The following is a 144,179-nucleotide window of genomic DNA, read 5'->3' as shown; positions in this document are numbered from 1 at the left end:
AATGGGAAGATAATGATATCAGAAGTCATGTAGGTAAATAAGGTGGTTTTGACAAAAAGCTCAGGAATGAATAAATGAGTGTCTAAGAGGGTGACTAATATGGCAGCCTGTATAAACCTTAAGGAAATTATGCAGTATTTGATGCTAAGTATGAAATCTGTCTTGATTCCTGAACTAAATCTTCCCAGAGATGGGCAGAAAGATATTTGGAACATTTTACATGAAAACTGGGGTGCCCAGGATGGTACCTTCAGCCCATCCTCCTAAAAATATACCAGATATAAGAGTAATCTACGGAGTCCCAGATCTCCCATATACTATTATCTTAATATAGGTCATTGACTATTTCCACCCATTGCTTTAAGGATGCTATAAATGACCAAACCAAGGTAAGCAGTTAACGTATTATGTTCAGTTGTGTCCTCCAGAAAGCAAATGCCAGCATGGAGTTAGACATACAAGGAATATCTGAAATAATGCCTGTTAAGCATAAAGGAGAGTGGGAAAAGAAGTAGGTAGGTAAACCTTCAGATTGCAATGCTAGTCCGATATATGTGAATGGAGAGGGGGATGGAAGGAAGATTGAGTTAGAAGTGCCTCACTATTTTTTGCAGCTGAGAAAATCCCCTTCAGCCCAACAGGGAGCTCATTTGCACAAATTATCTATAGAGGAGCTTTGCATTGGGCAGAAATGGGCAGACCCTAGCACTTTACCAAGTTCAGTCATTAGCTAAGGCTGATGAAGAACCTGGACTCAGCTCAAATTCTGCAGTGGGTCTCAAAGTTGCTGCAGCTGGAGCTGCCAATTAAATTACTTCTCACATCTGATTGGCAGGTTCCTTTCTTTAAAGGAGCCACGTGACAAACTTCCATGGTGTCCAAACATGCCTACAATGTTCTATAGTGCTGGATTAAGTTCTGAGCACTACATTTTATAAAAGGTGTATACAAATGAAAGTGGCTACAGAGAGCTGGAATCAGAGTAGACAAAAGAATAAAGAAATAAAGGATTTTTTTTTTTTTTTTTTTTTTTTTTGCGGTACGCGGGCCTCTCACTGTTGTGACCTCTCCCGTTGCGGAGCACAGGCTCCGGATGCGGAGGCTCATCGGCCATGGCTCACGGGCCTAGCCGCTCCGCGGCATGTGGGATCTTCCCGGACCGGGGCACAAACCCGTGTCCCTTGCATCGGCAGGCGGACTCTCAACCACTGAGCCACCAGGGAAGCCCGAAATAAAGCATCTTTAATCAGGAGAATATTAAAATGTCTGATAGTTCCAAATATATAAGAAAAATGATAGGTAGGGGGGAAAAAAGAGCATATTTATCAAAGATTGTAAGTAAGATCCAGTTCCATCAAAGAATGAACTTTGTAACCATGAGTGTTTCCCAACAGTGACAGTTTTAGAAAGTAGTGAGGTTCTCATCCCTAGAAATACTCAAGCAGAGGTTAATTTACTACTTGCCAAAGATATGTATGGGATGGCTGTACCATGAGAGGCTGACCTAGATGCTTTCCACTTCCAACATTCAATGTTGTTCTATGAGTTTTATAGGCTTAACTATTGCCAAGTTTGGAGAAAGCCTCTTTATTTTCCCCACATTATTATTCTCTTTATGAGTACTGAACAATTACAAAGCAGAGAAAGCTTTTTGTAAGTTGTCACTGAACTCCCGAAACTGCAGTGTAATGCCACATTATACAGTTGTGAATTACATCTCATGAGATTTATAGAAAGAAAAAAATGATGTAATTCTTTGTGCACCAAGTGTTTTATGCATGTGATCTCATTAGTCCTCAGGGCATTCCTATAAGGTAAGTTGGAGGGCAGGTATGCTTCCTTTTCCTCATTACGAAGACAGCAAAATGAGCAGGAATGAGACTGGCTCAGAGTTCTCTGTAATTCTGGAGTACAGGTAGACATAGAAATCAGGATTTCTGTTCCAAAATATTATAAGTAGACAGTTCTAAAATTGTTCCTCAAAATCTGTAACTTAAAATACAGTCAAATACAATCTAAGAATAATGTGGGAAAGAAGCAGTATTCACCCTGTGGCCCCTATCCCACACTCAGGATGAACTTCCATTAGCCTCTACATGAAGTGTAACTGATGTAGGCTGATGTTGTGATGTGACTCCAGGGTTTTAATAAAAATACTCGCTAGATCCCAGAACGTAAAGCTATAAAATCATAATCTCTCCTCTGAGTCAGGATGGTAGGATAAATTAAATGGTGAACCAGAGAAATAGTTTGCCATATAACTCGACCTGGCAAAACACAGATGCCATTGTTATCACTAATTAATGTGATCACCCACAATGTATTAGGTACTGCTTTTTGCAACCAAACAAAAACAAATAACCAAAACAAACAAACAAAATACCAAAACCAAGCAGACAGAAGACCTGGGTAGCAGGCCTGGGTAGTGGTTAAAAGAAGAAGGAGAGAAAAATAACACATGAGAGGGGAAAACCCTACTTAACCGGAAGTGGGAAGACCTAAGTTTTTATTGTGGCTTTGCCACTAACATTCTATGTGACTTTGAGCCGTCTACTTAATATCCCTGTATATAAGTTTCCTATTTTATAAAGTGTGAATTAATAAATGATTCTGAGGTCCATCTAGTTCTAAGATTCTATTAATGATAACTCATATCCTTATACTTTTATATTTTAAAGACATATCCTGAATTACACCACCTTGACTGATAGGCTCCTGGGGATGTCATTTACAATATCAGTCCTTCCAAAGTACAGTAATCCTGCATTTTAGTTAACAAAGAGTATCCTTTAAGCTCAAGGCACAATAAAGATTATTTTCTATGGTATACTCTAATATAAATTGCTCTTATTTAGCAGATGTTATTTAAGGGACACAACCTTATGAAGAGACTAATGAAAAACTTGAAATCAAGCAGAAATGGTGCCAGGTGAAACAATTTGAGACTAGAGGATGCACTCATTTCTCTTTCAGAGGTATGTTTCAGGAACGGAAAGTCAGAATCATAGCCAGATTCTAGTGAAATATCACAGAAATATAAATACCTTTGATATTTGGGATGGTAAGTAATATAAAACTAAACAATTGTTATGTATTAACATGGAAACCACAATAAGTCAGGAGAAATGGGTTTCAGTCCCATTTCTCACTTACTTATGAGGCACTGGGAAGTTTTTTTTTTTTGTTTTTTTTTTTTTTTTTTTTTGCTGTACGCGGGCCTCTCACTGTTGTGGCCTCTCCCGTTGAGGAGCACAGGCTCCGGACGCACAGGCTCAGCGGCCATGGCTCACGCGCCCAGCCGCTCCGCGGCATGTGGGATCTTCCCGGACCGGGGCACGAACCCGTGTCCCCCGCATCTGCAGGCGGACTCTCAACCACTGCGCCACCAGGGAAGCCCTGGGAAGTTTTTTATTCATCCATTCACCTGTGGTACAATATTATTGAGTAGCTACTATGAGCAAGGAACTCTTAGGGAATTGGATAAGAGTGAACAACAGCTATTTTATAAAAGACTTTGCTTAATATTTAGCAGACAAGTGGGTCTTGGTTTCTTTGCCTTTCACAAATAAAGACAACTTGCAATTTCCTCTCTGAAAATGCGAGCTTGGAAGTAGTCACCCCTGTTGTAACAACAAGAATAAAGATGAACAAATTGAAAGACAGTGGCTCTTCTTATATCCATTAGAAAATTAAGGTCACAGGGCAAGTCACAACTCCAGAAACTGGAGAAAGAGGTGGATACAGAGAGTCACAATTTACCTGGAGCCCCAAAGTGGAAACCTGCTGCTGGAGCCAGTACCAACAGGAACAATTAAACTATAATTGACAAAATACTGAAGCCTCAGGGTAGATTAGCTTTAGCATCACTGTAATTATGACTCTCTTGTTGGTAAGAGTGTAGACTAGCTTGAGCATCACTATAATGATGAATATGTTATTGTTAAAAAAGAGTAAATGGGTAGGACTTAAGCATGATGGCAGTATATGACATCACTTGTTTTTTCTCTCCTACCTGAAAAACAGAAATTTGGCACTCATCCACAAACAAAAATGCCTCTGTGGGAACTGTGGGATCCAGCACCACACCCAAGATACCTGGGAGGAATCTAGCCCACCTATGCATCAGATAATAGATAGACAGAGTTGGTACAGTCTGTGGGCCCTGCAGTAGCCTGTGACCAGTTCCAGCCCCTCTTCGCTGTGGTCTAGGAGCACCTTGAGAGCACCGACTTTGGCAGTCACCCGCATATGAGAAAGCTTTTGTGGATGTCTAGCTTTCCAGAGAAGTTCCAGCACTCCATTTGAGCAAAAATATACAAGTTTGAATGCATTGGAGTGATAAGAGGAAGAGTTTGACTTTGTCTGTCTCACTCCTTTCCAGTGGCAGTGCAGCTTAGGGCTAAATGAGACTTTGTGAGCTGATTTCTCCTGCAGGAAAAGGGAGAGCAGATGAATGAATGCCTGGCTTCTGCACCTGTCCTGGATGCTGCCAAAGAGACTCATTTCTCTCTCACAGCATCTAGAGTACTAAATCGGGAGCTACATGGAAGGAGGGAAGATACTGGGAGAGCAGCAGATAAGATACACCAAGGGCATTAAGGGGACAAGATTTCTGCTGACTGTATTGTGGACTCCACCAGGAAACCCACCCACAAGCCTCTGGGAAATCTTCATCTATGGATTCCTCCAACTGGCCCATAGACACCCCTAGAAATATATTTGCTTCACTCACACTTCCACCACTCTGTGGCTTGCTCCCTATGCACATTCACATGGCAGTGATAAAGGGAGCTTTAAAATGTGGCCAAGGAGAGACCACAAACTTGAGCTATAGCACTACCTTCATGAAAACAAAAGAGAGACTATCAGTAGCTGACACAGTGCAATGGAGGATCAAGAGAAGGCGTACAAGCCAGTTTAAGAATTCTGTCACAAGAGGGAGCAAGAAACATGAAGCAGGTGTATCTACACAAGGTCCAAGAAAGCCTCAGAATCACTAGCAGGACTGATGGAAGGTATTTCTCCCCTGAAGGCAGTTAGTAAAAATTGGAAGGAATGACTACTACTTCAAATGTAGAGACAACATTATAAACCTCCAAAGAACATGAAAAATCAAGGAAACATGGTACTGTCAAAGAATCAATATAATCTGTTAGTAACCAAACCCAAAGACATGGAGATCTATGATTTACCTAATAAAGAATTAAAAACAGCTGTTTTAAGATAACACAACAAGATATAAGAAAACACAAAAAGACAATTTGGTGAAATCAGAAAAAGGTATAAAAACAAAATGATAAATTTAACAAAGAGTCATTAAAAAAAAGCATCAAACAGAAATTCTGGAGCTGAAGAATTCAATGAATGAAATGAAAAATGCAAAAGACAGCAGCAACAGCAGAATAGGTCAAACAGGAAAAAGTCTGTAGGTTAGAAAACAGGAACTTTGAAATTACCCAGTTAAAAGAGAACAAAGAAAAATAATTTTAAAAAAGAGTGAGGAAAGTCTAGGTGATATATGAGATACCAAGAAAAGAACCCATATGCAAATTAATAGAGTTCCAGAAGGATAAGAGAGAGAGAAAGGGGCAGAATACTTTTAAATAATGGCTAGGAACTTCCTAAACCTAGGGACAGATTTGAACATCTAAGTTCATCAAGCTAATAGACCATAAATTCCTTCCAAACTATGTTCTCCAAGACACATTATAATAAAACTGTCAAAAATAAAGACAAAACAAAAGAAAAGAAGATTGTAACCTGCAAAGCAGTGCCCATTAAGCTATCAGTGGACTTCTGAGCAGAAATTTTACAGGCCAGAAGAGAATGGAATGATATATTCAAAGTGCCAAAAGAAAAAAAAAAAAAAAGACTTCCAAAAAGAATCCTCTCTCTGGAATTGTTACCTTTAGAAATGAAGGGAAAATAGAGTTTTCCAGGCAAACAAAAGCTGAGAGAATTCATCACAACCAGGTCTTCCTTACAAGGAATGCTGAAAGGAATTCTTCAGGCCGAAATGAAAGGACCCTGATTAGTGACATGAAAACATATGAAAATGTACAACACTCTAGTAAAAGTAAATAAATAGTCAAATTTAGAAAATCTAATGTTGTAATATGGTGGTGTGTTAACTACTTAACAATAGTATAAATGTTAAAGGACAAGACTATTAAAAAATCTATAGCTACTATAATTTGTTAATGAGTACACAATATTAAAAGAGTTAAATTATGGCATTTAAAACATAAAAAGGGGAAGTAAAAGGGTAAAGTTTTGTATGTGATCAAAGTTAAATTGTTATCAGTGTAAAATAGACAGTTATATCTGTAAGATATTTTATGTAAGCCTCATGGTAGTCCCAAAGCAAACACCTCTAATAGATTCATAGAAGGTAAAAGGAAGGGAATCAGGCATACTACTATGGAAAAACATTTATTCACAAACTCAGCGGAGGTAGAAAGGAAAAAGGAACAAAGAACTACGAAACAGCTAGAAAAAAATCTAAAAGATGGGTCTAGTAGGAAGATTGAATTAATAATCTAAAACTTCCCAACAACAACAACAAGCCCTGGACCAGATGGTTTCACTGGGGAATTGTAACAAATATATAAAGAAGAATTAACTCCAATCCTTCTCAAATTTTTCCAAAAAATTGAAGAGGAAGGAACACTCCTAAACTCATTTTACAAGGCCAGCATTAACCTGATACCAAAGCCAGATAACAACACTACAAGAAAAGACTATAGACTAATATCATTGATGAACGTAGGTGCAAAAATTCTCAACAAAGTATTAGCAAACTGAAATCAACAGCACATTAAAAGAAGCGTACAGCAGGATCAAGTGGAATTTATCCCTGGGTTATAAGGATGGTTTGATATATGCAAATCAAGAAATATGATACAACAAATTAATAGAATGAAAGGTAAAAATAATGTAATCATTTAAATAGATGCAGGAAAAGCATCTGACAAAATACAGCATGTTTCATGTAGAAAAATTAAATTGGACCCCTATCTTATACCATTCACAAAAATTTACCTGAAATGGATTAAAGACTTAAACATAGACCTAAAAATGTAAAACTCCTAGAAGAAAACATAGAGGAGAATCTCCTTAACTTTGGTCTTGGCAACAATCCTTTTGGAAATGACACCAAAAGCACAAGCAACAAAAGCAAAAATCAACTGGAAAGCCATCTACTAAAAAGCTTCTGCATTTTATTGACATAGAGTCGCTTGTAGTAATCTCTCACGATCCTTTGTATTTCTGCAGTGTCAGTTGTTACTTCTCCTTTTTCATTTCTAATTCTATTGATTTGAGTCTTCTCCCTTTTTTTCTTGATGAGTCTGGCTAATAGTTTATCAATTTTGATTATCTTCTCAAAGAACCAGTTTTTAGTTTTACTTATCTTTGCTATCGTTTCCTTCCTTTATTTTTCATTTATTTCTGATCTGATCTTTATAATTTATTTCCTTCTGCTAACTTTGGGGTTTTTTTGTTGTTGTTCTTCTTTCTCTAATTGCTTTAGGTGCAAAGTTAGGTTGTTTATTTGAGAGGTTTCCTATTTCTTAAGGTAGGATTGTATTGCTATAGACTTCCCTGCTTTTGCTGCATCCCATAGGTTTTGGGTCGTCGTGTCTCCATTTTCATTTGTTTCTAGGTATTTTTTGAATTCCTTTTTGATTGCTTCAGTGATCACTTCGTTATTAAGTAGTGTATTGTTTAGCCTCCATGTGTTTGCATTTTTTTACAGATCTTTTCCTGTAATTGATATCTAGTCTCATAACATTGTGGTCGGAAAAGATACTTGATACAATTTCAATTTCTTAAATTAACCAAGGCTAGATTTGTGACCCAAGATATGATCTATCTTGGAGAATGTTCCACGAGCACTTGAGAAAAATGTGTATTCTGTTGTTTTTGGATGGAATGTCCTATAAATATCAATTAAGTCCATCTTGTTTAATATATAATTTAAAGCTTGTGTTTCCTTATTTATTTTCATTTTGGATGATCTGTCCATTGGTGAAAGTGGGGTGTTAAAATCCCCTACTATGATTGTATTACTGTCGATTTCTCCTTTTATGGCTGTTAGTATTTGCCTTATGTATTGAGGTGCTCCTATGTTGGGTGTATAAATATTTACAATTGTTATATCTTCTTCTTGGATTGATCCCTTGATCATTATGTAGTGCCCTTCTTTGTCTCTTGTAATAGTCTTTATTTTAAAGTCTATTTTGTCTGATATGAGAATTGCTTCTCCAGCTTTCTTTTGATTTCCATTTGCATGGAATATCGTTTTCCATCCCCTCACTACAACTGGCATTTTTCACAGAACTAGAACAAAAAAGTTCACAATTTGTAGGGAAACACAAAAGACCCCGAATAGCCAAAGCAATATTGAGAATGAAAAATGGAGCTGGAGGAATCAGGCTCCCTGACTTCAGACTATACTACAAAGCTACAGTAATCAAGAGAGTATGGTACTGGCACAAAAACAGAAATATACATCAATGGAACAGGATAGAAAGCCCAGAGATAAACCCACACACATATGGTCACCTTATCTTTGATAAAGTAGGCAAGAATATACAGTGGAGAATAGATAGCCTCTTCAATAACTGGTGCTGGGAAAACTGGACAGGTACATGTAAAAGTATGAAATTAGATCACTCCCTAACACCATACACAAAAATAAGCTCAAAATGGATTAAAGACCTAAATGTAAGGCCAGACACTATCAAATTCTTAGAGGAAAACATAGGCAGAACACTCTATGACATAAATCACAGCAAGATTCTTTTTGACCCACCTCCTAGAGAAATGGAAATAAAAACAAAAATAAAAAAATGGGACCTAATGAAACTAAAAAGCTTTTGCACAGCAAAGAAAACCATAAACAAGACCAAAAGACAACCCTCAGAATGGGAGAAAGTATTTGCAAATGAAGCAACTGACAAAGGATTAATCTCCACAATTTACAAGCAGCTCATGCAGCTCAATAACAAAAAAGCAAAAAACCCAATCCAAAAATAGGCAAAAGACCTAAATAGACATTTCTCCAAAGAAGATATACAGATTACCAACAAACACATGAAAGAATGCTCAACATCATTAATCATTAGCGAAATGCAAATCAAAACTACAATGAGATATCATCTCACACTGGTCAGAATGGCCATCATCAAAAAATCTAGAAACAATAAATGCTGGAGAGGGTGTGGAGAAAAGGGAACCCTCTTGCGCTGTTGGTGGGAATGTAAATTGATACAGCCACTACAGATAACAGTATGGAGGTTCCTTAAAAAACTACAAATAGAACTACCATATGACCCAGCAATCCCACTACTGGGCATATACCCTGAGGAAACCATAATTCAAAAAGAGTCATGTACCAAAATGTTCATTGCAGCTCTATTTACAATAGCCAAGACATGGAAGCTACCTAAGTGTCCATTATCAGATGAATGGATAAAGAAGATGTGGCACATATATACAATGGAATATTACTCAGCCCTAAAAAGAAACGAAATTGAATTACTTGTAGTGAGGTGGATGGACCTAGAGTCTGTCATACAGAGTGAAGTAAGTCAGAAAGCAAAAAACAAATACCGTGTGGTAACACATATATACGGAATGTAAGAAAAAAAATAAAAATACATGAAGAACCTAGGGGTACGATGGGAATAAAGACACAGACCTACTAGAGAATGGACTTGAGGATATGGGGAGGGGGAAGGGTAAGCTGAGACAAAGTGTGAGAGTGGCATGGACATATACACACTACCAAACGTAAAATAGATAGCTAGTGGGAAGCAGCTGCATAGCACAGGGAGATCAGCTCCATGGTTTGTGACCACCTAGAGGGGTGGGATAAGGAGGGTGGGAGGGAAGGAGATGCAAAAGGAAAGAGATATGGGAATATATGTATATGTATAACTGATTCACTTTGTTATAAAGCAGGACTAACACACCATTGTAAAGCAACTATACTCCAATAAAGATGTTAAAAAATAAAAAAGGCTTCTGCACAGCAAAAGAAATAATCAACAAGATGAAAAGGCAAACTTTGGAATGGGAGAAAATAAAGGAATTGAATAGACATTTTTTCATAGAAGACATCCAACTGGCCAACAGGCATATGAAAAGATGCTCAACATCACTAACCATCAAGGAAATACAAATGAAAACCTCAATGAGATATCAGTTTATACCTGTTAGAATGGCTATCATGAAAAAGATAATAAATAACAAGTGTTGGCAAGCATGTGGAGAAAAGGAAGCCCTTGTGCACTGTTGATGAGAATGTAATTTGGTACAGCTATCATGCAAAACAGTATGGATTTTCCTCAAATAATTAAAAATTGAACTACTCTATGGCCCAGTAATCCTACTTCTGGATATATATCCAAAGGAAATGAAAAACAAGACATCAAAGAGATGTCTGTATTCCCATGTTTACTGCAGTGTTATTCACAATAGCAAAGATATGGAAGTAAACTAAGTGTCCATCAATGGATAAATGGATGAAGAAGACGTGAGCTATATATATATGTGTGTGTGTGTATATATGTACACACACATATAATGGAATCTCATTCAGTCATAAGAAGAAAATCCTGCTGTTTGTGACAACATGGATGGACCTTAAATGTATAATGTTAAGTAAAATAGGTCAGACAGAGAAAGGCAAGTACAGTATGATCTCACTTATATGTGTGATGTAAAAAAAACACAAACTCATAGAAACAGAGAGTAGAATGATGCTTACCAGGGGCTGGGCAGGAAAAGTGGGGAATGGGAGATGTTGATCAAGGGTACAAACTTCCAGTTAGAAGATGAGTAAGTGTTGGAAATCTAATGTACAGCATCTTGATATAACTAACAATATTGTATTATATACCTGAAAACTTCTAAGATAGTAGATGTTAAATATTTTCATCACAAAAAGGAAATGGTAATTATGTAACTTGTAGGTGTTGGCTAATGCTATGTTGACAATCATTTTGCAATATATTATTCTAAGTAACACACTGTACTCCTTAAACGTACACAATGTCATATGTCAATTATATCACAACAAAGCTGGGAAAGAATGTGACTAAGTGACTTTTCCAAGGTCATACACTGTCATAGATCTTCCATGCATGATCTTCCATCTCTTTTTCTCCTCTGTCAGTTAAGTGGAAGTACTATAAAGACTTAGAGGATGATTGTATCATACAATGGAAAGATCCTGTGTCCCTTCTAACCTGAAACTCCTGATTATACTTAACTGAATGATAAATAAGCCTTATGTTTGTTAAGCAACTGAGATTTGGGATTTATCTGTTAAAGTAAATAGTACCACTTAACACTAGCTAATATAGTATTCAAGGAAAAATTATATTCCAATGTTCTTGTCATTTGCCTGTTTTCTCTCACATTCATGTTCTGATCTGCTTAGCAGAGGAGCTGACTCTTCTCTAAAAGTTATTTTTGTTTTTATTTGTTTCTTAATTTTTTTCTCCCCAGGCTAATTTGCCAACTGTTTTGATTAATAGAAGCTACTAGCAGAAGACTGAAGGGTGAAAGTAAGGGAGAAGTCAAAATATTTCTCCTCCTCCATCAATCCCCACCTTTGACAAAGTAGCAGTAGCTACTTATTTCTATGGTTGAACTCCTGCCAGTAGGATCTACCATGGTTATAGTTTCTGGTGTGTGGCTTTGGCTCTCAGGCAGTGATAACACAGCCTCCTTCCTTGGTCACTCCAGCCCTAGAACATCTTCCTAAATTTGCTAATCTCAGAGATACTTAATATCTCCTGATTGTTCTTACAGCTCTTCTAATAGTTTCATAATTAATCATCTGTATTAAATTTCTTCTATTTAGTTACCTGGTATGGGTCTTATTCTCCTGGCTGGATACTGAAATGTTATACTGCAGTTGCTAGTAATACTCTATGCAAAATTAAAATATAGATAAACTTCTACATTAGATGATATCCAAGGTCACTATAATTTTATTAAATGTCTCATTATAAAGCTCAAGTAATAACTCCATTTCAAATAGTGAGTAGACAAGCTAAAATGAGTGTGTTATTTAGGATGCTTTCAGTTGTACCAGAAATCTAAACTCAAGATGACTTAAACAATAAAATCCAACAGCTTTTATAACAGAAAATATAGTGGTAGTGGGGATGCCAGATATAATAATATTAGGGGCACTGTTCCATTCCTCTATGTTTCAGTTCCCCTCTCCCCCATACAAAGTTTTCATCCGAAGATGGCATCAGAAGCCTGGCTTTGGTTATAATCACAACCTGTTGGACAGTGGTAGTAGCTAAGCCTAAATGTTTCTTTGTTTATATTCCTTAAACTTTTCATTCACCATCACCCATAATGTTTCAGAAAACTTTATGTTTATACTGTTTGTACTAACACTGAACAAATAACTATACTCAATGGAATACTCTGGCATGCATTGGCCCCAGTTTCTCTGATGGTGGATATTTGCTCACATACATCATGGCCAGCCCTAGAGATGGACACAGAGTATATCCTATCCAACTCACATAGCTATAATACTTCCAGGAAGTAATGACTCCCTAAAGGGAAAACATCATTTTAGAAAGAAGGAAGAGAAAGAATAGATTCCATGTAAATATTCAACAATTGTCCACAACAGTGAGTGTTTAGAATTTCAATTTTTCTTTTTCAATACAACTCTTTTTTTTCTTTATGTCACTCTGACCTTTACACAAATCTGAAATTAGGTTATCCTGAATAGAGTAAATCTGGCCATCATCTGCTATCCCATAGAGTTTGAATAGAATCTTCAGAAAAACAATTTTTACAGAGGTAATGAGTAAAATATAATGGAAAGCTGGATCAGTGTTATGCCCTTAAATTCAGTTTTTCATTCTAACATTACTTCCCATCTCATTGAGAATAAAGCAAACATTAAAAATGTTCATCCCATATCTATCTACCTACCTTTCTTTCTTCCCATAACTATAGGCATGCTGTGTGTATATGAATGCCAATCCTTCTGTTCTGTCCTGGATCACGTTGCCATTTGCTACTCAAGGACTTTGCAACAGTTTAACAGGCTCTTTCTCCTGCTTCATTCAAGCTTACCTAAATCATTACTATCAGCATATATTAGTATGCTGGTACATATATGATGCATATGCATATAATCTATGCATGTTATTTCTCCCATTAAAAATTAACTTTAACTTTGTAATGACTGCTATTATCCCCTTTATCTGTCATATGTTTTTATTTTCACCTTTGGAACAAAATTTCATGATAAAATTGTTCATGTTAGTTGCCTAAAAATCTCTCTATATACACACTCTTTTGAATCCATACCAAAAGAATTTTGCCCCTAAATTTTTACCCAAATTCCTCCATTAAGTCTATGATCCCTTTCCAGTTTCATATTACTTGACCTTCCAGTAGATATTTGACATAGTGAAACACCTCTCCTTTTTAAAGCAGGTACTTCACTTGAATTTCAAGACAATATACTTTTCTGGTATTAATTTTACCTCTCTGCTTAATTTATCATTGTGATAAGCAGAATAATGGTTCTCCCAAAGATATCCATGTCCTAATTCCCAGAGCCTGAATGTTTGCCTTACATGCAAATAAGAGACTTTATAGATATGATTAAGTTAAGGACCTTGGAATGGGTATATAATCCTGGATTATCCAAGTGGGCCCAGTGTAATCACAAGCGTTCTTATAAGAGAAGGAGACAGGAAGGTCAGATCAGAGAAGGAGAAATAATGGCAGAAACAGGTCAGAGTGATGGAATTGTTGGCTTTCAAAATGAAAGACAGGACCATGAGCCAAGGCATGCAATTCTCATGTAGAAACTGGAAAAGGCAAGGTACTAGATTCTCCGCTAGATACTCCAGGAGGAATGCAATCCTGATGACGTTTTGATTTTAACCCAGTGAAGCCTATATTCAGATTCTGGCTTTTAGAACTCTAAGAAAATTAATTTGTTGCTGTAACCACTAAATTTATGGCATCTTGTTATAGTAGCAATAGAAAACTAATGCAGACATATCCCCCCTCCCTTTTCTTTGGTCTCTCTTCTTTTCTTAATATTGTAACATTCTAAAAATCAGTTCTTAATTTCTTTTCCATTCTCTTATTTTTTCTTCTCATTTTCCCCTTCCTCTCGGCTCCCCTTCACTTTCTCTCTTCCCTTTCTTTCTTCCCACTTCCCTTGTCCTCTCTCCTTTATCTTCATTCACTCTCTTGGTGATCTCCATCAGGTTCATGGCTTCAAAAAATATCTAAATATTAATGACTCCTAAACTTTTATTTCCAGGGATAATGTCACCCCTATTCTCCAGACTTCACTAATTAGCATCTCCACTTAGGGTTAGTAAGCATCTTGAAAATCACAAATTCAAAAATTTTCAGAAACAAAACTCATCCACTCCACACACATGAAAAGAAAAAAAAAGTCTTCCCCGTGTCCATTAATGACAATTCCATTCTTTCAGTTCTTAAATCCAAAATTTTGCTGTCATTTTTTTGTCTCTCTCTCAAACCCACATCCAACTTATCAAAAAATTATGTTTGTTCTACCCTTAAAATGTATCTAAAATCACACCACTTTTCACTGCCTACACTGCTATTTTCACCCAATTTACCATCATCTCTTACCTGGATTATTGCACAGACCTCTACATAGATCTTTCAATTAATGCCCTTCCTGATTCACAGTCTAATTTCAACATAGTAGCAGAGTAATCCTATGAAAACAAGCTTCCAAATGGATTTCCCTTGCTCAAATTAAAGCCAGTGTCCTCACAGTTATGTACATATCTATATATCTGACCTTCCAATTGCTTTTCAAATGCCATCTTGTTCTACTAATCCATTTGCTTTAATTGATTACTGGAAAATTAAAACCCTTCATGTTCCATGCTAACTGGAGAAATAGTGCTAAATAGGAATACTCTGCTTATATTTCTCTTCTTACAAATATCTATGTGACTCATTCCCTTACCTCCATTAGGTCTTTGTTAAAATACCTATTTTCTCAGTAAGGCCTTTCCTTATCACCCTAGTTTAAGTCACAATGTTCCCAACCTGTCACTCCCTATCTACTTGTCCTAGTTTATTTTCCCCAATTGTTCTTAATCACAAACTACAGAGTTGATTTGTGTATTTGTTTCTTGTGTATTGTTATCCATTAGGATGGAAGCACCATTAAGTTAGAGATTTGTTTGTTTCATTTATTTCTGTATCCTTAGTATCCTCAGTGACTGGAACATGGTAGAGACTTGGTAAATAATATTACTCATATTTAAATAAATATACTTTCTCCATATATCCCTTAGAGAACAAACAGAATGAGAAAAAGATAAGAGATTAGTCCCCCTCTATACCAATTTCATGTCTTTCAGTAATGAATGTGTTCATTCATTAATTTTTTTCAAGAAGCATCTATTCTTTTTTTACTATGATCAGGTTATTCTGAGAGGCATCATGAGAGATACAGCAAAGAATATGATTCAGTTTGGATTTTGAAAGATTCCTTTCAGTTAGGGAGTTAAAAAATTACAAAATGAGGGCTTCCCTGGTGGCATAGTGGTTAAGAATCCACCTGCCAATGCAGGGGACACGGGTTCGAGTCCTGGGCTGGGAAGATCCCACATGCCACAGAGCAACTAGGCCTGTGTGCCACAACTGCTGAGCCTGTGCTCTAGGGGCCGTGAGCCACAAGTACTGAAGCCCACGTGCCACAGCTACTGAAGCCCACACGCCTAGAGCCTGTGGTCCTCAACAAGAGAAGCCACTGCAATCAGAAGCCTGCACATCTCTATGAAGAGGGGCCCCCACTCACCACAACTAGAGAAAGCCCATGTGCAGCAACAAAGACACAATGCAGCCAAAAGTAAATAAATAAATTTATATTAAAAAGTTAAAAAATGAATATAATACAAGAAAGACTTAGAAGAAAAACAATAAAAGCAAAATTGAGTAAGCTTTATATGTAGAGAATGATTATTAAAATATTTTAATCATGACAAATTATAGAAAAAGTAATGTTGAACATTTCTTCTCTCTGAGCCTCTGTTCAATCAATCTCTAAATGAAGGGTCATATTTACTCTCCACTTCCTCTCAAGGACAGTCTCTTGGATAATATTTTAATTACTATTAGCTCCAGAATAATTAGGGTACTCGTGACCTTAACATATACAAGGCATGCCAATTTATTTATATTTAGCCATGATGCAAGTTAATCTTTTCTTATATTCCTTGCTATAGAAATGGAAGATATGTCAAACAATACAAGATATGTTAAACAATACAATTATATTGCTATGCGGGTCTAAGAGCATTTTTTTCTCCAAGTTTATTAAATCATTTCCACATAATATTTTCTGATGTTCTCCCAAGATGGATAGAGGCTCTAGCATCATAGATTTATCTTTTCTCAGACTCACCAGGGCCAAAAATAATACTGCTAACTTAGGCCATCCCTCTTGTAAATATTCATCATCATGCCACAACTTATATCCAAGGACAGAGAGTAGATGGACCAGGACCAATCCATCACTTTCACTCAAAGCAGCATATATCCTGTGGACTGCAAGTAGCCGTATCTTATTTAGATATGGAGGTTGGCATTAGTATTATTGGAATTCTCAGTATTATTGTGAGAATAATTTAATGTTGTCTATGTAGATTTCCTTTACAGTTTTTATGCCCCAAACTTCCAAATATCACATAAAATATATGGATAATAGGAAAGCATGCATTCATTAAGTTAATAGTGAGAGTCTATAATTGTCAGTAAAAGTGAATCAGTTAGATTAAATGGTTAAAATATAGTCATATAGAAAATTAATTCCAACAGTGATAATCATTATTATCCAAAATCCATTATCAGGAGAAGCATGTTGGAATATGAAAGAAAAATTTTAAAAAACCTTTGCACATGCTCAAACACATAGTTTTCCCTGATTTCACCTCCATTACCCTGGTTCACTCTTAATATGCTTCATCTCCAAGTTTGAGAAAAGTAATTGTCATATTTCCCATCATTGGGTAAGTGCACAAAGTAGGAAAAAAATTATCTTCTATTAGGCTGTATAGTAGAAACTGCATTGGGTTAGAAATCTGCTCAAGTATCTATTCCATTTCTTTCATTTACTAGCTATATGATCTCAGGAAAATCATTAAATTTGATAGAGATTTTATTTCCTTAACTGGAAAATTAGGCTAAATATATATGCCCTTTCCACCTTAAAAGATTATAAAAATTCAATGAAATGGTATATTTGAAATTGTTGTTTTTACAACCATAAAACTATTGAGATGTAAAACACTTTTTATTGCATCATTCGAAGCTTCATTATTGATTGCCATTACTTTTTAGATTAATGCGATATAGTTTAAACCATGCTGTTAAAACCAATTTACCAAAAACCTCTGATTCAGGGTCATATCTGAGCACCCTCAATCAATCAAACGCTTAGATCCTAATAGTTACCACAGTTACTTCTTCCTCATTTTGACTCTTCATTAAGAATGCCACTTGAATTTTGACTTTTAATACTTGATTTTCTGTTCTTCTTTCTGTAATCCTCTTCCTGGTGATTTCATCCATGCTTATGCTTCACTATCAATTCTTGTGGGCTGACTAGCTATTCTGCACAGGGCAACATTCCAATGGTTATAGCTCATATGAAGCCAAATTCATTATTTCCCTCAAACCTTACATTTGTTTTTGTTTTTTTTTTTTTATTTTTTAGGCTGAATGTCATGGAGTCTTTTTTTGGCATCTCTTTGTTCCTCACCTCTCATATCCAATCAATCTCTTATAACCTGTTCAGGTCTTACTTCCATAGTGGTGTATATTGGCAAGCACTCTGGTATTACCTTCATCAGTAAAATATATTACCCAACTCTGTATACAGAGCTTTACTTCCCTGTCTATTGACCTCTTAACTGCAGAAACCTTTATATCACCTGATTCTAGTACGGGGCTTGGTACAAAGTATCTGCTCAGTATGTAGATGCCTGGGAATTAATGCACAAATGATTCAATTATAGTCTTCTAGATTCTTTATTTAACTCTTGCATTCAACCTTCTTTATTACTTCTTTGTTTTGGTTAAGACTTCTTTTTTTGCAGCCAAACTTTAAGTTAGTTTAAATCTAGCACTGGCTGGATAGAGTATGCTTTGCTCATTTTGGGGAAGGGCAGAAGGCATATATGTCAAATGACTTTGTCAAATTCACACAGTGTTCTGTGAATCAAATTCAGATTTTCTGAAACACATCCCAAAGTTTTATTCACATGTCCACACATTAAACCTTTATTTTCAAATAACTTTTGTTAGTATATCATTTACATAAAATAAAATGTACATAACTTAGTTGAAAAGTTTTGGGAGTTTTGACAGCATTATACACCCATGTAACCAACATCATAATGAAGGTATAGAATATTTTTAACACTCCAGAGTTACTTCCTGCCACTCTACAGTCAGTCCCACCACATTCTTAGTACCAGGCAACCAGTGATCTGTAGACCCTTACCTCGATCCAGGCCCAAGTGGAAAATTTTAGGAAGTATGGGCTCCTGAAATATCCCTCCAGCACTTTCTATTGAGAAAGCTTAACATTGTGCTCACTTTAAAAGTAAAATATTTAATGGTATCCCATTGTTTATTGTAGAGCATAAACTAAAGTGTGCATTCAGAGTTGAGAGACAATAAGTTGATAAATGGCATATATGATAAGTGTCTGTTTAATTTATAAGAAGCTGCCAAACCGTTTTAAAAGTGGTTATACCATTTTACTCTCCTTTCAGCAATATATGAGAGGTACAATTGCAGCACATTACCTTCAAACGTTGGTACTGGCAGTCTGGTCATCTCAGCCAACTGTTAATTTAAGAAATGCTGAATAAGCTAGAGGATATTTCAATGACAAATTTTAAGAAAACTCTAATCTTCTGAAGATTGTACAAAAAATCAAACGCAGTATCTTACAGACCTTAAAGGAGATGTAGTACTTATAATTAACAAGTCTCTGATCAAAATCAAGACCTTGAAGGGAAAAAGGTGAGATAATGAGATCTAGAATTAGACATTTTGATTGATAAACATGGGAATCTTAAAATTGTAAATACCCCTAAACTCTACAAATGTACAGAACCAGCCCTGACAATGTTAGAAGAGTCTATAGTACTTGCTGGAGACCACAATGGATACTGAAACAGGTGTCTCACAGAAAGATAACACTTGTTTATTTAAGACCTGCATCTGCCACCCATCATTGTTGTTCAGGCCAATTCTGTCTTCCAACCCCAGAACAGCCTATGCAAAATAGTGCAGGCCTTCTCTGGGAGGAAATAATGCATATAGCTCCTAGATGGAGAACTTAATTAGTATGTACTGGTAGGAATTTAGGAAGAATGTGCCACAGTGGATCCTGATGTGTTAGATGGTGCTGAGGGAGTGGCTGCAGAATATAGGGCTGGAAAGGGAAGATTTTGATAATATGGAGTACTCATCTGTTCCTTTAGGGTTAAATATATGCACAAAAATACCTCATCCAGTCCTAAGAGTCAGCTCGGGTGACTACTAGAAACATGAACACAAAAACTTACCATAAATAAAATAAGCAGAAAACTTTTATGATATAGTACTGCAGAAAGCATTAGATAAGTGGGAATGTTAAGATGGATTTACCACATAAGTATTGAGAATGTATCATCTGAACATATTTTTTTCATTGGGACCCTTAAGGATTAACTGATGAAGAAGACAATGGAATCTTTAAAAATTTCATAGTAGGAGATACTTCTGTTGAACATGACTCCTTAATTTAATTGAGTATGATGGGTTCTCATAATGTCAAAAACTAGGTGACAACACTTAATTTTTATAGGCAAGGTGGATGTGATTAACATGAAAAGTAGCATAACATAAACGGTCTGGAGTGACAAAGATGCCTTGACTCACAGACATCTGTTAGAATAGTTAATAATGTTCCTCAGGTTGAGATAAATGGACAGACGACCAAGATGTCCCTCATCTTGTAAAACAAAAATCAGTTGTTGGCAAGAAAAAACTATCATCAAATGCTATACTGTAATAAAAATTGTTCTCTCTCATTGAGGTTTGAGGTCTAAATCAATTCACTTACTCAGAGCTATTTGAGGAGGGAAGATGTCCTGCTAATGAAACATGTTTTTTAAAAAATTACCTCAGTGTTTTTCCCAAGGATGCCTGAACTAATTTCCAAGGTGCCTGTGCCTCAGAAAAAGAGAAATTCATTGAATTTTAAAGACAGGATATACAGGTTCTGAACCAACAATGATACTATGTAATGCAATATCTTATCATGGCCTTCCAATTAGAATGGGGATAATGAAGGTCAGATGATAAATGACCCAAATTCATCATAATGTGTTTCAAGTGAATCTGCAGAACCACCCTGTGGTGAGTTGCCTGTTGTTCAAATGTAAAATTTACAGATATCATTATTTTTGTTTCATGACTTGTGAATCAGCATGCAATATTGAAGTACACCTTGGCTGATTAGTCAGAAGCTAGAAATGAGCTAGAGGATAATAAACAAAGATATGTGAATAAGAAATATGTACCACTACCAAGGTTTTTATTACTATAGCTGTGTAGTAGAGCTTGAAATCAGGAACTGTGATACCTCTGGCTTTGTTCTTTTTCCTCAGGATTCTTTGGCTATTCAGAGTTTTTTGTGGTTCCATATAACTTATAGAATTTTTTTCCATTTCTGTGAAGAATGTCATTGATATTTGGATGGGGATTGCATTGACTCTATAGATGGCTTTTGGAAGTATGGACATTTTAACAATACTAGTTCTTCTGATCCAGGAACACAAATCTCTATCTATTTGTGTCTTCTTCAATTTCTTTCAGCAAAAATTTGTAGTTTGCCTTGTATAGATCTTTCACTTTCTTGGTTAAATGTATTCCTAAGTATTTTATTGTTTTATTATTTATTGTGAATAAGATTGTCTTCTTTATTTTTATTTCAGGTATTTCATTGTTAGCACGTAGAATTATAACTGATTTCTGTGTGTTGAACTTCAGAAACTTGCAACTTTACTGAATTTATTGATTAGTTACAAAAGTATCTTGCAACTTTACTGAATCTTGCAACTTTACTGAATTTATTGATTAGTTACAAAAGTTTTTGTTGAGTCTTTGGGATTTTTCTATATACAAAATTATATCATCTGGAAATAGTAAGAATATTACTTCTTCCTTTCTGATTTGAATGCCTTTTATTTTTCTGTCTTGACTAATTTCTCAACTAGGACCTCGGCTCTATATGAAGAAAAGTGTTGAGAATAAGAATCTCTGCCTTGTTCCTGATCTTAGAGAAAATGTTTTCAATTTTTTACCATTGGATATAATGTTAGCTGTGGGTTTATTATATATGATCTTTATTATGTTGAGGTATGTTCCTTCTATACCCATTCTGTCAAGGGTTTTTGTCATAAAAGGATGTTGTATTTTGTCAATTTCATTGTGTGATTTATTTCAATGATCATGCTGTTTTTATCTTTCATTCTATTAATGTGATGTTTACATTTATTGATTTTTGGATGCTGAAACATCCTTGCATCCCAGGGAAAATCTCACTTGGTCATGATGTGTAATTCTTTTAATGTGTTTTTGAATTAGGTTGATAATGTTTTGTTGAGAATTTCTGCAACTATATCCATCAGGGATATTGGTCTATAGTTTTCTTTGCTTGTAGTATCTTTATCTAGCTTTGGTATCAGGGTAATGCTGGCAACATAGAATGAGTTTGGAAGTCTTCCCTCATCCTCAAACTTTTGGAATAGTTTGAGAAGTATTTGTATTAATTTTCTTTTAAATGTTTTATAGAATTCACCAATGAAGCTGTCTAGTCTTGGGATTTTCTGTGTTGGGAGGATTTTGATTGCTACTTCAATTTCTGTATTTGTTATTAGTCTTTTCTGATTCTCTGTTTTTTCCTGATTCAGTCTTTGTAGGTTGTGTGTTTCCAGAAATCCCTTCATTTCTTCTAGTTTGTCTAATGTGTTGACATATAACTGTTCATAGTAGTCTCTTATGATCCTATGTATTTCTGTAGTACCTGTTGTAATGTCTCCTCTTTCATTTCTAATTTCATTTATCTTCTCTCTTTTTTCTTAATTAATTTAGCTAAAATTTTGTCAAGTTTGTTTCCTTTTTGGAAGAATGAGCTCTTAGTTTTGTTGATTTTTAAAATTGTTTTTCTAGGACCTGTTTCATTTAGTTCTGCTTTGATCTCTATTATTTCCTTTCTTCTGCAAAATTTGGGTGTTATTTGTTCCTATCTTTTTAGTTCTTGATGTAAAAAGTTAGGTTCTTCATTTGAGATCTCTCTAATATCTTAACACGTTTTTACCACTATAAACTTTCCTCTTAAAACTGCTTTTGCTGCATCCCATAAGTTTACATGTTGTAATAATTAAAACACTGTGGTACTGGCACAAAAATAGACACATAGTCCAATGGAACAGAATAGATAGCCTAGAATTAAACTCCTGCATATACAATCAACTAATAATATTCAACAAGAGAGCAAACAATACCCAAGGAGGAAAGAATAATCTCTTCAACAAATAATGTTGGGAAAACTGGAAAAACACACATAGAATAATGAAATTGGATCCTTATTTTACATCACTCACAAAAATTAACTCAAAATGGAACAAAATCTTAAACATAATACCTGATACTGTAAAACACTTAGAAAGAACTGTAGAGAAGACATTCCTTGATATTGTTCTTGGCAATGATTTTTTTTAATATGACACCAAAAGCACAAAGAATAAAAAATAATGACCAAATGAAAAGGCAAACTACGGAATGGGAGAAAACTTTTGCAAAACATATATCAGACAATGATTAATATCCAAAGTATAAAAAGAACTCATACAACTCAGTAACAACAACCAAAAACCCAATCTGATTAAAAAATGAGCAGAAGACTAAATAGATGTTTTTCCAAAGAAGATATCAAAGTGACCAACAGGTACATGAAAAGATGCTGGACACTACCAATTATTAGGAAAATGCAAATCAAGACTACAATGAGATTATCACCTCACACCAATTAGAATGGCTTCAACAAGAAGACAAGAGACAAGTTCTGGCAATGATGTGAAGAAAAGTGTAACCTGTGCATAGCTGGTAAGAATGAAAGTTGGCTCCCTCAAAAAATTAAAAATAAAACTACCATATGATCCAGGAATTTCTCTTCTGAGTATATACCTAAAGGAAACAGGATTTTGAAGAGATATATGCCCTCCCATGTTTATTGCAGCATTATTCACAATAGCCAAGATATGGAAACAACATAAGTGTCAACCATTGGATGAATGGATAAAGAAGATGTGGTGTATATATCCAATGGAAATGTTATCAAGCTATTAGAAAAGAGGCCATTCTGCCATTTGGGACAACATAAATGGACCTTGAGTACATTATGCTAAATGAAATAAGTCAGAGAAAGATAAGTTCTATATGATATCACTCATATGTGGAAGCTAAAAAAAAAGCAAACTCAATAAAACAGAGAGTAAACTGATTACCAAGGGATGGGGGTTGGGGGGATAGAACAGATGTTGTTTAAGGATACAAATTTACAAGTTGTAGTAAATAAGCCTGCAAGATCTAATGCACAGCATAGTGAATATAGACAACAATGTTATATTACAATCAACAAACTTGTTAAAAGACTAGAATTTAACTATTCTAACCACTAACAAAGTATGTAATTATGTAATGTGATAAAGGTGCTAATTATTGCTACAATGGCAATCATGTTACAATGGCAATATATATATATATATATATAAAAATATATATATATATATAAAGAGAGAAAGAGAGAGAGGAACTAATGAAATTGGACAAAAGCCTGCAAATAGTTTGTCAAACATTAATGCCCTCAGAAAACATCCACCTCAAAGGCAATTCTCTAAAACCAGAGAGGCAGTGTCATTGGTTCTGTGAATGTCAGTTAGAGTCTCCTTTTGGCTACATCAGTGCTGGCTCAATGGGTCAGCAAACATAATTGCCATGTAGCAGAGATGGAGGCTTCACACTAGTTCAACAGCATGAGGTCCACCTTATCAAGGCTGATCTAGCTACTGCCACTGCTAGCAGCAGAGACAAATATTGAGCCCTAGACATGACATAATTCCTTGAGAAGAAATATTATCTACTTGAAGACATAATTAATCATATCTCTTCCAACCCGGAGAATGTAGCAATTCACTCTTACCCAGAAGCAATTCCTACTACAAAATGAGTTTGCCTTCCACTAACAGTACTAACATATGACAGATAATAATTCATGTGTTGATATCATCCCATGCTATATTGCTCAGCTCTAAGAACCATTAATGGTAAAAGAATACCCTTTTAATAGGCACAACTGTCTTATTATATAACCAATATTCACAAAACAGCAAGGCTAATGATATAATGCAATAGTCTATTCAGGCTCACTCAGGATGTCAGCTTGAATACAGCAACATGGCAGGGTAACAATATGATCCTTCAAGGTATGGTAAATATGCCAAACCACCACCTAATACATGGTGCTATGTCTCTGTTAGTGAGAATTCATAAGTTTGTGAATTAACAGGAAAGAACTGGCATTCTCTAGTAGTTGCTGTTGGTTATATGTAATGAAGAATCTGACTCTATCTTTTAATTTTTGACACTGATGAAAGCTACTTTGCTCAGAAATGCCTAGAGGGCTATGCCCTATTCCTGGACTGACCCCAGTCAATGACTGAATAAAATGGGATACAGAAGTTCAGCCTCATTTCCTCTAAGTAAGACAACTCTGTGGTACCATTTATTTTTCATAATTTTCCATTGAATCAGGTTGAGACGCGACTTAAGCTGAATCCATTGTTTGCCTAACTTCTTTCTCTTCCTTATTCTGCTTCCCTCACTCCCTTATAGGTTTCCCATTAAGAATACACAATCAATAGGTTTCCCATTAAGAATACACAATCAATCAATCATTGAGAATCTATTGCACAAGAGCCTCTTCTCAGGCTCTGCTTCTTGAGAACTTGAGGTGAAATAGTTCATAACACAAATGGTCCTAGGAAATATACACTAGGAATAGCATTCTAAAGTTTGTTCACTCTCTGGCCACATAACAATGAGACCCCTATCACTTGTGAATGGTGAAATATTGATGATACCTGGCATGCTAAAGAAGTACAATTGCTAAAACTTTCTCACTTAGTGAAATGGAAGGAGATGCAAGTGGAAAGGGATTCACAATTTGGTACAATATCCAAGTCATTTGAGAGGTGAGGGAGAAAGAATAATTATAAAGACTATGGTTATTTCTGAGTATAATTTTTGTTTTTAATAGAGTAAATGATTGGCTCAAATGAATTAATGCCCTATATAAGGCAAAGTATGAGCACCAAATATATTTGATGGCATTTGAAGAGACTCTCATCTCCTAGAGCCAGATGAAAGACAGAGCTGAGACTGGGCACATAATTAATTGCAAGAATGGCTGAATTTAAGAGGAGGCTAATTTTTCAGCCAATGTTAAGCATTTTATGCCAAACTCAGGGGCCTGCTGTTGTAACTGGGCTATCTGGGTAGACTCAAGATCACTGAAGTCTCCCATTACACTGAACTCTCTGGGCTTTCAGAAGTTGTCCATTTTCTTTGTCAGGTGATAGTGGTCTCTGGTTTGATTAAAGACTGGAGAGGTATCTTATAAAACAATGTTTTTCTCCCTCAGGATCTGCTCTTATTTTTTCCACTGGCCACCAGACAATTAAATAGAACCATATCTAAGCATGACCCAACTGGGAAGTAATAGGACTTCTAAGGGATTTGAATGATTATATTCCAAAAGTTCTGTAGTGTCTGGCTAACATGCCCTGGCAAAACCTGGGAGAGTTTGCATGGGAGTAAATCTCTGAGGGTGCTGAATATGGAAGGGAAAAATATAAAGCTGGGTTAGGGAGATTTTATCAATATGGAGAATTATCCCTTGACACAAGATTTAGCATTTTGTTAAGGGCGCTGGGAGACAGTTCTAATGTCCTTCTGGTGTGACTGATTGGAAAAGACAAAGAAACCTATTAAATTATTATGGGTGCCAAAACTTGGTAAAACACGAAAGATGGGAACAAAGGCTTGAAGAAATAGGCATGCTAAAATGGACACTATATAAAATCAAGGTACCAGAGACTGAGGTTGCTCTTCAAGAGGGCTGGGAGGATTTATTTTTTTTGTTTGCCAACTGATAAGGAATATGCTGATAAGTGTGGGTACCAGTGCTTTTGAGAAATCCAGTAGTGGCTCTCCTCCATAGTCAACTGGATATAATCTCTTGCCCATCTGAATTGCAATAGCATTTGATTATGTGTTGTTTATGTGAACATAACTAAATCAAACATGCTATATTATTATCTGTTTTTTATTCTTCTGTATCCTCCTGTTTGACTCTGAGCACTTAGCACTATTCCTGTTACATTGTAACTGTGTGCAAACACATCATGGTTAAACTTTTAAATATGAAATCAATTTATATCACCTGAAACACCAAACATTGTATCTTGAAAATAGTAGGCACTCAATAATAAATAATTGTTAGAATAAACAAGTGCTACACTACCAAATGAATTATCCTGCAATACCATTATCATAACATTAGTGCTCTATACAAAAATGTAAAACGGTTTCTATTAAGTTGGAGAATAAAATTAAACTCTTTTGTGTTATAGTCAGAGCATTCCAACATCTGTTCTTAACTTTTGCATCGGTTCCCAAACATATCTAGGCTCATTTTTTACTTCTACTCTAAATTAACCTTGTGCTTGAACCAAAGAAACTTTTTTCACTCTACCCCAAATATCCTCTGCACTTTTCTCTGTCTTAAAATTTGTGCATGCTTTTATTTTACCTTCATAACCGGTATCCAACCAACAACAACAAAAAAAAGTCAGGAGATAAATAATTAACAATATAATTACTTTATGCCTCGCAGCAAGTAAATTCATCCCTGTGGCTCCCCAGTGTATGTGTGTGTATATGTATGTTGTAAAGAGTGGGGCATGAGGGCATAGGTCAATCATTCTTACAGCATTTTACAAATATCAACTTTCTCCTTCCTTTTATCCTTACTTGCTCTCTTGAACCTGAGCTTCAGAGATGCTTCCCTGCTTCACTGTTCTGTCATTATTTAAAATATCCAAGAGCCACTATAAGAACTGATATGCTCCCTCTCCACTCTCTGTACTTTTATTTCACTGGCATTTTTTGATTCTAATTTTCAACATGGAAACAGTCCATTATAAAATTCATAAACTATCAAATAGAATTAACTAAACTATAAAAGAAAAGTATTATTCTTGGAACACTAGTAAGACAAGAATTTCTCCCAGATGTCAATATAATGAAGACGTCATGTGATTTAAGAAAATTGTCCTGAACATCATCCTTAAGAAATAAGGAATGAGTTTGCTAGAAGGGTTAATTTCAATAAAGCTTAATATATTAGACTAATAGCAACAGACAAAAGTATAGTTCAGAATTAGTAGCTGTATGGGGGCCCAGTCCAGTTACCAGCACTTTATTAATCTAATTATACTTAGTCTCATACTTTTATCAGACACTAATTATCTTCCTCTCATGTTAACAGTAGTTTCCATTACTTCTCATCTACCTGGATGTTTGTAATTTCCAATTACAGTTTTGGTTGAGTTTTGGTAACTGCTCTTGCAATGACCTCTCTTCAGGTGTGACTCCAATCATCCATCATGATTCACTTTAAGTCCAATTTCTTCAAGGATTATATTTTTAAACTTGCAGATAACATTGACAAAAGCTCTCTCATTGACCAAGTTTTAACCAGAATTTTCTGAATCCTCTCCTCAACCAAAAGGCCTCAACTTTCTGACTTTCTCCTTCATATTTGCATTGCCCAATTTTAGCAAGAATCTGTTAAATTGGTTTAGCCAGAATCCCCCATCCTCAGTATCTGCTAACCCTTGATATCTGGCTAAATTCCTATCCCTCATCATCCCGCAGGTGATATCTCACTACTCTGGCCTGCTTTCAGCAAGAATTCTGTTAGGTCACCTCAGCAAAAAATGCCTCTTAGTAATTTTTCATCTACTGACCTCCACCCTGCTCCTTGGAGTTTATAAACTCCCACTTTTTCTTGTATTCAGAATTGAGCCCTGTTCTATACTGAGGACTGTTTTTCCCTATTGCAAGTCCTGAATAAAATCTGTTTTTACCACTTTAACTACTATCCAGCTCTTTTTTACTTTGACATCTGAAGTTCTGAAATCTAGTAGTAGTCATCGTTTATCATCTTCTAAAATTAATGTTTCCATTTTCAAGTGCATCCTTGTGTCATTCTTAAAAGTGGATTGTAAGCCTTAACAGAAGTAAACATTAATTAATAATTTTCTTATTCATTGGCTGAGGATGGTACTGCATTTCCTCTAAAACCAACATATCTCTCATGAAGATTGACTGCCAATTATTATGACTTTGGTTTTTCAAACAACTTTGTAAAGGCTTTCAAGAGCTTCCTTCTACTACCAGTGTTACTACTGTTATTGACAATAACAGTATTATTAATAACACCTGCATTTAATAATGGCAAAGTAAATATCAGCACTATACTAAGAACTCTACATTTATGATTTCCTTTAATATTCCAATAACTCTATTAGTTTGCTATTCTTATGCCATGTATAGTGCACTGCTTTGTAATAACTGTGCAACCTAGGGAGAGACGGAGGGAGGGAGAGAGAGAGATCAGCATCAAAATCTATTAGCCCAGACTACATGTTCATCTTTTATTTTCTATTTGATTAGCATAAAGCTACCCTATGCTAATTTATTACCTACTTTCATGTGTATTCTGTATTTTGTCTAGAGAAGAAATATATCACTGCTGATAACAAAAAAATCAAAACTGATTTTTTTCCTCCCTCCCTCCCTCCCTCCCTCCCTCCCTCCCTCCCTCCCTTCCTTCCTTCCTTCCTTTCTTCCTTCCTTCCTTCCTTCCTTCCTTCCTCCTCCCTCCCTCCCTCACTCCCTTCAAACTTCCTCACTTCCTTATTTCCTTTCTTGCTTTTGGGGAAAAAAAACATGCCATCCCATTACATACAAGCAACTTACTTGAGTCAAATCTGAAGGCTCTGTAATTTTTCAGGATTATTTTGAATCACAGTCAGCTGAAACTTTTTTTCTGTTCTATTTGGCATAAGACTCTACACAGGTACTTTTCAAAGTAATAATGTAACAAAAAGCTCGTGTAAATTTACATTGCTTTTTTTCAGATGCCACATCCAAAAAACGACTTCCTACTTTCTTGGCAAGATTGATGGTACATATCCAATTTTAGATATTGTGAATCAGTCAGCTTAGTATGAGAGGAGACTGAGACACTTACATGCAATAAAAATATTTTTGCCCAATGTGCCCTGATTGACCAAAAATGTAACATTCCATTTGGGAAAAAATGTGATAGACTGTGCTTAAAGTTTTGGAATCCTCACCCATACTATTGTGACCACTCTAGGTGGTCACATAGCATGAGCTGATCTCCCTGTGCTATGCAGCTTCTTCCCACTCTCTCTACTTTACATTTGGTAGTGTATATATGTCAATGCCACTAACAAACTTCGTCCCAATTTACCCTTCCAACTCCCCATGTCCTCAAGTGCATTCTCTATATCTGCGTCTTTATTCCTGTCGTGCACATAGGTTCTACAGAACCATTTTTTTTAGATTCCATAGATATATGTATTAGCATACAGTATTTGTTTTTCTCTTTCTGACTTAATTCACTCTGTATCGCAGTCTCTAGGTCCATCAACCTCACTACAAATAACTCACTTTCGTTTCTTTTTACCGCTGAGTAATATTCCATTGTATATATGTGTCACAACTTCTTTATCCATTCATCAGTCGATGGACACTTACATTGCTTCCATGTCCTGGATATTGTAAATAGAGATGCAATGAACATTGTGGTACATGACTCTTTTGAATTATGGTTTTCTCGGGGTATATGCCCAGTAGTGGGATTGCTGGGTTGTATGGTACTCCTATTTTTTGATTTTTAAGGAAGCTCCATACTGTTCTCCATAGTGGCTGTATCAATTTACATTCCTACCAGCAGTGCAAGAGGGTTTCCTTTTCTCCACACCATCCCCAGCATTTATTCTTTGTAGATATTTTCATGATGGCCATTCTGTCTGGTGTGAGGTGATACTTCATTGCAGTTTTTTTTTGTTTGTTTTGTTTTGTTTTGTTTTTAACATCTTATTGGGGTATAATTGCTTTACAATAGTGTATTAGTTTCTGCTTTATAACAAAGTGAATCAGTTATACATATACATAAGTTCCCATATCTCTTTTCTCTAATGATTAGTGATGTTGAGCATCCTTTCATGTGTTTGTTGGCAATATGTATATCTTCTTTGCAGAAATGTGTATTTAGGTCTTCTTCCCATTTTTGGATTGGGTTGTTTGTGGTTTTTATATTGAGCTGCATGAACTGCTTGTAAATTTTGGAGATTAATCCTTTGTCAGTTGCTTCATTTGCAAATATTTTCTCCCATACTGAGAGGTGTCTTTTCATCTTCTTTATATTTTCCTTTGCTGTGCAAAAACTTTTAAGTTTCATTAGGTCCCATTTGTTTATTTTTGTTTTTATTCACATTTCTCTAGGCAGTGGGTCAAAAAGAATCTTGCTGTGATTTATGTCATAGAGTGTTCTGCCTATGTTTTCCTCTAAGAGTTTTATAGTGTCTGGCCTTATATTTAGGTCTTTAATCGACTTTGAGTTTATTTTTGGGTATGGTGTTAGGGAGTGTTCTAATTTCATTCTTTTAAATGTAGCTGTCCAATTTTCCCAGCAACATTTATTGAAGAGGCTGTCTTTTCTCCATTGTATATTCTTTCCTCCTTTGTCAAAGATAAGGTGACCATATGTGCATGGCCTTATCTCTGAGCTTTCTATCCTGTTCCATTCATCTATATTTCTATTTTTGTGCCAGTACCATACTGTCTTGATTACTATAGGTTTGTAGTATAGTTTGAAGCCAGGGAGCCTGATTCCCCCAGCTACATTTTTCTTTCTCAAGATTACTTTGACTATTTGGGTCTATTGTGTTTCCATACAAATTGTGAATTTTTTTGTTCTAGTTCTGTGAAAAATGCCATTAGTAGTTTGATAGGGATTGCATTGAATCTGTAGATTGCTTTAGGTAGTATAGTCATTTTCACAATGTTGATTCTTCCAATTCAAGAACATGGTGTATCTCTCCATCTGTTTGTATCATCTTTAATTTCTTTCATCAGTGCCTTATAGTTTTCTGCGTACAGGTCTTTTGTCTTCTTAGGTAGGTTTATTCCTAGGTATTATATTATTTTTGTTGCAATGGTAAATGGGAGTGATTCCTTAATTTCTCTTTCATATGTTTCATCATTAGTATGTAGGAATGCAAGAGTTCTGTGCATTAATTTTGTTTCCTGCTATTTTACCAAATTCATTGGTTAACTCCAGTAGTTTTCTGGTAGCATCTTTAGGATTCTCTATGTATAGTATCATGTCATCTGCAAAGAGTGATGGCTTACTTCTTTTCTGATTTGGATTCCTTTTATTTCTTTTTCTTCTCTGATTGCTGTGGCTAAAACTTCCAAAACTATGTTGAAAAATAGTGGTGAGAGTGGGCAACCTTGTCTTGTTCCTGATCTTAGAGGAACTAGTTTCAGATTTTTCAACATTGAGAAAGATACTGGTTGTGGGTTTGTCATATATGCCTTTATTATGTTGAGGTAACTTCCCTCTGTGCCTACTTTATGGAGGGTTTTTATCATAAATGGTTGTTGAATGTTGTCAAAAGCTTTTTCTGCATCTATGGAGATGATCATATGGTTTTTCTCCTTCAATTTGTTAATTTGGCTTTTTGCATTGATTGATTTGACTATATTGAAGAATGCTTGCATTCCTGGGATTAACCCTGCTTGATCATGGTATACAATCCTTTTAATGTGCTGTTGGATTCTGTATACTCGTATTTGTTAAGGATTTTTGCATCTATGTTCATCAGTGATATTGGCCTGTAGTCTTCTTTCTTTGCGACATAGTTTTCTGGTTTTGGTGTCCGGGTGATGGTGGCCTCATAGAATGAGTTTGGGAGTGTTCCTCCCTCTGCTCTATTTTGAAAGAGTTTGAGAAAGATAGGTGTTAGCTCTTCTCTAAATGTTTGATAAAATTCTCCTGTGAAGCCATCTGGTCCTGGGCTTTCTTTTGTAGGAAGATTTTTAATCACAGTCTCCATTTCAGTGCTTGTGATGAGTCTGTTTATATTTTCTACTTCTTCCTGGTTCAGTCTCAGAAGTTTGTCCTTTTTTAAGAATTTATCCATTTCTTCCAGGTTGTCCATTTTATTGGCATAGAGTTGCTTGTAGTAATCTCTCATGATCTTCTGTATTTCTGCAGTGTCATTTGTTACTTCTCCTTTTTCTTTTCTAATTCTACAGATTTGAGTCTTCTGCCTTTTTTTCTTCATGAGTCTGGCTGGTGGTTTATCAATTTTGTTTATCTTCTCAAAGAACCAGCTTTTAGTTTGATTGATCTTTTCTATTGTTTCCTTCATTTCTTTTTCATTTATTTCTGATCTGAACTTTATGATTTCTTTCCTACTGCTAACTTTGGGGTTCTTTTGGTCTTCTTTTTCTAATTGCTTTATGTGTAAGGTTAGGTTGTTTATTTGAGATGTTTCTTATTTCTTGAAGTAGGATTGTATTGCTATAAACTTCCCTCTTAGAACTCCTTTTGCTGCATCCTATAGGTTTTGTGTTGTGTTTTCATTCTCATTTGTTTCTAGGTATTTTTTGATTTCCTCTTTGATTTCCTCAGTGATCTGTTCGTTACTTAGTAGTGTATACTTTAACCTCCATGTGTTTGTATTTTTTACAGATTTTTTTTCCCCTGTAATGGATATCTAATCTCATAGTATTATGGTCCGAAAAGATACTTGATTTGATTTCAATTTTCTTATAATTACCAGTGCTTGATTTGTGACCCAAGATATGATCTATCCTGGAGAATGTTCCCGGAGAACTTGAGAAGAATGTGTAATCTGCTGTTTTTGTATGGAATGTCTTATAAATATCAATTAAATGCATCTTGTTTAAGGTATCATTTAAAGTTTGTGTTTCCTTATTTATTTTAATTTTAGATGATCTGTCCAGAGGTGAAAGTGGGGTTTTAAAGTACCCTACTATGATTGTGTTACTGTCGATATCCCCTTTTATGGCTGTTAACATTTCTCTTATGTATTGAGGTACTCCTATGTAGGGTGCATAAATATTTACAATTGTTATATCTTCTTCTTGGATTGATCCTCTGATCGTTATATAGTGTCCTTCTTTGTCTCTTGTAACAGTCTTTATCTTGAAGTCTATTTTGTCTGAAATGAGAATTGCTACTCCAGCTTTCTTTTGGTTTGCGTTTGCATGTAATATCTTTTTCCTTCCCCTCATTATCAGTCTGTATGTTTCCTGGGTCTGAAATGGGTCTCTTGTAGACAGCATATATATGGATCTTGTTTTTGTATCCATACAGCCAGTCTATGTCTTTTGGTGGGAGCATCCAATCCATTCACATTTAAGGTCATTATCAATATGTATGTTCCTATTACCATTTTCTTTATTGTTTTGGGTTTGTTATTGTAGATCTTTTCCTTCTCTTCTTGTTTCTTGTCTAGAGAAATTCCTTTAGCATTTGTTGTAAAAGCTGGTTTGGTGGTGATGAATTCTCTTTGCTTTTCCTTGGCTGTAAAGGTTTTAATTTCTCCCTCAAATCTGCATGAGATCCTTGCTGGGTAGAGTAATCTTAGTTTTATATTTTCCCTTTCATCACTTTAAATATATCCTGCCCCTTATGGGGATTCCCTTGTATGTTATTTGTTGTTTTTACCCTGCTGCTTTTAATAGTTTTGTATTTAATTTTTGATAGTTTGATTATATGTGTCTTGCCATGTTTCTCCTTAGATTTGTCCTGTATGGGACTCTCTGAGCTTCCTTCTCATATTAGGGAAGTTTTCAACTATATTATCTTCAAATATTTCTCAGTCCCTCTCTTCTTCTTTTCTTCTTCTGGAATCCCTATAATTCGAATGTTAGTGTGTTTAATTTTGTCCCAGAGGTCTCTGAGTCTGTCCTCAATTATTTTCATTCTTTTTAACTTATTCTGCTCTGCGTTTGTTATTTCCACTCTTTTATCTTCCAGGTCAGTTATCCGTTCATCTACCTCAGTTATTCTGCTATTGATTCCTTCTAGAGAATTTTTAATTTCATTTATTGTGTTGTTCATCATTGCTTGTTTGCTCTTTAGTTCATCTAGATCCTTGTTAAATGTTTCTTGTTTTTTCTCCATTCTATTTCCAAGATTTTGGATCATGTTTACTATCATTGTTCTGAATTATTTTTCAGGTAGACTGCCTATTTCCTCTTCATTTTTTTGGTCTGGTGGGTTTTTACCTTGCTCCTTCATCTGCTCTGTGTTTCTCTGTCTTCTCATTTTGCTTAGCTTACTGTGTTTGGGGTCTCCTTTTCACAGGCTTCAGGATGTATTTCCCATTGTTTTTTGTGTCTGCCCACAGTGGGTAAATTTGGTTCAGTGGGTTGTGTAGTCTTCTTGGTGGAGGGGACTTGTGCTTGTGTTCTGGTGGATGAGTCTGGATCTTGTCTTCCTGGTGGGCAGGACCATGTCCAGTGGTGTGTTTTGGTTGTCTTTGACCTTATTATGATTTTGGGCAGCCTCTCTGCTAATCAGTGGGTTTTAGTTCCTGTCTTGCTAATTTTTTTTGGTTTAGCATGTCCGGCACTGTAGCTTGCTAGTTGTTGAGTGGAGTTGGGTCTTAGCATTGACATGGCAATCTCTGAGAGGTTTTTTTCCATTTGATATTAAATGAAGCAAGGAGGTCTCTGGTGGACTAATGTCATGAACTAGGCTCTCCCACCTCAGAAGCTCAGGCCTGACACCCAGCTGGAGCACCAAGACCCTGTCAGCCACCCGATCATTTTCTTGAGGAGCTTCTTGCCTTTTGGGAAGTCTGAGATCTTCTGCCAGCATTCAGTAGGTTTTCTGTAGGAGTTGTTCCACATGTAAATGTATTTCTAATATATTTGTGGGGAGGTAGTTGATCTCCATGTCTTACTCTTCCACCACCTTGAAGGTCTCCCCCAATCATTCATTATTATACAAACACTTTCAAATAATAAAAATAGGCAGCAATCCCTAACTCATTTTTTAAAGCTGCTATGTCTTGAATACCAAAACCAGGTAGGTAGAGTACAAGAAATGGTTATATAGGTCAATCTCACTTGTAAATATAGATACAATAAACCTAAATCATTACTAGCAAACCACATCAATGTATTAAAAAGATGATGCATCATGTTCAGCTTGAGTTTATCCTAAGACAACAAATATACTTTATCTTAGAAGAATATTTGCATGTGTGTCTGTAATTTGTGTTATTAATAGATGAAAAGTGATACATAATTAATGCAGAAAATCATTTTTTTAGTATATCACCCATTCATTATAAAAATTCTTAGCACATTAAGGATAAACCTTACATTCTTAACCTCATAAAGGACATCTAATCAAAACTTGCAGCAAACATTATTCTAAATAAAAGTATGAATTAAGAAATTAAGTTTTCTGTGGCTGCATTAAGAAATTACCATAAACTAGGTTACGTACAACAACAGATGTTCTCTCACAACTCTGGAGGTCAGAAGTCTGAAATCATTGTTACTAAACTGAAATCATGGTTTCAAAAGGACTGTGCTCCCTCCAGATGCATTTACCTCTTATACCTTCTCATGGCTGTTGTCATTCCCTGACTTGTGGCAGCTTCATTGCTCATATTGCCTTATCCTCATCTATGTGTCAAATGTCTCTCTACCTCTGTCTTAGAAGGACATATATAATTGTATTTATGGTCCACATTGATAAACTGAGACTTTCTCTCCACTCAAAATCCTTAACTTAATCACATCTGCAAAGAACACTTTTTTTTGCCATATAACACTCATAGGTTCCTTTGATTAGGGCATAGATGTTTTGTAGACTATTTTTCAGCCTACCACAAGAAATATAGAATTATCTTAAACAAGAAGAAAGATTTGTTATTAAGTATCTTATTTTTGTAATTGATAATATTTTGGTTTTCTCTTATTATTTTACATGTTTTATCTGTTTGATCCCAACTACCATCATTGCACTGTACATTGCTTTGGGTAAATAATGCAAGACCAGGTAAATAAGTACATATTTTAAGGATTTGAATGGAAGAAACAAAACTGTATCTGTCACAGATGATATGACTGCTTGCCCAGAGATAAACCCACACAAATATGGTCAATTAATCTATGACGAAGGAGGAAAGGATGTACAATGGAAAAAAGACAGTCTCTTTGAAAAGTATTGTTGGGAAAACTGGACAGCTACATGTAAAAGAATGAAATTAGAACACTCCTTAACACCATACACAAAAATAAACTCAAAATGGATTAAAGACCTAAATGTAAGGGCAGACACTAGAAAACTCTTCAAGGAAAACATAGGAAGAACACTCTTTCACATAAATCACAGAAAGATCTTTATGATCCACTTCCTAGATTAATAGAAATAAAAACACAAATAAACATTTGGGACTGAATGAAACTTAAAAGCTTTTGCAAGGCAAAGAAAACTACAAACAAGACAAATAGACAACCCTCAGGATTGGAGAAAATATTTTCAAATGAATCAAGGACAAAGAATTAATCTCCAAAATATATAAACAGCTCATGCAGCTCAATATTAAAAAAACAAACAACCCAATCAAAAAATGGGCAGAAGACCTAAATAGACATCTTTCTCCAAAGAAGACATACAGATGACCAATAAGCATATGAAAAGCTGCTCAACATCACTAATTATTAGAGAAATTCAAATAAAAACTACGAGATATCATCTCACACCAGTCAGAATGGCCATCATCAAAAAATCTAGAAACAACAAATGTTGGAGAGGGTGTGGAGAAAAACGAACCCTCTTGCACTGTTGGTGGTAATGTAAATTGATAGAGCCACTATGGACAACAGTATGGAGGTTCCCTAAAAAACGAAAAATACAATTACCATGTGACACAGCAATACCACTACCAGGCATATACCCAGAGAAAAGCATAATTCAAAAAGACACATGCACCCCAATGTTCATTGCAGCACTATTTACAATAGCCAGGTCATGGAAGCAACCTAAATGCCCATTGACAGATGAATGGATAAAGAAGATGTGGTACATATATACAATGAAAATTACTCAGCCATAAAAAGGAATGATATTGGATCATTTGTGGAGATGTGGATGGATCTAGAGACTGTCATAAAGAGTGAAGTAAGTCAGAAAGAGAAAAGCAAATATTGTATATCAACACATATATATGGAACCTAGAAAACTGGTACAGTTGAACCTGTTTGCAGTGCAGAATTTGAGATAGTGATATAGAGAACAAACTTATAGAGAACAAACTTATAGACAACAAAGGAGGAAAGTGGTGGTGACGGGGATGGGGGGGATGGTGGTGTGAGGTATTGAGAATTTAAGATTGACATATACACAATAATATGTATAAAATGGATAACTAATAAGAAACTGCTGTATAAAACAATAAATAAATAAAATTCAAAAAAAAAATGAATCTAAATACCTATTTTTTAAAATTGAGTTTTATTAAATGTCTGGATTAAGAAAAATAAGCAAAAAGCAATTACATCTTTCCAGACAGGGCTCAAACAGTTAAAAAAATAATAGTAATAAAATTAACAACAACATACTCTTCTAATCTGCCTGATAGACCTCTTCTGTTCTCCAAAGAAAGGTGACCTTGCCTGACAATACACTCTTTTCTTGTTGTGTCCCCTTTCTGCCCATAAAAGCCTTCCATATTGTAAAGGCCTTTGTAGCTCTTACCTGTTTTCTAAGCAAAATGCTTCCTGATTCATAAATCAATGAACAAAGACAATAAGATCTTTACATTTACTCCATCGAATTTGTATTTTAACAGATTCAGTGGCAGTGGTGGGACCAAAGGAAACTTCTGACCTTTCAGAGACAACAAGAAATACAGTCATGTATCTGAGAACCTTTTTGATTTCTCTATTTTTCTCAGTTTTTCTGAAGGTCATGGGTAAATTCCTCTCAGTTCAGAGCTCTACTCTGCATCCAGCTCCCAATCTAATTGGCTTTCCAGTCAGTTCCCTATTTGGAATTACAAGTTTCACACTGGGAACTGCTAGTAGTAAGATCACAATTCCCCATTAGATTGGAAACCCCAGTCCTTGATTCTGCTTCCAGATTTCACATTGGGGACTGCTGGTGGCAACTGAGTTCCCTGTTTGTTTGGAATTATCCTGTGGTACCCACTCTATAGGGTGTACTGGTTCAATACATTACCTGAGCCCCAGTTCCACGTTGGAAATTGCTAGTGTTGCACACATGGTCTTATCTTTGCCAGGCCATGGTATCGTCTCTTGGTTATTGCTGGTTAAGGTGCATTTCTTGGTTAAGGTACAAGTTAATTTGTCTGTTTAGTTAGATAAAGGTTACTGCTAGTGTGAATCTTGGCTTGGAAGCAAAAAAAAAAAACCAAAATCAAACAAACAAACAAAATCCTGCACAAATTGAGAGACATGGATCAAGCACTTAGAAGGTGTTAGAGTGCTCACCAACTAACTCAAGAACTCCTGTATTAAGATAAGTTGGTCATGGAATGCATTAAATTGACACTAGGCCACCTGCCAACATCAAGAAAATTTCTGCAAAATGAGTCAAACTGTAAAACACCACACATTCTCCAATGCAGCAACACAATGCCCTTAGGTATTTAATTTGGCTTTGAGAGACCCAAAGACTTAGCTAATTAATTAATTAATTAAATGGGATCCTTGAGTTCCAAAGAGCCAAGTGTGTAAATTTCTGGCACACCTGCTTATTTTATGTCTCAAAATTATTTTCCAGAAGCTATAAATATCTATAGAAATGGCAAAATCTTACTAAAAACTAACTAGAATTACAGTGGCCATGATGGGGAATGTTCCAGTTAGATAAAATTGTTCATTTAAGAAGTGCATTTAAAAGCAAACGTTTCAGGAGACCTTCAAGATGGGGAAGGAGTAAGACATGGAGATCACCTTCCTCCCCACAATTACATCAGAAATACATCTACATTTGGAACAACTCCTACAGAATACCTACTGAACTCTCTGGCAGAAGACTTCAGACTTCCTGAAAGATATATATATTTTTTCCTTTTTCTCCTTTCCTGAGTGTGTATGTGTATGCTTTGTTGTGTGATTTTGTCTGTATAGCTTTGTTTTTACCATTTGTCCTAGGGTTCTGTCTGTTCATTTTTTGTTTGTTTGTTTTTTTCTTGTTTTGTTTTATTTTATTTTTTTAAATTACATTTTAATTTTTCTATTTGTATTTTAATATTTTTATTTTATATTTTTTCTTTTCTTTCTTTCTTTCTTTCTCCCTTTTCTTCTGAGCCATGTGGCTGACAGGGCATTTGTGCTCCATCCAGGTGTCAGGTCTGTGCCTCTGAGGTGGGAGAGTTGAATTCAGGACATTGGCACACAAGAGACCTCCTGGCTCCATGTAATATCAAATAGCAAAAGCTCTCCCAGAGATCTCCATGTCAATGCTAAGGCTCAGCTCCTCTCAAGGACCAGCAAGCTACAGTGCTGAACACCCTAAGCCAAAGAGCTAGCAAGACAGGAACACAACCTCAGCCATTAGCAGAGAGGCTGCCCAAAATCATAATAAAATCACAGACACCCCAAAATGCACCACTGGACACAGTTCTGCCCACCAGAAAGACAAGATCCAGCCTCATCTACCAGAACACAGACACAAGTTCCCTCCCCAGGAAGACTACACAATCAACTGAACCAACCTTAGCCACTGGGGGCAGATACTAAAAACAACAAGTTTGAACCTGCAGCCTGTGAAAAGTATACCCCAAACAGAGTAACTTAAGCAAAATGAGAAAACAGAAACACAGAGCAGATGAAGGAACAAGGTAAAAACCCACCAGAACAAAAAATGAAGAGGAAATAGGCAGTCTATCTGAAAAATAATTCAGAGTAATGACAGTAAAGGTGATCCAAAATCTTGGAAATAGAATAGAGAAAATACAAGAAATATTTAACAAAGACCTAGAAGAACTAAAGAGGAAACAAATGACATTGAACAACTCAATAAATGAAATTAAAAACTCTCCAGAAGGAATCAATAGCAGAATAACTGAGGTAGATTAGTGGATAAGTGACTTGGAAGATAAAATAGTGCAAATAACTAATGCAGAGCAAAAAAAAAAAAAGAATGAAAAGAACTGAGGACAGGACAGTCTCAGAGACATCTGGGACAACATAAAACACACCAACATTCGAATTAGATTGTCTCAGAAAAAGAAGAGAAAAAGAGAGGGACTGAGAAAATATTTGAAGTGATTATAGTTGAAAACTTCCCTAATATGGGAAAGGAAACAGTCAATCAAGTGCAGAGTCCCATACAGAATAAACCAAAGGAAAAACACACCAAGACACATATTGATCAAACTATCAAAATTAAATACAAAGAAAAAATATTAAAAGCACCAAGGGAAAAACAACAAAAAACATACAAGGGAATCACCATAAGGTTAACAGCTGTTCTTTCAGCAGAAACTCAGCAAGCTAGAAGGGAGGAGCAGGACATATTTAAAGTGATGAAAGGGAAAAACCTACAACCAAGATTAGTCTACCCAGCAAGGATCTCATGCAGATTTGATGGAGAAATTAAAACTTTTACATACAAGCAAAAGGTAAGAGACTTCAAAACCACCAAGCCACCTTTACAACAAACGCTAAGGGAACTTGTCTGGGCAAGAAACATAAGAGAAGGAAAAAAAATATAATAAAAAAACCCAAAACAATTAAGAAAATGGTAATAGGAAAATACATATCAATGACTACCTTAAATGTAAATGGATTAAATGCTCCAAACAAAAGACGTAGACTGGTTGAATGGATACAAAAACAAGACCCTTATATATGTTGTCCACAAGAGACCCACTTCAGACCTAGGGACATATATAGACTGAAAGTGAGGGGGGAGAAAATATATTCCATGCAAATGGAAATCAAATGAAGCTGGAGTAGCAATTATCATACAGACAAAATAGAATTTAAATAAAGAGTATTACAAGAGACACAGAAGGACACTACATAATGATCAAGGAATCAATCCAAGAAAAAGATGTAACAATTGTAAATATTTATGCACCCAGAATAGGAGCACCTCAATACATACGGCAAATGCTAACAGCCATAAAAGGAGAAATTGACGGTAACCTAATTATAGTAGGGGACTTTAAAACCCCACTTTCACCACTAGACAGATCATTGAAATGAAAATAAATGAGGAAACACAAGCTCTTAATGAAATATTGAACAAGATGGACTTATTTGATATTTATAAGACATTCCATCCAAAAACAACAGAATACAATTTCTTCTCAAGTGCTCCCAGAACATTCTCCAGGAGAGATCATATCTTGGGCAACAGATCAAGCCTTGGTAATTTTAAAAAGATTACAATTGTACCAAGTATATTTTCTGACCACAACCATATGAAACTAGACATCAACTACAAAAAAATACCTGTAAAATATACAAACACATAGAGGTTAAACAATACACTACTAAATAACCAAGAGATCACAGAAGAAATCAAAGAGGAAATCAAAAAATTACCTAGAAATGAAAGACAATGAAAACACAATGACCCAAAATCTATATGATGCAGGAAGAGCAGTTCTAAGACAGAAGTTTATATCAATAAAATCCTACCTCAAGAAACAAGAAACATCTCAAATAAATAATCTAACCTTACACTTAAAACAATTAGAGAAAGAAGAAAAAAATCCCCAAAGTTAACAGAAGGAAAGAAATCATGAAGTTCATATCAGACATAAATTAAAAAGAAATGAAAGAAACAAGAGCAAATATCAATAAAACTAAAAGCTTGTTCTCTGAGAAGATAAACAAAATTGATAAACCAATAGACAGATTCATCAAGAAAAAAGAGGAGGGGCTTCCCTGGTGGCACAGTGGTTGAGAGTCTGTCTGCCAATGCAGGGGACACGGGTTCGTGCCCCAGTCTGGGAGGATCCCACATGCCGCGAAGCGGCTGGGCCCATGGGCCCGCTGAGCCTGCATGTCCGGAGCCTGTGCTCCACAATGGGAGAGGCCACAACATGAGAGGCCCGTGTACCACAAAAGAAAAAAAAAAAAGAGAAGGAAAAAGGGGAGAAGATTCAAAACAATAGAATTAGAAATGAAAGAGGAGAAGTAACAACTGACATGGCAGAAATACAAAGGATCATGAGAGATTACTAAAAGCCACTATATGTGAATAAAATGGACAACCTGGAAGAAATGGACAAATTCTTCAAAAAGCACAACCTTTAGAGACTGAACCAGGAAGAAGTAGAAAATATATAGAGACCAATCACAAACACTGAATTTGAGATTGTGATTAAAATTCTTCCAACAAACAAAAGCCCAGGATCAGCCCATTCACAGGGGAATGCTATCAAACATTTAGAGAAGAACTAACAGCTATCCTTCTCAAACTCTTCCAAAATATAGCAGAGGGAGGAACACACTCGAACTGATTCTATGAGGACACCATCACCCTGATACCAAAACCAAACAAATATGTCACAAAGAAAGGAAACTACAGGCCAATATCACTGATGAACATAGATGCAAAAATCCTCAACAAAATACTAGCAAACAGAATCCAACAGCACATTAAAAGGATCATACACCATGATCAAGTGGGGTTTATCCCAGGAATGCAAGGATTCTTCAATATATGCAAATCAATCAATGTGATACACCATATTAACAAATTGAGGGAGTAAAACCATATAATCATCTCAATAGACACAGAAAAAGATTTTGACAAAATTCAACACCCATTTATGATAAAAACCCTCCAGAAAGTAGTCATAGAAAGAACTTACCTCAACATCATAAAGGCCATATATGACAAACCCAGAGCCAACCTCTTTCTCAATGGTGAAAAACTGAAAACATTTCCTCTAAGATTAGGAGCAAGACAAGGTTGTCTACTCTCACCACTATTATTCAACATAGTTTTGGAAGTTTTAGCCACAGCAATCAGAGAAGAAAAAGAAATAAAAGGAATCCAAATCAGAAAAGAAGTAAAATTGTAACTGTTTACAAATGACATGTTACTGTACATAGAGAATCTCAAATATGCTACCATAAAGCTACTAGAGCTAATCAATGCATTGGTAAAGTAGCAGGATACAAAATTAATGCAGATAAATCCCTTGCATTCCTATACACTAATGATGAAAAAATTGAGAGAGATTAAGGAAATACTCTCATTTATCCTTGCAACAAAAATAATATAATACCTAGGAATAAACCAAGAAAAGGATACAAATGACTGCTATGCAGAAAACTATAAGACACTGATGAAAGAAATTAAACGTGATACAAATATATGGAGACATATACCATGTCCTTGGATTGGAAGAATCAACATTGCAAAAATGACTATACTACCCAAAGCAATCTACAGATTCAATGCAATCCCTATCAAACTACCAATGACATTTTTCACAGAATTATAACAAAAAAATTCACAATTTGTATTGAAACACAATAGACCCCAAATAGCTAAAGCAATCTTGAGAGAGAACAACGGAGCTGGGGGAATCAGGCTCCCTGACTTCAGACTATACTACAAAGCTACAGCAATCAAGACAGTATGGTACAGGCAGAAAAACAGAAATATAGATGAATGGAACAGGAGAGAAAGCCCAGAGATAAAGCCATGAACATATGGTCAACTTATATTTGACAAAGGTTGAAAGAACCTACAAAAAAAAAAAGAATATACATTGGAGAAAACACAGCCTCTTCAATAAGTGGTGTTGAGAAAACTGGAGAGCTACATTTCAAGAGTGAAATTAGTACACTTCCTAATACCATACACAAAAATAAACTCAAAATTGATTAAAGACCTAAATATAAGGCCAGATACTATAAAACTCTTAGAGGAAAACATAGGCAGAACACTCTATGACATAAATCACAACAAGATCCTTTTTGACCCACCTCCTAAAGAAATGGAAATACAAACAAAAATAAACAAATGGGACAAAATGAAACTTAAAAGCTTTTGCACAGCAAAGGAAAACATAAACCAGATGAAAAGACGCCCCTCAGAATGGGACAAAATATTTCCAAATGAAGCAACTGCCAAAGGATTAATCTCCAAAATTTACAAGCAGTTCATGCAGCTCAATATAAAAACCACAAACAACCCAATCCAAAAATAGGCAGAAGACCTAAATACACATTTCTGAAAAGAAGATATACAGATTTCCAACAAACACATGAAAGGATACTCAACATCAGTAGTCAATAGAGAAATGCAAATCAAAACTACTGTGAGATATCACCTCACATCAGTCAGAATGGCCACCTTCAAAATATCTACAAACAATAAATGCTGGAGAGGGTGTGGAGAAGAGGGAACCCTCTTGCACCGCTTGTGGGAATGTAAATTGATACAGCCACTATGGAAAACAGTATGGAGGTTCCTTAAAAATATTTAAAAAGTGTTACCATATGGCCTAGCAATCCCAGTACTGGGCATATGTCCTGAGAAAACCATAATTCAAAAAGAGACATGTACAACAATGTTCATTGCAGCTCTATTTACAATAGCCAGAACATGGAAGCAACCTAAGTGTCCTTTGACAGATGAATGTATAAAGAAGATGTGGCACATATGTACAATGGAAAATTAGTCAGCCATATAAAAGAAACAAAACTGAGTTATTTGTAGTGAGGTGTATGGACAAAGAGACTCTCATACAGAGTGGAGTTAAGTCAGAAAGAGAAAATCAGATACCATATCCTAACACGTATATATGGAATTAAAAAAAAAAAAAAAACATGGTTCTGAAGAACATAGTGACAGGACAGGAATAAAGACACTGACATAGAGAATGGACTTGAGGACACGAGGAGTGGGAATGGTAAGCTGGGACAAAGTGAGATAGTGACATGGACACATATACACTACCAAATGTAAACTAGATAGCTAGTGGGAAGAATCTACCTAGCACAGGGTGATCAGCTCAGGGTTTTGTAACCACCTAGAGGGGTGGTATAGGGAGGGTGGAAGGGAGATGCAAGTTGGAAGATTTATGGGGATATATGTATATGTATAGCTGATTCACTTTGTTATAAAGCAGAAACTAACCCACAATTGTAAAGCAATTATACTCCTATAAAGTTGTTAAAAAAAAAAAAAAGAAAAGATAGTATGGTACTGGCACAAAAACAGTAATATAGATCAATGGAACAGGGTAGAAAGCCCAGATATAATCCTACGCACCTATGGTCACCTTATTTTTGACAAAGTAGGCAAGAATATACAATGGATAAAAGACAGCCTCCTCAGTGAGTGGTACTGGGAAAACTGGACAGCTACATGTAAAAGACTGAAATTAGAACACTCCCTAACACCATACGCAAAAATAAACTCAAAATGGATTAAAGACCTAAATGTAAGACCAGACACTATAAAACTCTTAGAGGAAAGCAGAGGCAGAACACTCTATGACATAAATCATAGCAAGATCCTTTTTGACCCACCTCCCAGAGGAATGAAAATGAAAAGAAATGGGAGCTAATGAAACTTAAAAGCTTTTGAACAGCAAAGGAAAACATAAGACAAAAAGAGAACTCTCAGAATGGAAGAAAATATTTGCAAATGAAGCAACTGGCAATGATTTTATATCTAAAATTTACAAGAAGCTCATGCAGCTCTGTATCAAAAAAACAAAAAACCCAATCCAAAAATGGGCGGAAGATCTAAATAGACATGTCTCCAAAGAAGATATATAGATTGCCAACAAACACAGGAAAGAATGCTCATCATTAGTGATGATAACATCACTAATCATTAGAGAAATGCAAATCAAAACTACTATGAGGTATCACCTCACAGCAGTTAGAATGGTCATCATGAAAAATCTACAGACAATGATTGCTGGAGAGGATACTGAGAAAAGGGAAACCTCTTGTACTGTTGGTGGGAAAGTAAATTGATACAGCCACTATGGAGAACAGTATGGAGCTTCCTTAAAAATCTAGAAATAAGACTATCACATGACCCAGAAATCCCACTACTGGACATATACGCTGATAAAACCATAATTCCAAAAGAGTCATATACCACAATGTTCACTGCAGCTCTATTTACAATAACCAGGACAAGGAAACAACCTAAGTGTCCATCAACAGTTGAATGGATAAAGAGGATGTGACACATATATACAATGGAATATTACTCAGCCATAAAAAGAAACAAAATTGAGGTATTTGTAGTGAGGTGGACAGACCTAGAGTTTGTAAATCAGAGAGATTAAAACAAATACCATATACTAATGCCTGTATATGGAATCTAAAAAAAAAAAAAGAAAGATTCTGAAGAACCTAGGGGCAGGACAGGAATAAAGATGCTGATGTAGAGAATAGACTTGAGGACATGGCAAGGGGCAGGCATAAGCTGGGACAAAGTGAGAGAGTGGCATGGACATATATACTCTACCAAATGTAAAACAGATAGCTAGTGGGAAACAGCCACATAGCACAGGGAAATCAACTCGGTGTTTTGTGTCCACCTAGTGAGGTGTTATAGGGTGGATGGGAGAGAGATGCAAGAGGGAGGAGATGTGGGGATATATGTATACGTATAGCTGATTCACTTTGTTATAAAGCAGAAACTAACACACCATTATAAAGCACTTATACTCTAATAAAGATGTTTAAAAAGAAATAAAAGCAAAGGTTCCCAAATCAAAGAAACAGAATGGAATACCTATTTTATTTGGTATCAAGAAACCTCCATAAAGCTAAAAAAAAATCTTCATTGAAAATCTTCATTGCAAATAGCTAATAAAAATTAGACACATTACACACCTGAAACAAAAAACTATAAGACTGGCATAACTCTTACTGCTCCCCCCTATCCTCCTTTATTTGAGTACTCATTCTAGTAATCTTCTTTCTGAATTGTCTTCCTAGTCTAAAAAGACTACAAGACTGTAAACAAAAGTCTGCCAAATTAGTAGCCTTACAGATACTCCCACATCTACCCTCAAAGGAGAGTCCTCTTATGAGCACCACCACCCCCAGATCTGAGGAGACACTGAAGGATTTTCTGGTAAACTGCTATGTTATTCCCTTAAATGGCGAAGAAAAACTAGTTAAAATTAGTGGAAAATCTTATCAGATTCTAATAAATACCAGAGCTACACTCTCTACTTTAAACCACACTTGGATCCTGTTAATGGTATCTTGAAAAACTCGCAGAAGCTGGGTAAGGTTGAGAATTCTTGCCAGAGTCAGCTTTTCTAGATCTCTCTCTGTAATCCCTAGAAGAGTGAGAGAGGAATAAAAATTCATGTTGTCCCTTCCTTTTCAAATCCAGGCCATTGGCTACTGATCTTTGGGAGTGGCTCTAGGTCTTTTGAAGATTAATATCTTTTTCATTCTCTTGAGGGCACATCTTGAGCCCAGGGTGTTGTTCAGTACTTCTGTAAGTGTTTAATGTTTATACTGGCTAGAAACTACAAAATAGCTCTGTGGTCATAAATTGGCAAGTTACAAAGTCTGATAGATTTTTTTTTTATGTCTTCTCCCCCAATCTAAAATAAAGCTGTATACCTGGGGGGTGGGGGATTTTTTTTAAGTACTTGTAAAAGAGTTTATGGGGGGTAGATCTACCAATAATGTCATTTAAGTTGCAACTCAATTCATTAAGGAATTAAAGACACCTGTTATTTTCTTAAAAACTTTAACAAAACAAGAAATTCTGCTCTGTAGTCATTTCAATGTCCACTTATTCTTTTTACTAATCCAAAAACCTTCCCTATTTATCTCAAAAGGCTTGTAAGTATTGCAAAAATTCTGTCCTGAGGATACTGAAGTCCTTCTTGAAGGAACTTGCATTCTTTCCCTGTGCCTTTGAGATATAAATGTTCTACAAACTTCAGAAAATTATTCTTATCATAAGGAAAATGAAAGGAGTAAAGGTCATTTGAAACTCAGGCAAGTAAAAAATCTTAAGTGTCTTCTCCACAAATATTATAAATAGTTTTAGCCATCTGAGCAGGTAATCTTAACATTCCATCTACCAGAAAAACAGCTTAAATTCAACTTCTTTTAAAGCTAGTGAATTTTCTATTATTGTACTTAATTCATGGTTAAAATTTTAAAATCCAAGGTATAAGGCATTTATTTCTGTCTATCAGTTTATATATGTCCATATATATATACGTGTGTGTGTGTTATAGATGTGTGATATGTTCTACCTCTGGAGGGTACCATTAAAAGTAATCTGTAAAAGAGCTCTATTATATTGGCTTACAGCAAATTAAGCACTTATATAAATTAAATTATCAGAAACATAATGGAAAATAACCCCAATAAATTTCAGGTACCTGTGGTCTGTGACAATATTTAGTATTAATGCTAGTTTAAATTTGTTGGTATAATTAAAACAGGTATATCTTTAAGGTTATCACCATTAAGTACACTACTTTTATTCTATGTAGGCTTACTAAAGGTCAATGTGTTGTTATCTCTTACAAAATCTGTCTCGTCAAGAAAAATAGTTTGGGATAATTGCTAACTATCTAATGTCTCATGAAATATATTTAACATAATTGTTAAGACAGAGTAAATTGAATAATGTAAGTAGGATAAAATGTTTTTAGGTGAACTTTTAAAATAGTTTCCTTCAATTTTTTGGTAATGTGAAATGTTAAAGTTTTACTTGGTTATGGTAAATGATGAAATAAGTTAAATTCATTGAATATCAAGATCTTTTCCAAATAAGATAAAATACTGAAACATTAATGCTGAGCATATGTTTACCCACTTTTGCTTCCTTTTTACAGAAGAATTAAGAATATTTGTGTTTACTAGTAAACATGTTTTGTGGTATGCTGAGAAACTTCCCATGAGAAAGAATATGTTTCTAGAAATTATTAAAGGTATTTATAAATTTGTCAAGCCACAGAATGTCAATACAGTTCAAAATTGCTCACTTCTTAGCTTTCACTTGAAAATTAAAGGATTCTAAGGGTTAAAAATATTCTAATATATGAGACTATTTGACTAGAAATAGGAAGTGAAATATCTCCATATGCAAGAAAGTAAAATGTGTGTTTTCAGTAAAAGAAGTATAAAAAGTGGGAATGCATTTTGTTAAGGAAAATAAAACTTTTTTTTTCATAAAGAGAAACTGGTTATTTCCAAATGGGAAAGAGGAAAAACATAGTTCAAAAATCTAAATGCAAAAAGAAAGTTGGAGAAAGTTTGTGGAAAATGAATTTTTGAAGGAAATTTTAATGTGTGTTCAATATTGCTAGAATTAGAATAAATTTAATTAAGTTAAATAGTTTTAATATTAAAAGTAAATTGGTACAAAATTAGAATATGGTTTTCTCTTTTGTTAAAAGGAAAAAGATTCCTTGAACTATTGGTCTGCTTTTGATAAGAGATGGTAAAATATTTTTCTTTACTTTTTAAATCTTCCTAGAAAATGAAGAATTTGTGTCTTGTCAAAATAATCTCCTATGTCTTTATCTTTAATAGCTTAAGAAACCTGAATCTTCCCTATTTAAAAAGCTAAATTTTTGTACAACTATTAATATTTAACTTTCTGTATTTGTTGGCAAAGTCTTCGTCACTATGGTTAAATGGATAACTAAGTATTGTTTCACAGTGACTATGATCTTATTTGACTATTTTAAAATCTTTTTGATAGTTTTAACAAACTTCCCCCAAATCAAATTCCAGATGAAGATTTTTTACTTCAAACTAACTTTGGGATTTTCAAGAGAGTCCATGGAATATCACAAAAGATCTGTTCTGTCTCCTTATAAAAAGAAAAAGAGATGGTACATTAATTAGGCTGATAGGTTAAATTATATGGGAATTATTGTCAAATAAGACATAATACCACACTTTCTTCATGCTGTATTTTTATAGTTACATAAGTGTTCCAGACTTTGTTCCTAAAGTCTGATATACTCTGGAACAATGTTATCATTATAATTCCAGTTATCATTTTAAGATATTGTATATGGCAGAAATAACCAAATTTCCTTCTCAACTCCATTTTAGTGAACTCTCATTAGATCTATAACAATGAGCATTTGTGTTTTTTGTCATTCACAGATAGTTATTGTTTTATTCAGATGTTTATGCAAAAATGTTCCTACAAAAGTGCTTCATTTTAAACAAGACTCATGGAAAAGACTTTTGACAAGTAAAATTTTCTGATAACTTTAAAATCATAAAACTGAACTGGGTAAAACTTCTATAAATAATGGAAAAACTAAATTCAAGAAAAACAAAGTATTAGTTACATGGGACTGAATTAACTGAGGAAGATGATTATAATTTTTATGACTTTTAGTTTGAAACATTGTTGGATCCTTAATGTTTTGTATTCCCAGATTTAAAGGAACCTTTTCTTTTATGCTATCTATGACTTACACAAATATTTTAAAGTGTACATCTCTAAGCACTTTTTTTGTAAAAGATGAAACGTTTACTTTTTCTCCTTAACTGATCCCTCCAGTAATTTTTATGACAATATAGTTATTTATTTGCATAAATTTAGTGAGAATCTGTTTGCCTCATTACAGGAGATAATTGGAAATATTGGTTATATTAATAAGAATTTGACTAGATTGCTATATTTGAGAGAGGTGTGCATAGATTCAGATATGACCAGACAGTTTTAAGGAATTAAGGTTGACTTTACAGAGTCAATAAAGGCCCTTCAGGAAAGATAGCCTCTTCAATAGGTGGTGCTGGAAAAACTGGACAACCACATGTAAAAGAATTAAATTAGAACATTCTCTAACTCCATACACAAAAATAAAATCAAACTGGATTAAAGACCTAAATGTAAGACAAGATACTATAAAACTCTTAGAGGAGAACAAAGGCAGAACACTTTTTGCTATAAATCTCAGCAATATCTTTTTTGATCCACCTCCTAGAGTAATGAAAATAGAAACAAAAATAAACAAATGGGATGTAATTAAACTTAAAAGCTTTTGCACAGCAAAGGAAACCATAAACAAAACAAAAAGACAACCCTCAGAATGGGAGAAAATATTTGCAAATGATGCGACCTACAAGGAATTAATCTCCAAAATACACAAACAGCTCATGCAGCTCAATAACAAAAGAACAAACAACTCAATCAAAAAATAGGCAGAAGATCTAAATAGAAATTTCTCCAAAGAAGACATACAGATGGCCAAAAAGCACATAAAATTTGTTCAACATCACTAATTATTAGAGAAATGCAAATCAAAACTACAATGAGGTATCAACTCACACCAGTCAGAATGGCCATCATCAAACAATCTACAAACAATAAATGCTGGAAAAGGTGTGGAGAAAAGAGAACCCTCCTACACTGTTGGTGGGAATGTAAATTTGTACAGCCACTATGGAGAACAGTATGGAATTTCCTAAAAAAAACAAAATTAGAGCTACCATATTGATCCAGCAATCCCACTCCTGGACATATATCCAGAGAAAGCCATAACTGAAAAAGATATATGTGACCCAATGTTCATTGCAGCACTATTTACAATAGTCAAGATATGGAAGCAACCTAAACGTCTGTCAACAGATGAATGGATAAAGATGTTGTACATATGTACAATGGCATATTACTCAGCCATAAAAAAGAATGAAATAATGTCATTTGCAGCAACATGGATGGACCTAGAGATTACCATACTAAGTAAAGTAAGTCAGACACAAAAAGACAAATACCATGTGATATCACTTATACGTAGAACCTAAAAAAAAAAAAACAAAAACAAATGAACTTATTTACAAAACAAAAACAGACTCACAGACTTAGAAAACATACGTATGATTATCAAAGCAGAAATATGGGTGGGGGGGAGGAATAAATTAGGAGGTTGGGATTAAAATGTACACTCTACTATATATAAAATAAATAATCAACAAGGACCTAGTATATAGCACAGGGAACTCCACTCAATATTCTGCAATAACTGATATGGGAAAAGACTCTGATAAAGAATAGGCACATGTATATGTATAACTGAATCACTTTGCACTACAACTGAAACTAACACAACATTGTAAATCAACTATATTCCAATATAAAATAAAAATTTTGAAAATGAAATAGAGGCTAAAAAATAGAAAGGAGCAATGAAACTGAGAGCTGGTTCTTTGACAATATAAACAAAATTGGCAAACCTTTAGCTAAACTCACTAAGGAAAACAATAGAAAAGGCTTTGATAAATAAAATCAGAAATGGAAGTGAAGAAATAACAATGGATACCACAGAAATACAAAGAATTATAAGAAAATATTATGAACAGCCATACCCCAACAATTTGAACACCCTAGAAAAAATGAGCAAATTCTTAGAATCATATAAACTTGCAAGATTTATCAACATGAAATAGAAAATCTGAACTGACTAATCACTAGTACAGAGATTGAAACAGAGATCAAAAAATCCCCAAAAAACAAAGTCCATGCCCATACAGTTTCATATGTGATTTCTACCAAATATTAAAAGATGACATAACACCTATTCTTTTTAAACTATTCCAAAAAATTGAAGAGAAGGGAACTCTTCCTAATGCATTTTACAAGACCAACATCTGCCTGATACCAAAACCAAAGACAACACAAAAAATAAATTTACAGGTCAATATCCCTGATGAATATAGATGTAAAAATTATTAACAAAATATTAACAAACCAAATACAAAAATATATTAAAAGGATCGTACACCATGAACAAGTAGGACTTATTCCAGTGATGCAAAGATGATTTAATATCTGCAAATTAATCAGTGTGATAGACCGCATTAACAAAATGAAAGTAAAAACTATATGACCTTCTCAATAGATGCAGGAAAAAGCTTTTTACAAGGTTCAATATCTGTTTATAATAATAATTCTTAGTAAAAAGTTATTAAAGAAATATATGTCAAAATAATACAGACCATATATGACAAACATCATACTTAATTGTGAGAAACTGAAAGCTATCCTTCTAGGATCAGGAACAAGACTAAGATGCCCACTCTCACTCATTTAACATAGTATTGGAAGTCCTAGGCAGAGCAGTTAGGTAAGAAAAAAAGGCATCCAAATTGGAAAGGAAGAAGTAAAGCTGTCACTACTGCACTTGACATGATTTTATATATATAAAATGCTAAAGACTTCACCAAAAAAAACTATTAAAAATAATAAATGAATACAGTATAGTTGCAAGGTACAAAATCAACATACAAAAATCTGTTGTGTTTCTATATGATAACAATGAGCTAGCAGAAAGAGAAATTAAGAAAACAATCCCATTTACAATCACAACAAAAATAATAAAAATACATAGGAATAAATTTAATCAAAGAGGTGAAAGACCTATACACTGAAAACTATAAGACATTCATTCTTAAAAGAAATTGAAGAGGACACAGTTAAATGAACAATAGTCCATGTTCATGGATTGGAAGAATCAACATTGTTAAAATGTCCATATTACATAAATAAATCCACAAATTCAATGCAATCCCTATCAAAATCCCAAGGACAATTTTCACAGAAAGAGAGTAAAAAATTCTAAAATTTATAAGGAACCCCAAAAGATCCCAAATAGCCAAAGTAATCCTGAGAGAAAAGAACAAAGCTGAAGGTATCACACTCCCTGATGTCAAACTAATTTGCAAAGTTATAGTAATAAAACATCATGGTAATAGCAGAAAACCAAATACATGTATCAGTGGAAAAGAATTGAGACCCCAGAAATAAACCCACAAGTGTATGGACAAATAATTTACAGCAAAGGATCAAAATATTCAATACATACAATACATATACATACAAATACATCGTTTCTTCAATAAATGGTGTTGGGAAACCTGGAGGAACCTCATGCAAAAAAATAAAACTAGACCACTATCTCACACTATACATAAACATCAGCTAAATGTGGATTAAAGACTTGAGTGTAAGACCTGAAGTCATTAAACTCCTAGAAGATGACATAAGCAGTATGCTCTGTGGCATTGGTCTTAACAATATCTTTCTAGATATGTCTCCTTAGGCAAGAGAAACAAAAGCAAAAATAAACAAAGGAGACATCAGGCTAAAATGTTTCTGTCAGCAAAGGAAGCCATGAAAAAAATGAAAAGACAAGCTACAAAGTGGGAGAAAATGTTTGCAAATCACATATCTGACAAGGGGTTAATATTCAAAATATAGAAAGAATGCATTCAACTCAACAACAAAAGAAACACAAAACTTGATAAAAATTGGACATAGGAGCTGAATAGACATTTTCCCAAAGACTTACAGATAGCCATTAGGTACATGAAAAGATGTTCAACATCACTAATTATTAGAAAAATGTAAATCAAAACCAAAATGAGATATCATCTCACATCTGTTAGAATGGCTATTATCAAAAGGTCAAGAAATAATCAGTGTTAGAGAAAAGGGAAATCTCATACTTTGTTGGTGGGAATGTAAATTGGTGTAGCCACTATGAAAAACATTATGGAGATTCCCCCCCAAATCAAGAATAGATCTACCATATGGTCCAGCTATTCCACTTCTGTGTATTTCTCCAAAGAATGCAGAAACATTAATTTGGAAAGATATATGTACACCAATGTTCCTTGCAACATTATTTACAATGGCCAAGGTATGGAAACAACCTAAGTGCCCATCAGTAAATGAATAGGTAAAAAAGATGTGGTATGTGTATGTGCATATATATATATATATATATATATATACACACACACACACACACACACACACACACACACACACACACTAGACACTACATAGCCATAAAAAAGATGAAATCTTTCCATTTGCAACAACATGGATGGACCTTGAGGGATATTTACATCAGACAGAGGAAGACAAACATCATATAATTTTATTCACATATAGAATATAAAAAACAAACAAACAAAAATCAAACCAAACAGAAACAAACACATAGATACAGAGAAAAAAGTAGTGGTTACCAGAGGGAAAGGGGCAGAGGGGAGGATGAAATCAGTAAAAGAAATCAACTGTGTGGTAATAAATGGAAAGTAAATTTTGGTGGTAAGCATACTGTAGTGTATACAGAAATAGAAATACAATATTGTTCACATGAAACTTATATAGTGTTATAAATCAATGTTATCTTAATCAGAAGTATTACTAAAGATTCAGTACAATTAAAACTCAACTGCTAGCACAGAATCTTGTACCTGTTATATAATAATAACTTATTTAATGGAATTTAAAGAACCTAATCATTGTTAACACTGTTCTAACGTAATATTCCAATGAACAAATGATAGGAGAAATAATTTAGGCAATTTAATTTTGTCAGCACACACTTATTGAGCATGTACTATGTCCAAAACACTCGGCTAACCTCTAGGTATTCAATAGTAAAATAGATAGATAATCCCTGCCCTCAAAATGCTAGATCATTAAGCTGTGTTTCAAAGACTGACAGAACATCATTCTCTCTATTAGGTCATTAGCTCACCAAAGCAGGATTGCTCCCTAAAAGGCACTTTTGAGCTGTTTGCCTGAAACATTTGAAAGAAGACTTCACAAAGGAGCTCCCTAAGCTGCCTTGAGAGCTTGTTTTAAACCTGAGCACATCTCACAGTTAGGATACTTTCAAGATGCTGAGTCTAACCTTCTCTATACAAACACTTTTGAAGAGATTACTATCTAAAGAAGTTGCAATGAAATGCACATATGTTACTTTATTATAGCCATCTATCAGTACTTCAATGTTGGTTTTATGTATTAATTTAAGCATCTTGAGAAATGTTAACATCTTGAAAAAACAAACAAAATATATTCTACCAAGTCAGAAGTTTTATCTCTTTTGTTCAACGTTGTGCCTAGAAAAGTACCTAGCTTGATAAATATTTATCAAAGGAATGAAATAAACACACACAAATACTGTCCAAATTATTATAATATAAACTATTAAAAACTAATAAAAGTAAAATTATATATATTAAGGCCACATGAATATTAGCACAAATAAATAATGTTGGAATTCAGAATGACCTCTGAGATCTGGAAGCAAGAAAAAGAAGATTCATTGGAGAGATTGGAATTGAGCTGATTCTAGAAGAGTGTGTAAGATTGAAACTATTAGTGAAAAGACATTTCAACGAGAAGGAATAGCATGAACAAAGATGAAAAGGAAATAAAGCAAAGGCTTATTCACGAATGGGTAATTTAGTCTGCAGAGGTAGAGGCTTCATCAAAGTAATCATGAGAATGTAACACTGATAAGCAAGATAAGGAGTGATAAGCAAGATGGTGGATATGGTAGGATTTTGAAGAGGTCCTGAAAAAGTTAGAGTTTATGTTAAAAAACTTTATAAACACTGTCCTGAATAACTTATTGCCATTTAATAAAAATGTGATTTATCTCACCAATTTAATTGTAAGTTTTTCTGGTTCTGTTTTTTTGAAGGCAAACCTATATATCCTATGCACTTTAGAGGTGATAGTTTTGCATTGGTAGCCTTGCCTTCTTGGATCCAGTGTTCATGAAATCAGCATTCATTTACTTACTCATTCCCCAAATATTTATACAGTGAGAGACTGCACTGTGCCTGGCACCACTCTGAAAACTGGAACATGTTTATCAGACAGAGATTGTAGTTAAACGCTATGTGGTCTTGGACCATGGGCAAATTTTTGTAACTTACGTAGGGTTTAGACACTCTAAGGACAGATGGCTGGCCAAAGAGGCAAATAATCTTTTAGCCCTAATAACATCTTAATACCAACACAGCTCGACAATTAATCCAAAATAGGCAATATTGTCTAGTTTACTGTTTTTTATTAAATATTTGTTTATAATGTGCCTTTCAAGTCAAGAATCTAGTATAGCTGTTTATAGGCTATCATATTAGGTCTAAATCCTTTGTATTCAAGCTTTTTGATCTAGTATCAACTAATATGAATTCTCTCTCCAACAAGATTAGTTTTAAGTTATTTCCACAAAAGCTAAGGAACACAAATCAGGTCATAAACCTGTAAGAACTAAAAACTGGGTCTGCCCTAGGAAATCTAGGGCACTGCGTCCTTAGATGATAGGACCATGCAAAGCAGGCAGTTGTTTCTCAGCTCAGCACCCTCTGAGCTAGAAAGCAGTTGGCTCCATTTAAATAAGTTAAAAATAGACTAACCAGCAGTTAAAATTTTCAACACAGCAAAAAGCAGCGAGGACAAGGTTTATTCTTTGATCTCCAAAGGTTTGCTTCATTGAGTCTGATAATGGTGCATGACGTGAAGAATGTTAGCTATACTCTAGTCTCACATTACCTGGGTTTTACTCAGTCATCAGTGTAATTTATCTAAGGGCATTGTGCCACTAGAAAAAGAGCTCAGCTTGAAGCTTTCTAGCTTACACAGCAGGAGTCTTCTAGAAATTCTGCCAGTGGTAAGGAAACTCTTATTTATGGAATCAGGTATCCTTGTTAACATTTTGACTGCAGTGGCTTGTAGGCAGGAAACTTTTATTTCATTTTTTTTTTCCGTTGCCAGATTGGTCCTATTTGCATGAGGCTGGAACATATGCAGAATTAAGATTTGTCCCTAAATCCAGGGACCAAATTAAATCACAATGACAATAAAATTATTTTAAACAGAATTTTTTTCTCATTGGTTTAAAAGTACTAGGTGCTTTGTGAGGGTGTGTGTAGGGGGATTTGTAGGTAATAGTTATAACTAAACCCTATTACAATGGGTTCTCTAAGGAGTATAGTTTGAAGGATGCCCATGATGGAACAGGGGAAGCTGGGTAATTATATTCAGGTAGGTTTCACACTGTCTAGATTTTTTTTTTTTACTAAGTTAACAAACAAGAGTATATAAACACATATTATGAATACAAACACTTATTTTTAACTACATATAAATGAAAATTAAAGCAAATTCAAATACCAAGTAGTGACATCTCCATTTAAGTACTCCACGACTGAAAGTATGTGGGTTACTCTCATATATTTTCTGTAAGAACTCCAGGTTTTCCTTAATTCCTGCCTGATAAAGGCAGAGAAGAAATAGATTGAGGTACCCCCACTGCATGAGAGATGCACAAAGAAGAGTTACCTTGATCAGTGAAGAACAGAAAGTAAAGGCAGAGGATATATTAGTAACAGTTATACAAGAGTTTTAAAAATAAGAGAACTGAACTGAGAATAGGACCAATTAATTTGTTCTAAGCTTATCCTCTCTCCCTTCATCCATACATGCATGTATCCATTCATTCATCAATTAGGTTTTAAGTATTAAATAAAAGTTGTGAGCCAACCACTGCCTCTAACAAAGGAGTTCAAAATTTAGTACAAAACCAAAATCATCTAAATGGATAAATCACAATATAACTCAGGAAGTACTATTATAGCTTTAATAGAAACCTAGTGTTGTGGAGTTGGAGACAGCCTCTCTGTGGATGGACTATTTGAGCTGGGTCTTAAAGAATGAATAGGAGTTTTCCAGGATAAAAATAGGAGGAAAGCATTCTAAGTAATCATAACAGCATATAAAAAGGTCCAAAGTTGCAGATTAAAACAACAATATCCCTGATGTATCCAGGTAAAGGTGAAAAGATGAGGAGGATGTTAGATTCATGGGGAGCATTGATGAGAGATAATTTATGGCTGAATTTTGTGCATCTGAAAACACATATGTAAAGGATATCATAGATGAATAGTCAACAAACCTGAAGCTTTGCATTAAATACACTCCATTGAAAGGTCTGAAATTTGTTATCCTTGTGGATATCAAATTCCTGCCAGTACACAGTGATCAACTTTACTTAAAAATCAATTCACTGGAATAAAATTATAGTAGATTAATTACTGCTCTATACTGATGCATGCTCACTAATTGCCAATAAATGGACTTTCTCATTCAAATAATTCTCAGAACCTCTAAAAATTTACCCTTGAAAACCTAGGACCAATTTGGCAAGGTTGTAATTCCCATGGCCTCTATCTCTTCCTCCATTTGATTTGTATAGTCTTCTGGAGTTTTCTTTGTTGTTGTTTTTTACTTTGATGATTATAAATAATATGAGCCATACCGAGGACAAAACAATTCCCCATCAAAACTCTGACCCAAATATGAACCAAAAACTCCCATTTCTTTAGATCACTATAGTTAATACATCTGAGATATGCTAGAATTCCAAAACAAAAACATTAAAAAAACTATGAAAATGTAAAAAATATTATTACTCTCTAAATATTTTTTCTCACTGTCAATTTTTAAAAGTATATCCTTCAATTATTGTGTCTAACTCACTTTCCAACAGTATACAATTTAGTTTCATTAAATCAATCATTTCACTGAGTGATCTTTTCATTAAACAATGCAATGGTTACTTCTCATCCCTCTTTCAAATGAAGCTTGGTATCACTTAATACCGGGGAACATTTCATTTTTTAAATTATCTTTTCCCTCATTTTCATTATGTTCAGCAGGAATTCTCAAACTGTAATGAGTATTATAATCTACTGTGTAGCTATTTAAAAATGCAGCTCCCCAAAATGTCAATTCATTTCCTAATTTGTTCAACCCTACAACACAAAATTGTTTAAGGTGAGAGCAAATTCCTAAAAGAGTTCTTTGTTTTGTATATTCTTTAATATATATTGATCTTATTTTCCAATTTTGGTAAGCTAATACATTGGTACTAGTGGTTATCTTTTCACTCACACTGACTTTTAATATTTTATTCTTTTGTCTGTCAATATTAAATGATATTTTTGACTCCTAAACATTACCTCTTCAGTAGTCAATGAATTAAATCTATTTTTCCCTTTCTCTCTCCCTTCTTCTCTGATTTTTCTTCTCTTATTTCTTTTTCTATTTGTCAAACCACATAATGTTTACATGATACTTGTTTAACCATTGTTACCACCCTTGATTGAGTCTTGGTTCTACAATTTAAAATAATAAATGATCCAACAGTCCCTTTTTTCAAAGTTTCTACAGGCATCTATGGTTAGATGATATTCATCATCCAGTGGAATCCTCAGGAACAGCACACATGCCCAGTATACTCTGGAGTTATTGAATGTTGCAAACAGGTTTTCTATGTCCTTAATACTTGAAGGACAGTTTGACTTGATATAAAGTCCCTGGCTCATCTATTCTTTATTTAAATTTCTTGAGAATGTTGTTATCCTGCTGCTTATTTTGTACATTTTTTAAAGAAAAATAAGTCTTTTTTCCTTGTAAGTTATTTGATCTTACTATCTAGAGGTCCTAAGACACTTTTCAATCTTTTGATTTTAAGTTTTGTTAGAATATATCTCAGAATTTATTGTTCTGGTCAATATTACCAGGTACCTGTGAGCCCTAACAACATATGCTTTCAGATCACTTATTTCCAGAAAGTTTCCTTGGGTTATACTTTAATATTTTAAACTGTTCTGTGTATTTTTGATGTTCTCTTTAGGCACCCAATGTTCATGTGTTAGATCTTCTTTACATATCTCTCATTGACTCCTTTACTCCTTTCTTGAATTATTTTTATTCTCATAGTTACTTTCTAATTTTTTTTAATATTCCTTATTCAATTTTCATACATATTCCTTCTTAGACATATTGCAATATAATTGTTATTTATGATATGATTTTGTCTTTTTTCTTGTATTTCTTTCCTGAGTTTAATCAACTACCATTAAATTTCTTCATAGTTTTGTCCACTACTGTTTTAATTTCCAAATTTCTAGTTCAAGGTATATTTTCAGATCCAAAAATGCTTTAATGACAAGATGTAATTCCATTTGAAGTGTTGTATTACTATTTTCTTCTCATTATATAATTATTTTGAGGAAAAAAATATCAACTATGATATTGTGATTCAAATTTTCCGTTCTCTTCTTACAGTAGCTTTGTAAGACATTCAGTTGCTTTTTATTCCTTATATTTAGTCTTTGGTGGGAAAGATTTCTAATTTACAAGTGCCCTCTTCTCTTGAGTAAAGGAATTGAATTTTCTTTAATTGAAGATATTTGGTGAGAGAAAGGGAGTTAAACATATATTCTTTTTATTTTATCACTTCAGAATCCTTAAATTTCCACTCTCATCCCTTTCTTTCCCCTCAATACTTTGTCTCTGAGGTTAATCTCACCTTCTTTTTTTATTTGATTATACCCAGAACCCATACTTTCTCAAAGGTGGTATATAAAGTATAAAGGTAAGAATATAACTCATTAGTTTTGTACTTACTATTTGATTTTCTTTTACTATCATTGATTATGTCTGTGTTCTGTCTTATTTCTAAATGTCCCCAAATCCTTTTCATGGAGTTGCTAGTTTGAAGTTTGGTTGAAAGCTCTGTTGGAAAGAGGTATTTATTTCCCAACTTACAGGTAATTTAAAGGTTAGATTCCTAGAGTTGTCAAAAATATGGAACATGTGCTTTTTGTTTGTTTGTTTTTTGCATTGTTTTTTTTTTTTTTTTTTTGCAGTACTCGAGCCTCTCACTGTTGTGGCCTCTCCCATTGCAGAGCACAGGCTCTGGACGCGCAGGTCCAGCGGACATGGCTCACGGGCCTAGCCACTCCATGGCATGTGGGATCTTCCCGGACTGGGGCACGAACCCATGTCCCCTGAATCAGCAGGTGGACTCTCAACCACTGCACCACCAGGGAAGCCCCTGGAACATGTGTTTTTATTTGTTATTCCTGCAGATTTGGATGAATGTATGTAGGAATTTAAAATCAGACAACTGCCATTGTTCTCCATAGTCTTCCTCATGTATGTTTAAAGAAATTTGTTCAGATAAAGCCAAAACCAAAATGATATCCTTAGGTGAAGACATTCTGGCATGGTTGAACTGAAATATTGTGGATAATATTGTAAAAGTTTCTTTAACTTTTGCATCTTTGCATCTGACAATATTTGACAGGATTGAAGTCTAAGAACAGAGGTAAAGAGAAATTTCCTTTAATTTTAGTTTAAAGAAACAGATAGGACTCTGGTTGAGGACTGCAAGCAGAGGAGATAAGTACATGGCACTGGTTTGTGGCCCTGTATTATGATGGCAGACTGCATTAACAAAGGAAGAATAGTTCGCAGTTATGGATGTTAGAATGTATTAATATAGCATATTATTCTAAGTTTTTTTCTTTTTACATGGCAATTAATTTGTGTTTTCCAAGGCTTCAGAAGAGTTTGGCTAAACATACAGAGTAGTGTTAGATATGTTTGTTAATCAAGGAATAATACTTAGGTGGAGAAGTTTAAGATGGTAGTAGCAATAGACTGAGTAAATAAGTTACAAGACCAGAAGATAGGATTTGCAAGTCTCTGAAACCATGTTATTCCAAATCAGGATAACTGTCCAATGTGATAAATGACAACCAAGACAGATCTGTGAAATATGTAAACATTCATTAAGAACAGGAAGTGGCCACATATGAAAAAAAATTGGTTTTGTATTCTCATCAGAAATTATAATTCAGGTAACTCTTATTTGTGGCTTAAAAGGAAACTTGATGTTTGAAGTCTGGATAATTCCAAGTCATTGAACTCAATTTGAATTTGTGGAAGCAAAAACTGAAGAGAGTATTATCTTTCAGAAGGGTAAGTGTAGGCCAGGCTTTAGTTACATCCTAGGACTAGGTAGTTCATCTAGATCAACTAGATATTTACATCTAGAAAAGATACTAAGATAGATCATTGCATACTGATTATAAAATGTTTAGCCCAACAGTTACACATGATAAGCACTCAATATTAAGTATTTTTTATAATATGGCTAATACCTTATATATATAATATACACTTCTTTTCTGAATTTAAAATCTATAAGTGATTAGCTGAATGAAAATAACTCATTGTGTGTGTATGCGCATGCTGTGTAAGGATAGATTATGTATTTTTGTATATGTCTAATATTGTGTTTGTATTCTATGTTGCCTCTTAAAAGTATTTCAGTCACTCAAAAATTGCATATAGTCAAGATATCATAATTTTCTTGCACAATATACAAAGAAACTAAACATTTGCATTATTAACTCAGATAATTATGTAAAAATAGTGACAGCATGGCATTTGAACAATGACTTTCTACCCCCTGCGCACTCCCAGATTAGTATGATAGAAATTCCCTCTAGGTAGGAGTAGCCAAGAATACAGCTCTAACCCCAGTTTTCTGTGGAGGGGTATCTTCTTGGGAAGGGCAAGACATCAGAATTTATTATACCTTTTTCCCCAAATGTTTGCAGAGCCAAATTTGCAGTCGAGTACAGCCAAGAAGTCAGAGACTCCCTTTATCCATTGAGCCCAACTCATTAGCAGGAGTCCCTACCTCAGGCACAGCATGCTGAGAATACTAGGATGCTCAATATCTTTCACCCCAGCTCACTTGTAGGAAGGAGGTTCCACACCACGAGAGACATACCTAGAAAACCAGAGGTGAATACCCCTGTTCAGCACTCTTCTCCCAAAGCAGGAATCACTAAGAGAAAAGTGGTCCACTATCCTCAACTCCCATCCTGGGAGATTGACTCAGAAATTTTGTCCAATTGCAGAGAAAAATCTTAAGAACAGAGAGCTCTGAAGCTTTACTAAAAGAAACCTACTTTATTTGAAACACTGTGGGAGAAGTTCAAGCTTAATTATGCTCTCAAAAACAACAGAGGTTTTGATGATAAGCAATTAAGTGGAGGTAACTTCATGAGAGCAACAAGTTATAACATAGGACAATTACTCTATCAGAGAGGGGATGGGAAAGAGACAGCTAAGAAATTCTCCCCTATGATCATAAAAAAAGTCAAATGTTGGCCTCAAATACTATCCTTGCAAAGAATCCTGAATGTAATTGGATCAGACTCTGGAGAATTATATGCCCCAGGAGTCTGTTGAAAGTAATAGAGCACATAGTCAGTAACTGGGTGTCATCAGGGACAGAGAGTAAAAGATAACACTGCTGAAACTATTGTCTTCCCAGGGTGACTGTGAACAGGTTCAAGTCTATACACTCTGAAGAACAACATCAGAGGCTTCACACTGCAGAGCAAATAGATTTCATTAAAATGTTCCAACCAGTCATTGAACAAACAGAAAATGACAACTACTACTTGGAAGAGTCAACAAGGAAATAGAAGAATTGAACATTATAAACCAACCAGACCTAATAGATATCTATATAACAATCCACCAACAACAGTATAGTGCATATTCTTTTCAATAACACATTAAACATTTCCCAGATAAGAGCATGTGCTAGGCCATAAAACAAATTATAATACTTTAAACTAACTGAAATTATACAAAATATATTTTCCAACCACAATTGAGTGAAATTGGGAGTCAATAACAGAAAGAAATTGGGGAATTTACAAACATGTGAAAATTAAACAACATACACCTAAATAACAAATGGATCAAAAAGGGAATTACAGGGATAAAAAATTTGGGACAAATTAAATGAAATCATATTATACCAAAGCTTATTGGATGCAGCTAAAGACCTGCTTAGATGGAAAGTTAGAGCTGTAAATGCTTAAAATTTAAAAAGGGAAAATCTCAAATCAATAATTCTACATTTTACCTTAAGTCACTGGAAAAAGAGCAAACTCAAATCAAAGTAGGAAGAAGAAAGTGAATAATAAAAATCAGATTGGAAATTAATAAAATAGAGAATAGAAAAGTGGAGAATATAAAAAACACTAAGAGTTGGTTCATTGAGAAGATAAACAAAATTTACAAATCTTTACCTAGATTGAACAAGAAAAAAAAAAAGACTCAAATACTAAAATCAGGAATGAAAAAGAGGGCCTTACTACTGACCTCACATAAATAAAAAAGAATTAGTAGGAAATACTATTAAAAATTTTATGCCAAAAATTAGATAACTTAGATAAAATTGACAAATTCCCAGAAAGACATAAACTACCAACACTGACTCATGAAGAAGTAAAATTACAAATAGACTTACAACATATAAAAGGAGTGAATTAGTAATTAGGAAAAAAAAACAAGAACAAAAAAAAACTATCCACAAATAAAGTCAAAGCCCAGGCTCAGATTACTTCACTGGTGATTTCTACCAAACATTTAAAGAATTAATACCATTTCTTCACAAACTCTTCCAGGAAAAAAACAGAAGAGAAAGAAACACCTTCCAATTCTTTCTCCAAGTCCAGTATCACCCTGATCCAAAACCAAATGAAGACATCATAAGAAAAGAAAATTTCAGATCAGTATATCCTCTAAATGTAGAAGCAAAATTAGCACATCAAATCCGATAACATAAAAAATTAGGCACCAGGACCAAGGGGAATTTAGCCCAGGAATGCAAGTGTTGGTTTAACATGTGACAATCAATTGATGTAATACAACATGTCAGTGGAATTAAGAACTTTTAAAATTTATTGCAATAGACACAGAGAAAGTATTTAACAAAATCCAACATCCCTTCATGTTGAAAACACCAACAAACTATAAATACAGAGGGCTGTCCTCAACTTGATTAAAGTCACCTACCAAAAATAACTAATGGCTAACATGATACTTAATGGCAAAAAAAAAAAAAAAAAAAAATTATGCTTTCCCCTCAAAATCAGGAACAAAACAAGTATGTTCTCTCTCATCACTTCTATTCAACATTATACTGGACATTCTAGTAAGGGCAATAGAGCAAAATAGGTAAATAAATGGCATCCAGATAGAAACAGAAGAAGTAAAACTATTTTTCCAAAGAACATGACCTTACACAGAAATACTAAGAAAATCCACCAAGAAACTATTAGAAGTAGTAAACAATTTCAGCAAAGTTGTAGCATGTAAGCTTGATATACAAAAGCATTTGTGTTTCTACATATTAGAAGAGAACAATCCAAATATGAAATTAAGAAAACCATTCAATGTACAGTAATAGCAAAAATAATGAAATATTTAGTAATAAATTTAATGAAAGAATTTCAAAACAAGTACTCTAAAATTAATAAAACGTTGAAATATTAATGAAAATCTAAATAAATGGAAGACACTCCATGTTCATTGATTGGATGACTTAATATTAAGTTGACAAAAGTCATCAATTTCATATCAATTTCCAGATTCAGTGAAATACCTGTCAAAATCTCAGGTTCCTATTTTGCAGATTTAACAAGATGATCTTAAAATGTCTATGGAAATTCAAAGGACTCAGAATTGTCAAAATAATCTTGAAAAAGAGCAAGACTATAAGACACATTTCCTTATTTCAAAACTTACTACAAAGCTAACCATAGCTAACATGTATCAAGACATGACATAATGGACCAAAGAACAGACATACAGATCAATGGAATAGATTTGAGTGTTCCAAAATAAACCCCTTCAATTACACTCAGTTGACTTTTGACAAGGGTGCTAAACAACTCAAATGAATAAGAATAGTCTTTCAACAAATAGTGCTGTTCCAATAGCTTATCCACATGCAAAAGAATGAAGTTGGACCTGTATTTCACACCATACACAAAGATTAACCCAATGGATCAAAATCCTAAAAATAAGAGCTAAAATTATAAAACAGAAAAAAAAAAGCATAAATTTCTGTAACCTTAAACAAGAAAATTGTTTCTTAATTGTAACACCAAAACCACAGGCAACAAATGAAAAACATTTAAGTTGGACTTCATCAACATTAAAAATATGTGTGCGTCAAAGTATATGATCAAGGGCTTCCCTGGTGGCGCAGTGGTTGAGAGTCTGCCTGCCGATGCAGGAGACACAGGTTCGTTCCCCAGTCTGGGAAGATCCCACATGCCGTGGAGTGGCTGGGCCCATGAGCCATGGCCACTGAGCCTGCGCATCCGGAGCCTGTGCTCCACAACGGGAGAGACTACAACAGTGAGAGGCCAACATATATGATCAAGAAAGTGAAAAAGAAAGACACAGAATGGGAGAAATTATTTATATTTATATGAGATGTATCTAGAATACATAAGAACACTTACAACTCAATAATGTCACAAATTATTTAATTTACAGCTCAATAATGTCACAAATTATCCAATTTAAAAATAGTCAATAGAATGAACCAAAATTTCAACAAAGAACATACACAAATGACCAATAAGCATATGAAAAGATGTTCAACAACATTAACCATTAGGGAAATGCAAATAAAATTTCAGTGAGGTACCACTTCATATACAATAGGATGGTTATAATCACAAAGACAGGTAATGTCAATGTCAAATGTTGACAAGGATGTAGAGAAATTGAAAACATCATATGCTGGTAATAAGAATGGTGCTGTCATTTTGGTAAACAGTCTGACAGTTCCTCAAAGCTTTAAATAGAGTTATTCCACTCCCAAGATAAATGGAAACATATATTCACTCAAAAACTTTTACATGAATGTTCATAGCACCATTATAAATAAAAGCTAAAATGTAGCAACAACTCAAATGCTATTAACTGATGAGTGGATAAACAAAATGTGGCCTACATATACAAGGGAAATTATTTTTTAATAAAGGAATGAAGTACTGGTACAAGCCACAACATGGATGATCCTTGAAAACATTATGATAAGAGAAAGAAGCCAGTAAAAAAAGGACCTCATATGATAGGATTCAATTTATATGAAATATCCAAGATAGGCAAATTTATAGAGGTAGAAAGTACATTAGTGATTGACTATAGGTGACTATAGGGAATGGGGGTTAATAGTAGGTGACTGCTAAAAGATATGGCATTTTCTTAGGGGATGATGAAATGTTCTAAAATTGATTGTGGCAATCAATTGTTGCATAATTCTGATTATACTAAAAATCATTGAACTGTTCACTTTAAATACATGCATTTTGTGGTATGTGAATTATATCTCAATAAAGCTGTTAACAACAACAACAAAAAGGTGAATTGTTCCTTCTGACATCATGTTTCTTTTGTTCTTTTGAAACGAGGGAATAGTCTCTTTCAGTGTACTCCAAAATACGGAAAGTTCAAAATAAATATACGCAGGATTTTTTTTTTTTTTTCGGTGCACGGGCCTCTCACTGTTGTGGTCTCTCCCGTTGCGCAGCACAGGCTCCGGATGCGCAGGCTCAACGGCCATGACTCACGGGCCCAGCCGCTCCGTGCCATGTGGGATCCTCCCGGACCGGGGCACGAATCTGTGTCCCCTGCATTGGCAAGCAGACTCTCAACCACTGCGCCACCAGGGAAGCCCTGTATAAGCAGGAATTTTGATCATTTTCCTGTACACACAAGAAATTGGAGAAACTGATCGATCAGATCTCACAGGGAGCCCAGAAATTGTACCTAAATTGAGCTCCCCAGAGACTGGTAAGCTTTCCAGAGACTTATAAATACTGTGATCTTCATCAAAGGTTGATCAGAATATTAAGTGGCTTGAGAATCCAGGTTATCTTGTCATGCCATTTGTGATGGAATTTACTTCAGGACTCAGAGTTTTCTTATCCATTTTCTATGTGTGTATTTTTTGGGTTTTAATTGCAATTAATTGTCTCATTCTCTGGATCTCTTTTCCAAATTCTAGACAGAATAAAATCTGATTGAATTCCAATTTAGCCACAAGCATTTTTGCTGGCCTAATGCTTTAAATGTAATTTTTATGGGTTGGCATGAAGCTTTGTAGTTCTATATTTTATGGAGAGAGATGACCCTCAATAAAAATTAACACATATATATCATAACCATGTAAAATAGTGTATATCAGTTGAACCAAAACTGCCTCAGGAAACAGAATTTAAGAAGAACTCATTAAATAATATTTCAACTGAACCGGTTGTTTTTTCTTTATCACAGGAAGCTTTATCGACCAGTATTTTAGCATTCAAAAAAACATGTTTGTTCAGTTAAACAAATACTAAATCATTATTATCAGGAGCTAGCTTGATTTTGAAGACAAAATATGAATAGGATATAGTCTCTTTTTCAGAGTTTAAAACTAGGTAAAGAAGCATCCATTAGAAATGTGTGTGAGGAATTATTCTTCCAGCTGACTTGCGAAGTCAAACCCTTCCATATTCTTTGGTATATCACCAGTTTTTTAAAATAATCATTCACGTTAAGGTCAATGCCATCATTCCTACTGGTAAAACAGCATTTTGCTATCATAGCAAATATTCCCAGCTCTATTATTCTAGAAGTATAACTAGAGATTATTCGAAGTCATTAATGTGGCTCTTAGTGTTCCTGGCCCTTATTTTCGATGTACTGAAACTCAATTTCTGTTTTGAATACAAGCCTAAAATGTCCATATTGTATCATTGAAACAACAGATGTCAATTTGATAAAAATACTTTTTAATCCATCAAAGAACTATGCCTAGTGTAACCATAAAGTCAAACATGACTGCCTTGATTGCTTGGAGATTAGGCTTTCAGGGCCCTTTAAAAATATGAAGCCATGCCACAAACTATATTTGAAATGATCTGCCTTCCAGTTTCCTAATTCCTAAGTGAAATTTCTTAGCACCTTGAGGGGGTAGGAAATAAAATAGACATTCAAAATATAATTTACTTTGAAGGGAGTAGTTATAATGACTTTACAAGGAAATGAAAAGATCAGTGTTCACTACAATGGACATGGCTTCAGACATAGGCTTGTGAGCCAGAAGTTCTTCAGAGTCACAGCAATTATAAGACAAGAGCTCATCCTTTAGACTATGTTGCAGTAGCTTCAAATCTTCTTATAAATGCTGTCAGCCTCCTCAACATTTGGTTTTTTGCATGACAGCACTCCAGCTACTTGCAGAGAAAGGAGCCAAATATCAATGATTACTTGGACTCTCACACTGGTCAAAACTAACTGAATTTTTATTACCAGTACTTTAACCTTCAGGGCCTGAATTACTTTAAAAATAAATCAAACCAAGTAATGTTAAATAGCTGGCATGATAAAAGAAAAAAAGTGAATTGTTTGTAATCAGTAAAAATAATTTATTATTTCTTTACAACAGCCCTTCTAGGAGCAGAGTAAAATGTATTTTAACTCAACAAAATAGTTAATGAGCACTTAGTATGTACTCAATATGCAAAAAATAATTTAAAAAAATAGTAGCTAAAAGAGAACATACTGACAGAAGTGAAAAGTGGGACTGGATAGCCTATCAGGGAGAAAAAAACAAAACAAAAACAGGAAGTTACAAAAACAAGCAAAAAAGTAGAGTTCTCTAGTACCATTTAGCCTGGAGTATTAGTAAATGGACAAGAACTAGAGGGCATCAATTATAGCACATTATGTCAACTCATGTATTAAAATAATTGCATGTCATTGGAGTATTTTAAAAGTTCAATTTAGTGTTTTAGAAGATGAAGAATGGTGACATAGTTTGAAGAGAGCTTTAAAAGAATATTTAATTTTTTATATAATAAAAAAATTAATTTCTTTGAAATTCATATATAAAGAATGTCTCTAATGCTATAAAGCTAATGAGATGTTACTGTGTGTGTCTTTGAGTGTGCACACACATTATTTATGCAGTTAAGTTTTACTTAAACACAGACAAAAAATCATGCTCTATTCTCACACAGACTTATTCAGTGAGGTCTAACATGAAGGAGGAGACTTGTATGGTTTCTTGAAATAAATGATACTATGTGCATAATCAAAAATACTTGTCACATCTTTAGCTGCACTATAACCTTCATGGAAATAAATACAAATTAAAATATCCTGTTTTACTCAGCAAGGCATGATTTTTACCTTAGAATGCTGAACCATTTTTCAAACTTGTGTATAACTAGGGTCAGCAACACATTATGTAGCCAACTATAAAGTAAAACTTGAGGGTAGATGGAGAGTTTATAAAGCCTTAAAGTATCACCTCTCTTGCCAATGACAAAATTAGTTCCTTTTCTTATTAATTCTTTGGGGTTTAAAATGGTTTGGTCTAATAAGACAGTCCTCATTAGAATGAAAATACCCAAGGGACTGAAACATTTCATAAGTTGTTATCAGTGTCCTCATTAATGGTGTTTAATTGACAGCCAGCATAAGTGCCTGAGGGAAGACAGGGCCTGGAAGGCAGGGCAACACAGATGAGCAGACTTGGAGTCACAGTTTGGGGCCAGCACTGTCCGTAACAGTTCTATACTCTGAATAACACTAAGCTTTCTCCTCTTTATTTCATTTGACTGGTTTAGGTTAATAGTCTCACTTTCTTGGTCATTGACTTTTAGGTTTCTGAGAGACAAACCATGATATATTTAAGTGTACCAATATAAAGGTAAATTGAAAGCAACTGGCTTTTCTTCTAACATTTTATAGTATATTTAACTCCCTGTAAGCTTGGTTTATATAGAAGTTTGGAGTTAGAAAAAAATCTTAAAAGTAAACCATTTTCACATATTCATCTTATTATTTTTATTTTAGAAGTAATACATCTATGGAATTTAAAAACTAACTTAGTATTACAAGGCTTATTATGGAAAACAGTGATCCCTTAATACTACATTTTCCTCCCTAGCCCTGCTCTAAGAATAAATCAGCTCTATATTTCAACATTTTAACTGTTTCTTCTTGTATTTGCCTACAAGTTTCAGACCAGTACCACCCTTAGAATAGGCAAGCATGGATCTAGTTCCAGGAAAATGGCCTAACATCAGATAATACAAGTATTTCTTTCTTGGGATCTTGTGACACTAAACTGTCAAGATGGTGCTGACTTGCTGATTTGGGGTGACTCTTACTTATGTCAGATGCAAGATAAGTTCAGACCCTGGACAACCTGGTCTCCTCTGTTGATCCTTGGCTTAGAGCCTCATCTATAGGCATGTGTAATCCTATGGTTCCATGGAACCCATCCATGTTCCAATCATCCTATCACTTCAGGTATGCAGCACCCAAATGTGGGCTATACAGTTGTAGTGGTGATGCAGGAATTCTTTACCCTGCATGCTCCTTTGCCACGGACACTGTCCATGGTCAGGCAGCTCTGCAAGAGTGACTGTGCCATCTCCTCCAAGGGTTCTTAAGACTGTTGCTACATAATACCAATAGCCCTTTCTCATCCATTTCCTCTAAGTGCCTCCGGTGGATGAGCAGATATGCTCCAGTGACAGTCTTCAGCAGTACTAGACAAGAGGTAGATAGTCCTTCTGTGAATGGGACTACTCTTCTTCTTCCATCCAACTCCCATCATTTAACTTCTGCAGGTGGTGCTAGATAGAAGGCAGAGGTGTGACCAAGATCAAAAGAGATCACATGCTAGGAATGTGGGCATTATAGTCTAAAGTATTCCAGAAAACGCATAGTTTAAAGTGTGTTGTTATACATTTCCACTATAAAATTCTGAATTTAACAAAACCAGAAAGTTAATTTTCATTCACATATGCCTGTGTACTCTAGGTAAGACTTGCATTTGTGATCATTATCAATGTAGCACACCAGCAGCTTTTCAGAGTCATTGAAAACCAGAACTCACAGAAGTAATGGTGTAACTAGCATTAAATAAGTGGAATTAGGGAACTGTAAAGTGATATCTATGTTGTTTCAATACAGACAGATTCTGAAGAAACACTGTATTTTATAACTGGAAGTTTGTACCTCTTAATCTCCCTCACCTATTTCACTTACCTCCCCTCCCCATTCCCCTCTGAGTTTGTTTTCTGTATCTGTGAGTCTGTTTGTTTTGTGATGTTTGTTCATTTGTTTTGTTTTTTAGATTCCACACATAAGTGAATTCATATGGTATTTGTCTTTCTCTATCTGACTTATTTTACTTAGGATAATACCCTTATTTATACATTCATCCATGGACAATTAGTTTGCTTCCATATCTTAGCTATTATACATATGCTGCAATGAACATTAGAGTGCATACATCTTCTAAAAATAGTGTTTTTGTTTTTCTTCAGGTAAATACCCAGAAGGGAAATTACTGGATTGTACGGCAGTTCTATTTTTAACTTTTTGAGTAACCTCCATAATGTTCCTTAGTGGATGCATCAATTTAAAGTCCTGCAAACTGTGCATGAGGGTTTCCATTTTACCATCTTCTTGTAAACACTTGTGACTTGTCTTTTTGATAATAGCCATTCTGACAGGTGTGAGGTGATATCTCATTGTGGTTTTGATATGCATTTCCTTGACGGTTAATGATATTGAGCATCTGTTCATGTGCCTGTTGATCATTTGCATGTCTTCTTTGGAAAAATATATATTTAGGTACTCCACCCAATTCTTTTTAATAGATTTTATTGGAGTATAATTGCTTCACAATACTGTGTTAGTTTCTGTTGTACACCAAAGTGCATCAGCCATATGCATACATATGTCCCCATATCTCCTCCCTCTTTAGCCTCCCTCCCATCCTGCCACTCCCTTCTGGCTGCAGTGTTTTTGCTGAGAAATCAGCTGATAACCTCATGGGGATTCCTTTATATGTTTTTTTTTTTATTTTTCCCTTCTTGCCATTAATATTTTTTCTTTGAATTTAATTTTTGTTAGTTTGATTAATATGTGTCTTGCTGTGTTTTTCCTAGAGTTTATCCTGTATGGTAATCTCTGTGCTTCCTGGGCTTGGGTGACTATTTCCTTTCCCATGTTAGGAGAGTTTTAACTATAATCTCTTCAAATACTTTTTCATACCTTTTCTTTTTCTCTTCTTCTTCTGGGACCCCTATAATTTGAATGTTGGTGTGTTTAGTGTGTCCCAGAGGTGTCTGAGATTGTCTTCAATTCTTTTCATTATTTTTTCTTTATTCTTCTCCTCAGCAGTTATTTCCACCATTTTGTCTCCCAGCTCACTTATTCGTTCTTCTGCCTCAGTTATTCTGTTAATGATTCCTTCTAGTGTATTCTTCATTTCAGTTATTGTGTTGTTCATCTCTGTTTGTTTGTTCTTTAGTTCTAGATCTTTGTTAAACATTTCTTGTATTTTCTCAATCTGTGCCTCCATTCTATTTCTGAGATTCTGGATCATCTTTACTGTCATTACTCTGAATTCTTTTTCATGTAGATTGCCTATTTCCTCTTCATTTATTTGGTCTTGTAGGTTTTTACCTTGCTCCTTCATCCGTGACATATTTTTTTACCACTATATATATTATGAGTGGGATTGTGTTCCTGTCTTACTGATTGTTTGACCTGAGGCTTCCAACACTGGAGTTTGTATGCTCTTGGGTAGAGTTGGGTGTTGGTCCTGAGATGAGGACCTCTGTGAGATCTCACTCCAATGAATATTCCCTGGGGTCTGAGGTTCTCTGTTGGTCCAGTGGTTCAAACACAGAGTTCCCACTGTAGGAGCTTCAGCCCAACCTCTGGCTTGTGAATCAAGATCCCACAAGCTGTGTGGGGTGGCAAAAAAAAAGAAAAAGAATATCTAGAAAAATGTCTGAGAGAAACCGCAGCAAGGTTGGCTTCTTAGCAGTTGCAGCCATAGCAGGAAGCTTCTTCCTTATTAGGGATGGGGCAACAAGTTGTCCTGCATGTGCGAGGGCACCTCCTTGGTTCTAAGGAAACTAACTTCTTGTTGCCCTCACTGTGGAGTAGGCACAAACATTGCAGTCAGACAACACATATGTTCCTGCCCAATTTTTTTTTTTTTTTTTTTTGTGGTACGCGGTCTTCTCACTGTTGTGGCCTCTCCCGTTGCGGAGCACAGGCTCCAGATGTGCAGGCTCAACACCCATGGCTCACGGGCCTAGCCGCTCTGCGGTATGTGGGATCTTCCCAGACCGGGGCACTAACCCGTGTCCCCTGCATCAGCAGGCAGACTCTCAACCACTGCACCACCAGGGAAGCCCATGCCCAATTTTTAATTGTGTTTTTTTTTAATGTTGAATTGTTTGATTTCTTTACATTTATTTATTTATTTATTTTCCCAGATGTGTTTATTAGAACATTAATCTATGTGACAAAGGCTAACAGTTTAAAATATCAAATTTCAAAAATATACTGGATTGTTTCAGGGCTCTATAGCACATTTTATTACATTACTTTATTGTGCTTATGCTGAAAATAGAAATTTTTTTCCAATTAAAAATAACTTTATGCTTTTTTTTTACATATACATAATATGCACTCTTTTTTAGATTCTTTTCCCATGTAGGCCATTACAGAGTATGAAGTAGAGTTCGATTTGCTATACAGTAGGTCCTTATTAATTACCTATTTTATATACAGTAGTGTGTATATGTCAATCCCAAACTTATAATTTATCCCTCTCTCCCTTACCACCTGGTAACCATAAGTTTTCTACATCTGTAACTCTATTTCTGTTCTGTAGATAAGTTCATTTGTACCCTTTTTTAATATTCCACGTACAAGCAATATCATATGATATTTGTCTTTCTCTGTCTGACTTTCTTCACTCAGTATGACAATCTCTAGGTCCATCCATGTTGCTGCAAATGGCATTATTCTGTTCTTTTTTATGGCTGAGTAATATTCCATTGTATATATGTACCACATCTTCTTTATCCATTCCTCTGTTGATAGACATTTAGGTTGCTTCCATGTCCTGGCTATTGTAAATAGTGCTGCAGTGAACATTGGGGTGCATGTCTCCTTTCAAATTATGGTTTTCTCTGGATATATGACCAGGAGTGGGATTGCAGGATCATATGGTCATTTTACTTTTAGTTTTTAGTTTTTTTTTTTTTTTGCGGTACGTGGGCCTCTCACTGTTGTGGCCTCTCCCGTTGCAGAGCATAGGCTCCAGACGTGCAGGCTCAGTGGCCATGGCTCATGGGCCTACCCGCTCCGTGGCATGTGGGATCTTCCTGGACCGGGGCATGAACCGGTGTCCCCTGCATCGGCAGGCGGACTCTCAACCACTGTGCCACCAGGGAAGCCCTTAAGTTTAGTTTTTTAAGGAAGCTCCATACTGTTCTCCAAAGTGTCTGTGCCAATTTAAATTCCCACCAAAAGAGTATGAGGGTTCCTTTTTCTATATTTTTGATATTAACCCTTTATTGGGTATATAATTTGCAAATATGGACTCCCATTCCATAGGCAGCCTTTTCAGTCTGTTGATGGTTTCCTTTGCTGTGCAAAAGTTCTTTAGTAAATATAGCCTCATTTTAAATTTTTTGATTTTTTTCCATTGCCTGAGGAGATATATCCATAAAAATACAATAAAGACCAGTGCAAAGAATGAACTGCCTAGGTTTTCATCTAGGAGTTTTATGGTTTCAGGTCTTATATTTAAGTCTTTAATCCATTTTGAGTTTATTTTTGTAGTTGTTATGAGAAAGTAGTTCAGTTTTACTCTTTTTCATGTAGCTGTTCAGTTTTCCCAACATCATTTATTGAAGAGGCTGTCTTTTCTCCATTGTATATTCTTACCTCCTTTGTCATAGATTTATTAACTGTATAAGTTTGGGTTCATTTCTGGGCTCTCTATTCTGTGACATTAATCTATGTCTCTGTTTTTGTGCCAGTGCCATACTGTTTTGAATACAGGAAATTTGTAGTATAGTCTGAAGTCAGGGAGCATTGTACCTTCAGTATTGTTCTTTTTCAAAAAACTTGGCTATTCTGAATATTTTGTGTTTCCTCCCAAATTTTAGAACTATTTGTTCTAGTTCTGTGAAAAAATGTCACTGGTATTTGGAGGGGATTGGATTGAATCTGTACACTGCCTTGTGGAATATGGGCATTTTAGCAATATTAATTCCTCCAATCTAGGAGCATGTTATATCTTCCCATTTGCTTGTGTCATCTTCAATTTCATTCATCAATGCCTTAAAGTTTTCCTAGTACAACTCTTTTTCCTCCTTTGTCAGATTTATTCCAAGGTATTTTCTACTTTTTGATGCAATTGTAAATGGGATTGTTTCTTAATTTCCCTTTCTACTAGTTCATTTTTTATATACAGAAATACAACAGATTTGTGTATGTTAATTTTGTATTCTGCAAATTTACTGAATTCATTTATGAGTTCAAATACTTTTTGGTGCCTTCTTTAGGGTTTTTTTTATATATGGTAACATGCAAAGAGTGACAGTTTTACTTCTTCCCTTCCTATTTGGATGCTTTTTATTTCTTTACCTTGCCTGATTGCTCTGGCTTGGATATCAAACACTATGTTGAATAAAAGTGGCAAGGAGCTTCCCTGGTGGTGCAGTGGCTGAGAGTCCGCCTGCCGATGCAGGGGACACGGGCTCGTGCCCCGGTCCGGGAAGATCCCACATGCCACGGAGCGGCTGGGCCCGTGAGCCATGGCTGCTGAGCCTGCATGTCCAGAGCCTGTGCTCCGCAACGGGAGAGGCCACAACAGTGAGAGGCCCGCGTACCGCAAAAAAAAAAAAAAAAGTGGCAAGAGTGGGAGTCCTTGTCTTGTTCCTGATATACAGAAAATGCTTTCATCTTTTCACCATTAAGTACGATATTGGGTGTGGGTTTTTTCACATAAGGCCTTTATTATGTAGAGGTATGTTTTGTCTATATCCACTTTGTTGACAGTTTTTTATCATGAATGGATGTTGAATTTTGTCAAAAGCTTATTCTGCATCTTTTGAGATGATCATATTATTTTCATTCTTTAAAATTGTTAATGTGATGTATCATATTTATTTATTTGTGGATATTGAACCATCTTTACATCCCTGGGATAAATCCCACTTGATCATGGTGTATGATTCATTTAATGTATTGTTGAATTCTGTTTGCTTATATTTTGTTGAGTATTTTTGCCTCTATGTTCATCAGAGATATTGGCCTATAATTTTTTTTTTTTGTGGTGTCTTTGGTTTTGGTATTAAGATCATTCTGGCCTCATAGAATGAGTTCAGAAGCATTCCTTCCTCTTCCATCTTTGGAGTAGTTTGAAAAGAATAGATTTTAACTCTTCTTTTAATTTTTGGAATAATTCAACTACTTCTACACTTTTATTTGTTGGGAGTTTTTAAATTACTGATTCACTTTCATTACTGGTAATTGGTCTGTTCATATTTTATGTTTCTTCCTGATCCAGTCTTGAGAGATTTTAAGTTTCTAGGAATTTATCCATTTCTTCTAGGTTGTCCATTTTATTGGTGTATAATTGCTCATAGTATTCTCTTATGATCGTTGGTAGTTTTCTGGTATCAGTTATAAACTCTCCCCTTTCAGTTTTTATTCTGTTTATTTGAACTTCTATCTTTTTGTTCTCAATGAGTCTGGCTACAGTTTTATCAACTTATTTATATTTTCAAAGAACCAGCACTTAGTGTTATTTACCTTTTCCATTGTTTTTGTCTCTATTTCATTTATTTTCACTCTGATCTTTATTATTGCTTTCCTTCTACTAACTTTGTTTTCAATGTTCTTGTTTTTCTAGTACTTTTATGTGCAACGTTAGAGTGTTTATATGAATTTGTTCTTGTTTCTTGAGGTTGGCTTGTATTGTGATGAACATCCCTCTTGGAACTGCTTTTGCTGAGTCCCATAGATTTTTTTAAATTGTGTTACAATTTTCATTTGTCACTATTTTTTTTTTCCTCTTTTATTTCCTCAGTGACCTATTGGTTGCTTAGAAACATATTATTTAGCCTCCACATGTTTGTGTTTTTGACAGTTTTCTTCTTGTAGTTGATTTCTAGTCTCCTAGCATTGTAGTCAGAAAAGATGCATGAAATGATTTCAATTTTTCTTAAATTCAATGAGACTTGTTTTGTGACTTAGCATGCAATCTATCCTGAAGAATGTTCCAAGTGCACTTGAAAAGAATGTGCTTTCTGCTAATTTTGGATGAAGTGTTCTATTTATATATATAAACTTTAACTGGTCTAATATGTCATTTAAACCCAGTATTTCCTCATAGATTTACTGTATCTGGAAGATCTGTCCATTGATGAAAATGAGGTGTTAAAGTCCCCTAATATTATTGTGTTACTGCCAATTTCTCCCATTAGGAGTGTTAGTATTTGCATTATGATTTTATGTACTCTTATGTTAGGTGAATACATATTTACAATTGTTATATCTTCTTCTTTGACCTGTTTATCATTATGTAATATTTCTTTTTCATTTATTGTTGCAGTCTTTGTTTTAAAGTCTATTTTGTCTTATATAAGTATTGCTACCCCAGCTTTCTTTTTATTTCCATTTGCATGGAATAACTTTTTCCATTTAGATCCAAAGTGAGTCTCTTGTAGGCAGTATATATATGGATCTTGTTTTTGTATCCAGTCAGCCATGTGTCCTTTGATTGGAGTGGTTAGTCCATTTATATTTAAGTAATTATTGATAGGTATGTACTTACTGAAATTTTGTTGTTTTCATTTTTCTTTTTTGTTCCTTTCATCTTCTTTTGCTCTCTTCCTTTGTGATTTGATGACTATCCTTAGTATTATGTTTGGATTCCTTTATTTCTTTGTGTGTGTGTATCTATTACATGTTTTTGGTTTGCTTCATGTGTATATATATGATAATCTCTTAAGCTCAAACACATTCTAATAACCCTGAATTTTTACTCCCCTATCCCCATGTTTAATGTTTCAATATCCCTACAAATTTATTGTAGCATATAGATGATTTTATTACTTTTGTCTTTTAACCTTCCTACTAGCTTTATAAGTGGTTGATCTACTACTTTTATTGTATGTTTGCCTTTACCAATGAGATTATTCCTTTCATAATTTTCATATTTCTAATTGTGGTCATTTATTTTTCCATGTCAAGATATTCCTTTAAAATTTCTTGTAAAACCTGTTTAGTGATGCTGAACTGTTTTAGCTCTTGCTTGTCTGTAAAGCTCTTTGTCTCTCCTTCAGATCTGAATGATAGCTTTGCCAGTTAGAGTATCTTTGGTTGTAGCTTTTTTCCTTTCATCACTTGTAATATGTCATGCCACTCTCTTGTGGCCTGCAGAGTTTGCACTGCAAAGGCAGCTGATGGTTTTATGGAAGTTCCCTTGTATGGAGCTAGTTGCTTTTCTCTTGTTGCTTCTAAGATTCTCACTTTAATTTTTTCCATTTTAATTATAATTTGTTTTGGTGTTGACTTCTTTGGGGTTATTTGGGACTCTCTTCACTTACTGGATTAGGATATCTGTTTCCTTTCTCAGTTTAGGGAAGTTATCACCTACTATTTCTTCAATATTTTATCTTCATCTTTCTCTCCCTCTCATCTTCTGGGACCCATATAATGCAGATGTTAGTATGCTTGATATTGTCCCAGAAGCCTCTTAAACTTTCCTCATTTTTTAAATTCTTTTTTTTTTTTTTTCTGTTCAGCAAGGGTGAGTTTCATTATTGTCTTCCAATTCACTGATCATTCCTCTGTATCATCTAATCTACTGGTTATTTCATCTAGTGTATTTTTTATTTCAGTTATTGTATTCTTTAGATCTATTTTGTTCTCTTCATATTTTCTAGTTCTTTGTTGAACTTCTCATCATGTTTATCCATTCTTCTTCTGTGTTCATTGAGCATCTTTATGATCATTATCTTGAACGCTTTATCAAGTATATTTCTTATGTCCACTTTGGTTAGTTCTTTTTTCTAGGGTTTTGTCTTGTTCCTTCATTTGGAACACATTCCTTTGTCTCTTCATTTTGCCCAGTTCTCTGTTTATTTCTCTGTGTTTTATAGGTCAGTTACATTTGCCAGTTTTGGAGAAGTAGCCTTATGTAGGAGATATCCTATGGGCCCCAGGAATACACTCCTCTCTGGTCACCAAATCTATATGCTCTAGTAGTTTCCCCTATGATGGCTGTGCGGGGTCTTCTGTTGTAGTGGGACTAAACACTGTGGGCATGCTGGTTGGTGGAGCTGGCCCCAGGCCAATTTGTCTGCCAGACTCTGATTCACATAGTGGCTGCTGGACCACAGGTGGGTAGAGCAAGGACCCTGCAAGCTGGCTCTGTGGTTCTAGGGGGCCTGGGCTGGCATCAACTCAATGCTGCTTAAGGCTGGGTCACAGGAGGCATAGTTATGGGGACTAAGGGAGTCCTGCTACTGGTCTGGCTTGCTGGTGGGTGGTTAAGCTCCTAGCACTAATAACCTAGAAGGAGAATTCCAAGATGTCACTTGCCAGCACCAGTGTCCTTCTGGGGGAATGAGCTCTCCAAAATGTCTGCCACCAACATCTATCCATGTGGGAGTCTCATTTGCCTTCTGCCTCTCTGGGGGACTCTCCAAGATCAGCAAGTATATCTGACTCAGGCTGCATTCAAATTACTGCCTCTGCACTGGGATTCAGTGCATATGATATTTTGCACGCACCCCTTAAGAGCAAGTCTGTTTCTTATAAGCCTCGGGCTCTTCTGTATGCAAGGACTGCTGGCCTTCTAAAGTCATACATTTTGAGTGTTCTTCTTGGTCTATGGATCCTGGGTATGGGAACCTGATAAGGGTCTCAGATCCCTTACTCCTTGTGTAGAACGTGTACAATTTTAATTATCCTTCCATTTGTGAGTCACTTACCCAGGGGTGTTGATCTTGACTATACCATGTCTCTGCATCTCCTACGTGTATTGTGAGTCCTTCTTTACATCTTTATTTGTAAAAGATTCATCAGGTCTTTCTCATCAATAATCACTCTGTAAGCAGTTGTAATTTTGCTGTGCCCATGTGAAGAGGTGAGCTTATGGTCTTCCTACTTCACTGTCTTGGCCACATCCTTTATTGTAATTTTTTAAATAAGATCTTTGATAATATCCCTGGCCCATTAAAACTATTAAAACTTCTAGTTTAAATCTTGAATTAATTTGGCTATAGTCATCAGTTTTCCTTTTTTTCTGTATTACTCTTCTACCTTTTGGGTCCTACACAAACAAACTGTCAAATAAAATTTTGTTTTTGCTAAAATGTACTTTTTCAAATTTTCAATACCAACATTTTAATTATCTGAATCGTCCATCTTTGAAAAATGAGTACCCTAATTTCAAGAGATATTTTCATTTTAAATCATAAAAAAAATATAGCACCCTATTCTTATATGTCATGATGTTATATCTTCTCTTGATATTACAGTTCCTATTAATGTTGTGTTTTAAAGTTTTCTTCTCTCTAAATGATCCATATTTCCTCAGAATGTTTTTCTTTTGTTATGCTTATGTACAGTTGCCCCTTGAACAATGTGGATTTAAACTATATGGGTCCACTTATATGCAGATATTTTTCAGTAGTAAACACTACAGTACTACATGTTCCATGGTTGGTTGAATCTGCAGATGTGTAGGAACTGTGGATATACAGGGACAACTATAAATTATATGCAGATTAACACTTGCATTGTTCAAGGGTTAACTGCATATGCATATTTGTCTTTGTGTCTGTCTTTAAATTTAGATCATTTCCTAAAATATGTTAGCTGTCTGTTTCTATTTAAGATTGAGGAACCAAAAAAAAAATTGATTGGGGTATATGTGTTGTGAGAAAGGCTAAAATATGAACAGGTTTTACTTTTTTAGTTGACACTAAGTTGTTTCATTTGATGATACATAATTATCAATATGTATCATCTTTTTTTGTATTGTCTTGGGTCAAATTGTTCTTCCTAACAGGTAGTATAAGCCTTGTTTTCTGAATTTTAGAAGTGGAAAGCGAGACAAGTAAGATGAAGTCTCAGAGTTTAAAAAGGAGGCATTTATCTAATCCTCTTGTTTTAATATCCTCACTTACCCCCAACTCCTCTTAACCTGGCTCAATATTTTCAAGTCTAGAGATCACTAGTTTTAATTTTCCATGGAGTAGACTTTCTTTCCCTACCTTACCAGAGGAGGGGTAGTCATGTTGCTGTGTGGGGTAAATAAGGGAATATTGAACAAAAAAATCTAAATGTTTAAACTGATTAAAAACAGTTCTTTCTGTTTTTATGTCCACCCCTAATTCCTGCCTTCATTGAGCTGGTATCTCCACTTCCTGAGACCTTCCATGGTTTTGCACCATAAATAAGCTTGCTTATTGTTGGTTTCTAACTCTGCCAGTCAGATGGTACATTTCAGCTTTCTACTGTGCTAAGTTAGCCATTACTCATCATTTTTCAAAATATGAATGTCATATCTCATCTGATAGTATCTCCGCAACTTTTCCCTTAGGTATCTATAACATTTTTTAAGTAAAATATTCCTTTATATTTCATAGAGATAGAGGTTTTAGATAAAGCAATAAAAAATTAAGGTATTCTGTCTATCATATTTAATAAGAAACACAATTACTTTATAGTTGAATAACTATTTAGGTAGTTTATATGCTTATCATAGTTTGATTCATGTAGTACATTCTGTTCCATCTGTTATAATTATTATTGATAATGGTATTGTTGTTACTAGAAATTTGTTGTTGTTCTTGCAATTGTTCTTCCAAAGTTCACCCAGAAAAATAATGGCAGGACTGGAACTCAAACCCTAGCCTTATAGCTTTCCTCCTTCATCCTTTTCAGTAAGAGGAAATAATTCAAATTTCTGGCCTTCTCTTTTACTGAAATTGTCTTCTCTAGATACATCTGAATATAGGGTAGTACATATGGAGTATATGATTGTGTAGAGATATTTTAACCAGAAATCAAAGCAAACTTTGAGGTTTGTAATGTGCCATTGCTTTTTTAAAAATTTTTATTTATTTATTTATTTTTAACATTTTTACTGGGGTGTAATTGCTTTACAATGGTGTGTTAGTTTCTGCTTTATAACAAAGTGAATCAGTTATACATATACATATGTTCCCATATCTCTTCCCTCTTGCGTCTCCCTCCCTCCCACCCTCCCTATCCCACCCCTCCAGGTGGTCACAAAGCACCGAGCCGATATCCCTGTGCCATGCGGCTGCTTGCCACTAGCCATCTACCTTACATTTGGTAGTGTATATATGTCCATGACTCTCTCTCGCCCTGTCACAGCTCACCCTTCCCCCTCCCCATATCCTCAAGTCCGTTCTCCAGTAGGTCTGTGTCTTTATTCCTGTCTTACCACTAGGTCCTTCATGACATTTTTTTTTTTCTTAAATTCCATATATATGTGTTAGCATACGGTAATTGTCTTTCTTTTTCTGACTTACTTCACTCTGTATGACAGACTCTAGGTCTATCCACCTCATTTCAAATAGCTCAATTTTGTTTCTTTTTATGGCTGAGTAATATTCCATTGTATATATGTGCCATATCTTCTTTATCCATTCATCCGATGATGGGCACTTAGGTTGTTTCCATCTCTGGGCTACTGTAAATAGAGCTGCAATGAATATTTTGGTACATGACTCTTTTTGAATTTTGGTTTTCTCAGGGTATATGCCCAGTAGTGGGATTGCTGGGTCATATGGTAGTTCTATTTGTAGTTTTTTAAGGAACCTCCATACTGTTCTCCATAGCTGCTGAACCAATTCACATTCCCACCAGCAGTGCCAGAGTGTTCCCTTTTCTCCACACCCTCTCCAGCATTTATTGTTTCTAGATTTTTTGATGATGGCCAATCTGACTGGTGTGAGATGATATCTCATTGTAGTTTTGATTTGGGCTTCTCTAATGATTAATGATGTTGAGCATTCTTTCATATGTTTGTTGGCAGTCTGTATATCTTCTTTGGAGAAATGTCTATTTAGGTCTTCTGCCCATTTTTGGATTGGGTTTTTTGTTTTATTGTTATTGAGCTGCATGAGTTGCTTGTAAACTCAAAGGAGATTAATCCTTTGTCAGTTGTTTCATTTGCAAATATTTTCTCCCATTCTGAGGGTTGTCTTTTGGTCTTGTTTATGGTTTCCTTTGCTGTGCAAAAGCTTTGAAGTTTCATTAGGTCCCATTTGTTTATTTTTGTTTTTATTTCCATTTCTCTAGGAGGTGGGTCAAAAAGGATCTTGTTGCGATTTATGTCATAGAGTGTTCTGCCTATGTTTTCCTCTAAGAGTTTGATAGCGTCTGGCCTTACATTTAGGTCTTTAATCTATTTTGAGCTTAATTTTGTGTATGGTGTTAGGGAATTATCGAATTTTATACTTTTACATGTATCTGTCCAGAGTTCCTAGCACCACTTATTGAAGAGGCTGTCTTTTCTCCGCTGTATATTCTTGCCTCCTTTATCAAAGATAAGGTGACCATATGTGTGTGGGTTTATCTCTGGGTTTCCTATCCTGTTCCATTGATCTATATTTCTGTTTTTGTGCCAGTAATATACTGTCTTGATTACTGTAGCTTTGTAGTATAGTCTGAAGTCAGGGAGCCTGATTCCTCCAGTTCCTTCTTTCGTTCTCAAGATTGCTTTGGCTATTCGGGGTCTTTTGTGTTTCCATACAAATTGTGAAATTTTTTGAACTAGTTCTGTGAAAAATGCCAGTGGTAGTTTGATAGGGATTGCATTGAATCTATAGATTGCTTTGGGTAGTAGTGTCATTTTCATAATGTTGATTCTTCCAATCCAAGAACATGGTATATCTCTCCATCTATTTGTATCATCTTTAATTTCTTTCATCAGTGTCTTATAATTTTCTGCATACAGGTCTTTTGTCTCCTTAGGTAGGTTTATTCCTAGATATTTTATTCTCTTTGTTGCAATGGTAAATGGGAGTGTTTTCTTGATTGCACTTTCGGATTTTTCATCATTAGTATATAGGAATGCCAGAGATTTCTGTGCATTAATTTTGTATCCTGCTACTTTACCAAATTCATTGATTAGCTCTAGTAGTTTTCTGGTAGCATCTTTAGGATTCTCTATGTATAGTATCATGTCATCTGCAAACAGTGACAGCTTTACTTCTTCTTTTCCGATTTGGATTCCTTTTATTTCCTTTTCTTCTCTGATTGCTGTGGCTAAAACTTCCAAAACTATGTTGAATAAGAGTGGTGAGAGTGGGCAACCTTGTCATGTTCCTGATCTTAGTAGAAATGCTTTCAGTTTTTCACCATTGAGGATGATGTTGGCTGTGGGCTTGTCATATATGGCCTTTATTATGTTGAGGAAAGTTCCCTCTATGCCTACTTTCTGCAGGGTTTTTATCATAAATGGGTGTTGAAATTTGTCAAAAGCTTTCTCTGCATCTATTGAGATCATCATATGGTTTTTCTCCTTCAATTTGTTAATATGGTTTATCACATTGATAGATTTGCATATATTGAGGAATCCTTTCATTCCTGGAATAAACCCCACTTGATCATGGTGTATGATCCTTTTAATGTGCTGTTGGATTCTGTTTGCTAGTATTTTGTTGAGGATTTTTGCATCTATGTTCATCAGTGATATTGGCCTGTAGTGTTCTTTCTTTGTGACATCCTTGTCTGGTTTTGGTATCAAGGTGATGGTGGCCTCGTAGAAGGAATTTGGGAGTGTTCCTCCCTCTGCTATATTTTGTAAGAGTTTGAGAAGGATAGGTGATTAGCTCTTTTCTAAATGTTTGATAGAATTCACCTGTGAAGGCATCTGGTCCTGGGCTTTTCTTTGTTGGAAGATTTTTAATCACAGTTTCAATTTCAGTGCTTGTGATTGGTCTGTTCATATTTTCTATTTCTTCCTGATTCAGTCTTGGCCTTTTGTGCATTTCTAATAATTTGTCCATTTCTTCCAGATTGTCCAGTTTATTGGCATAGAATTGCTTGTAGTAATCTCTCATGATCTTTTTTTATTTCTGCAGTGTCAGTTGTTACTTCTCCTTTTTCATTTCTAATTCTATTGATTTGAGTCTTCCCCCTTTTTTTCTTGATGAGTCTGGCTAGTGGTTTATCTATTTTGTTTATCTTCTCAAAGAACAAGCTTTTAGTTTTATTGGTCTTTGCTATTGTTTCCTTCATTTCTTTTTTATTTATTTCTGATCTGATTTTTATGATTTCTTTCCTTCTGCTAGCTTTGGGGTTTTCTTGTTCTTTCTCTAACTGCTTGAGGTGCAAAGTTAGGTTGTTTATTCGAGATGTTTCCTGCTTCTTAAGGTGGGCTTGTATTGCTATAAACTTCCCCCTTAGAACTGCTTTTGCTGCATCCCATAGGTTTTGGGTCGTTGTGTCTCCATTGTCATTTGTTTCTAGGTATTTTTTTTATTTCCTCTTTGATTTCTTCAGTGATCACTTCGTTATTAAGTAGTATGTTGTTTAGCCTCCATGTGTTTGTATTTTTTACAGATCTTTTCCTATAATTGATATCTATTCTCATGGTGTTGTGGTCGGAAAAGATAGTCGATACAATTTCAATTTTTTTAAGTTTACCAAGGTTTGATTTGTGACCCAAGATATGATCTATCCTGGAGAATGTTCCATGAGCACTTGAGAAAAATGTGTATTCTGTTGTTTTTGGATGGAGTGTCCTATAAATATCAATTATGTCCATCTTGTTTAATGTATCATTTAAAGCTTGTGTTTCCTTATTTATTTTCATTTTGGATGATCTGTCCATTGGTGAAAGTGGGGTGTTAAAGTCCCCTACTATGAATGTGTTACTGTCGATTTCCCCTTTTATGGCTGCTAGTATTTGCCTTATCTATTGAGGTGCTCCTATGTTGGGTGCATAAATATTTACAACTGTTATATCTTCTTCTTGGATTGATCCCTTGATCATTATGTAGTGTCCTTTGTCTCTTCTAATAGTCTTTATTTTAAAGTCTATTTTGTCTGACATGAGCATTGCTACTCCAGCTTTCTTTTGGTTTCCATTTGCATGGAATATCTTTTTCCATCCCCTTACTTTCAGTCTGTATGTGTCTCTAGGTCTGAAGTGGGTCTCTTGTAGACAGCATATATAAGGGTCTTGTTTTTGTATCCATTCAGCCAATCTGTGTCTTTTGGTGGGAGCATTTAGTCCATTTACATTTAAGGTAATTATCGATATGTATGTTCCTATTCCCATTTTCTAAATTGTTTTGGGTTTGTTATTATAGGTCTTTTCCTTCTCTTGTGTTACTTGTCTAGAGAAGTTCCTTTAGCATTTGTTGTAAAGCTGGTTTTGTGGTGCTGAACTCTCTCAGCTTTTGCATGTCTGTAAAGGTTTTAATTTCTGCATCAAATCTGAATGAGATCCTTGCTGGATAGAGTAGTCTTGGTTGCAGGTTTTTCTCCTTCATCACTTTCAGTATGTCCTGCCACTCCCTTCTGGCTTGCAGGGTTTCTGCTGAAAGATCAGCTGTTAACCTTATGGGGATTCCCTTGTGTGTTATTTGTTGTTTTTCTCTTGCTGCTTTTAATATGCTTTCTTTGTATTTAATTTTTGACAGTTTGATTAAATGTGTCTTGGCGTATTTCTCCTTGGATTTATCCTGTATGGGACTCTCTGTGCTTCTTGGACTTGATTAACTATTTCCTTTCCCATATTAGGGAAGTTTTCAACTATAATCTCTTCAAATATTTTCTGAGTCCCTTTCTTTTTCTCTTCTTCTTCTGGAACCCCTATAATTCGAATGTTGGTGTGTTTAATGTTGTCCCAGAGGTCTCTGAGACTTTTCATTCTTTTTTCTTTATTCTGCTCTGCAGTAGTTATTTCCACTATTTTATCTTCCAGGTCAGTTATCCGTTCTTCTGCCTCAGTTATTCTGCTATTGATCCCATCTAGAGTACTTTTAATTTCATTTATTGTGTTGTTCATCGTTGCTTGTTTCATCTTTATTTCCTCTAGGTCCTTGTTAACTGTTTCTTGCATTTTGTCCATTCTATTTCCAAGATTTCGGATCATCCTTACTATCATTATTGTGAATTATTTTTCAGGAGACTGCCTATTTCCTCTTCATTTGTTGGATCTGGTGCATTTTTATCTTGCTCCTTTATCTGCTGTGTGTTTTTCTGTCTTCTCATTTTGCTTATCTTACTGTGTTTGGGGTCTCCTTTTTGCGGGCTGCAGGTACGTAGTTCCCACTGTTTTTGATGTCTGTCTCCAGTGGCTAAGGTTGGTTCAGTGGGTTGTGTAGGCTTCCTGGTGGAGGGGACTAGTGCCTGTGTTGTGGTGGATGAGGCTGGATCTTATCTCTAGTGGGCAGGTTCACGTCTGGTGGTGTGTTTTGGGGTGTCTGTGGTCTTATTATGATTTTAGGCAGCCTCTCTCCTCATGGGTCGGGTTGTGTTCCTGTTTTGCTAGTTGTTTGGCATAGGTTGTACAGCACTGTAGCTTGCTGGTCGTTGAGTGAAGCTGGGTGCTGGTGTTAAGATGGAGGTCTCTGGGAGATTTTTGCCGTTTGATATTATGTGGAGCTGGGAGGTCTCTTGTTGACCAGTGTCCTGAAGTTGGCTCTCCCACCTCAGAGGCAGAGCCCTGACTCCTGGCTGGAGTACCAAGAGCCTTTCATCCACACGGCTCAGAATAAAAGGGAGAAAAAGTAGAGAGAATTAGTAGAAGTTTGAAGAAAGAATGAAAGAAAGAAAGAAAGGAGGGAAGGAAGGAAGGAAGAAAGAAAGAAAGAAAGAAGCAAAGAAGGAAAGAAGTCAAGAAGGAAAGAAAGGAGGGAGGGAGGGAGGGAGGAAAGAAGGAAGGAAAGAAGGAAAAAAGACAGAAAGAAAGAAGATACTGTAAAATAAAATAAAGTATGATAAAGTTATTGAATTAAAAAATAATTATTTAAAAAAAAAAAAAGGGACGGATAGAACCTTAGGACAAATGTTGGAAGCAAAGCTATACAGACAAAATCTTACACAGAAACATACACATACACCTCACAAAAAGAGGTAAAGGGGAAAAAATCATAAATCTTGCTCTCAGAGACCACCTCCTCAATTTGGGATGATTCGTTGTCTAAAGGAGGGAAGAAAGGAAAGAAAGAAAGAACGAAGGTAAAGTATAATAAAGTTATTAAAATTAAAATTAATTATTAAGAAAAAAATTTAAAAAGAAAACCATGGACGGATAGAACGCTAGGACAAATGGTGGAAGCAAAGCTATACAGACAAGATCTCACATAGAAGCATACACATACACATTCACAAAAAGAGGAAAAGGGGGAAAAATCATAGATCTTGCTCTCGAAGCCCACCTCCTCAATTTGGGATGACTCGTTGTCTATTCAGGTATTCCACAGATGCAGGTACATCAAATTGATTGTGGAGCTTTAATCCGCGGCTTCTGAGGCTGCTGGGAGAGATTTCCCTTTCTCTTCTTTGTTCTCACAGCTCACAGGGGCTGAGCTTTGGATTTGGCCCTGCCTCTGCATGTAGGTCGCTGGAGGGCGTCTGTTTTTTGTTCAGACAGGACGGGGTTAAAGGAGCCGCTGATTCGGGGGCTCTGGCACACTCAGGCCGGGGGGAGGGAGGGGCACTGCTTGCGGGGCAGGCCTGTGGCGGCAGAGGCCAGCGTGATGTTCCACCAGCCTGAGGCCCGCCGTGCGTTCTCCCGGGGAAGTTGTCCCTGGATCCTGGGAACCTGGCAGTGGCGGGCTGCACAGGCTCCGCGGAAGAGGGGTGTGGATAGTGACCTGTGCTTGCACACAGGCCCCTTGGTGGCCGCAGCAGCAGCCGCCTTAGCGTCTCCCGCCAGTCCCCGGTGTCCGTGCTTTTAGCCGCGGCTCGCGCCCGTCTCTGGGGTCCGTGCTTTTAGCCGCGGCTCGTGCCCGTCTCTGGGGTTCGCGCTTTTAGCCGCGGCTCACACCCGTCTCTGGAGTTCCTTTAAGCAGCGCTCTTAAACCCCTCTCCTCGTGCACCAGGAAACAAAGAGGGAAGAAAAAGTCTCTTGCCTCTTCGGCAGGTGCAGACTTTTCCCCGGACTCCCTCCCGGCTAGCCGTGGTGCACTAACCCCTTCAGGCTATGTTCAAGCCGCCAACCCCAGTCCTCTCCCTGCGCTGTGACCGAAACCCGAGCCTCAACTAGCAGCCCCACCCGCCCCGGCGGATGAGCAGACAAGCCTCTCGGGCTGGTGAGTGCCGGTCGGCCCCGATCCTCTGTGCGGGAATTTCCCTGCTTTGCCCTCCGCACCCCTGTTGCTGTGCTCTCCTCCGCGGCTCCGAAGCTCCCCCCTCGGCCTCCCGCAGTCTCCGTCCACGAAGGGGCTTCCTAGTGTGTGGAAACTTTTCCTTCTTCACAGCTCCCTCCCACTGGTGCAGGTGCCGTCCCTATTCTTTTGTCTCTGTTTTTTCTTTTTTTCTTTTGCCCTACCGAGGTACGTGGGGAGTTTCTTTCCTTTTGGGAGGTCTTCTGCCAGCCTTCAGTAGGTGTTCTGTAGGAGTTGTTCCACGTGTAGATGTATTTCTGGTGTATCTGTGGGGAGGAAGGTGATCTCCGCATCTTACTCTTCCGCCATCTTCAAGGTCCCCCTCTGTGCCATTGCTTTTGTATTGAAGTGTACATCTATATGGATTCTTGATCCAGGCTTGAAGTGATTGTCCCTTAACCAAACAATTTTGAGCACCGACAGGTGGGTAAGCTATTTTTTAGGTGCCAAAACTGTAGATATTAATTTTAGTTTTACCTGGAAGAAGTTCACTACTAGAGCTTAAATAGACTAATAATCATAACATAGTCAGATGCCTGAGCTAATGGAGCAATGAAGAAATAATTGAGAGACCAGAGAAGAGAATAGCTGGGGAGATTAAGACTTTCCAAAAGAAGGTGTGGCTTGAGTTTGTATGGAGAGTGAGCAGTAGGCCTTGGACACCTATTCTAAGCTAAGGAAGTAGAGGGAACAAGGCAAAAGTTACAAAGGTATATGATGTATTGTGCCCAAAGTATGTTCACTGTGGCTAGAGCAGGGTTACCTATTTTTTACAGTCAAGTTTCCACATATGCCAGTGAATTCTTATGTAACTTTGGCCTTTGACTAAAACTTTGCATGCTACAAACCAAATGCTGATTTACACACACTGTATTAAGCTCAACCTTCTATTTGAAACAAAAAATAAATATATGCCTGTCAAAATACTGAAACATGTAACACATATCAGAATAGTAGTGAAAAAACACAGTTCTAGATGGTAAGATTTATGGAAAGGAATATTTGCAAATAAGATGGGGGAGCCACAATGGGCTTGAACTTGATTCTATTAACAATGAGAAGTCCTAAAAAGTCATATTTAAAGCTGATGACTTTAAGAGGCATAAGTAAATTTGCTTTATATTGTGTTATGTTGACTGGAAGGACTTAGGAAATGAAAATCAGTTTATTTGACCTATTGAGTATGTTTTATCCTATCAATATCAATTAACCTCCTGTTGTTTTTATGTTAAATTTGCCCCTGATTTTAACAAGAACTGAAAACTTGTTGGCCTTACACCTGATCACCATTCTTCCCAGTTCTGTGAAACCTGACTTATCCCATAAGACAGAATAGTCTTTATGTCTCTCTCTATCCCTCATCCAGACTAATTTCTAGTTCTCTCAGCTCATTTCCCACAAACCATACACTTAACTAGCATCATTCACTTAACCAGTTTAGCAAAAAAAAAAGTTTAGAAATTGTTAGAAATTGCCATTCTGGAATTTGACATGAAGTAATGAGCACACCGAGCAAACAATTTTCAGAACATACACTCTGCCAGCACAATCTATTTTAGACAAACAATGGGAGGCTTAAAATAGCTGCAGTGTCATGGTGCCCATTTTGAAATGAATAAAATGTTTTACGTGACAAAGGGACATGTTTGCACCCCTTCACAAGGTCACAAGGGAGATTGAACAAGTTTCTGTGATGTGCAATTGCAAAAAGGGAAAAAAAATAGCATGAGCATGACTTCATGGCTATGAAAGTCATATTTGTACTTTCTAGAGGATTTTGGTTGTTACTTTTTAAATTAATGATACATTTTCCTCAAAACTTAGCAACAGTTCCACATAATTATTCCTCCTTTTAAAAAATGTATCTCTTTTTATAAGGTTCTTTGTGTGTCTCAGTGTAAAATAAATCTAAATACTATATATATATATATATATATATATATATATATATATATATATATGAAAGTTTACCCTATTTAGCTGTAGCATTATAAAGGGTAGCATTTTAAAACCAATAGTGTAGGGGATGGAATTAATTAAATTGTGCTATATAAATTTCCAATGCCCCACTGAATTTTATATCCACACTGTATGAAAATTATCTTACCCATAGAAACTTAAAATGTTAACAGTTGAAAGAAATTGTAAAGACTTTTGTATTGTCACAGTACTGACATAAATCAATGGTACACTTAAAGGATATACATGAACAGAATTTAATAAAGGGACTTTTCATAGAGTTTGGGTGAATCAAGAAATTCACAATAGGTGGTGAAGTAGCCAAGAATTATTAAAAATGAAAAGATATTATCACCAGCCTCACCACTGGCCTGATGGGACAAGAGGCTGGACCTGTGAAGAGTAGGAGCCAAAGAAGACATGTTGACCAACATGAGTCATGGCCATAGAGGCACACAATGATTGCTCAAACTATGGCCAAACCATGGAGATGCATGAGAGAGCAAAAACGAGGCATAATATACTTTGATCTATTCCTCATTTTACATATTTTCAATTACTGTTAGTCCTTTCCCAGAAATCAAGGGAAAGAGGGGTTCTTATACTGCAGTCTGTAGAGGTTGGTTAACCTTTGTAGTCACAGAGCTGGAGAGAGTAAAGTATAAAACTTGTGGGTACACCACTGTTTTTGCCACTCAACATTCATTTGCCATGCACCACTCTTTATAAATCATTTTGATGAAGAAACTTCCACTTCCCCAAAGAAGGAAAAATGCAGTGTTTCATCAACCACCATATAATAGCAGGGTATGGTTAAATCAGTAAAAAATTAGTCACCAAAGTACTAATGTGTACATTAGTAGAATAAAAGGAGGGAATGTGATTAATTGCCACCAAACAAATCTGCTACAATCTGCATTTTGTAACTGGTAATGAGTCCTAAATCAGTAACCAATGGCTTTTTTTTTTACACATTCTATCTTCCACTGCCCTCTGTCAACACCTTAGTTTTGTTGTTGTTTTTCCTTTCCTGGAGTGGTGACTCAAACTTCTATCATTATATATATATATATATATATTTTGCGGTACACGGGTCTCTCACTGTTGTGGCCTCTCCCATTGTGGAGCACAGGCTCCGGATGCTCAGGCTCAGCGGCCATGGCTCACAGGCCTAGCCGCTCCGCGGCATGTGAGATCTTCCTGGACCGGGGCACGAACCCGTGTCCCCTGCATCGGCAGGCGGACTCTCAACCACTGCGCCACCAGGGAAGCCCTATCATTATAGTTTTTGAGCCCTTATAGGTCCCACCTTCATGAGACTATTGCAGTTTCTCATTAGTTATTATTATTGAATGTGAGAAAACTGAGTTGCACCCAAGTGATTCTCTGAATTCCAGACATCACCCTACTTGCCAAGTTGTGTAGCCATAATATAATATACCTAGTTTGTGGTGATCAAGCATCCTGGCCAACAAAGTAATTCAGAAGCATGCAAATTCATTAGCATGAGGAGTGTAAGTTGGTCTGGAGGTAATCTCAACTTTTAATAGAAAATAGTTTTGAGTTTGTTTCCTAGAGGAATTGCTTTTCTCTTGAGTGCTAACATATCTAAACCCACCAAGCACAAGACTGTGGGAACAGGAATAAAATCTTATTTTAGTAATTATTAGTATAATCATGAGAGGGGTCCACTTTCACCTCTTGGTTTATGGATCCTTGAAAACTGGGAAATATGGAAGAAATCACCCTATGACCTTTGTTTTAAGGATATATTGTACTCTGTAGGATGACACACCAACCTAACTAGATGTTGGTTTACAGCTGACTCTGTACTTGAAACTTCAACAGGCCTTTGTACAGTTCTATTACATGATACAACCAGTGAATGTCATCAGCAGAGGACCATTGCTGCAGATATTTTTTTCACCATAAAATTCATTCTCTGGACAGATATTTATGTTCTTCACATATCTCAGAGTGAAAAGAAAGCATTCTGAGGTGATTCAGGCAAAATTAATAAAGATGGAAAAGGCAAATATGTGTACAGATTTAAGTATCCATTCCCATAAGGACTAATTACTGCCTGTCCATGATGGAAGTAATTCAATGTGACCAATCTCCTGCCAGGTGGTGGACATGAGAGTGCCATACCAAGATGCTTCCTGACAACAGTTTCCATAACCAGATCAGCCTTGGTGAGGAAAGCACATGCAGTTAAGTCCTTGTATAGCTTTTGTCCCTGCTGCTGTCTCAAGATTACATATAGTCACATTGACCAAGCACAGGAACAACTGTGAAAGAGGCTCTTTGACATCTATATAATAGGTCATCTTTTTCACCTGATTATTGATAAGCATCTCTGTCTAGGGACCCTCCACTGAAAATTTACATGAGCACAGATTGTCACACTGCTTATTTTCTAAATACCTCCCCCGAAGACCCTTTGTAACCAGTCATTATCGTGTTCTTTCCAAGTCCTTGGAAAACTGACCAATCCATTAAACACTCTCCATGAAACTAGTCTGTTAGGATCTCTACTTCAATACATCTCTTATTCCAGACAAAGTAGAGAACCATATTTGATGCCTCAAGTTCTTCCCACTAGTAAGTTTCCTTTACACAATGTTTATCAGGGCCATTTGTAAGTGAGGCTGTAGTATAGCACTGTTTATTTCCATTGGTGTCAAATACGATGTAGATCCATCTATATGCCAAACCTAGACTTGTTTAGCTGGGTCTTCTGTTAACTAGATACAAGAAATGTCACAAGAAGCCATAGTTTTAGATTCACAGAGAAGCAATAAAATGTTTAGAGCAGGTACTCTTAGAATACGAACCATATTTGCAAGCAACATACTTGTGCCCTCAAGACCTCCTTGGGTACATTCACAATATACAGTTCTTATTTAATAATAGAATGCTTGCTCACATGTTCAACTTTCTGATTGAATGGATCAGATAACATATTTATAATGGACATCTTGAGTTTCATAGTCACTTAGTGTCCTATGATCAGGCATTTTTTCTCTCTACAAGGGTCTAATAGCAAAGTCTAAATAGGAACTATTTCACTAAAGGTAAAATTTTTGTAAGCACAGTATAGCATGGCTTTACTACAACATTTGAGAATCTTCCCTCTGATTCTCTTATTGGGACTTGCTAAAGGCTTCAGACAGTATCTCTTTATACTACAGAATGCTCAAGTACAATTTAGTCTGTTGGATCATATGATCTAAGTGGCAAGGCTGCTTTTACCATAGCCTGGATATGATGCAGAGCCCTTTCTTGCTCTGGGCACTGCTGAAACTAGAAGTGTTCTCTATTATCTGGTAAATAGATTAAAGAATCACACCCTTTTTGCCTCTAAAATGTAAAGAATGTCATCAAGTATTCTTTCAACTTAATAGGTGGCTCAAAGACAGCAACTTGTTTTTTACTTTAACAATAATCTCCTGACATGCACATAAAACTGGACCCCTAGTGTTTTCAAAGATATGGCAAATCCCTGAACTTCTCATAAATTCTGATAATCTTATGTCTAAGGTATCTAGGATGTTTTCAATGTCTTGCTCTTCAGGTCCAATATGCACAACAACATCAATGTATTGGACAAAGGTGATATTCCAAAGGATATAAAAATGATCAACTTTCCTGCAGACTATACTATGACAGACTACATGAGAGCTTACATAATCCTGAGCTAAGATAACAATACTATAGCTTTTTTCCGAAATATAAAGGCAAACTGCTTCTGATGTCTTTACTGATTGCCTTGAATATAAACAATTTCTTAGATCAATGGCTGCATACCACTATTTTATTGTTACCAATATAGAATAGTAGCTATGATTAGTTATCACCTTTTGAGTAAATTTATAATTACCTCATCATTTTATAAGACTTATTTGGCTTTCTCACTAGCCCCAGAAATGAATTACATGGGGATGTATAAAGGGGCACCACCAACACAGCTTTGACACTGATGATGGAAGTATTACCTACAATTCTTTCAGGGATGCATTTTTGCCTTTGATTTCTATTTGACTGAGGTGAGAGATGAGATATGGCAGATAACAATTCTAAGAAGCCTTTCTACTGTCGTATTCCACTGATATGTTAGGAATACGTTAGTTAATATGTTAGTTAAAATCCTGAATGTTAATAAGTGTATCTAGTCCCACATTACATTCTGGAAAAGGATGTCTCCATGGATTCACTTGATTCACTTTGATATTGACTTGGACCAATATTTCATCTATTCCATGATACCATAATCACAGAGGTGATTAGACCCTCCAAACAACTTATACATAAAAATCAATTTATGTATATTTCTGCATATATCTCTGGAATATATTAGTCTGATCTTTTCAATGTCTATTTTTCATTATTTTTGGTTTTAAATAATCAAGCACTTCAGAAAAAAATGCCTTTGTGTTACATCAACCTCCTAAACCTTAGGCTGGACTTTTCTTCAGAAGAGTGACTCTTTCTTTCTATAAAATCATGCCTCCCTCACTGATTTATTCAACATATATTTATTGAGAACTTACTAAGAGCTGAGAACACCACTAGATCTTAAAGATAGAAATACAGCAAGACATGCATACTACCTCACTCCAATAGAACTTACTTTCTAAGTTAGAAACAGACATATATAAATATTTAATTATAGTATAAAAATAAAGACAAAGGAAAAGTAAAGCAGAGATAATATATATAAAGAAGATTTTACTTGGTCCGAGGGTCATCACCAAAGACTTCCTAGGAAGCATATGTTTGAGCTAAAATCCGAAGGATACATAGGGCATTAATCAACTGAAGGGAAGTGGGAGTGAGATAGTAGTGAATTCAAAATTCCAAGCAGATGGAAAAGTACAAGGACAGTCTTAAAGAAAGCAGATATAATGGAGGGTTCTGGTAATCAAACATCAATGATCAGACTCATACATGTTTCATTTTATCAATGAAGATTATTAACTTTAAAATGAATAAGTTTACATACACCAAATATAGTGTAGATTATAGCAGAAAGTAAAAATCAGCACCTGGAGAAGCTCTCTTAACCCTCTCTATGTTGACACACCCAGATTTCAGCAGGTAAAGCAAGTTAGGTTTACTGCAATCCAATGAGCTGGATTTACTCAACTCTTCCTTACAAACAAAACAGAGCCGATAATTATTTTAAATCATGATATAATTATGAAACTTAAAATATATACCTGGAGAAAACAGCCCTATAGATTTATATAGATTCAAGATGAATATCAACATATTGGAGCAGTCTTGTATAAAATTGGAAGAGGGAATGAAGCATGAGAAGAAAGGCCTTGAAGAACTAATGAAGATGCATGTTATAAAATGATGGGCATGATTAATTCAATCTTTGCACCTGAGGTCCACCAAATAAGATGACATTTAAAGTGTCATACTTAATAGAATATGGATGAACGTGACGTAATTGTGAAACTTGTTTGTAACTTGGATGATTGATCTTGAGGTATTTATATTTTTTTGTATGTGAACCTCTACTATAGAGAAAGTGTAGCACTAAAAGGAGGTCAATTTTGCTTAAATATAGATGGCAATTGTCAAGATAAAGCTGTAGATGGAGAAGAAAGTCAAATCATACAAGTCCTTAAAATTTATGTTAATGATGTTGATGTTTATTCTAAGATCCCTGAAAAGATATTACAGCACTTTAGGGAAAAGTATTGGCATGATAATATTTACATTTTAGTGGATGCCAGGAGAAGTGGTAGAAGGCAGTAGTTCAGCAGAGAGACGATTGTAGATTTGAAAGGGTGATGACTATTGAGAGAGGAAATGTCAGTGGATTCCAAAAATGTTTTCAAAGTTCCTTTCACCCTTCCCTCTGATCATCAGATCTCTGCAGATAGCATATTTAGACATTAATGTTAGCAAGGAACATAGTGGTAATATATTTAACAGAATACAGCCCAGGCATAAATTCCTCATTCTAAGAACTAGGGCTGGAGGCATTGAGAACATCAAGTTTTTAATGAAACTTCTAAGCTTCACTAGCATGGTGTAAATTGAAAACCTTGGCATTGCTATATTCTATTGCCACATTTTTAACAGCTAGGTAGGGAAAGAATGGGAGAAGCCACTTTCAATGTAAATGATTATTACTTAATTTACAAAGAAATTAGTGCTAAGAAATCTTTAGAAGTTAATAGAATATCATTACTTGGCTAAGTCACACAACATAAAACTGTAATGCAGAAAGACATGCATTTTTCATGTAAGTACTTGGTTCCCTTTATGCTGAACAATGGTGAAGTAAAACTCAGAAACCATGAAGTAACCACTTTATAAGCTTAAATAACTCCAGTGAATTTCTACATCAGGTAATTTTTTTTTTTTTTTTTTTTTGCGGTACGCGAGCGTCTCACTGTCGTGGCCTCTCCCGTTGTGGATCAGAGGCTCCAGACGCGCAAGCTCAGCGGCCCTGGCTCACGGGCCCAGCCGCTCTGCGGCATGTGGGATCTTCCCAGACCCGGGCACGAACCCGTGTCCCCTGCATCGGCAGGCGGACTCTCAACCACTGCACCACCAGGGAAGCCCCAGGTAATTTTTTTTTCACATACTAAATTGTAGGAAGTTATATAAACCAGTGCCATGAAATTTTCTGGTTCTTCTGAGAAATGACTCAGAGCTTGCTTTATAAACCTTTGTGGACTTTCTGTCTAATCCAGATTACCTCCTTTACTTTAAAATGAAATCATGTGCTCTAGTTCAATTATTACAAACTACAGGTGGTCCCCTACCCCCAACAGGCAAGATATAGCATAAAAAACAACATATTCTCAATATTCATCAATCAAAACCCTTTCAGCTAATGTTGGCAATGATAATCTCCACATAAAGAAAATGAGAAGTTATGATACTTGTTGCCAAGATTCAAATTCAGGATTATGAGGGCCAGTTATTATTTGTCAACTTGGTTAGGCTACAGTGTCCAGTTATTCAACAAAATGTTAATCTAGGTGTAGCTGTGAAATGTCATTTTACAGATGTGATTTAAATCCCTAATCAATTGACTTTAAGTAGGAGAGATTATCCTAGAAAATCTAGATGGACCTGATTCAATCAGCTGAAAGACCCTAAGAACAAAACTGAGCCGAAAGTAAGAAAAAATTCCACTCAAAGGTAGCTTCGTCTCATGCTGAAAGCCCCAGCCTGCCTTATTTGAAAGTCTGCCCTACCGACTTCACATTTGCCTTGCCAGCCTTCACAAGCCTGTAAACCAATGTCTTACAATAAATATCTTAATATATATCTCCTACTTGTTCTGTTTCTCTGATTGAACCCTAGTTGATATAGGGATATTCAGAAATTATAAGTTACGGTCCTGCCGGTTTAAGAGAGAGAAGAGGACTGCATGACTCTGAACACTCTGGGCCATGTAAGAGAACATGACTTCCCTTTATATAGCAGTCCAGGAAGGAAAGTTTCTGGGAGTTAAGAGTGGTAGGAAGAGAATATCAGAATTACTGTAAAATTTTTTAAACTAAGATGCTTTCCTAGTTTCTGATATTTCTGATATAATCTCGAAAATAGCTATCTCTAATATTATTTTCCATTATTACTGGATAAATAACTTATCCAACAGGTGGTTTTAGGCAGAAAAGTTTGGTAGCTCTTGCATTATTCTTTGTAGAAGAGAGAGAGAGAGAGGGAGAGATAGAGACAAAGAGGGACCCCAGGTATAAAAGGAAAACACAGATTTAAATAAAAGAATCTATATGGGAAAACATACAGAAATAAACATGTAACATGTACTCTAGTTTGCAGGTTTAGTTCATTTATCCAGAACAAGTGGTCTCCTAGAAGGCAGATACCCTGTTGTTACCAGTTTTCCTTCTCTCATGAATAAGACCATCTTTCCACTTTTATCCAATACATTCTATACCATTGTATTTCTTCAACAACCAAGTCCAAGATACAGCAAAAGAGAGGAACTCCCTCTCTAAATTCTTTAAGACCTGTCCTCTCAGTTTCAGGATTTTGTCAGGGGTAGCACATCTCCTGAATGAATGGCACATGAAATACCTAGTCTTGATTTACAGCTTCTCCAAGACACTCTTACCTCAATAAAACACAAAAAAGGCACTAATCATCCAAGAATTATATCAAGTGGCTGTTTGTAGAAAGTCTGCAGTAAAGTAGCTGTACAATGTAACAGAGAACACCACTATGTGTGTTAAAAAAAAAAAATGCTCTGGCTGTTCTCCTCAATTTCCAAAAGGTACATTTCCTGTAGCCTTAAAACTTCCCCAGTCCATATTATAAGTAAAGGTCCTCGTAACATGCCACTCAACTATTAGATGTACCTGTTGTCTACATAGGTCAAAGCAGAAATTTAATTTCCACATCTACAACTTTCCATTTGATGGTAAAACTAATATCTATTACTTACCCAAGAATGGATTAGTGCTCATTATCTAGAATCCTTCTGGGTACAGAGCTCCAGGGCCTTCCTTTTGGCTCTTCTTACTGTAGTAAGTATTATCACATTAGTAATGAAAGGAGACAAATGGGGATTCTGCATGATGTTGAGATGTCAGTTCCAATTATACATGAAGAAACTTGGGTAATAAACAGGTTACTGGTTCAAGGACCCCTGTGAACTACTGTGCAAGTACATTCTGAAACCTCTTTGTTTCAGCTGATCCCATACCTCTCTGTAAAACTAGAATTTCTCAGTGGTATCCTGGGTTCCAAGGTATAAGAAATAAATTAGAAAAACTTCTCAAATGTTTGGGTTTTACCTTTTCTCTAGAGCACGTTTACCTTGGTAAGTGGCAAGAAAATTTTAATTGATTCATGCTCAAATTAGGCCAATTAACAAATCCTAAATATCCGTACCCATATTTCTTGTACCACACTTCTGATATCAAGTCAGTTTCTTTGTTGAAAGTAACGTTAAACAATCTATATAAATCAAGCAGAAAATTAATTAATTGGAAGGATAGGAGAGGTCACATGATCTAGATAATCCAAAGCTGTTAATCAAGCAAGAACCAAAGCAGAGCCAAATCCACATGAGAGAAACGTTTGTTTATAACAACTCATCTCATCCCCTCACCACTACACTCCTATGGCCTATGCCTGCCTCTGGAGCCCCAGCCCCTGGAACCTGCCACTGGACCCCAGTATACCAGGACAATACCCACTTTGCTGTTATTTCAATTCTCCATTCTAGTCTCTTCCAAAATCTTTAGCTGATCTTGCATTTTGTGACATTCATTCAAAAGTTAATTCCCAGATGGGAATATAAAATTCACTGAACTTAAGTCCTGAAGTCATATTTACTTTTCTTTGTTGCTCAGGAGCTGAAAAGAAGGAAAATCTACTCTCCAATTGCCATATACACATATAGATAGATGTTTGTATTTTATACATAAATTTATTTAAAAATATAATTTATATATATATATACAATTTTTTTACAAGGTCCTTGATTTGCCACAAATAATTTGTGTCTCTTTCAATTCAACAAATGTTGTTTAATTACCTTATCTCTGCATACACTCGGTTGAGTCATGAGAGGATGCAAAATTTAGTGAGAATGGTCTTACCTTCACGGAGTTTGCCATCTAATCACTCTAGAAAATCGCATAACCATTCTAGAATTCAGTTTTATTGCCTATTAAATGAGGCAGTTTAATTCTTATGCAAATCACTTATCTTACCCTTTTTTCCCATACCTCTGGGTGTGAAGTTGAGGGGTCGGTGTTGAAGGAGGAAAGATTTACTATTATTTGTGTTATCTTCCACAATAATTTAGGAGGTATAAAATCAGGTGACTAAGTAATACCAAAATCTAGCTGTAAAGGTAAAATCCATTAAGTCAAACATGGAAGAGTGAAATTGTTGCTAAAATTGAAAGCAGAATTTCAAATTCAAGTTATGGATCAAAAATCTGAGAGGGAGGGAGGCCAGACTTACAGAAGTAGGATGGATAAAAATGGAGAATAGTCCAGGGTAATTTCCTAAACAGGTGTTGTCTACTTGGCATTTATGTAGGGGGATAAAGTAGCCAAATTTAAAGAGCTTGAAATATGTTAAAAATTCTGCAAAGAAAAAGTAAAACATAAAATTCTGGTATTTTTCTACCTCTAAAATTCTGCTAGCATAGATTTCTTTGAAACACTATCTGATGCAGATAAAGTCCTTGGTTAAATAACAACAATAACAACAATTATTACAGTTGTTGTTGTTGGTATTATTACTACTACTTCCGTTTACTCTATAGCAGATATCTCAGCTTAAATCTCTGCTGTGCTCAGCTGGAAAACTGGCCCAAATTTTATTTTTATGCTGTATGAATGGACTTCCAGAGAATAAATTTAACCTAAAAGAAGAAGGAACAAATCTCAATAAGCTTGATCAAGGAATAAAGGTCTGTCTTAAGGGGTAAAGTTTAAAACAGCTTGATGGCTCTCAGCAGCCTCCGTCTCCTATTCCAATACCCACTGAACTCATGTTTACTCTTTCAGAGAACTATCTGGCAAAAGGCAGGGAGGCGGAATTAGATAAGCAGAAGTAAAATGAAAACAAAAATCTACATAAACTTCTAAAACTGAAATATTCATTGTTGTGTAAACAGTGCTTCTGATTAGCCCTCTAACAGACGTAAAAGAAATTGTGAGAGGTATTTTCACCTACCTCTTAATGGAACACAGTTGATTTTTGGCACTGAAAAGTCCATGGCCTACACTGTAACCGGAGGACATGACAATTTCCAGTAGGTCCCAGAGGAAGATAGTGAAACAGCAGCTGCATCCTGCAAGACATAATGAGATTCTATGTACATGTAAGACAACCTTTGAGGCCTTCATAAATACTTGATATTCTGCATGAGCAGATGGGGAAAAGAAGCTGAGGGATAGGGATTTGAATTTTTATAGTTATTATAGCTTCATTTATACCCATGGGTTGCTTTACATGACCTCTAAAATTATTTGAATCTAAAATATCTAAGAAAATAGGCATTGACATATTTATCCATGAGTATATTTGCAAATAAGAATTGGCTTAAGAGAAGTTGTCAATAGGATGTTAAATGTGTACCATTAATTGCTATAGTTAAGATTCACAAATCTCTTGATTCTATAATTTAAATACATATCATATTGTCATTAAAATTAAATTTCTTAAAAATTCTAGATTCAAAAAAATGTTAAAAAGGAGATTCTAAATTAAATATTGAGTGACATTTATTCAACAATTGTCAGCAGCTTTCTTCTCAGGTAACCATTAAGCTAAAAATATCAATTTATACTGGCTGATATTTTCATTTAAGGAATTCCCATCAGGGCTTAATAGGAGAGTCTTTACCTTCTCTTGCCCTCATTCTGCCATTTCTCTATTTATTCAATGTGTGTTATTTATTTGATAGTTAACTCTATTTATCATCTTATTCTCCTTCACTTATACTTATAAACTTTTTCATTCTTCTTTCCCTTTTTCTATCCTGTTCTTTTAACCATGCATGAATATCCCATGTCCTTCTCAAATATTTGTGCCCCAAATATTCACATTTCTAACTGCCTACAGGGTTTGCTCATAAAATTGGATAAAGGTAGTTAGTGAAATCCTGTACTGTAGTTTTCTGTCACCTATACAGTAGCTGGTAGAAAACATAATTAATAATTAAATGGGATCAGTGTTCTACAAATTATTTTTTAATATTATAGTTTCGCCTAAGTGTTTTTTTTTTCCTTTAAAGTATTTTAATGCAAACCTCTGCAGTGGGTCATAGACAAAGGGCTTTAGCATTCATTACCTACCACATGTAAGCCTCACATGGTCCCTGTGCAAAAAGTAGGGAAAACCTTCCAGAGAAGGAAATTCAGGCACTGAGAGACTACACACCCACACACAGTGACACAGGGGCTCAGTGGCAGCGCCAGAATTTAGGCCCGGCCCTGCCTGACTCCAAATGCCAGGATGTTTCTCACCTCTTCTGAGAGTAGCATGGAGGTCCCCACCTCAGAACCTACGTGCCCTGCCACAAACCTGGCAAAGAGTGGAAGATGGTCAGGCCTTCCTGGCACTGGAGCCAAGATCAGACCACATAGCTGGTTCCCACTCTGCCCCTGAGGTGGTCCTATGAGTAGGGTGTGGACAGCTCCTGGGTACCCAGTGTTTGTCTTTTGAGAGTGAGATTCCGGGGTGCTGGCTTGCTGACTGGCCATGGAGTTCTGTGGGATCCAGGTCAGCCACAAGCTGGATGGCATAGAGGTGCCTAAGAACCCTGGGGCACCCCAGCTGCTGCGGGTCTGGGAAGCAGCCAGCAGCAGGAAGTCACCCCTGAGAGAGATGATTAGAGGCCAGATAGGCAGCAGGGGAGGAAGGGCAATAACTAATGTGTACCTCCCTTGTGGAGAAGGGAGGACAGCGTCCAGGCCTGGTGGACTCATCCCTCACAGGACAGGAGGCCTGGGTGAGCCTTCAGACTCTGCCTTCACCCAGCCTCGTGCCCTTGCCCTGCAGGCCCACTGAGGCCCCATCGCTCCCAGGCCTGGACCCCATTACAGAGGCACCGCCTGTCCCTTTCCCCACCCTCCCTCTCTGTTCTGTCAGATGCTGGCCTGGGGCCTCTGGAACATGAAGCAGCTGCATTTGCCCGGGCTCCTGGTGGAATGCTGGGAAGAGTCCATGCAGACAGAGCCCATCAGGGACTTCCAGATTAATCCCAACTTCACCCAGTCAGCCCTCTTCCTCACACTGGTGAGAAGGCCTTGGGCGAGGGCTGGGGTAGCTCCATCTCATGAGAAGCCTCACACTCTGGCCTCTCCTTGGGGCTGCAGTACGTGCCTATAGATGGGGCCTTTGCATTGCCCCTGGTGCCGAAAGTGGTGGACAATCAGGACTTAGGGCAGGAGACCGTGGTGGGTCAGGCCAGCGTTGACTCCCCACAGCCCTACTTCTGTGACCCCTGGGCTGAGGACTACATGCCTCCATGGCCTCCAAGTACAGCCCTTTCTCCTTGCCCCTCCCCAGACCTCACCAACAATCTGGCACTGGGAGTGGGCGAGGCCTTGGCTGCCCTGTGGGATTGGTGCCCCTCCTCCTCCCCATTCTCCCCTCTCCTGAGGTTCATGACTGTGCTTTCTCCATGTAGTGCTATCTGTGAAGAAGTACCAGGAGGTGAGTAAAGAGCTGGAGGCCCATGCTATTTAGAGGAAACAGACCTTGTGCCTGAAGAGGCTATAGATTAAGCAGAGTTCTGATATCTACGCCCCCAGCGTGAGGCCTACTTGTTCACAAGAACTCCAAAGCAGCGATTCTCAGCCTAGGTTGCACATTAGAATTGCCCGACAGTTTTAAAAAATCCTGAGGAACTTCCCTGGCAATCCAGTGGTGAAGACTCCACGCTTCCACTGCAGGAGGCACAGGTTCCATCCCAGGTCACGGAACTAAGATCCCACATGCTGCACGGTGCAGCCCCCCCCTACTCTAAAAAAAAAAAAAAGGCTTGTGACCAATTGCTAGGGGTAGGAACCAGGAGCAGCGTTTGTTTTTTTTTTTTCTTTTTTCAAGTCCCAACCACTTACTCCCCACCCTCACCCCAGGTGATTCCAATGTTTCCAAAGTTCAGAACTGCTGCTCTAGAGCAGCACCTGTCAACCTTGAATGCACAGGGATCCTTGGGACATCTTGAGCAAAAGCAGATTTGGATTCAGGAGGCCTGGGATAGGACCTGAGGCTCTGAACTTCTGAGCCCTTCCAGAGTTCATTCTGGAGCTGTGGGCAATGAGAACCAAGAACTAACCTTACACTCCTAATTGGCCCCAATCCTATGTCTAAAGATCCCTGAATTAAAAGGCTTCTGTGAAGGTCAAAGGAGCCAGGGAAGGAAGCCATGACCTTGAACCCCTCCCCATCTCGGAAGTCAGAGATGGTGCGTGGGCTGGGTGGCCGGGCCTCGCCTTGCTCATCTGCAATCATTTTTCAGCTCCTAGGTTGCCTCTATGAAAAGTTGTGATTTCAGTCCAGCAAAGCTGAGATGATGTAGACTCAGCCCCGGGGAATAAGGAACAACTCCAGGCAGCTCAGGGAGGTGGGGACGGCATGACTCCGGGCAGAGGAAGGCTACTGTGCCTTCTCCCTGAGGACCAAAAGGCCCCTCTTCCCTGCCAGGATGAATAACACCAGGAAGTGGACTGGTGGAGCAAACTGTTCTGGGCCACTGGAGATGCTCCCCAGTCCCTGAAGTATGAGTACAAAGACTATTACACCCTGAAGGTTCACAGGCCCCTAGGAGGGAAGACTGCTGAGGGATGGAGAAAATCTGTGGGGAGAGACCAGCAAACCCAGTCCCGTTTCCTCGGGGAATGACTGATAAATAAATGAAAATCCTCTAAACTCCTAGTACGTTTATATCTCTGTCCTTGTATAAGTTATTAAACTGTATTAAAACCCTTCAAAGTGAAATCTTGTTGTGTCTGGTTTCTCTTTTTCTCAGGAAGCAAAAGGCTTTCTTGATATTGCATATGAACAGATATCACTGGCTTATCCCACCAGCTTGCCCGGCATGTTAAATGAAGACAATTACAGCACCCACCTGAGTGGGTTGTTTCAAGCATTGAAGAAGATATTATTATCAAGTCCATATCACTGTCCCTGCCACACTGTAAGTGTGAAAGACATATGATGACTTTTCTAATACTGCCCAGAGTTTAAACATTATTTTATCATGTGAAAACGCAGGCTTCAGAGAGGTTAGAGACTTAGAGAGTCTTGCTCATGGCTAAACAACTATTAAGTGCAGAGATGGGATTTAAAACCAGATATATCCAACGCTACAATCAATGTTCTTAACCAATATAGACTTGTTCCGATCTACCCATTCAAAATTCCCTTTCCTGGTTTTACTTGCCCTTCTAATGGCTGGACACCTCTCAAGTGACACGCAAGGAAACTGAGAAAAAAGAACAATCAATAAAGATCATTTACCCTACTTCAATTCCATTTATAATTCACTTATTGTTTCCCAATTAAATATTCACCCCTCACAATGGTAGACAAATGTGTGCATCTTAGTATTTCATTTTTCCTCATTTTTGTGAGTGGAGTTGGGGGGAAAAAGCATAACTAGAGCTCTCCTTAGAGGTGATAGTATATGAGTAGCATTTGGCATATGGGAAGTATGTAAGCTTATTTTCATTTTAAATGAACAATCACAGCATAAAATAGTATGAGTAGAATAATGTTCAATAATCCTGTTTGATAAAACATGATGAGCCTTTAATATAAGGCTAAGGAATTTGAAATTTATAAGGTAAGCAAAAGGAAATGAATAAAATTTTTGGTAGGAGAGAAACAAAACTTCTTTTGGCATAAGCAAACTTGTTAAATGAAAATAGAATTGAAATGTTCCTAAACTGTTTTCAAGCTATACTCTGCTTATATAAAATGGCTCTTTGCCAAGAGGTTCATTAGTAAAATATATATGAGATTCAAAAAGTCATATTGCCAACTCAATATTTGTATTTGGGAGAACTAAGGTGAGAAGTTGTCAAGAGAGTGATCTCAGCATGCTCCATAGTTATTTGGTTAGAATTTTTTTTTTTTTCTTACCAACATCCTTGTGAAAAATTTTTATACACTTAGAAAAATCAGAGTATGTTATTTTGGCCTTAAATTGCATCCAAATTGACTAATTGTAATCATTTTTCATCAAAAATGAAAATACTTCCTTGTCTAGAAATATAAAACCATTTATAGCAGAACAATCCAATGTTTTATAAATTTTATGCTACTTATTTGTCCACAGATCCACTTTCTGAATTTTCACCAGCTGATGATAGTAGGTAGGCAGGATTCTACCTTTGTAGTAATTTTTTCTCAGTGTTTTTTACATTTAACAAGCAGGTCTGTGCTTGAAGAAAGGGGACAGGATAGAGAGAAGAAATGTAAATCTGGCTTATTATTATTATTATTATTATATATTTTGCGGTACACGGGCCTCTCACTGTTGTGGCTTCTCCTGTTGCGGAGCACAGGCTCCGGACGCACAGGCTCAGCGACCATGGCTCATGGGCCCAGCTGCTCTGAGGCATGTGAGATCTTCCCGGACCGGGGCACGAACCCATGTCCCCTGCATCGGCAGGCGGACTCTCAACCACTGTGCCACCAGGGAAGTCCTGGCCTATTATTAATAGCCAGTATTGGTAGCTATTAAAGTTATATTCTTTATATTATACAAATATATTCTTTATATTATATATATTATATTACATACTTATATTATATTCTTTATTTTTTATACACAGTTGGGCTGCACATTAAATATAGGGAGGAGCAGAGCCCAAGGACTATGAGTCAAAACATGAGTTGTCAGTTGATAACATTTCCCAAGTACCCAGTAGGCACAAATGTATCCCTTAAATGTTATGGAAAATTTCAAATTAGCACATAAGTCACAGGAGGGTGTAGTGCAATGGAAGGGGAATGTCAAAGACAAAAATGCTAATTGAAAAATCAATGCCCAAAAGCTTGAAACATATGATCTATTCCCAGGTTTATGTCTTACTACTCCTATCTTTTACTCTGCTTTTGTTCATGCTGTACGTAACATGTAAAATATCCTCGATATATATACCCTCTCTCACTTCCAAAACCCAGCATGTGCCTATGACTGTATATGTTTTGTCTTTTATTCACACTCTGTGTCAGGCTGAATGAATGTCTTCAGGAAATCCTCCCTTATCCTTCTCTTGACTACAATAGTTGCCCCTACTCTGTCTTTCCATTGCTTCCACATTTAATTCTAGCAAAACTCTCACCTTATAGACTCAGTTACCCTTTGCCATTAGACTATAAACTCAGTTACCCTTTTCCATTCGACTATAAGCTCAGTTACCTTTTTCCATTAGAGTATAAGTGCTTTGAGTTTAGGACCAAAATATTTTATATTTTAGTCGTTAGCATAGTATCTGGCGTGTCATATGAACTTAAAAACCATTCTGTTATTGAATTAGGAAATAAGACTAAATTGACAGTCAAAATGCTCAAGCCTGAGCTCCATTAAGTAGTTAGCTAAAAAATAGTAGACAAGTCATGTATTCTTGCCAAATCTACAATATTAGAATTACATCTATTTCACAAATTCATGATAAGCATTATTTGAGATAATATATGGGAAAGTTCCTTGTTAACTGTAAAATTATATATATATATATAAAAATTAATTAATTAATTAATTAATTTTTGGCTGCATTGGGTCTTTGCTGCTGCGTGCGGGCTTTCTCTAGCTGTGGCAAGCGGGGGCTACTCTTTGTTGTGGTGTGTGGGCTTCTCATTGTGGTGGCTTCTCTTGTTGCAGAGCATGAGCTCCAGGCGTGCAGGCTTCAGCAGTTGTGGCATGTGGGCTCAATAGTTGTGGCTCACGGGCTCTGGAATGCAGGCTCAGTAGTTGTGGTGCACAGGCTTAGTTGCTCCGCAGCATGTGGGATCTTCCCAGACCAGGGCTCGAAACTGTGTCCCCTGCATTGGCAGGAGGATTCTTAAAAACTGGACCACCAGGGAAGCCCTAATATATTTAATTAATTTTAACTTCAAATCGAATGGAGAAGTTATTTATCTGAATCCATATGTTTTACTGTTTGTTATCATCAACAACAGAAACCGAAGAGACAACCTGATTAGCTGAGAAGGATATTATTTGAGAATAATCTAAAAATAAGAGAAAAGGAATAGATGTATTGTTCATACATGGAATCTGAAATTAGGTGAATAATGAACCCACAAAATTAAAGTAGAGGATAAAAGTAGAGATGTTAAAGTGAGTCTTTATCAGAAATCTGTATTACAAAAAGGTTCTCAGAGAACTCAAGAAAAACTCAAAAACTATACAATAGAAAAATATATTTGTTAAGAGTACTATGTCCATGAGGTTTCAAAGGTTTAAAAGAGAAAAGACTTCTAAATTTGATCAGGAGAAATTCATAGCATACTAAATAGCATCTTTAGTAAAATCTATTCAAGAGCTGCCATTTTACATTGAAATGGTATTTAATTTACTTCTGTTGCTAAGCAATTTGGCAGTCTCTTTCACCGAACTGATTTGAACTAAAGTCCCTAAGAAACACAAATCATTAAATGATGCCTTATAAGTATGACAGTTACTGATAGTACAGTATGATTTTCATGCCTCTTGGCCTTTGCCATTTTACATCTAATTTTTTAGGTTCTGTTACAAGATGTTTGCATTTTAAGCTCAGCTACTAAATTGTATACACCTTTCAGATCTTTTCCCCAATCCATTTTGACCACATGGGGAAAAAGTCACAGCTTTCCAATTAATTCCCCTAATTAATAAACCTTATTTCCCCTTCAGCCTCTTACGGCATGCTCCATGCTGTTCATCTAACTATCTCAAACCTTCCCTCCAATCTATTTGCACGGAGACTTGATGATTTGGGCAGCATGCCAGGATTTTCACAGCTTTTACAAAAACATTAAAAACACATTACAATCCCTTCTGCAAATCTGTCCACGTACACCACTGTGTCACAGTTGCATCTCTGCTTAACTCCTCCATACCTTGATTGTTTTTCAATTTAACTACAAAGTTCACTTCAGCAGTAGCCTCTCAGTGTTCATAATTTCAAGTTCTATGACGTACTAGAAGTACATTCTATGACGTACTTCTATGGCTGACCATAGAAGCCCAGCAACACCCACACCTAAACACACAATCACCATTTCCTTGTCCCCTAGCAATTCCATTGACTATCTCCACTGCATTTGTTTCAAATGTTTTTTTTCTTGTTTCTAAAGTTACATTGGACTTCTTATAGTTTTCCTCATGGAAATCTATAATCTGTAATTTCCTCCCAACCAACCCTAGCCCTCCACTATTTATTCTGATATTGGTAAATGAAATTTCTCCCCTGTAACCTCTGTTGCCTGCAACAGTCTTCTTATTACTCTCCATCTCATTAGCTCTCCATTTCCAAGCTCAGCTGAAAGCAGAATGTTATTCTCTTGCCTGGATTTTATTTTCTCATTCTCTCCTTTCCTTTAATACAATTACAGAGGTAAATATCATTGATCCACTGAAAACTGTCATATAATGTGAATCCCAAAGGACTAATAACACACACATCATAGATCAAAGTGGTAAATGTTGTCTATCTTAGTGTTAGACTTGCTCCAAAAGATCATTGTTTCAAATGGAATTATTATTATTAGTGCAGCAATATTTGATATGCATAAATCTTGGAGAATTTTTTACCTAAAAAGTCTTTATCTATCTTTATTTTTCTGTGTAATTTCCATATCTATAAGGCATGGTTAGCATAGCTGAAGCATAGCATTCACTGCCCTAACCCTTGAAACATTATACACTCATTGCTCACATCAGACTTTACCATACTTAAGCGCAGGTTAATGTCATTACATTTTCTCTGGGCTTTATTACTGTGTTGGTCTTTCCATCTTTTCAATTGATAGAAGGACAGAAGACAGATATGTTATATATGTATACATATACAAGTACTTATATGTTGTATTTGAACAGTGGTGAAATATAGAGGAAAATAAATTGAAACAATTATACTATTTGGCATTTATTGGGGTGACGTGCTCTGTGCACAGCACTTTAAAATACATTATTTCTTATAGTCCTGTAAGATAGGTGTTACGGTCACCCTAATTTACCTAAAAGAAAAGCAAGTTTTGAGAACCTAAGCACCTTTTCCAAATTTGGACTGCTAATAGGGTACACAAACAAAATTGAAACTCATGTCATCTGACTCCAGAATTGTAACAAAGAGAAACAAACCTGACTCCATACTCAATCTATTCCTTTGGCTCTAACCTTCGGCTCTCTTGCTGTGCTTAGCCATGCTGGCTCTGCACCTTTGTAAAGGAGTGTTGCCTGTAGTCTGAAATATACATGATAGCCCATTCTCAAGGTTCTGCCTCCCAGATTTTACCTTTAAAGGTATAACACTTTTCATTCATATAGATATTAAAAGTTAGAGAACAGAGAATAACATTTGTCTTGTTGGAGGTTTATAGGAACATTGTGGACAGACCTATGTAGACAGCTGCAAGAACAAAAGATTCAGGCACCAGGAAGTTTGCAACAACCAGCCATACGCCTCCCTTTTTAGTATAAAAGAAGCCGAAATTCTAACTTTGGTAAGATGGTTCTTTGGGACACTAGTCCTCCATCTTCTTGGTCTGCTGGCTTTCCAAATAAAGTTGCTATTCTTTGTCCCAACACTGTCTCTCAATTTATTGACTGGTCCTACAGCAAGAAGCATGAGATTGGATCAGTAACAGATTCTAAATTCTTATCTAAAGTTATCTAATAAAACTTCAGAAGAAAATTATATTTTAACTAGGGCTTAAAAGATAAATAGAATTATGACACACAGAGATGGTTAAAAAGTCCTTGTAAAATTAAGGAACAAAATTAGTGTCTCTTTAAAGGAGAAGACCCATTCTAAACATATGCATCATAAAAGTTTAAAGAGAAGCACCATCCCATTTTTCAGAAATAGTGTAATTCAATAAAAACTAAAATTAGGGAATATAAAAATGATGAACATTCCTATACAAGGGAAATATGTAACTCATTGTTTTTATTGAGAATCTGGAACTAAAGGACCTTGTAAACTGAAGTTCAATGTACGTGCTAAGCACAGTTTCGAGCACAACATAAGCACAAAGCAAACAGTGTGCTTTTGATTCGTGGGCATGTTGTCAGCAAAAAATATTGGAGGTGAGCAGGAAAATACAACTCACAATAATTCCAAATATAATAAGCTTAAATATAGCATTTTATGGTTTACAAATTTCATAAATGGTGAGAAATATAGAACAGTTGTTTTTATTTCCATTTCTGGAGGGGAAAGTAAAACTGAGAAGTGACTTATCACAGTGAATCAGTGACAGACTGGCCTGCAGGATCCGGTCATCCGATGCCAAGAGTAAAACAATAGCAGCAGCAGCACCATGAAGTGTGTGGAAGTGCCTGTCTCTTATTCACATAAAAACTCATCAATTGAGTTCAGCCAGTCCATACTCCATAGGCGTCTACACAGGTCTGACCCCAATACAATACTCTCTACTAGGAGCTGATCCTTCAAAAGAGAAGTATTCTGATGACGCCCTGTTTTGCCCTTTTCTTTTCCTTACAACTTAGGAACCAGTCGGCTCACTGAGGTTGGGGGTTTTGGTATCACCTAGCTATGTATGCTATGCTGGCTCACATTCTCACACAGCCTCTTGTACAAAACACATTCATCACCAGGGAGAGTTGAGAATCTCAGTAGGAAAGACTTCCCACTGTATCCTCCTCTTAACATGAGTCTTTTTATTAATAAATTTTAAGGATAGAATATAGCTTGTCAGATGCTGTGGTTTGTAAATTTAAAAGCTGTGAAGGAAAGGTTAGAAAAATGAGACGTAATATAAAAACAAATCCTTGGAAAAGCAGACTGAGACTAGAGCCAGATCTTGGACTCTTGAATGTCCCTCTTTGGCTCATTTCATTGTACTTTGTCCTTTGCATTTAACTTCCTACTCACTGGTCTCAGGATACTCTGCATTCAATCAAGATATAACAATTAGCTTTTATGAGACATTCACTTATTCAATTCTTAATGCCCGGGACACCTTCAAGAGATCTTTTCATTACAGGCACACAATTCCCAAGCAAGAGAGTAAAGCATTTCTTCCATCTAAAATCCTGTGCAAAAGGTTTCAACTTCAGAGGTTTGCAAATGGTGGTTTAAATAATACTACAGGTAAGTTCTCATAAGTGTCTGAAGCCCCATGTCCACCTAGGGGAAGGGCTTCTTTGTATATAAATTTTCAGTTATTCATTCCATTTATATTGAACCCTTTTTATTAAATCAATGCCTTTTACTATGACTTTGATACAGAGGATTCCTCCTTTGTTATTTAGACCTGAAGACTCCAAGTCTACCATCATTTTAATTTGCTAACTCGGATAGTGTACAGGATGAGTGGTTTGAGAGCTTCTGATATGCAATGACTATCTAACGTAGGCTGGGGGAAATCATTTTAGTCCTCTTTTTTTTTTTTTTCAAACATTATTCTATTTTCCTATAGACTATGCTATAGGGAATAATCCTCTGCTGGCAGAGAATGAATGAGATGAACTTAATGGAGCTCTTTCATATCTAATGTCTACGACTCTTTAATTTAGTTATCCTCCAGGCATGGAAGAGCTTTCCATTGTTACTCCTAAACTGTCTAGCTGCCACTGTGACTTCAAAAAAGTCTCTAAAGGTATGTTCCACTTTTCTGTCTTGCTTGAACTTCTGCTTCATATCACTGGCTGGCACTGTTGATACAGCTTTTATTCTCTGCCAAAATCACTTCCTGGTGTTCCTCCAGATTGATATTGAGAAACTTGATAAAATGTCCTTTTCCATGACAGGTGTGAAAGCATTTGTCCCCCATTTATGACAGGTACATTTCTAGCACCACTCATTTCTGCATATTTATTTAATATTCCAGAGATAGAAACCAAGTAGTTCATAATTTATACCTAGTCTTCTGCTTCTCCTGTTATTTGAAATTCAAGTTTACTGCCTTATGAATGTTTATGATCTTGAATAAGCAGAGCTCTAGGCAAAACATACATTGATGCTGTTTTCTCTGAATCAACAGTAGAGACTTGCCACACAAGTGACTTTAGATAAAATGGGGAGGATTTAAAGAAACAAGGAAAGGATAAATACACTCATACATCATAACTCTAGCTAGTAGAGTGCAGGTGGTGTTAAATATCTAAGATATGATATGTAGAGTTTGTAAACTGTACACATGCAGTTATGTGTTTGGCCGACTTAAAAAAAAAAACAAACTAGCAATCTTTTCCATGACAACTGGTTTCAGGTAGAATTCTACATAGGTGTGAACTTTAAATAAAATTGTTTGCAAATAGAGGGGGATAGATTTATTACTAAACTTTAAAAAAAATTTGTAGTCAGAGCAGGTTGATACAGGCCAGCTTACTGAACCATTCTTGATGATAATTGACTTTCAGGGACATGCAATCAGTAAGTGGTAAATTTCTTTCCAATCCATCTTATCAATGTGCTGCATGAATAGAAGGTATGGCCAATAATTCAGTAGGAAATATTTGTCTGGGTTCCACAAACAATTGAGGTGTCTAGAATTGAATGATTCCATTAATTCTCTGCTTTAACTAGTCCCCATCCAAGGGCTCAAGATTACTCTCCAGTGGCTATTGTGCCCCAAACAGAAATTTCAGTTTTCTCATATATCACATTACAGAAGGAATACAACATTTTATGTAAGAAGTATTATTGTAGTGTAAACTGTAAGAATACAAATATAGATATTGATATAGGTTCAGGTGTAGATGCGGGCATGGGCAGAGACGGCTCAATTTAGATATACTGATTCCTTCTTCCTCTTATAAATTCTGTGATTCTGGTTTCATAAGTTTCAGTTTCCTTATGGTAAGGTGGAAATTATCTTAGGCTATCCTCATAGGATTCTCCCTAGTAATGAATAGGATCATTAATGTGGAATTTTGGGTGAAGAGTGAAATACATGATAACGGTTAATTATTATTACATAATACACACAGTTGAAGAGTTTAACTTTAGAATTAAATGTTTCATTTCTCCTGTTTCAGAAACCTTAACCCAGATACGTGTTCCCCTCCCTACCTTACCTCCATGATAAACACGTACACATACTTAGGCACAAAGATCTAGCTTTCCAAACTACTTGTCTGCTTGTAGTCTCTTTCTCCATCTCTCCCTCTCATCTACCTATTTTTCTCTCAGATAGAGTGCCTTTGCTTATATATCTGATATGCTGTCCTCTCCCTCCTTATCATTTAGCTGGCCAATTCCTATTATGCTCCAAGTTTCAATTTAGGTGTAAACTTCACTTGGAAGCCTTCATATCATCTCTTTCCTTGCACAGGATGTGGTAGAAGTCCCTTATCTTGATATTTTAAAGTATAAGAACCTGCTGTATAAAAATAAATAAATAAAATAAAATTCATATTAAAAAAATATTCAAAACAAATATATCACCAACTACAAAGTTGAATTCCAATTACCTATCAGTGTGTTTATTTCCAAGTGGTCTGTCAACTAGTTGAATGGGAGAACAAATAAGTGTAAGTATATACTTATTTATAGAAGTATTTCCAGAGGATTTCATTAATCTTTTCTGAATGAAAGATTGAAAGAATGAATTAAACAATAAAAAATTATACTTTTACCAATAAATAAATTTATTACCAAATATTAGTATGTACCAAGAACATATGGAATTATGTTAAAATTACATTCAAAAATCAGAAATCTACCAAAGGATACTCACATACTTTTTAGTTTAATAGGGGTTTGAATAAATGAACTGTTATTTAAAAAGATTGCTGTCTTTTAAGATAACCTTGTAAGTTTTACATTGTCTATCAGGGCTTTCATTTGCACTAAAAAATGAAGATTCAAGACTTATACGTAAAATGCAATGCCTATTTTTTTAAAAGTCAGTAGGATCCCTGATAACAGACAAAGCCTGAAGGAATCATAAATAAATACTAGATTTAAAACCACTTTACAAATTAATCCATGGTGACGATAAGAAGGAAAATCTTGAGAAGGTTTGCAATATAAACCACCTACTTTCTAGTTGTGACAAGAAATAGAGATTGATATCTAATGTAAAAAATGAAAAAGATAAAGTAAAGATTGAGAGTTTGGGGATTGGCATGTACACACTGCTATATTTAAAGTAAAATGTCTTTTAAAAAGTATCATAAGAATAATTGATAATCGTAAGAAACATATCTGGAGGTAGACAATAACTAGGAACATTAAAAACAAAAATGAAAAGATAAACGTGAGGTCACACACACACACACACACACACACACACACACACAATGTTAAATAGAAATCCAAATGAGTGAAAGGTAAATAGAAAGAAGGGAAGAGAAAAATATGATAAAATCTGAAAAGGATCAAAGTGAAAAAAAAAGTGAATATAAATAAAGAAACCACAATATCAGAACCACAAAGTGAGAACTCAGAGTGACATGGCTATAAAAACATTAAAGAGAGTTTTAAAATTGTAATTTCTAAGAGATATATATTTGTGAATTGTAAATATAAAAAAATTAAGTTATGTGTCAGAGAAACAAAAAATGAAAATAACCTTCCTATTAATATACTGTTTTGTAGGTATATAGCTTCCCTTTCAAAACCCTAATAATTAGCATAGGGAGGAGTTATATCCAGCATTTCACAGAATAATAATTTCAGATAGCATGTCTGAATTACCTCAATTCTTAAATTTATTGGGTTTTAAATGATTCAACTTTACCATATGATCTTAATTTAAGACAATGAGACTAAGGTGACATTTTTGTTTTCAACTTAATGGGTTATTTATTAATAATTTCTGCCCTTCTTGGGTAATGTTAACATTGTAGATCTTGATCAACTGACAAGACAGTTCTAGATCTATACTCTTTTGGACTAAAACTTAAATTTTAAGTTTGTTTACAGTTTGCCAAAAACCCTAATTGAGGATTCAGGCATATATTCTTTGGCATCATTCATATTTCACCTGTTTCTTTGTGTTAAAGATCTTTTTAAACTGAGCCAGAAATGAACAATAATTAACCATTGTACCCCAAACACCATGATCCCTGCACATAACCATCTCCTGCACTGCCACTTTGAATATAGCAAAGGATTTGAAAATCAATTTTATAAAAATAATTAGTTATGAAAGTTTCTAAATCCTAATAACTTTTACTATATAGTGGGTTGGCCCGAATGAACATTTTGTCCAACCCAATATAATAAAAAGAAGTAGGTCCATTACATCAGGGATGGAAAATCAGACCTCCTTGTTTGTGCTCTTCCCTGTTCTCAGGTGACTAAAGGAGAAATCAGTAATATATCTGGAAACATTTTTTTTCCTGACCCTTAGAATTTTTCTCAAAGCTTAGTTCCAGACAGACCCTACTAATTACATAGAGTTAGCATATGAGTGAAAGCTAATGTGACATCTCTGATTAGAATACAAGGTACTGGGTCATAACTGAATTATAGATCAAGAGATCATAGGCATCTGGGTAAGAAAGATCTCTTAGTTAAAGAAGAAATTAGTATGGTGGTTTAAAGAAAAATCAGAGAACTGGATAGATCATTTCTCCCAGAGTAAGCCATGATATAATTACAATATAGCCTGAACAAGCAGTGAAACCTAAAGAACACATTTTACATAACTGGAACAGGATGCCCCAGATCACTGCTACTGTTCTTTTATGTATTAACTCATTCCATATGCACAGCAACATTATATGTTGAATGCTATTATCATCTACCTTTCCTGTATAAGAAAACTGAGGCCCAGAGAGTGTAAATAGCTCACCCAAGTTAAACTGGATAATAAAATCTAGAAACTGGGATTTGAACCAGATAAACTGCTTCAGAGACAATATCCCGAACTATAAGTTCTATACTTTCTGCCTCCTACATAAGTCTGTTAGAGGAATCAAGTAAGAATGTCTGGGTGAAAGTGACTTTCAAAGCACCTGCATATGTAAAGAGTTAATGTTAATAATGGATCCCAGAAACATGTGGAGTGGCTGATGATAGAGCTTGCCAACAAGAACACATTCCAGCATGTGAATACTGTGACCAATATATTAGTAAATGCTACAAGTATTAAAATAATTTATTTCACTAGAGTAACATTTGAATTTTAACATTTTATCATATTAGCCTCAAGAAACTGAACAGGGGAGTTCATGCAAAATCCCAGTGACTTTCTCATATTTACATTTTACTACAGATATTCTGCTGTTTCCAGAAACTCCTTGAAGGTAGAAACTGTAACCTTTACAACATGCCATGCCCTGCAAGTCTATCTTAGGGCTTTGAAGATAGAGTAGGTATTCTATAAACGTTTGTTAAATAAATAAATGAGTTAATTATAATTCTATTTACATTGGGCTTTTACTCAAATAAATTGTTGGCTTCACTTTTGAAGGGCCCACATTTCAACTTTTTTAGAGTTTCTGAGTCTGTGCCAGGGACATTTTTATAAACAGAAGCCTTCTGAGGTCCCAGCTCCCCTCACCCTCCACCTCCCAACAACACTTACATACCCTTCTCCTATGGTAACTGCCATCACAATCCTGAGTGTGGAGAAAGCAGGGTTTAACTCAAATTTTCTTTAATGTCAGCATCTCTACTGAATGGAAGGGAAATTGATTATGACCGTTGCCATATGATCATCTCAATAGATGCAGAAAAAGCTTTCGGACAAAATTCAACACCCATTTATGATAAAAGTTCTCCAGAAAGTGGGCATAGAGGGAACCTACCTCAACATAATAAAGAACATATATGACAAACCCACAACAAACATCATTCTCAATGGTGAAAACTGAAATCATTTCCTCTAAGATCAGGAACAAGACAAGGATGTCCACTCTCACCACTATTATTCAACATAGTTTTGGAAGTCCTAGCCATGGCAATCAGAGAAGAAAAAGAAATAAAAAGATGGACCTAGAGAGTGACATACAGAGTGAAGTAAATCAGAAAGAGAAAAACAAATATTGTATGTGGAGTCTAGAAAAATGGTATAGATGATCTTTTTTGCAGAGCAGAAATAGAGACACAGATGTAGAGAACAAATGTATTTTATGGATACTGAGGGGGAAAGCGGGGGTGGGAGGAACTGGGAAGTTGTGATTGACATATATATGCTATTGATACTATGTATAGAGTGGATGGCTAATGAGGACCTACTGTGTAGCACAGGGAGCTCTACTCGATGATCCATGGTGACCTAAATGGAAAGGAAATCCAAAAAAGAGTGGATATATGTATATGTATAGCTGATTCATTTTGCTCTACAGTAGAAACTAACAAAACGTTGTAAAACAACTATACTCCAATAAAAATTAATTACAAAAAAGATATATGAAAGGAAGCTGGAGTTAAAATAATATAACTGAGACAAATAAATTTTTAAGACAAAAGAAATCAGATCATGGAAGATTTGTTACGTATTATAAAAAGGAGCAATGAATAAGATATAGCCATCACAAACATACATATACCTCTTTTACAGTCTCAAAACAATGGCTAACAGACTTACAGAGAAAAGAGATAAACCCAAAATTACAATTGAAAATTTTATTTTGTATCTATCAGAAACTGGTCATTCAAGCATACAAAAAAATTAAGAGATGAGTGTGAAATTATAACCTATACAATTAGTAGACATTGTGCTGGGTATTTAATATGCATTATACCATTCATTTCTCACAAAATTTCTGCAAGGAATATATTTCTATCTCTATTTTACAGATATGGAAGTTGAAGTTTAGAAAGGTTGAGTAAGTTGTCCCAATCATAGACCAGTGAATGGAAGAGCTGGTATAAAGAATCCTCTCATATATGACCAGGTATCAATACTGGCTACCTCCTGCCATGCCAGTCTCACCAGAAAAATACAAAGACCTCCAAAATGCACACGTACTTCCAGTCCATGTTCTGAGTCAATACTGACCAAGCTGAGGAAGAATTTCATTATTCTCAGGGAGAAAGAGTCTCATAGGCTTGATGCAAGTAGACAAGAGAGACATACTATGGGGCCAGGACTAAAATGTTTGGTTACAGTTTCCTTATACTGAGATTTCAAAGCCTTGCTTTATAAACTTTGTGACTTTGGGTGAATTATTTAACTCTCCTAAACCTATGTTTCTTCAGTTGTAGAGCAAATTTAATTTTTTTAGAAGTAAACCCTCATAGGATTATTTTGAAGATTGAATTAAATAATACATATTAAGCCCACTGCCTGATTCAAAGTAGTTACCAAATAAATAAAAGCAAAAAGAAAACTTGTATGATTATTACTTGGCAAGGGTTATTGGAACAATTGACAATGATTTAAGCAGAAGATTTCAGATGGTTTGTCTCTGTGATAACAAAGTCCTTCCTGAAAGAGCCTGGAGATGTTCAGTTTCTTTCAAGTCTCCTTAGTAGTTTATGGGAAAATGCCCTGTATCTCTTCAGAAAAGAGATTGCAAGTCTGAGTTATGCTATTTGAGCTTCTGGGTAAAGAAATGGTGAGGCTGAGTATAATGATCCAATGATCCCATCCCATCCATACATGTGGATATTATTATAGGTGGGCAAATCTACTGAACATGAGACTTGATATTGCAAGAAGTTTCTGGTAGTCATTGTCTCATAGTATACGTGGCCAGTAATAAAAACAAAGAATACCTCCCTCTAGAATCTGAAAGATTGTATATCTCAATATAAACTTCTATAGAACAGAATGCAGTAAAGGGTCTTATGTTACTGCTAGATTCCAGTAGTGCTGATAGAAACTGGGAATTGTGAAGCTGTATCTGCAATGTTGCTGCCTAGGAAAGAGACTACACTTGTTTCTCAGTTCATGGTTCATGCATCAGCAGCAGCAAGGAGCTTATTAGAAATGCGTAATATTAGACCATACCAGAGCTACAGTTTTAGAATCTGCATTTAACAAGAATCACAGGTGATCCATACACACTTTAAAGTATGAAAAATAATTGGAATACACTGACTGCTGGTATATGATCCCAGGAAGCTGATGATCAAGGCTGTGGGAGTAATCAGGTGAGGAATGATTGTGGTTTGAACTAGAGTAGTGACGGGAAAAGGTGGATGGATTTGAAAATATCTTGGACTTATACTTGATGGGCCTTGGTAACTGGTTAGGACAAGTATGAAAGAAAAAAGAAAACTATAATAATAAGACTATAATTTTAAAAGGTTTGTCTTCTTACAACAGTTCATGGTTTTCTTCACACTCTCTTCCAAAAGAAGGGCAGCTATAAAATTCAGAGTAGAGTGAAGTTTGAGGCCTTGTTCCAGTAAATAAAACTTCCACTGTGATAAGCAAGCAGGTTACAAATTTAGCTTCCATATAGCATCATCATTTTTCTTGTTTTTGGTCAGTTTACTCTCTTTGAAACCATTTACTTGCATGTGCTTGGAAGAATAAAATGTGCCTGAAGTTGCCCATCCTTTAGCAGCTAGCTGTCTACCATAGAGAGGCCTAATGTGGGATTACAGACGCTCTAGCCATTAGAACAAGCAATTTTCCCCATTCCATTACATCTATCCTCACTTGCCTCCTCTTATGATGAGATGGCAAAATATCAAAGATTAGGATGATGGTGTGGGACTTGGTGAAAAAAATGTCATCACTTAATCCTGCATTTGGTTCCAGACAGTAAAATCTGACTATTTCTAGACAAAATGACTTCTTAGGTACCTGAGACTCCACAAAAGGTTTTGCTGCAGAATGTTTCATTAATAATACCTAAGTGATTATTTTTTGTCCCTCAGATTATCTCCTCTACACATCTCCCTCTATAACCTGTGTTAAAAGTAAGTGGTACTTTCTGCTTCTACCCATGACTGGGTACTGGGACTAGACCAGCTCTCCCACTGTAAACAAAAGGAACATGGGCATGGCATAGGGAACAATAGCTCTCAGACACCGGACAACAGGAAGAGCTCACTGTAAGCTCTGAAAGGAGAAAAAATAGCAAGGTAAGAACTTTGACCACCAGGTAGGTATTATGCCTGGAAGTACTTCCCATTCTAAGTGCAACGAGAGAGAATCCAAGCAGAACACAGTAGTTTTATGATCAGATGTCATATTTCATCATATTTATTAGAAAAAAAGACTGAACAATTTCCCCCCTAAGATCTGGATTTAGGTAAGAATGTTCACCTTTAAGATTCCAGTTCACTAATGCCCTGGGAGTCCTAGCCAGTGCAATCATACATAGAGATTGGAAAGGAGAAAGTAAAGCTGTTTTTATTTGCCAATAATAATAATAAATAATAACAATAATAATAATCTATGTAAAAAATACTAAAGAGACTACAAAAATCCTGCCAAAATTATAAGTAAATTTAGCATGATCACAGAATACAAGGTCAATATAAAATATCAATTATATTTCAATATGCCATCAACAAACTATTTGAGTTTCACATCAAATATGGAATTCAAACAGTATTATAAATCATGGTGACCTAGATATATATTTCACAAGTATAAGGTCTTTACACTAAAAGCTATGAAACATTGTTGAGGAAAATTAAAGAAGACCAAAATAAATGGAGAAAGGTATCATATGTGGAACAACTGGAGCTCTCATGCACTGCTTTTGACACACAAAATAGCACAGTCACTTTAGAAAACAGTTTACTTAATTCTATAAGAAATTGCCATACACTTATCATATGTAGCAAACATATATCTGTCACTCAGACTTCCCTCCAAGAAAGGACACATTACTCGGTTGTCAGCTGTCAGCTCTGTAATGGTCTCCCTTAGCTTTTAGTCTGAGATCATGCTATCCTCAGTGTAGCCCCCAACCTATGACTAAGCAGGGAGATAATGCTGTACAAGGGCCCAGCCATTTCTGTGCAATGTGGGATTTCTTTCATTGGTGATCTTTAATCTGGAGCTCCCTGTTGGGCTTTATTTTCTGGTGTGTATCGCTGTCTGAAACCTTCTACTACCAAATCCTGTTTCATGCCTTTTCCCCCCACCACAGGTGTTACTCCTGAATATAACTGTTGCACTCCTAACTTTCTCTCAGTGTCTGCTTCCCAGCAAACCCAACCTAGGACAGTTGGCACTATGAGTGGTATGAGAAAACAAGCTGTAGAATGGGGTTGGGGGACTGGATTATCCATCAACTAGTTGCAAATGAAGACTCCATCTCTGGTGGTAGGTGGTGTGGACAGCTTCTAGCACAATATGAGAGTCCAGCTGTTAAAATTTTCATCTGTTATGAGCTGGTATGATGCTGGTGGAGGAGAATGCATGAGTGGACATGATAATAAATAAAAGGATAATGAAGCTGTATGTTTTTTACCAAGTTACCTTGCTGCCTTTTAGGCAGATAATTAAAAACTGAGGACAATTAACAAACAATTGATAACTGAATATGAGAGTCATAGAGTTTCATTGGTAGTTTACAAAGAAGCCTTCATTTTATGCAGTGAATGAGCATACAACAATTGAAGATCAAGACAGCTGAATACTCAGCCTGGGCAAATGTGTTATTCCAAAATCATGGCCAGAATTTGGAAAACCAGGAATCCTGACAGATAGGATGGGAATATTTCAGTGGATGACCCCAAAATATTTACTTCTCAGATTTCTCTAAGCATTCTGGGCTTATAGAAGTGGCCTATCCCTGCCTATTAAAGTTAGCACCCCACTGATGCAGAAAAAAATACATAATTATTTCACTCAAAAGGCAAAAGTGACCACCTCAAAAGCTGTCTCCATCTCCTCTCATGGTTGCCATCCCTATAACCCTATGATCAGAGTTAAGTCACAGTATAGCCAATCTAGGAGCAAAATGTACCAGATAAAGGAAAGAAAGGACTTTACACCAAAGTGGTGTAAAGAGAATTCAATGTGTGATATCACATGATAGAGTAATCCCCAGGTATTTACCAAAGAATATTAATAACTGAAGCGGACATCAAGATGTGATTATATGTACAAGAGATTCATTTTAAGAAACACATGTAAAAGGTAAAGGGGAAGTTTTGTGGGTAGAATCTTCAGAGCATATACAGGTCTGACCACTGTGAAAAAATAGAATGAATAAAGGATTCAATAGGAATCATCACACACTGTTTTTTTTGTTTGTTTGTTTTTCTTGCAGTACGCGGGCCTCTGACACTCAGCAGCCATGGCTCACAGGCCCAGCTGCTCTGCGGCATGTGGGATCCTCCCGGACCGGGGCACGAACCTGTGTCCCCTGCATCAGCAGGCGGACTCTCAACCACTGCGCCACCAGGGAAGCCCCACACACTGTTTTGAGAGTCTCTGCCTGACTGATGGGATACTGCAAGGAAATATGGCCTGCTAGAGGAGTCCTGCATCTTGTGAAAATGGCTCAGCTCAGGGCTTAGTCATCGGCTAGGAACAGCCTGGGGCAAGTGTGATACTGAGATACTGATATGAAGACCACTGCAGCAGATACAAGGGTGTGACAGCTGGAGATTGTCAGTCAACTGTGCTCCAGGGAGCTATCTTGAAAGAGTATCTGAGCAGTTCAACTACATGGCCATAAAAATAGCATAGGACTGCACAAAGAAATGTACACAAATATTCATAGAAGCTTTATTCATAATAGTGCAAATCAGCAAACAATCCAAATGTCCATCAATAGTTTAGCAAATATGGCATGTCCTCACAGTGAAATGAATACAGGAATATAATGAGACAAATTACTTATGTGCAGCAACATGGAAAAATCTCAAAACTTGTGTGCTGAGTACATGAAGCCAGAGAGAGAAGATGGTGAGCCATACGATTCTATTTACATGAAGTTCTAGAACAAACAAAATGCATGTATAACGATAGAAATTTGATCAGTCATTACCTGGGGCAGGGATTGCAAGGGAATTGATTATGAAGGGTCAGAAGAGAACTTTTGGTGGTAATGAAATGTTCAATATCACAAATGAGATCATGATTACATGGGTGTATATGTTTGGTACAATTTATCCAACTGTACCCTGAAAATGATGATATTTTATTATATGTAAATTATGTATCTATAAAGTAGATTTTTAAAAAATAAGTGACTACTTGAATAATCCTATTTTAGTAATACTCCTTATTTTTCTATATCAATTAACTAATAAAATTGAATTCAATTTAATAAATATCCAGGAGGGGCTATGAGGCCATACTTCCCATATGCAACACTTTAAAAAAAAAACATTTTTTTTTAAAGTGTTGCATATGGGAAGTATGGTATATGTCATTTCTGTTATCTTGCAAATGAAGCAGCAGAGGCTCAGCAATATTAAACTCATTTGAAATCACACAGTTCCTGTGGGGCAGAGGCAAGGCCATGTGATGCCAAATTCTATGCTTTTCCACTCTGCTTTATTGCCTCATATTTTGATAGTATAATAAAAAGCTAAGAAATCCTTCCCATCATCAGTCTACATACTGGACTTGAGTATGATTCAAAAAAAAGGAAATTAAATCTGATAATATCTTAAAATGCTTATAATTATTTTGCTTCTCCATCTTGTAATTTAAGTGACCCCCTATATAATAACACTGATAATAACAACACTCTACCATAAATTGATAGAACTCTATTTTCATTCTAAGTTGTTCATTAATAAATTTGTAACACAGCTCTTCTGAACTTATGTTTGATCAGCTATTTACAAGAATTCTTTAATATGCTAAAGAGAGTACTAAGTTAATAGAAATAAAATGGATTTTCAAAGGAGATTTGAAGATAGTTAAAGCCATTGATTTAGAAAGACATTTGTGTGTTAAAATGCTCCAGAGAAGGTTAGGAATGGCTGCCTTGTATATACACTTCACGAAGGCAAGCACCTGAAAGATAAATGATAGTAAGAGGAAAATACAGATCAATAAACCTCGAATTAAAAAAAAAAATCAAGAAGCCAATTTAAAAATGGATTTCAGAGTAAGTAAGAACCAAGTGATTTATATAAACTAGGATAACGTGTATGTATTTGTTCTTAGTTCCAGTGAAGAAACAAGTGAGTAACAGCACAGATATTATAGCTCACGTATAAAATGAAACAAACAAACAAACAAAAGACAGAAATAGAAAAAATCCTGTTTCAGTACAGATAACTTTAATAAGTAAGGGTGTCAGAATGTTAATATTCACGTGTTATTTGGTGCACAGGTGTTCCAAGTCCAAGCTCGTACTGCTGCATGATAGGTCAATACATGGAGAGACAAGGTGCTGGGGCAAGGAATATTGACTTTATTCAGAAAGCCAGCAGATCAATAAGATAGCACTCATGTCCCAAAGAACCATTTTACCCAAGTTAGAATTCAGGCTTCTTTTATACTAAAAGAGGAGGGGGTGTGGCTTGTTGTTGCAAACTTCTTGATGCAGGAATCCTTTATTCTTTGTTTTTGTTTTATTATTGGAGTAAAACTGCTTTACAATGTTGTGTTAGTTTCTGCTGTACAACGAAGTGAATCAGCTATATGTATACATATAACCCCTCCTTCTTGGACTTCCCTCCCAACCCCCATCCCATCCATCTAGGTCACCACAGAGCACTGAGCTGAGCTCCCTGTGCCATACAGCAGGTTCCCACTAGCTACCTATTTTACACATGGTAGTGTATTTATGTCAAACATAATCTCCCAATTCGTCCCACCCTCCCCTTCCCCCCCAGCCCCCGTGTCCACATGTCTGTTCTCTACATCTGCGTCTCTATTCCTTCCCTACAAATAGGTTCATCTGTACCATTTTTCTAGATTCCACATATATGCATTAATATACAATATTTGTTTTTCTCTTTCTGGCTTACTTCACTCTGTATGACAGACTCTAGGTCCCTCCACATCTCTACAAATTAAATAGGAATCCTTTATTCTTGAAGCTGTCCTTATAGGTCTGGTCACAATATTCCTATGAAGCTCCAACAAGACAGTTGTTATTTTCTGTTCTGCAACTTTTTATAGCTATATGAATGGAAAATTGTTATACCTTTAAAGGCCAGAGCCTTGAGAATGGGCTATCATGTATATTTCAGGCTATAGGCAACATTCTTTTACAAAGGTGCAAAGCCAGCATGACTAAGCTCAGGCAACAGAGCACACAGGTTAGACTAAAGGAATAGATCCAATATGGAGTCATGTTTGTTCCTGTCTGTTACACAGGTACTTCTTTATTTTTCAGTTACCACACCATTAAAGGGCCAAGCCTCTACTGCTCATTAGTAATTGTGGGTTCATTGCTTTATATGGGATTTCAAGCTCATCTAAGAATTTCCATTTACATTGAGGTGACACTGAATTTGCCTGTAATTGCCCCTGCATGTATACCATGGTCTGAATGTTTGTGTTTGCCCCAATTCATATGCTGAAACTTGATCCCCAATGTGATGGTTTCTGGAGGTGGGCCCTTTGGGGGTGATTAAGTCATGAGGATGGGGACCTTATAAAAGAGGTCCTAGAGAGGTTTCCTCACCCCTGCTGCCATGTGAGGTTATAGGAAAAAGATTGTTGTCTATGAACCAGGAGGTGGGTCCTCAGCAAACACTGACCATACCAGCATCTTGACCTTAGACTTCACAGCCTCCAGACTTGTGAGAAAAAATTTCTGTTGTTTATGAACGATGCAGCCTGTGGTATTTTGTTATAACAGCTTGAATAGACTAAAGCAATGTATTTCTTGACATGGGACACTCTAGAAATTCCTTATATTTTTCTTAGATAATCCTAATTTAGTTGATCTTTTTTCTTTTCCTCAAAAATGATTCATTTAGTGTATGATGAAGTGATATTTACTTCATTTGTCTTTTAGTGACGTATATTTGATAAACTTTCCATATCTTACTGATATGGAAAAATATCTCAGATGACACAATCTCTTCATTGCTACAGAAAATATTTTGCCACATATAATAGGGGTTGCTTGACTTCCGAGGAAAGAAAGTCCTTTTGTTTTTCCCCCATCTCTTTATTCTACTTCACAAAGAAGAATTATGCTAATACTGTTGTCCAGATTCTAAACTACTCTTCCGACAAATTTTTTTCAGTATGAAACCTCATAGAAATAACTTGGTCTAAACCTCATGACTCTATCCTCTAGCAACTTTTCTTTCTTCCTAGAAAGTTTGACTTCTCCTTCAACAGGTATTGTAAAGTCAGAGACTCATGTTTGAATATTGGGTTAGTTTTTCTTATTTCTCTGTTAGTAGAGATCCATACTTTGATTTGAAACCACAATCTCTGAAACTTTAATGCCATCTGATGTGGTCTTTTTTGCCTATATTATGTAACTTTCTTTTCAGTGACTTTGCCAGGGAGAGAAATATTGAAGTTGCATTAAGTGTCAGGTATTTCTGAATTTCTTGGCCCAATGCTATGAGAAAATAACATTTTAATTAAATTTCATAATTATTCTCAATTTTCAGCATCCTCAACAAAGTACTAAATGATAGAACTGAAGCCAAAGGAAGACATGACAGAATCAGGATTTTTCTTAACATAGAGTAGAAGTAACATCCTTAATTGTTTATGAGTAAGATCTTAGAAAAGGGTTCTTTCAGCCTAAATTTCTACTGAAGAACCAAGAAAATAGGTATCAGGATACCTAAGTGAGCATAAATCAGAATCCACAACATAGGCAAAGCTTCCAATAAGTTGGAAGAGAAGATAACGTTTTCTACAATTCTTGAATTTCTTCTCAATTCTAAGAATGTAAACAATTTGAAAGTGCAGAGCAAGGGATGTTTGATAGATTCTTTGGAGAAAGAAGTTGTTATAGTTAGAGACCCACACTTTACCTCTCTCAACTACACCACAGCTTTGGAGAAAAAATGCTGTCTTCTAACCCTAGTCATTAACGAAGTTCAAGGTGGGTTCCTAAAAAATAGTTAATTATATAACCTGTAGTTGGGATACACAGAGGACTGGAGCCAGCCTCACAGAAGCTGTGGAGCTAATGCTTGAACAGATTATGATTCTCAGAAAGTGCAACAGAAAAATAGACACAGGAGATTTCAGAAATGTGATAAGCCTACTCTTCCAGGGTTCATTGGGGTAAAGGATGTCTCAGTGTTCCATAGGCAACATGAGAGAAAAAGTTAATATTAGATCATCAAGGGGATTGTCTGAGGGGTCTATCAATTTCAGCCAAAGGATGCTGGGATTTTATCATTGGTTGCCCAGGTGTGGAGGCAGGAGTCAAGCAGCCACCCATCATAGAGATGCATCACCCTGGCCTAATGAACTTCTGGAGGTGAGGTTTCAACAGGAAGCTTCCTTAGAGCCCAAAGAACATCAAGTCAGGTTACTGTTACTAGTTCAAATAAAAACCACTTTAATGCTTTAGCTCTCCTCTCTCTCCCGTGTTTTAACACTGACTGGTTGCAAAATAACATCTATGAATAATGGAGGTAAGAGGAGGGGAAATCATCCACTATTCTCAGTATAGAGTATAGAGTATCATATGTCACTAATATCCCGAACTTGACAAATTATTAACATTTTTCAAGCAGTAGCTTACAGAAATTTTAGAAATGAGCAATTAGTCCTGGGTGCCCCTGGCACTGCCCACCAGTGGGCCAGCACCATCTCTGGAACCCCCCAGAACCCACAGCCAGTCACACCATAATTCAGCTTTTCCCACTAGCAGCTAGCTGCCTGCACACAAGGCAAAGCCTGACAGCCAATCAGTGTGCACTTATTAGTCATTCCCACCACAACAGAGGAGCCAATGAAACTCAAGTAGGGGCACCAATAGATCACATAAATCTGGAGACAAGAAGGGAATGTACTGCTGGACCCCACAGAATGTCTACAAGATCAGGAAATGTAACCAACATACATACTACATGCAAATAAACACAGAATTAGAAGAAATAAGGTGACAAAGGGATACGTTTCAAAGAAAGGAGCAACATAAAACCCCAGAAACACTAAGAAAAGCAGAGATAAGCAACCCACTCAATAAAGAGTTCAAGGTAATGATCATAAAGATGCTCAACAAACTCAGAATAAGAATGGATGAACACAGTGAGAAGATTTAAAAATAGTTAGATAATATAAAGAAGAACCAAAGAGAGCTGAAGAATACAATAACTGAAACAAAAAAATACACTAGAAGGAATCACCAGTAGGTTAGATGATACAGAGGAATGGATCAGTGAACTGAAAGGAAGAGTAAAGGAAATGAACCAAGCTGAACAGATAAAAGAAAAAAGAATTTTCCAAAAAATAAGGACAGTTTAAGAGACCTCTGGGACAGCATTATGCCTACTGTCATTCACATTAGAGGGGTGCCAGAAGGAGAAGACTGATAGAAAGTTCAGAAAACTTATATGAAGCTGTAATAGCTGAAAATTTCCCTAACCTGAGAAAGGATAAAAATATCCACCTCCAGGAAATATAGAGAGTCCTGAATAAGATCAACCCACAAAGGTCCACACCAGGACACACTTTAATTAAAATGGCAAAAATTAAAGATAAGACAGAATACAAAAAGTAGTAAATGAAAAACAGCTAGTTATGTATTAACTGAAAAAGAATACATAAACATGTGGAGGTTAAAGAATATACTACTAAACAACTACTGGTTCACTGAAGAAATCAAAGAGGAAATCAAAAAATACTTGGATACACATGAAGACAAAAACATAACAATCCATAATCTGTGGGACACAGTTTTAAGAGAACAGTGTATAGCAATACAAACCTACCAGAGGAAACAACAAAAATCTCAAATAAACAACCTAAACTTACACGTAAAGAAATTAGGAAAAGAAGAACAAACAAACCCCAAAGTTAGTAGAAGGAAATAAATCAAGATCAGAGTAGAAATTAAGGAGACTAAAAAAATCAATATAAAAGATTAATGAAGCTAAGAGCTTGTTATTGAAAAGATAAATGAAATTGATAAATCTATAGGTAGATTCATCCAGAAAGAAAAAAGATAGGGCCCAAATAAATAAAATCAAAGATGAAAAGAAGTTACAACTGATACCACAAAAATACAAAGGATCATAAAAGATTATGATGAACAATTATATGCGAATAAAATGGAGAACCTAGAAGAAATGGATAAATTCTTAGAAACATTCAAACTTCCAATACTGAATCAGGAAGAAACACAAAATATGAACACACCAATTACCAGTAATGAAATTGAATCAGTATTCAAATACTCCCAACAAACAAAAGTCCAGGAAAAGATAGGTTCACAGATGAAGTCTACCGAACATTTAAAGAATTAAAGTTCTCCAACCATTTCAAAAAATGGAAAAGAAAGAGGAACTTACAAATTCATTCTATGAGGCTAGCATCACCCTGATACCAAAACCAGAAAAGGACACCACAAGAAAAGAAAATTACAGGCCAAAATCACCAATGAACATAAATGCAAAAATCCTCACCAAAATATTAGTAAACCAAATTCAACAATACATTAAAAGGATTACACATCATGATCAAGAAAGGTTTATCCCAGTGATGCAAGGATGGCTCAATATCTACAAATCAATCAATGTGATATGTCATGTCAACAAACTGAAGAATAACAATCATATGATCATTTCAATAGATGCAAATAAACTTTTAACAAAATTCAAAATCCATTTTATATTTATAGTATATAGAATCCATATAAGATTCATAAAAAGAATGAAAGGTTGCTATTTGCAGGAACATGGGTGTATCTAGAGCATATTATGCTAAGTGAATTAAGTTAGAGAAAGATAAATACAGTATGATATCACTTTTGTGAGAACTAGAAAACAAAACAAATTAACAAACATGACAAAACAGAAACAAAGTCATAGATACAGGGAACTAACAGATGGTGGCCAGATGAAAGGAGATGCTGGGAGGAGGGTAGAATTAGGTGAGGGAAATCAAGACATACAAACTTCCAGTTACAGAGTGAGTCATGGGTGTGAAATGTACAGTGTGAAAAATATAATCTATAATAATATAATGTCTTTGTATGGTGACAGATAGTATCTAGATTTATAGTGGTGATCATTTGTAACATACAGAAATATCAAATCACTCTGTTGTGAGCTAACACAGTGCTGTAGGTAAATTATACTTCAAAAAATGAACCAACAAACAAACATAGAAAATGAAAATTTGCCAGAGGTGGGGGTTTGGGGAATTGGATACAAGTGGTTAAAGGTACAAAATTCCAGTTATAAGATAAATAAGTACTAGGGATGTAATGTACAATATGATTAATATAATTAACACTGCTGTATGTTATATATGAAAGGTGTAAAGAGAATAAATCCTTAGAGTTCTCATCACAAGGAAATTTTTTCTCTTTATTTTATTTTCTATCTATATGAGATGAGAGATGTTCACTAAACTTATTGTGTTAATCATTTCATGATGTATATAAGTCAAATTGTTATGCCGTACACCTTAAACTTATACGGTACTATATGTTAATCATATCTCAGTAAAACTGGAAAATGAAAAAAATAGAAATGAATTATCTTTAACTGCAAATTTACATTTCATCATTATTTTCCTGGCATATGTAGTCTATACTTTTAATTTAAATATGATCTCAGAAGTGATTTCAGAAAATTTATTATTACCATGAAGGAACAGAGGCATTAAAGCTATGTAAAAAAGGAAATGAAGATTTCTACTGTATATGCCAGGGTACATGTGACAGCTATCTTTGTCTGCTCCCCATCTAGTTCCCATCTTTCTCTGCTCTGTTGTGCAAAAGTCTGATACTTGCTAACTACATTTCCCCAAATCCCTTACAACTGTCTTTCCAGCATCTTTGAGAAATAGGAGGGACTGGTAGAAAATTGGAAAGAAGAAACAACAAGGAAGCCACTATGTTACTCCTTAACTCACACTCCTTATCTGTTTTACATAGGCATTCTTGAGTGTGGGATCTGTATGGTCACATAAATCATCATGCTCAGAAGTGTTTCATGTTTGCTTACTATTGTGCTATTGTCATCTTGAAGTTCAAAATAATTTTACCTTTGAACTTGTGTTTTATGAGTGAAGTCCAATGAGACAATGGAGCATACATGTGAGCAGAGGAGATAAGTGTAGTATGTGTGTCCAACACTCCTGGCCACCCCATTCATATATAGTGCCTGTGATGCTCCATGAACACAGAAGTCAGTTGGATTCACAATGGACAGGAGGTCAGCAAGACCCAAGGTAAGTATAAGATATGCATGTGTAGAAGCCACCCACTTCCATAGTGTATTGGTAGAATGTACATGTATCAAGAAGTAAATAAAGACAATTGTTTGTTTTCTGCAGTGACTCCATTGCTCTGATAACAAAGAGCTTGCATGAGCTGCAAACTATAAATTGTGTAATTTTGATGATTCCATATACAGTTGATCCTTGAACAATAATTGATAATCCAATCTAGATATAACTTATAGTCTGCTCTCCATCCATATACATGTTTCCTTCATATCTGCGGTACCGATTCCATGGATTCAATCAACAGCAGATCCTGTGGTACTATAGTATTTACTACCTAAAAAACACCCAAGTGTAAGTGGACCCACACAATTCAAACCCTTCCTGTTCACGGTCAACTGTACACATTAAATATTCATGTTTGCATTGCATCCCACAGTATGAAAATGAATGGTAAAATTTATACTGATAACTTAACATTTTAATTTTTCTTTACTTAAACTGGCAGATGGAAAACGATGACATATAAAGAGAGAGACCACAGAAGAAAGGAAAGAGCTTTATAATTTATATCTGTAATGGCAGTTCTTTTCCTACAGTTGGAAAAAAAGACCTGCATTTTCATTTTGTACTGGGCCTACAAATTTTGTAGTTGTCTTTATTTAGGTAATTCCTCAGCCATTGGCTCTACCTCTTCTATGGTCCCAGTTCTTAAAAAGCAGCACTTCCCTTGTTTCCAGCTCCTTCAGGGATGCTTTACTTCTAAAGTGTCACCTGGAACAACAAGGCCTTTTGGGTGACATCTGAGACGGTCCTCTTGTAAGATTCCATCCTCTACCAGGCCCAGGCCCTGAGTTTTAACTTCACCTCATGGAACTAGTTGTAACCTATCCCTTGAGCTTAGGGTACAGACCAACACAACTAAACCCATGGTTTGAGTCGGGATGAAAGGCAGTTTCCCAGAGGAAAAGTGAATTACTATTTGCTTAGAGAATAATTGTATTGTAGTAATATCAGCCATATCTCTTAGATCATGAAATGAATGTGACAAGGAAAATGATCTGTTCCTTGTTCAAAAGGGGAAAAAACACCAGACACATAAAACTCGTCTCAGTAGATGCCAGAAAATGAAATATGTGCAACACAGAAGCCCTGTCCTGTAGTTTCTGAAAGTACTGCTGCTGAAGGTCAAGTGGAAAAGAAGTCCAGAAAGAAACAAGGAATCACTCTGGTAAGAAATTTTAGTGTGGAATAAAGACTATGCAAAGATTGTATTATTATAATTTGCTTTTGATATTCCTGAAAGCGCCTTCAGTCAGATCTCCTTAAAAACTACCAGTTTTGCACAGCACACCAAAGGTATTAGTGCGGAATGTTAAGGGAATCTCCAAGAGCTTTTAGGACCCTTCCCTGAGCTCAGACTGGTTGCTGCAGTGGACATTTGTGTCTAAGTAAGTGGTTTCACAGTGGGTTGGCAGCAACCATAGCCGTGGAAAAACACAGTGAGAAGAAATCTGCACCAACAAATCTGAGGGTCAGTTCCTAAATATCCTTGAGGTAAATTCTGGAATACTCTCAGAAGTAGCTGGGAGTCACTTTGAGGGGAGTCATCTCCAGCAATTAAGCCAACTGAGCTCATTGTCACTGTCATTTGAGTTACAACTACCCAAAGCATAACAGCCTAGAACAGAATAGCAGCTAATTAAATGCTAGTGATATACCCGTTTCTAAAACTGTGAACTGTTCTATTTCCTTATACCTTAAGAACTGGTTGAGAATTGGTTACTGACAGTGATATTTTGTACTACAGTTTGAATCAACAAAATATCCATAGAGAAATACACTGTCCTTTGCACTGACAATAGGCATGTTCTTTACATAATTTAATTATTTCTGTATTTGGAAGTGTTTTCACATTCATTATCTCATATACTCTTCACAATAAATATGAAAAAGGTAGAACTGGCAGTAATAGCCTCACTCTGTATTTCAGGAAACAGAAGTCTAAAGAAGATAATGTAACATATTACAGGTAACCAGAAAAAATGAGGATGGAAAAGAGTCTGTATAGAATACTTCTTCCAGTGTTATGAAATATATTTCCAATTTAGATTAAGAATGCCTCAAGTAAACCTAGTAACATAAAATAGGATATCAGAGAATGATCATAAACTTCATTTTAAGTACTATCCTTTTTTGCAAAAACTATCCTGTTTTGTTGTAAATGTGTTCAAAGTATCAGATACAGAGAAAATGGTAAACCATAAATAAAAGGAATTTAAGTACGGTTGAAAGATGGAGTTAACAACAACAATAACAAAAGACATTTAAGCATACTACAACATTTATCTTAGTTTGCATTCTATAGAAGCAGAATCCGAAATAGGATAGTTTTTGCAAGTTATTTATTGAGGGAGTAAGGAAAGTAAGTTAAGCTATGGGAAAAGCCAAGCAGAGAAGTGACTTTTGGAGAAATCTAGTGTCAGGCTGATGCCAGGTAGACTTTAGGAGTGTGAATTGTGAAACAAAGGTTGTCTCTCTAAGAGGCAAGGCAGAAGACCCATTATACCTTATGCCTCTCCATGTAAGGTGGTTCTCAGAAGGTGGTGCAGGTGTCAGATGTTAGCAGCCAACATCCATACCTAGAGGATGCGTGTATCAGCAGTAAAGGGAACTGGGAGGATCCTCAACAGCTTCAATATTTCATACGTTTTCAATCTGTGAAAAATGCATTTAATGGAAGTTGTAGTAGAGACTCCTACCTTTCTATTTAAACAATAGCATCTCTGTACTGAATTTTCAAGTGTTAAAGAACAGTATTATAATGTAAGAATGAATATTGCACAGAATCCATTGGAAAAATAAAGATATGATTTTTAAATATTTTAAGGACATTTTAAGAATCATCTCCTTTTAATTTGTGATTTTTCTTGGAACTCAGCTTCATTCCCACATAAAAGTATAAAATATAAGATTCAGGGGCTTCCCTGGTGGTTCAGTGACTGAGAGTCCGCCTGCCGATGCAGGTGACACGGGTTCGTGCCCCAGTCCGGGAAGATCCCACATGCTGCTGAGCCTGCACGTCCAGAGCCTGTGCTCTGCAGCGGGAGAGGCCAAAATAGTGAGAGGCCCACGTACCACAAAAAAAAAAAAAAAAAGAAAGAAAGATTCAAAGCAAACTAGTTAAACATGTTTGGTGTAATCAAGTGAAAAGATCATTATTATTCAGTTTCTAGGAAATATTTGGATAGTATTTTCAGAATATGTGCAGAAGACTATATTTATAATCAAGGTTTAAAAATAATTAAAGAAATATATTTTTTTTAAATTTATGGAGTAAGTTATTAAATAAGTATTATTCAGGAAACACAAATAATCATTTAAGAACAAATCAAGAAGTGATGATCAAGAAATGTATTATTATTCTATTATAATCCCCTATTTAAATCAAACATAAAAAAATGAGAAACATCATGTAAATGTTTTCATAGAAATTATTATTAAGCATATAAAAAACCTACCAAACAAATTCATATCTTACTTTATATATTTCCTAATTAAATTCAAAGATCACAAAAAAAGAGTTTCATATCCAGGTTTTGCTTTTAAAAATCAGACAATTAAAGGAAGTATGAGCTGGACTTAATAAATTCCAAAAATGAATTCTGAATCTTTTTAGAAGCAGGGGAAAAAATTCCCAAAATTTCTACTTAAAGAGATGGGAATCTTTATCTTAAAGAGATGAAGAAAATTGCACATTACTGAGAATCTTTCATTATTCATGAATTCATTCAACTAATAATCATTGGCAATATGCAGTATGCCAGGCATTTTGCTAGGCTTAGGTATTCACAAGTGACAAAATAAACAAAAACCTCTGCTTTTGAAGAACTTACATTTTCTCTGTGTGGGGGAAAAAAAAAAACTATGCAAATAAATAAAATATGCTAGATGGTGATAAAAGCACAAAGAAAAATAAAACAAAAAGAGTAGTATAGTGTGGAGGGAAGAAAGGTACAATTTTTGTAGAGTGGCCAAGAAGGACTTTAATGAAAAGGTGACACAAGTAAATACCTGAAGAAGTTTAGACAAGTCATGCATCTCTGTGGAGGGAGAGTTTCCAAGCACAGGGAACAACAAATACAAGACCCTGAGGTAGGATCATGCCTACCATGTTCTAAGAGCAGAAAGAAGCTGGTGTGGCTGAGTTGAGTGGGCAGAGGGAGAGTAGGATGGTTGCCTGTAGAGAGTAAAGGGGAGGGTATTGAAGGATGTTGTAAGGACTCTGTCTTTAGTTAAGAAGAAGAGCTATTGGAGGGTTTTGAACAGGAGACTAATAAGATCTGGCCTATTTTTAATTGATTACTCTGGCTGCTAAGTGGAGAACAGCAGAAAAATTTTAAGACCAACCAGTTAGAAGGTTGGTTAGAAGTTAGAAGGTTCTAGCAATAATCTAGTCAAGAAAGTGGACTAGAGCAGTAGACATGGTAAGCAGTAGTCTGATTCTGAATATAGTTTTAAACAAGTGTCAACAGAATTTGCTAATTTTATTGGAATATGAGAAAAAGAGAGGGTCCAAGAAAGACTCCCAGGTTTTGACTTGAGTAACTGGAAGATTGGAATTGCCATTTACTGACATAGAGGCGATAGGATGATCAGGTTTAGTGGGAGGGGAGAACAAGAGCTCCGTTTTGGACATAGTAAGTCTGAGATGCATATTAGAAATTCAGATAGAGATGTAAAAAAGGTAGTTGGATATTTAAATCTGGAATTCAGAATTCCATTCAGTAACATTCTTTCTATTAAATTCCATTCAACAACAGTTTTCCCTTTTGGACCTTTATAAAAACCAATTCCTTAATACTGAGCTTTAATTCTGCAAAAACTTTTCTTCAGGAATCTATAACATTATGATCTAAGAGTATTGTTTCTGGTGACACAACTAATTGAAAATATAGAAAAAGTACAACTTTGGCAGAATGAATTCTTATTGAGGGTCTTACATACTTTCTAGCCATTTAATTGTGAGATAAAACAGAAAACAGCACCAGTAGTAAGATAGTGTGAATTCAAAGGCTTTTATTCTTTTACAGTGTCTTAAACTTAGATTTTTTTTTCCTCAGATATGTGAGAATAATGTTTCCTTTGTATATGGAGAGACGTGCACAATATATTGCTGATTAAAACAGGTTACACAATACTGTTTTTGGCACGATATATTTTGTTAAAATACAGATTATAAATATGTGTGTGTTTACTAGGAAGATGAATTAATATTTTCCTATTATCTTGGAATTACATCAATTTTAAGAATTATCCCAAGGCTGGGAGAGCAAAAGTTATTTAACTGCCTTTTCAAGGAGACCAGCTGAACAATGTCATGAGACACATCCCTACAGTACTTGCTATAAGGCTTCCATCTACCATCACCTTACTACCCCTACTTGCCTATATAAACAAAAAGTTAGAAATCTGAGTCACCACAACCTTCTAATGAGCTGAAGAGGGCTCCAAGAGATTACTCATAGAGTACACAGAACTCTGCCAGGAAAAGTGACTGGCAAGTCATTACCAGGGTGATATCTGTTTTTGACTTTGAACTTGCTGCTTTGTCCTCTGAAAAAGATAAAAGCAGCAAGCAGCCACCCAGCCCGGTGGATCAATTTGTCTGTGGTGCTGCTAGAAGCCAGCCTGCCACAACTGGGCCTTGGTGTCCTCTCTTGAACTTAAATAATATCACAGAACATCAATATCCCACCGGGCTACTCTGTAGTGGTGATTAAACAAGGAAAGAGTAAGACCATTTCATAGCTGTATCTGAATACAGAGAAAACATGAACATTGTTCAAACCACAAAAATGACCAGACATCACCCTACCTTCACTAATATGAAGGAGAGTTGTTTCTTTGTCAATTATAGCATTAGCATTCTAGCCTCCCCTCCTTCTAGATAAGAATTGTTAAGACACCCAAACTTAGAATTACTTCTTTTTGCTGACAGCATATAATACAGAGCAAAGCCCTACTTTTTAAACCTTCCATGAAATCACCTAACAGTGGCCCAAGTACAATAAACCCTGTGTAATATATTCTCACCTAGATTCCCACAATTCCCCTTAGTGTACAATCTCCCTTGTTATCATGAACAATAGACCAACTTATTCAATTACAAGTGTATCCCTGGTGGTCTTTGCCTGAAGAGCATGGATAACTCTAAGCATATTTGAATTAACAAAAAAAAAAGAAATCTGGAGACAGACGGTAAAGAAAGGGGGGAGAATGAGGCATTATTCACTCCTCTGATTTAGCAAATTCTTTAGTTTCCTAGAGCAAATGGAAAGACATCCTGGCTCTGTCTACTTTGCCAATATATGAGCCAAGTGGGCTAATTATGGAGCCAAAGAAGACTAGAAGTTAGAGAGAGTAAATTATAAAAAAAGAGGAGGTTTGGGGCAAGTCAATACAATGTAACTGAGGGGAACTGGGTGGTGGAAGATTTCTCAAAAATTGACATAAGAGCCCCATGAGGGAGCCAAAAGGTATATGCCTAGAGGGTATCAAAAGTAAAAGCAGAATGTGATAGAAGGAGTAAGTAGAAGACTTTTCCTATATTCTTCCAAGTTCTTTTCCCAGTCCATGCCACTCTAGAGGAAAAACAGGAGTCAAAGAATGTGCAAAAGTAAGGTAGTATTAGTAGAATAAAAAGCTAGACCTACCCTCTGTCCAAATATAGGTTTCTTGTTTCAAAAATCCAAGCATAAACTTATGGAACATGAAAAGCATTCAAATAGTTAAGAAACTGAGGTCTTACCAATTGACTAGACTGTACTGGAGTTGACTTAGGTGACTAGAAAGACCTGCCCAAAATATCACTAAAGACTGGAAAGGAATATTTAATATAGCATAAGTGAAAAATAAAGGCAGGGGTAGAAGAAAAACAAAAAGATATGTTTCTACCTCACTCAGTTGAGACTGTTCGATAAATTAGTACTACAGAGTAGAAAAATAGCTCTGAATTTGTACACCTAAGGATTCAGTGGTTTTGCATTCCTTTTCCCTTAGGCCTATCTGTAACTTGTAATATTTTTCTAGAATAAACAATTATTTCTATTTTAATAAATAAAACTAAGTAACTTTTTTAAAAACAACAATTTCTAGCAAAATAATGAGTGTACAATATTGTAATAAATAAGAGATTTTCCTTTTTGAGGATCGTTGGTGCAACAGGCATAGAAATCTGAAATAGATGATACAGTGAGCTCTTCTGTCAGACTGCCTCAGTCAAACCCTGTGCCTTCCATTTACTAGTTCTAGTACCTTGGCCAAAGAACTTAACTTATCTGTGCCTCAGTTTTCTTTCCTGGATATGTTTATAATAGTAACTCACTCAAAGTGTTAATGAGGATCAAGTGATGTATTTCTAGTGATCAACAGAGTTTTGGCACAGAGAGAATGCTCAATGATATTATCTATATTTTTCAAAAACATCAATAAGGTAAATAATGTCATAAAATTGCAGGATAACTAATTCTAAATAACTTTATAATTTGGAAGCTGCTGAGATTTCACTCATTGACTTAGAGGATGTGAAAATGTTTAAGGTATCTAATTCTATTGGTTTTCAAAAGGATTTTTGAAACCTAGTAATATTCAAAGAGATTAGCAAATAGTTAAAGAGATGTAAAAAATAATCCATCCAAAATGAAATGAAACATAAGTATTTCTCTGTGGAAGATATTGTGAAGATAATGAGAAAACCAGCCACAGATCAGGAGAATATTTGCAAAAGATGCATCTATAAAGGGCTCTTATCCAAAATATGCAAAGGACTCTAAAAACTCAACAATAAGGAAACAAACTACTCAATTAAGAAAAGGGCAAAAGACCTGAACAGACACTTCACCAAAGAAGATATATAGATGACAAACAAACATATTAAAATATGCCCCACATCATATATCATGAGGGAAATGCAAGTTATAACAATGAGTTACTACTACATGCCTATTAGAATGGTCATTATCCAGAACAGTAACACCAAATGCTGAGGAGGATATTGAGCAACAGGAAGTCTCAGTCATTGCTGGTGGTAATGCAAAATGGTATAGCCACACTGGAAGACAGTTTGGTGGTTTTTACAAAACTAGACACACTCTTACCATAAGATCCAACAATCACACCTTTTGGTATTTATCCAAACAAAATGAAAACTTAGGTCCACACAAAAATCTGCATGCATATGTTCATAGCAACTTTATTTATAATTGCTGAAACTTGAAAGCAACCAAGATATCCTTCAGCAGGTGAATGGATAAACTGTGGTACATTTAGACAACTTCAGCACTAAAAAGAAATGGGATATCAAACCATGAAAAAAATGAAGGAATATTAAATATATATAACTAAGTGAAAGAAACCAATCTGAAAAAGCTATATACTGTATGATTCCATGATATTCTGGAGAAGTCAGAAAAATATGAGTAGTTGCCAGGGGTTAAGGAGTAGGAAGGGATGGATAGCTGAAGCACAGAGGATTCTTAGGGCAGTGAAACTATTCCATATTTACTATAATGGTGGATACATGTCATTGTACATTTGTCCAAGCTCATAGAATGCATGACACCAAAGCTGAATTGTAATGTAAACTATGGACTTCAAGTGATAGCAATGCTGTCAATGTACCTTCATCAATTGTAACAAATATATCACATACCACTCGGGAGGGAGATGGAGATGGTGAAGGAGGCTAGGCATGTGTGGTTGTAGAGGGTGTATGGGAACGCTCCATATTTTCTGCTCAATTTTGCTGTGAACCTAAAACTTCTCTAAAAAGTAAAGTCTATTTAAAAGTTTTTAAAAAGTAGTGTTTCTACAACTACTCTTGGAGAAGCCATACATGTATCATTATGTTTAAGTATGCTTATTTTTAATTTGCATTACATTTTATGTCCCTTGATATGAGAAAACTTTTATTTTACACATTTTCTGCCTCAACAATATCTAGCATAATAACTTGAACAGAGGTGATCCTTTAACTTTTTAATGAAGAAAAATATTCATTCTGAAAACTAAACCTATCTTAAATAGCCTAATGAATTTTCTGAAACTGAACGCACCTGTGTAATCAACATCCAACTCAGCACCACAGAACCATTCCACTTGCCGTCTTCCAGTCGCTAACATCTCCAGAATAACAAGTATCCTGACTTATAATAGCATCACACGGCTTTGCCTTGTCATTTCTTCATATGAGTGGAATAATCCAGTGTGTACTCTTATGTGTCTGGCTCTTTTTCTTCAACACTATACTTGCG

This window comes from Orcinus orca, chromosome 8 (assembly GCF_937001465.1).
Source record: "Orcinus orca chromosome 8, mOrcOrc1.1, whole genome shotgun sequence".
NCBI classification, from domain to species: domain Eukaryota; kingdom Metazoa; phylum Chordata; class Mammalia; order Artiodactyla; family Delphinidae; genus Orcinus; species Orcinus orca.
Note: the sequence above shows the minus strand (reverse complement) of the source record.